This window comes from Phoenix dactylifera, chromosome 5 (assembly GCF_009389715.1).
Source record: "Phoenix dactylifera cultivar Barhee BC4 chromosome 5, palm_55x_up_171113_PBpolish2nd_filt_p, whole genome shotgun sequence".
NCBI classification, from domain to species: domain Eukaryota; kingdom Viridiplantae; phylum Streptophyta; class Magnoliopsida; order Arecales; family Arecaceae; genus Phoenix; species Phoenix dactylifera.
In genome coordinates, this window is record NC_052396.1 from 6,881,146 (window position 1) to 7,006,627 (window position 125,482).

The 125,482-nt window shown below is 42.9% G+C and overlaps 9 protein-coding genes and 2 non-coding genes across 15 annotated transcripts; 7 read left to right on the forward strand and 4 right to left on the reverse strand.

The window, feature by feature from the left end:
- The first annotated feature begins 23,998 nt into the window (after nucleotides 1-23,998).
- On the forward strand, nucleotides 23,999-26,821 carry LOC103716913 (transcription repressor OFP7-like). The gene is made up of 2 exons (XM_039126676.1): nucleotides 23,999-24,751; nucleotides 26,545-26,821. Exon 1 carries the CDS (start codon nucleotides 24,101-24,103, stop codon nucleotides 24,740-24,742), a length of 642 nt encoding a protein of 213 aa, XP_038982604.1. The 5' UTR covers nucleotides 23,999-24,100; the 3' UTR covers nucleotides 24,743-24,751; nucleotides 26,545-26,821.
- A 763-nt stretch (nucleotides 26,822-27,584) lies between these two features.
- Nucleotides 27,585-33,601, forward strand: LOC120110838 (C-terminal binding protein AN-like). Its single transcript, XM_039126678.1, has 2 exons — nucleotides 27,585-28,461; nucleotides 33,385-33,601. The coding sequence occupies exons 1-2, from the start codon at nucleotides 28,111-28,113 to the stop codon at nucleotides 33,400-33,402; spliced, it is 369 nt and encodes a 122-aa protein (XP_038982606.1). The 5' UTR covers nucleotides 27,585-28,110; the 3' UTR covers nucleotides 33,403-33,601.
- LOC120110837 lies at nucleotides 29,925-31,827 on the reverse strand. Its single transcript, XM_039126677.1, has 2 exons — nucleotides 31,291-31,827; nucleotides 29,925-30,320 (listed from the first exon to the last, which is right to left on the reverse strand). Exons 1-2 carry the CDS (start codon nucleotides 31,740-31,742, stop codon nucleotides 30,230-30,232), a joined length of 543 nt encoding a protein of 180 aa, XP_038982605.1. The 5' UTR covers nucleotides 31,743-31,827; the 3' UTR covers nucleotides 29,925-30,229.
- A 5,771-nt stretch (nucleotides 33,602-39,372) lies between the features above and the next one.
- LOC103721617 (DET1- and DDB1-associated protein 1-like) lies at nucleotides 39,373-47,884 on the forward strand. 2 transcript variants are annotated; one of them, XM_039126679.1, is made up of 4 exons: nucleotides 39,373-39,531; nucleotides 39,563-39,815; nucleotides 47,380-47,441; nucleotides 47,521-47,884. In XM_039126679.1, the coding sequence occupies exons 1-4, from the start codon at nucleotides 39,427-39,429 to the stop codon at nucleotides 47,608-47,610; spliced, it is 510 nt and encodes a 169-aa protein (XP_038982607.1). In that variant the 5' UTR covers nucleotides 39,373-39,426; the 3' UTR covers nucleotides 47,611-47,884. The 2 variants fall into 2 exon arrangements, with proteins under 2 accessions (XP_038982607.1, XP_038982608.1); XM_039126680.1 differs by adding an exon at nucleotides 45,233-45,293 and having other exon boundaries at nucleotides 39,461-39,815.
- Nucleotides 47,885-50,885: 3,001 nt separating this feature from the next.
- On the reverse strand, nucleotides 50,886-53,474 carry LOC103721619 (60S ribosomal protein L15-like). Its single transcript, XM_008811888.4, has 4 exons — nucleotides 53,351-53,474; nucleotides 52,959-53,125; nucleotides 51,578-51,775; nucleotides 50,886-51,453 (listed from the first exon to the last, which is right to left on the reverse strand). Exons 1-4 carry the CDS (start codon nucleotides 53,352-53,354, stop codon nucleotides 51,208-51,210), a joined length of 615 nt encoding a protein of 204 aa, XP_008810110.1. The 5' UTR covers nucleotides 53,355-53,474; the 3' UTR covers nucleotides 50,886-51,207.
- A 3,595-nt stretch (nucleotides 53,475-57,069) lies between these two features.
- LOC103721620 (CAAX prenyl protease 1 homolog) lies at nucleotides 57,070-74,798 on the forward strand. Its single transcript, XM_008811889.4, has 14 exons — nucleotides 57,070-57,316; nucleotides 60,436-60,583; nucleotides 60,780-60,864; nucleotides 60,953-61,048; nucleotides 63,776-63,841; nucleotides 64,012-64,110; nucleotides 64,317-64,430; nucleotides 64,652-64,762; nucleotides 65,315-65,377; nucleotides 67,884-67,976; nucleotides 68,769-68,882; nucleotides 71,884-71,955; nucleotides 72,113-72,178; nucleotides 74,343-74,798. Exons 1-14 carry the CDS (start codon nucleotides 57,286-57,288, stop codon nucleotides 74,460-74,462), a joined length of 1,278 nt encoding a protein of 425 aa, XP_008810111.1. The 5' UTR covers nucleotides 57,070-57,285; the 3' UTR covers nucleotides 74,463-74,798.
- Nucleotides 74,799-80,344: 5,546 nt separating this feature from the next.
- Nucleotides 80,345-83,669, reverse strand: LOC103721621 (probable serine/threonine-protein kinase At1g01540). 2 transcript variants are annotated; one of them, XM_039126681.1, is made up of 7 exons: nucleotides 82,898-83,669; nucleotides 82,294-82,398; nucleotides 82,031-82,153; nucleotides 81,345-81,515; nucleotides 81,128-81,257; nucleotides 80,791-80,946; nucleotides 80,345-80,647 (listed from the first exon to the last, which is right to left on the reverse strand). In XM_039126681.1, the coding sequence occupies exons 1-7, from the start codon at nucleotides 83,512-83,514 to the stop codon at nucleotides 80,540-80,542; spliced, it is 1,410 nt and encodes a 469-aa protein (XP_038982609.1). In that variant the 5' UTR covers nucleotides 83,515-83,669; the 3' UTR covers nucleotides 80,345-80,539. The 2 variants fall into 2 exon arrangements, with proteins under 2 accessions (XP_038982609.1, XP_008810112.1); XM_008811890.3 differs by having other exon boundaries at nucleotides 80,791-81,000.
- A 4,358-nt stretch (nucleotides 83,670-88,027) lies between these two features.
- LOC103721622 lies at nucleotides 88,028-93,670 on the forward strand. The gene is made up of 5 exons (XM_008811892.3): nucleotides 88,028-88,575; nucleotides 92,557-92,711; nucleotides 92,905-92,971; nucleotides 93,189-93,240; nucleotides 93,318-93,670. Exons 1-5 carry the CDS (start codon nucleotides 88,233-88,235, stop codon nucleotides 93,400-93,402), a joined length of 702 nt encoding a protein of 233 aa, XP_008810114.1. The 5' UTR covers nucleotides 88,028-88,232; the 3' UTR covers nucleotides 93,403-93,670.
- Nucleotides 93,671-95,551: 1,881 nt separating this feature from the next.
- LOC113463700 lies at nucleotides 95,552-95,630 on the forward strand. The gene has a single exon (XR_003388441.1). It is a non-coding gene; the product is annotated as a small nucleolar RNA SNORD18 (small nucleolar RNA).
- A 107-nt stretch (nucleotides 95,631-95,737) lies between these two features.
- LOC113463701 lies at nucleotides 95,738-95,835 on the forward strand. Its single transcript, XR_003388442.1, has one exon. It is a non-coding gene; the product is annotated as a small nucleolar RNA R64/Z200 family (small nucleolar RNA).
- Nucleotides 95,836-102,363: 6,528 nt separating this feature from the next.
- LOC103721623 (PIN2/TERF1-interacting telomerase inhibitor 1) lies at nucleotides 102,364-115,520 on the reverse strand. Of its 3 annotated transcripts, XM_008811894.4 has the most exons (11): nucleotides 115,291-115,518; nucleotides 113,593-113,677; nucleotides 113,380-113,459; nucleotides 113,220-113,244; nucleotides 113,054-113,144; nucleotides 112,900-112,966; nucleotides 109,569-109,665; nucleotides 107,876-108,075; nucleotides 105,203-105,430; nucleotides 105,016-105,132; nucleotides 102,364-102,663 (listed from the first exon to the last, which is right to left on the reverse strand). In XM_008811894.4, the coding sequence occupies exons 1-11, from the start codon at nucleotides 115,366-115,368 to the stop codon at nucleotides 102,607-102,609; spliced, it is 1,125 nt and encodes a 374-aa protein (XP_008810116.2). In that variant the 5' UTR covers nucleotides 115,369-115,518; the 3' UTR covers nucleotides 102,364-102,606. The 3 variants fall into 3 exon arrangements, with proteins under 3 accessions (XP_008810116.2, XP_038982610.1, XP_008810115.2); XM_039126682.1 differs by having other exon boundaries at nucleotides 112,900-113,144; nucleotides 115,291-115,520; XM_008811893.3 differs by having other exon boundaries at nucleotides 113,054-113,244; nucleotides 115,291-115,520.
- Between the last annotated feature and the right edge of the window lie 9,962 nt (nucleotides 115,521-125,482).

The following is a 125,482-nucleotide window of genomic DNA, read 5'->3' on the forward strand; positions in this document are numbered from 1 at the left end:
GGGCGTGGTTCGCCGGCTTGGAGGCTAACTCGATCCAGACCTTCGATCAGTTTACCCACCTCTTCATCACCCATTTCGCCGTCAGTAGCCGGCGGCGACTGGTCTCCGACTCCCTCTTTGATGTCCGGCAAAACGAGGGAGAAAGCTTGCGGGATTATCTTACCCGCTTCAACAAGGCTACGTTGGAAGTCCGGAACCTGAGCCAGGAGGTGGCTCTTTCAGCCCTGAAGCGTGGCTTCCGAAAGGGCAGACTCACCTTCTCCCTGGACAAACGCCTGCCGCGGAGCTTCCCGGAGCTGTTGTCCCGGGCGAACCAGTATGCGGACGCCGAGGAGGCGGCCGCCCACCGGAGCAAGGAGGCCGCCGAGATCCCTCCAAAGCTCGGGAAGAAAAGGCGAAAAGAGGCACGCCAGGGGAGGAGCCCGACGCCTCAGCGTCGGCGCAGAAGCCTGTCGCCGGTGAGGAACCACGGCGCCCTACGCCCTCGTTCTCCGCCCCGACGTTTCAACCGGTACACTCCTCTCCTGACTCCCCGGGCCCAGATCCTCATGGAAATCAAGGGGCGGGAGGACCTCCCGGTCCCGAGACAGATGAAGAAGATCCCTGGGAGGAGGCCCTCTCGGGCGTACTGTGAGTACCACCGGGACCACGGCCACGACACCAAAGACTGCTTCCAGCTTCGGAACGAGATCGAGGCTCTCATCCGCCGAGGGCGTCTTGGTCGATATGTAAACGACCGACGTCCCCCCGCAGACTCGCGTCCGGCCGACCCGGCCCCTCCGGAGCCTCGGGAGCAGAATCGACCCGCCGCGGGCGTGATCCATACTATCACTGGGGGCTGCCCCCGGCCCGAGAGGAACGCGGGGGGCTCGACTGAAGCATCAAGGGCAGCCGTCGCAAAGAGGCAGAGGGTCGGTAATGTAATCACTTTTTGTGATGAAGATGTAAAGGGGGTTCAGACCCCCCACGACGACGCCATGGTGATCTCCCTCACTATGGCAAACTATGATGTAAGGCGTGTTCTTGTGGATAGTGGAAGCTCAGCTGATATTTTGTTTTATGAGGCCTTCCAAAAGATGAGCTTGTCCAGACAATTGTTGCACAAAACATCTACCCCCCTCATGGGATTCACTGGAGACGCTGTCTCGGCCGAAGGTGTCGTTGAGCTGCCTGTGACTGCGGGCGTTGCACCCGCAGAAGCCACGGTGCGGCTCGGGTTCTTGGTCGTCCGTGTTCCCTCGGCCTACAACGCTATCCTCGGACGACCCGGACTGAACGCCCTTCGCGCGGTGGTCTCAACGTACCACTTGCTCATGCGGTTCCCCACGGCGGCCGGGATTGGAGAGGTCCGAGGTGACCAACCGACCGCAAGGCAATGTTTCCTAGCAACTCTCAAAGGGAAGAAGCCCGTAGAAGCCTTAAGCGTCGAGTCCCTCGACGCCAGAGACGAGGTGGCCTTGCGGCACGGGGAGCCGGCCGAAGGTGTGATCGAAGTTCCCCTCGAGGAAGGTCGCCCTGACCGGACGGTCCGGGTCGGCACCAATCTCGACCCGGGAGCTCGGGCTCGGTTGGTGGAATTCCTCCAAGCCAACGCCGATGTATTTGCCTGGTCGGCGGCCGATGTACCTGGGATCGACCCGGAGGTCATTTCTCACGCCCTCAACGTCGACCCAACCCACCGACCAGTAAAGCAGAAGAAGAGACACTGTGCCCCGGATCGGATCCGAGTGGTCGACCAGGAGGTAGACAAGCTCTTGGAGGCAGGATTCATAAGGGAGGTCAGCTACCCCGAATGGCTGGCAAATGTCGTACTTGTCCGGAAGGCGAGCGGAAAGTGGAGGATGTGCGTCGACTACACCGACCTGAACAAGGCATGCCCCAAGGATAGCTTTCCGCTTCCGCGGATAGACCAACTGGTCGACGCGACTTCCGGATATCAGCTGCTGTCTTTCATGGACGCCTTCTCCGGCTACAACCAGATAATGATGGCTCCACAGGACGAGGAGAAAACTGCCTTTATAACAGACCGGGGGCTGTACTGTTACAAGGTAATCCCCTTCGGTCTGAAGAATGCTGGCGCCACTTACCAGCGCCTCGTCAACAAAATCTTCAAAGAGCAAATCGGCCGGAACATGGAGGTGTACGTGGACGATATGCTGGTGAAGAGCCGCCATGCAGACCAGCACGTCGCGGATCTGGAGGAGACTTTTGCCACCCTGCGGAAGTTTCGCATGAAGCTGAACCCAGCGAAGTGCGCCTTTGGCGCTTCGGCCGGGAGGTTCCTCGGTTTCATTATCAACCAGCGGGGGATCGAAGCCAACCCTGACAAAATCAAGGCCATCCAAGATATGTCGCCTCCGACCAAAGTGAAGGAGGTTCAGGAGCTCGCTGGGAGGGTCGCCGCGCTCGGACGATTTGTGGCAAAGTCGGCCGAACGCTGCCAACCTTTCTTCAAGGTGTTGAAACGCCCGAAAGACTTCCTCTGGACGGCCGAATGTCAAGCAGCATTCGACCAGCTCAAGGAATACTTGGCGTCTCCTCCCCTGCTGTCCAAGCCGCAAGAAGGGGAGATGCTCTACCTCTATCTGGCGGTCTCCCCAACCGCAGTCAGTGCGGTACTGGTTCGGGAAGAGGCAAAGTTCCAGAAGCCTGTATACTACATCAGCCGAGTCTTACGGGATGCCGAGACGCGGTATACGAAGGCTGAAAAGATCGCCTTCGCGCTGCTGACCGCGACCAGGAGGCTTCGCCCCTATTTTCAGGCCCATTCTGTCACCCTCTTGACCGATCAACCGCTGCGGCAGATCCTCAGCAATCCTGAGAATGCAGGACGGCTGGTGAAGTGGGCAGTAGAACTTGGTGAGTTCGACATCCGCTACCAGCCCCGACCCGCTATCAAGGCCCAGGCGCTCGCAGATTTCCTCGCTGAGTGCACGGTGCAGGAGGCGGAACCTAGGTCGCCGGAAACACCTAGCCTCGACCTCCCGATTTGGACGCTTCACATCGATGGGTCGTCGAACCCCGAAGGTGGAGGGGCCGGGCTGGTCCTCACCAGCCCTGATGGAGTGATAGCCGAGTATGCCTTGAGGTTCGGATTTCCAGTGACCAACAACGAGGCGGAGTATGAGGCCCTAGTCACGGGACTCAAACTCACCAAGGAGCTCGGCATCCGGCGCCTGAAGGTCTTCACCGACTCCCAGTTGGTGGTCGGGCAGGTCCGTGGGGAGTTCGAAGCCCGGAACCCGACCATGCAGAATTACGTCCGGAAGGTGCAAGCACTCATTCCCGACCTCGGCAGTGTCGACATCCAGCAGGTCCCAAGAAGTGAAAATGCCAGGGCCGACAGGCTGTCCCGCTTAGTGAGCGCAGACGCGCACAACTTGTCGAGGGCGATCTACCTGGAGACCCTGGATGCCCCGAGCATCGGTGAGGCTGGAGCGGTGATGGCGATTGACCCGGAGCCGTCTTGGATGGACCCGCTTGTCGCCTACCTCGCCGAAGGGATCCTCCCTGAAGACGAAGATCAAGCTCGGCGACTTGTTATGAAGTCCGCCCACTACGTACTTAACGAAGGGAGGCTGTATCGGACCTCATTCACCGCCCCCCTCTTAAAGTGCCTCCGCCCCTCGGAAGCAGCCTACGTCCTCGGCGAAGTCCACGAAGGCATTTGCGGATCCCACTTGGGGGCTAGGTCCTTGGCGCACAAGATCATTAGGCAAGGCTATTATTGGCCTACCTTGTTGGAGGACTCAAAGGATCATGTACGGAAATGCGACGCCTGCCAGCGCCACGCCAACGTCCAGAGAGTCCCTTCTGTCCCCTTGGCACCAATCACTGCACCCTGGCCCTTCGCCCAGTGGGGAATGGATATCCTCGGACCATTCTCCGTCGCTTCAGCTCAGCGGAAATTTTTGATTGTTGCAATCGACTACTTCACCAAGTGGGTGGAGGCAGAGCCGCTGGCCACTATCACGGAGGTGCAAGTCCGGAAGTTCGTGAAGAAGAACATCATTGTCCGATTTGGGGTACCTCGGGTCCTCATCTCGGATAATGGCCGACAGTTCGACAACAAGCATTTCCGTGACTTCTGCGAGGAGTTCGGGATCGAGCATCGGTTCACATCTGTGTCGCATCCCCAAACCAACGGCGAGGCCGAGGTCACAAATCGGACAATCCTCCAAGGAATCAAAGCGCGAATCGGTCGGACGGGGCAAGCTTGGGTCGAAGAACTCGAGAATGTCCTTTGGGCGTATCGGACCACGCATCGGACCCCTACCGGGGAGATGCCTTTCAGCCTAACCTATGGCACGGAAGCCGTTGTCCCCGTGGAGCTCGGACTCCCCTCACCTCGGGTGGCCGTGCACCGACCCGAGGCCAATTCGGAACAACTCCGAGGGAACCTGGATCTCTTGGAAGAAGCGAGGAAAATGGCGCAGGTTCGGATGGCGATGTATCAGCGGAGGGTGGCCCGATATTACAACTCCAAGGTCCGACCGAAGCTTTTCAGAATCGGAGATCTGGTGCTAAGGCGAGCTAAAGCATCTCGACCTGCGGAAGGTGGGAAGCTAGCGCCAAATTGGGAAGGCCCGTATAAGGTTCGCTGGGTAAACCGACCTGGCTCCTACCAGTTGGAGGCCCTAGATGGTCGAGAAATTCTAAGGAGCTAGAATTTCGCTAACCTGCGGATGTATTGCCAGTAGAACGACGATGCCAGAAAGACAGTTCGAAAATGTATAACACTTTGCATTTCAATAATTCCTGGTTACAACGGCGTGCTCGTGTGATTACAAGAAATTCCCAGAGGGGAATTAGGGTGTAAAGAAAGTAAAGAAGAGGTGGGGACTCCGAGGAGCTGAAGATCTGGGATCCCGAAACCTCCATCTGAAGCGGTTGCAATCCCGTCGGAAGTGGGTGCTTCCAACCGGAGGCGCCATCGGCGTCTCACGAAAGAGACGAAGAGCCGGCGCGGATGAAGAAGAAGTGGACGAAGGAGAAGTCCACACTGCCTCCAACCGGAGGCGCCATCCACGCCCCACGAAGAGGACGAGGAGCCGCCGCAGACGAAGCTCCCGCTGCCTCCAGGGGAACGCCACCTCCAAGGGATATTCCGGTCCTCCCCAGCGTTAGGAGAGAGAAGGAATACAAGGGGGAAGAGCATATGGAGGCGCGGTCCCGGATCAAGCACCTGGTGCGGAGCTCAATCGGGAGGCCGAACTTCAAGGAGGGGAGACGTGATTCCGGATGAAACGCCTAGAGCGGAGTTCCGCCGGGGAGAACCTCCTTGTTGATCCCAGATGAAATGGCTAATTGGCGGAAGTCGCGAAGGGCGCGCCTCCCGTTCCTTCGGCAGGGGTCTCTCAACCATGCGCCGGAGAGGAGGCCCACGATCCATTGCAACCTGAACAGCTCCGGCTTGGCAGGCTCCATCGCACCTGCACCTATATTTATAGCCAAACTGCGGCCCCCCGGTCGTTCCGATACGGGACACTCCGGGTGGCCTGTACCCCTAGGCCCACGTATCTCCGCTCGCGCCCCAAGCCGCATCCGCCTCGAAGAACGCGCGTATCGCGGCCGCTTAACTGACACTCCTCGCAAGCAGCAACTGGCGATCCGATTTCCCAGGTAATCCCTTAATTAGCACTTAATGCCCATCTGGTGTTCCCCAGGCGACGCTTGGAGAGGAGGAGAAATACAATCGCAGCTGGCCATGGAGAAATTCCGTCGGGCGGCGAGCGACAGGCGTACGACCAGCGAGCGGAATTTCCCGAGGCTCGGTCCTTGGATGCCAGGCTAACCCGATGATCATCCCGGGAGCAGACTAGCCTGAAGCCCCGACCGGTCGCCTCGGCTTGCGCCAGCCTTGGCCGACCAACGAGCGGAATTTTCCGAGGCTCGGCCCTTGGATGCCAGGCTAACCCGATGATTATCCCGAGAGCAGACTAGCCTGAAGCCCCGACCGGTCGCCCCGGCTTGCGCCAGCCTTGGCCGACCAGCGAGCAGAATTTCCCGAGGCTCGACCCTTGGATGCCAGACTAACCCGATGATCATCCCGGGAGCAGACTAGCCTGATGCCCCGACCGGTCGCCTCGGCTTGCGCCAGCCTTGGCCTACCAACGAGCGGAATTTTCCGAGGCTCGGCCCTTGGATGCCAGGCTAACCCGATGATCATCCCGGGAGCAGACTAGCCTGAAGCCCCGACCGGTCGCCTCGGCTTGCGCCAGCCTTGGCCGACCAACGAGCGGAATTTCCCGAGGCTCGGCCCTTGGATGCCAGGCTAACCCGATGATCATCCCGGGAGCAGACTAGCCTGAAGCCCCGACCGGTCGCCTCGGCTTGCGCCAGCCTTAGCCGACCAACGAGCGGAATTTCCCGAGGCTCGGCCCTTGGATGCCAGGCTAACCCGATGATCATCCCGGGAGCAGACTAGCCTGAAGCCCCGACCGGTCGCCTCGGCTTGCGCCAGCCTTGGCCGACCAACGAGCGGAATCTCCCGAGGCTCGGCCCTCGGATGCCAGGCTAACCCGATGATCATCCCGGGAGCAGACTAGCCTGAAGCCCCGACCGGTCGCCTCGGCTTGCGCCAGCCTTAGCCGACCAACGAGCGGAATTTCCCGAGGCTCGGCCCTTGGATGCCAGGCTAACCCGATGATCATCCCGGGAGCAGACTAGCCTGAAGCCCCGACCGGTCACCTCGGCTTGCGCCAGCCTTGGTCGACCAACGAGCGGAATCTCCCGAGGCTCGGCCCTTGGATGCCAGGCTAACCCGATGATCATCCCGGGAGCAGACTAGCCTGAAGCCCCGACCGGTCGCCTCGGCTTGCGCCAGCCTTGGCCGACCAACGAGCGGAATTTCCCGAGGCTCGGCCCTTGGATGCCAGGCTAACCCGATGATCATCCCGGGAGCAGACTAGCCTGAAGCCCCGACCGGTCGCCTCGGCTTGCGCCAGCCTTGGCCGATCAACGAGCGAAATTTTCTGAGGCCTAACCCTCGGATGCCTGGCTTAGCGCCGGAAGAATTTCCTGAGGCCTAACCCTCGGATGCCTGGCTTAGCGCCGGAAGAATTTCCTGAGGCCTAACCCTCGGATGCCTGGCTTAGCGCCGGAAGAATTTCCTGAGGCCTAACCCTCGGATGCCTGGCTTAGCGTCGGAAGAATTTCCTGAGGCCTAACCCTCGGATGCCTGGCTTAGCGCCGGAAGAATTTCCTGAGGCCTAACCCTCGGATGCCTGGCTTAGCGCCGGAAGAATTTCCTGAGGCCTAACCCTCGGATGCCTGGCTTAGCGCCGGAAGAATTTCCTGAGGCCTAACCCTCGGATGCCTGGCTTAGCGCCGGAAGAATTTCCTGAGGCCTAACCCTCGGAGTCGGGAGTCAGCGAGACGCTACCAAGAGTTAAAAAGAAGAAGGATGAAAGTGAAATGAAGAAACTCTATTTGCATTAACTTTCATTGTTTCAGGGCTAAGACCCATACAACTTGGCAAAACGCCAACACACAAAGAAAAGAACAAAAATACAGAAGGTCAGCTTGGAGGAACCCCCGGGTCGGGAACGCCGGGCACGTCCGCAGGGGGTAGGGAGACGGTTGGAGAAGCAGCAGGCAATGGCGCCGGAGGGGAGTCGAGAAGGGAGATCCCACTCAGGTCAATTTCGGGGTACTTAGCCGACACCCTTGCCAGGCCTTCCTCGAAGCCTAAGACAAAGGAGTCGGACCCCGCGTCCGACATATCACGGACGAACTCGTCGGACTGACGATAGGCCTGTACCGCCTCCGACATATCACGGGTGAACTCGGCGGACTGACGATAAGCCTGTATCGCCTGACGCCCGATCTCCACACTCTTCTCGGCCAGCGTCGCCTCTGCTCGCTCCATAATCTGAGCTTTTGCCTCCAAGACCTTCGCCACAATCCGGTCATCCGCCTCGGAGGAGACCCTCAACAGATCAGCCTGGGCCTCCTTGTGCTTCGCCTCGGCAGCGATGCGAGCAGCCTCAGCCTCCTCCAGGCGCGAACGAAGCTCCTGGTCGCTCGCGCGGGACTTCTCCAAAGCCGACTCCAATTCGCCCAGCTTGGCTTCAAGAGACCGGGTCCGGTTGCGGGCGTTGTCGGCTGACCGCTGGGCCTTCTCCCACCTCTCCCGGTAGTCGGCAGCCTTCCGGGACTGCTTCTCGGCCCGCTCCTCCGCCTTCTTGATCTCGCCCTCGAGACCTGAGGCAACCTTGAGTTGCTCCCGAGCCTCCAACAGTTGCTTCTCGAGGGCGGCGAAGCCGAGTGCCCGCTCTTCGGCTACCTGGAGCCTCGTCTCGAGGTCCCTGGTCGTCCTCCCCGCCGCAGTCTGACCACCCTCTTCTGTTGCCTTCAGTTGGCTCTCGGCCCTCGCCAGAAGCCTCGCCTGTTCCTCGTAACACTCCTCCAGGCGGATCATGTACTGGGCGAGCTAAGAGATAGGAAAAACGAGGGCGTCAGGCGGGGATCAACGGAGCCTATAAATGATAAAAGCGACCGAAAGAACACTCACCGACATGAGACAGACGCAGCTGGCAGCCCCAACGTCAGGGACCCTCATCTCCCGGACCCGCCTGCGGTCCTTCTCCAGCAGCACCGTCTCGATGAGGTTTCGGGCGCCGGCAAAAGTGAAGGCCGACCCCGACTTCTCCCTGGAGTCGGACGGTGGTTCTGCAGCCTTACCCTTACCCATCGCTTGGGGAAGAGTCATGCTGACCATGTTCGGGGCGGGGACCGCCCCTGGAATTGACAGGGTCCCGCTCGGCCGGGGCCTCGGCGCGTCCCTCCTCGTATCATCCGGAGCCGACCGAGTCGAAAGCTGGGCTGGGGACCGATCACGTCCGACCCGTCCATCTCGGGCGCGCCCGGGTGATGCCTCCGGAGAAACGGTAGTCTCGGCATCGGAGGGCTGATACAGCGTCAACTCCCGGTCCGCGCCCGCGGCGTCCCCCTGATCGGTGGGTCCGGACCCGTCTGTCGGCGTCGGAGTCGCCTGCCGGCGGGACTTCTTCGCCGGTGGAGCCCCGCTCGGAGGAGCTCGTTTCTTCCTCCGGACTGCTTCCAGTAGGGACGTCCTACCAACAGCCGTTGCCTTGTCCGACCGCATGACGTCGTCGATCTCTGCAAAAAGGACGAGGTGGTCGGAGGTTGAGAAACTGAAGGAAAGAACGAAACGAAAGAGGAGAACAGAGCTAAAAAAGAAAGGGTGGCGGGCTCACGGTCAGTGGGGACCGAGCTCAGACCGACGTTCACCAAGGTATCCTCGGAAATAAGGCGACACACCGGGGGGAGCCGACCCTCGGCAACCAACTCCTTCAAGACGGCGACGCCGTCGGATTCCTCCCTCGACAACCTCGATAGGCCAATCGGGGACTTCATCGGCGTCTCCCAGGTTGCCCTGATTCCCCAAGAGGGATCTGCGTCAACGAAAAAGAAGCGCTCCTTCCAGCCGTGAATGGAGGTGGGAGCCTCCTTGACGAGGCCGCACCCTCGCCGCGCTGCAAAGCACCACCACCCTTTATCCTGGGGGTGGCCACTCAGGCCGTAGCATTCCCAAAAGACATTCAGGGTGGCGGGAACCTCGTGCATGCGGCAGAGAACCTGAAAGGCTATCAGGGCGCGCCATGAGTTCGGCACCAGCTGCGTCGGCGCCACTCTTAAACCCCGAAGCACCTGAACGACTAAGTCCGAGGGGGGAAAGCGGAACCCGGCCTGAAGAATGCCCTCATTGATGGCAACCTTCCCTGGAGGAGGATAGGACATCCTCTCCTCAGGCCCCGGGAGTGTAACATTGCAGGCCTCGGGAAGGTGGTATCGAGCCACGAACCTATCTAGGTCTTCGGCGGCCAACTCCGACTTAATGCGGTCTGCTCTCACTTCGCCCATCCCTAATGGCCAGTGAACCTACGGTCAGGACAGGGTCGAAAAGGGGGAAAAGACCGGAACGACTGGAGTACACTAATACAAAAGGAGAGTATGGAGAGCCCTAAATTAAAGAATGGAGCAACTCACCGGAAGAGAAGGAAGAACAGCTCCGAGAGCGTCAAAGGAGGAGCAAGCGAACAGTCCGACGGCGATGACGGCAGCGCAAAGGAGAAACTCGAAGATGTCTGTAAAGAGAAAGGCGGACGGAGGAGGACCCCCGGTTAAATAGGCAGAAAGGTGGGTGACGCCCCGGTGACGCCAGAGGACGCCTGGCTGCCGAAGGGTCGCTCGCGCCCCAAAGGCGAATCGACGCCATTAAGGAAGGACGTCCGCCGAAATCCTCAGGCTGCCAGGTCAGCAACAACCGCCATACGCCATAAAGAAGTCGGGGAGCTCGAAGCGCGCGCGCCTCTCCGAGGGATGGCGGCAATCTCGAAGCATCACTTCCTTCGCCCGTTCCCCTTCTGGTTCCAGGCTCGGAAGTGGGGGGCTACTGTTACGGGGGAACTCAGCCACCATGCCCCACGTGACCGACGCGCGCGCCCAAGAAGACTACAGCTGCCCCTTGATCCAGTAACCCGACCCCGAGTCGGATATCTTCGGCTTCGCAGCCCGACCCCGAGTCGGCTGCCCCTTGATCCAGCAATCCGATCCCGAGTCGGCAACCTCTCGACAACGACAGGCTGTTCCCCTGAAGCACGCCACGACCCTCTGTCCCTGCAACGGTCGTATCCGGCGCTGCTCCACGATCTCCTGTAACAGCCGTACAAGGCGGAGCTCCACTACGCCCTGTCACGGCCGTACCCGGCGCTGCCCCACGACGCCCTGTAACGGCCATGTCAGTGGCGACTCCATCGTGCCACACGATGACCAACCCCCCCCGAAGGACCCCCCAGCCTGGTATATATGCTGCGGGGGGGGGGGGGAAGGGGGGAGGTAAGCAAGAACTTCTAGAGCATTCTCCTACTACCTGCAATTATCTCTCCTTCTCCTCCAACCTCCTCTGACTTGATCGTCGGAGGGCCCCCACTACCCCAGTGGTGGTGCGAGGCTTGCTTGCAGGTTTCCCGGTGGAAGGTGGAGCACAACCAACACCAACTAAGGCAACTCAGATGGAATCCCGTTCACATCGCTGTGCCAATCGTTTTCGGTTTGGACCACCAGCAACATAACCCAAATTGCCCAGAAGTTTGGCGCCGAGGGACATTAACCCAACCCGATGTAAGTAGGTCTAGAATCTTGACCTATTTAAATTTTGGTCTAACTCATTTAATTAGTATGTCAGGCTGACATGATTAATTTGTATGAGATTTATTTAACAAACATAGGGATAAAAGTTAAGGGTATGAGTAGAGATAATCATAAGTTCGGGCATAGAAAATCTCAAATTTTAAATAGATCTTGTTCTAAATCCAACTAAATTTGAATAGAGTTTTCGGCCAAAGCCTGCCCATAATAAGCTCTAGGTAAGCGGTATTGGGAAGATTTGACAATCCACAGATTTGAGATAATCGGTCAGCCATATCAAACAAAATTCATAATTAATCATAGATCCTATATCTAACTTGTTTATTAAATAGATTATACATTTCAGTGTGTGTTATATGTTTGATAAATAGATTTCGACTTATCCAATAAATTAAGTCAGGCTCCAATTGATGCTTTTTCTAGGTACCCATGCCTACCCTGATCCAATCCCAACTTGATCTAATCTGATTCATTGTAACCCTCCAATCAAGAGTGCAGCTAGGCTGGATAATTCTAATGCTAGAAACATCACAAACAACTCTTCCACCGCCCTCAAAGTTCTACTATTGCTCATATTCTAGGATGGCAAAAGATCACAGATGATAGGTTGGAAGCCATCATACTCCATGAGGACAATATATAAATCGAACCCCATATTCCCAAATCTAATCAGGGAGGAAAGGATGAGGTTTTTGTCTTCCTTCTATTAAATTAGATTATTAGTTATACTAGTGTGATAAGGTGGAGGGTGACCAATGGGAACACCGGGACCCAATCATCTGTCGCTCATGCTATCGAGTATGCCGGCCTCACCTAAGATATTCCTGGCCCCATCAGTCGGCAAAACTACTGACCAAATCTAATAATTCGGCTATGGTTCATAGATAAATTCTTGTCTTCCTTCTCTAGTTTACTTTTAGACCATCACAATTAGAGCTTCCTTCTTCTTTCCGTTGGACTACAGAAGCTAAATGCAGTAATTAATCCTTATTTTTCTTTTGGAAATATTAGTTGTTGCTGGTGGTCCAAACCGAGAACGATTGGCACAGCGGTGTGAACGGGGTTCCGTCTGAGTCGCCTTGGTTGGTGTTGATTACGCTCCACTTTCCACCGGAAAACCTGCAAGCAAGCCTCGCACCACCACTGGGGTAGTGGGGGCCCTCCGACGATCAAGTCAGAGGAGATTGGAGGAGAAGGAGAGATAATTGTAGGTAGTAGGAGAATGCACTGGAAGTTCTTGCTTACCTCCCCCCTTCTCCCCCCCGCAGCATATATACCAGGCTGGGGGGTCCTTCTGGGGGGTTGGTCATCGTGTGGCACGATGGAGTTGCCACTGACATTGCCGTTACAGGGCGTCGTGGGGCAGCGCTGGGTACGGCCGTGACAGGGCGTAGTGGAGCTCCGCTTTGTACGGCTGTTACAGGAGATCGTGGAGCAGCGCCGGATACGACCGTTGCAGGGAGTAGTGGAGTAGAGGGTCGTGGCGTGCTTCAGGGGAACAACCTGTCATTGTCGAGAGATTGCCGACTCGGGGTCGGATTGCTGGATCAAGGGGCAGCCGACTCGGGGTCGGACTGCGAAGCCGAAGATATCCGACTCGGGGAGCTCGGTCCCCGCTGATCGTGAGCCCGCCACCATTTCTTTTTTAGCTCTTTTCTCCTCTTTCGTCTCGTTCTTTCCTTCAGTTTCTCAACCTCCGACCACCTCGTCCTTTTTGCAGAGATCGACGACGTCATGCGGTCGGACAAGGCAACGGCTGTTAGTAGGACGTCCCTACTGGAAGCAGTCCGGAGGAAGAAACGAGCTCCTCCGAGCGGGGCCCCACCGGCGAAGAAGTCCCGCCGGCAGGCGACTCCGACGCCGACAGACGGGTCCGGACCCACCGATCAGGGGGACGCCGCGGGCGCGGACCGGGAGTTGACGCTGTATCAGCCCTCCGATGCCGAGACTACCGTTTCTCCGGAGGCATCACCCGGGCGCGCCCGAGATGGACGGGTCGGACGTGATCGGTCCCCAGCCCAGCTTTCGACTCGGTCGGCTCCGGATGATACGAGGAGGGACGCGCCGAGGCCCCGGCCGAGCGGGACCCTGTCAATTCCAGGGGCGGTCCCCGCCCCGAACATGGTCAGCATGACTCTTCCCCAAGCGATGGGTAAGGGTAAGGCTGCAGAACCACCGTCCGACTCCAGGGAGAAGTCGGGGTCGGCCTTCACTTTTGCCGGCGCCCGAAACCTCATCGAGACGGTGCTGCTGGAGAAGGACCGCAGGCGGGTCCGGGAGATGAGGGTCCCTGACGTTGGGGCTGCCAGCTGCGTCTGTCTCATGTCGGTGAGTGTTCTTTCGGTCGCTTTTATCATTTATAGGCTCCGTTGATCCCCGCCTGACGCCCTCGTTTTTCCTATCTCTTAGCTCGCCCAGTACATGATCCGCCTGGAGGAGTGTTACGAGGAACAGGCGAGGCTTCTGGCGAGGGCCGAGAGCCAACTGAAGGCAACAGAAGAGGGTGGTCAGACTGCGGCGGGGAGGACGACCAGGGACCTCGAGACGAGGCTCCAGGTAGCCGAAGAGCGGGCACTCGGCTTCGCCGCCCTCGAGAAGCAACTGTTGGAGGCTCGAGAGCAACTCAAGGTTGCCTCAGGTCTCGAGGGCGAGATCAAGAAGGCGGAGGAGCGGGCCGAGAAGCAGTCCCGGAAGGCTGCCGACTACCGGGAGAGGTGGGAGAAGGCCCAGCGGTCAGCCGACAACGCCCGCAACCGGACCCGGTCTCTTGAAGCCAAGCTGGGCGAATTGGAGTCGGCTTTGGAGAAGTCCCGCGCGAGCGACCAGGAGCTTCGTTCGCGCCTGGAGGAGGCTGAGGCTGCTCGCATCGCTGCCGAGGCGAAGCACAAGGAGGCCCAGGCTGATCTATTGAGGGTCTCCTCCGAGGCGGATGACCGGATTATGGCGAAGGTCTTGGAGGCAAAAGCTCAGATTATGGAGCGAGCAGAGGCGACGCTGGCCGAGAAGAGTGCGGAGATCGGGCGTCAGGCGGTACAGACTTATCGTCAGTCCGCTGAGTTCACCCGTGATATGTCGGAGGCGGTACAGGCCTATCGTCAGTCCGACGAGTTCGTCCGTGATATGTCGGACGCGGGGTCCGACTCCTTTGTCTTAGGCTTCGAGGAAGGCCTGGCAAGGGTGTCGGCTAAGTACCCCGAAATTGACCTGAGTGGGATCTCCCTTCTCGACTCTCCTCCGGCGCCATTGCCTGCTGCTTCTCCAACCGTCTCCCTACCCCCTGCGGACGTGCCCGGCGTTCCCGACCCGGGGGTTCCTCCAAGCTGACCTTCTGTATTTTTGTTCTTTTCTTTGTGTGTTGGCGTTTTGCCAAGTTGTATGGGTCTCGGCCCTGAAACAATGAAAGTTAATGCAAATAGAGTTTCTTCATTTCACTTTCGTCCTTCTTCTTTTTAACTCTTGGTAGCGTCTCGCTAACTCCCGACTCCGAGGGTTAGGCCTCAGGAAATTCTTCCGGCGCTAAGCCAGGCATCCGAGGGTCAGGCCTCAGGAAATTCTTCCGGCGCTAAGCCAGGCATCCGAGGGTCAGGCCTCAGGAAATTCTTCCGGCGCTAAGCCAGGCATCCGAGGGTTAGGCCTCAGGAAATTCTTCCGGCGCTAAGCCAGGCATCCGAGGGTTAGGCCTCAGAAAATTCTTCCGGCGCTAAGCCAGGCATCCGAGGGTTAGGCCTCAGGAAATTCTTCCGGCGCTAAGCCAGGCATCCGAGGGTTAGGCCTCAGGAAATTCTTCCGGCGCTAAGCCAGGCATCCGAGGGTTAGGCCTCAGGAAATTCCGCTCGTTGGTCAGCCAAGGCTGGCGCAAGCCGAGGCGACCGGTCGGGGCTTCAGGCTAGTCTGCTCCCGGGATGATCATCGGGTTAGCCTGGCATCCGAGGGCCGAGCCTCGGGAGATTCCGCTCGTTGGTCGGCCAAGGCTGGCGCAAGCCGAGGCGACCGGTCGGGGCTTCAGGCTAGTCTGCTCCCGGGATGATCATCGGGTTAGCCTGGCATCCAAGGGCCGAGCCTCGGGAAATTTCGCTCGTTGGTCGGCCAAGGCTGGCGCAAGCCGAGGCGACCGGTCGGGGCTTCAGGCTAGTCTGCTCCCGGGATGATCATCGGGTTAGCCTGGCATCCAAGGGCCGAGCCTCGGGAGATTCCGCTCGTTGGTCGGCCAAGGCTGGCGCAAGCCGAGGCGACCGGTCGGGGCTTCAGGCTAGTCTGCTCCCGGGATGATCATCGGGTTAGCCTGGCATCCGAGGGCCGAGCCTCGGGAGATTCCGCTCGTTGGTCGGCCAAGGCTGGCGCAAGCCGAGGCGACCGGTCGGGGCTTCAGGCTAGTCTGCTCCCGGGATGATCATCGGGTTAGCCTGGCATTCAAGGGCCGAGCCTCGGAAAATTCCGCTCGCTGGTCGTGCGCCTGTCGCTTGCCGCCCGACGGGATTTCTCCATGGCCAGCTGCGATTGTATTTCTCCTCCTCTCCAAGCGTCGCCTGGGGAACACCAGATGGGCATTAAGTGCTAATTAAGGGGTTACCTGGGAAATCGGATCGTCAGTTGCTGCTTGCTAGGAGTGTCAGTTAAGCGGCCGCGATACGCGCGTTCTTCGAGGCGGATGCGGCCTGGGGCGCGAGCGGAGATACGTGGACCTAGGGGTACGGCCACCCGGAGTGTCCTGCACAAAAAATGCGATTAAGGAGAATGACGCTTAGGAAATCGCGGGAAGATACGCCTCGAGGGCCGGATCGGCTCCGGATTCAATGCGCCCGCATTTATTGGAGCCACCCGTATCGGAACGACCGGGGGGCCGTAGTTTGGCTATAAATATAGGTGCAGGTGCGATGGAGCCTGCCAGGCCGGAGCTGTTCAGGTTGCCATGGATCGTGGGCCTCCTCTCCGGCGCATGGTTGAGAGACCCCTGCCGAAGGAACGGGAGGCGCGCCCTTCGCGACTTCCGCCAACTAGCCGTTTCATCTGGGATCAACAAGGAGGTTCTCCCCGGCGGAACTCCGCTCTAGGCGTTTCATCCGGCATCACGTCTCCCCTCCTTGAAGTTCGGCCTCCCGATTGAGCTCCGCACCAGGTGCTTGATCCGGGACCGCGCCTCCATATGCTCTTCCCCCTTGTATTCCTTCTCTCCCCTAACACTGGGGAGGACCGGAATATCCCTTGGAGGTGGCGTTCCCCTGGAGGCAGCGGGAGCTTCGTCTGCGGCGGCTCCTCGTCTTTTTCGTGAGGCGTGGATGGCGCCTCTGGGTAGGAGCAATGTAGACTTCTCCTTCGTCTACTTCTTCTTCATCCGCGCCGGCTCTTCGTCTTCTTCGTGAGACGCCGATGGCGCCTCCGGTTGGAAGCACCCACTTCCGGCGGGATTGCAGCCGCTTCGGATGGAGGTTTCGGGATCCCAGATCTTCAGCTCCTCGGAGTCTCCGCCTCTTCTTTACTTTCTTTACACCCTAATTCCCCTCTGGGAATTCCTTGTAATCACATGAGCACGCCGTTGTAACCAGAAATTATTGAAATGCAAAGTGTTATACATTTTTGAACTGTCTTTCTGGCATCGTCGTTCTACTGGTAATACATCCGCAGGTTAGCGGAATTCCAGCTCCTTGGAATTTCTCGACCATCTAGGGCCTCCAACTGGTAGGAGCCAGGTCGGTTTACCCAGCGAACCTTATACGGGCCTTCCCAATTTGGCGCTAGCTTCCTACCTTCCGCAGGTTGAGATGCTTTAGCTCGCCTTAGCACCAGATCTCCGATTCTGAAAAGCTTCGGTCGGACCTTGGAGTTGTAATATCGGGCCACCCTCCGCTGATACATCGCCATCCGAACCTGCGCCATTTCCCTCGCTTCTTCCAAGAGATCCAGGTTCCCTCGGAGTTGCTCCGAATTGGCCTCGGGTCGGTGCGCGGCCACCCGAGGTGAGGGGAGTCCGAGCTCCACGGGGACAACGGCTTCCGTGCCATAGGTTAGGCTGAAAGGCGTCTCCCCGGTAGGGATCCGATGCGTGGTCCGATACGCCCAAAGGACATTCTCGAGTTCTTCGACCCAAGCTTGCCCCGTCCGACCGATTCGCGCTTTGATTCCTTGGAGGATTGTCCGATTTGTGACCTCGGCCTCGCCGTTGGTTTGGGGATGCGACACAGATGTGAACCGATGCTCGATCCCGAACTCCTCGCAGAAGTCACAGAAATGCTTGTTGTCGAACTGTCGGCCATTATCCGAGATGAGGACCCGAGGTACCCCAAATCGGACAATGATGTTCTTCTTCACGAACTTCCGGACTTGCACCTCCGTGATAGTGGCCAGCGGCTCTGCCTCCACCCACTTGGTGAAGTAGTCGATTGCAACAAACAAAAATTTCCGCTGAGCTGAAGCGACGGGGAATGGTCCGAGGATATCCATTCCCCACTGGGCGAAGGGCCAGGGTGCAGTGATTGGTGCCAAGGGGACAGAAGGGACTCTCTGGACGTTGGCGTGGCGCTGGCAGGCGTCGCATTTCCGTACATGATCCTTTGAGTCCTCCAACAAGATAGGCCAATAATAGCCTTGCCTCATGATCTTGTGCGCCAAGGACCTAGCCCCCAAGTGGGATCCGCAAACGCCTTCGTGGACTTCGCCGAGGACGTAGGCCGCTTCCGAGGGGCGGAGGCACTTTAAGAGGGGGGCGGTGAACGAGGTCCGATACAGCCTCCCTTCATTGAGTACGTAGTGGGCGGACTTCATAACAAGTCGCCGAGCTTGATCTTCGTCTTCAGGGAGGATCCCTTCGGCGAGGTAGGCGACAAGCGGGTCCATCCAAGACGACTCCGGATCAATCGCCATCACCGCTCCAGCCTCGCCGATGCTCGGGGCATCCAGAGTCTCCAGGTAGATCGCCCTCGACAAGTTGTGCGCGTCTGCGCTCACTAAGCGGGACAGCCTGTCGGCCCTGGCATTTTCACTTCTTGGGACCTGCTGAATGTCGACACTGCCGAGGTCGGGAATGAGTGCTTGCACCTTCCGGACGTAATTCTGCATGGTCGGGTTCCGAGCTTCGAACTCCCCACGGACCTGCCCGACCACCAACTGGGAGTCGGTGAAGACCTTCAGGCGCCGGATGCCGAGTTCCTTGGTGAGTTTGAGTCCCGTGACTAGGGCCTCATACTCCGCCTCGTTGTTGGTCACTGGAAATCCGAACCTCAAGGCATACTCGGCTATCACTCCATCAGGGCTGGTGAGGACCAGCCCGGCCCCTCCACCTTCGGGGTTCGACGACCCATCGATGTGAAGCGTCCAAATCGGGAGGTCGAGGCTGGGTGTTTCCGGCGACCTAGGTTCCGCCTCCTGCACCGTGCACTCAGCGAGGAAATCCGCGAGCGCCTGGGCCTTGATGGCGGGTCGGGGCTGGTAGCGGATGTCGAACTCACCAAGTTCTACTGCCCACTTCACCAGCCGTCCCGCATTCTCAGGATTGCTGAGGATCTGCCGCAGCGGTTGATCGGTCAAGAGGGTGACAGAATGGGCCTGGAAATAGGGGCGAAGCCTCCTGGTCGCGGTCAGCAGTGCGAAGGCGATCTTTTCAACCTTCGTATACCGCGTCTCGGCATCCCGTAGGACCCGGCTGATGTAGTACACAGGCTTCTGGAGCTTTGCCTCTTCCCGAACCAGTACCGCACTGACTGCGGTTGGGGAGACCGCCAGATAGAGGTAGAGCATCTCCCCTTCTTGCGGCTTGGACAGCAGGGGAGGAGACGCCAAGTATTCCTTGAGCTGGTCGAATGCTGCTTGACATTCGGCCGTCCAGAGGAAGTCTTTCGGGCGTTTCAACACCTTGAAGAAAGGTTGGCAGCGTTCGGCCGATTTTGCCACAAATCGTCCGAGCGCGGCGACCCTCCCAGCGAGCTCCTGAACCTCCTTCACTTTGGTCGGAGGGGACATATCTTGGATGGCCTTGATTTTGTCCGGGTTGGCTTCGATCCTCCGCTGGTTGACAATGAAACCGAGGAACCTCCCGGCCGAAGCGCCAAAGGCGCACTTCGCTGGGTTCAGCTTCATGCAAAACTTCCGCAAGGTGGCGAAAGTCTCCTCCAGATCCGCGATGTGCTGGTCTGCATGGCGGCTCTTCACCAGCATATCGTCCACGTACACCTCCATGTTCCGGCCGATTTGCTCTTTGAAGATTTTGTTGACGAGGCGCTGGTAAGTGGCGCCAGCATTCTTCAGACCGAAGGGCATTACCTTGTAACAGTACAGCCCTCGGTCTGTTATAAAGGCAGTTTTCTCCTCGTCCTGTGGAGCCATCATTATCTGGTTGTAGCCGGAGAAGGCGTCCATGAAAGACAGCAGCTGATATCCGGAAGTCGCGTCGACCAGTCGGTCTATCCGCGGAAGCGGAAAGCTATCCTTGGGGCATGCCTTGTTCAGGTCGGTGTAGTCGACGCACATCCTCCACTTTCCGCTCGCCTTCCGGACAAGTACGACATTTGCCAGCCATTCGGGGTAGCTGACCTCCCTTATGAATCCTGCCTCCAAGAGCTTGTCTACCTCCTGGTCGACCACTCGGATCCGATCCGGGGCACAGTGTCTATTCTTCTGCTTTACTGGTCAGTGGGTTGGGTCGACGTTGAGGGCGTGAGAAATGACCTCCGGGTCGATCCCAGGTACATCGGCCGCCGACCAGGCAAATACATCGGCGTTGGCTCGGAGGAATTCCACCAACCGAGCCCGAGCTCCCGGGTCGAGATTGGTGCCGACCCGGACCGTCCGGTCCGGGCGACCTTCCTCGAGGGGAACTTCGATCACACCTTCGGCCGGCTCCCCGTGCCGCAAGGCCACCTCGTCTCTGGCGTCGAGGGACTCGACGCTTAAGGCTTCTACGGGCTTCTTCCCTTTGAGAGTTGCTAGGAAACATTGCCTTGCGGTCGGTTGGTCACCTCGGACCTCTCCAATCCTGGCCGCCGTGGGGAACCGCATGAGCAAGTGGTACGTTGAGACCACCGCGCGAAGGGCGTTCAGTCCGGGTCGTCCGAGGATAGCGTTGTAGGCCGAGGGAACACGGACGACCAAGAACCCGAGCCGCACCGTGGCTTATGCGGGTGCAACGCCCGCAGTCACAGGCAGCTCAACGACACCTTCGGCCGAGACAGCGTCTCCAGTGAATCCTATGAGGGGGGTGGATGTTTTGTACAACAATTGTCTGGACAAGCTCATCTTTTGGAAGGCCTCGTAAAACAAAATATCAGCTGAGCTTCCACTATCCACAAGAACACGCCTTACATCATAGTTTGCCATAGTGAGGGAGATCACCATGGCGTCGTCGTGGGGGGTCTGAACCCCCTTTACATCTTCATCACAAAAAGTGATTACATTACCGACCCTCTGCCTCTTTGCGACGGCTGCCCCTGATGCTTCAGTCGAGCCCCCTGCGTTCCTCTCGGGCCGGGGGCAGCCCCCAGTGATAGTATGGATCACGCCCGCGACGGGTCGATTCTGCTCCCGAGGCTCCGGAGGGGCCGGGTCGGCCGGACGCGAGTCTGCGGGGGGACGTCGGTCGTTCACGTATCGACCGAGACGCCCTCGGCGGATGAGAGCCTCGATCTCGTCCCGAAGCTGGAAGCAGTCTTCGGTGTCGTGGCCATGGTCTCGGTGGTACTCACAGTACGCCCGAGAGGGCCTCCTCCCAGGGATCTTCTTCATCTGTCTCGGGACCGGGAGGTCCTCCCGCCCCTTGATTTCCATGAGGATCTGGGTCCGGGGAGTCAGGAGAGGAGTGTACCGGTTGAAACGTCGGGGCGGAGAACGAGGGCGTAGGGCGCCGTGGTTCCTCGCCGGCGACAGGCTTCTGCGCCGACGTTGAGGCGTCGGGCTCCTCCTCTGGCGTGCCTCTTTTCGCCTTTTCTTCCCGAGCTTTGAAGGGATCTCGGCGGCCTCCTTGCTCCGGTGGGCGGCCGCCTCCTCGGCGTCCGCATACTGGTTCGCCCGGGACAACAGCTCCGGGAAGCTCCGCGGCAGGCGTTTGTCCAGGGAGAAGGTGAGTCTGCCCTTTCGGAAGCCACGCTTCAGGGCTGAAAGAGCCACCTCCTGGCTCAGGTTTCCGGACTTCCAGCGTAGCCTTGTTGAAGCGGGTAAGATAATCCCGCAAGCTTTCTCCCTCGTTTTGCCGGATATCGAAGAGGGAGTCGGAGACCAGTCGCCGCCGGCTACTGACGGCGAAATGGGTGATGAAGAGGCGAGTAAACTGGTCGAAGGACTGGATTGAGTTAGCCTCCAAGCCGGCGAACCACGCCCTTGCCGGGCCACGGAGGGTCGCTGGGAAGGCCTTGCAGAGGAGAGGATCTGATGCTCCGTGGAGGAGCATAAGAGTCCTGAAACTCTCGACGTGATCTCGCGGGTCCGCCGCCCCGTCATAGGGCTCGATCGCCGGCATTTTAAACCCCGGCGGATTCGGGGTCCGCAGGATCCTCGAGGCAAGCGCCGGCTGGGAGGAGATCTCCAAGTCGGCGAAGGGATCTTTGGAGTGGCCCTTCAGGACCTGGAGTTGTCGGTGGAGATCGTCCACCCGCCGGTCCAGAGAGCGCGACCGATGGGTGGGAGACAAGGAGCACCGAGAGGGGGACCGACTGGAGCGCGGGTTCCTTGAGGACTGGGGGGTCTGGGAACGCGCTCGGGCCCGCCTCTCGTACCCCGCGCAGCTCCGATGGGAAGGTCCCGGCAGAATGGACCGTGCTCGAGAGTCTTCTTCGCGCCGGCGCTCCTCCCCATGGGAGAGGAAGGAGCGCGGGTTGAGGAGGACAGGTGAGCGCTCAGGGAGCAGCGGCTCCTGGGCCCGCTGCGGCTCCCGAGACATCACACCCTGTAGGTTCTGCACTGCCTCCGCGAGGGTGCGAACCTGCTGGGCTAACTGGTCGAACTGAGCGGCTTCGACCATCTGAATGGGGGGTGGAACGGTGGAGTGTTGCTGAGAATGTGTTGGAGACGCAGCGGCCTCCCGGCCGGAGGCGCGAGAGGCCCCGCGACCGAAGGCATTGGAAGCTCCACGACCACCTCGCCGTGCCATTACGATCGCTCTAAGATTCGGGCCCTTCCTCTAGCGCCAACTGTTGCTGGTGGTCCAAACCGAGAACGATTGGCACAGCGGTGTGAACGGGGTTCCGTCTGAGTCGCCTTGGTTGGTGTTGATTACGCTCCACTTTCCACCAGAAAACCTGCAAGCAAGCCTCGCACCACCACTGGGGTAGTGGGGGCCCTCCGACGATCAAGTCAGAGGAGATTGGAGGAGAAGGAGAGATAATTGTAGGTAGTAGGAGAATGCACTGGAAGTTCTTGCTTACCTCCCCCCTTCTCCCCCCCGCAGCATATATACCAGGCTGGGGGGTCCTTCTGGGGGGTTGGTCATCGTGTGGCACGATGGAGTTGCCACTGACATGGCCGTTAGAGGGCGTCGTGGGGCAGCGCTGGGTACGGCCGTGACAGGGCGTAGTGGAGCTCCGCTTTGTACGGCTGTTACAGGAGATCGTGGAGCAGCGCCGGATACGACCGTTGCAGGGAGTAGTGGAGTAGAGGGTCGTGGCGTGCTTCAGGGGAACAGCCTGTCGTTGTCGAGAGATTGCCGACTCGGGGTCGGATTGCTGGATCAAGGGGCAGCCGACTCGGGGTCGGGCTGTGAAGCCGAAGATATCCGACTCGGGGTCGGGTTACTGGATCAAGGGGCCGCTGTGGTCTTCTTGGGCGCGCGTGTCGGTCACGTGGGGCATGGTGGCTGAGTTCCCCCGTAACATTAGTATTACTGGAAGTTGATATCCTTCAATGTATTATTGGATTGACTTGCATATCTTTAGTGTGACACGATTGAGATAAGAGTTTGTCTTACATGCTCTTTCTTAGTTGGATATGAATTCTTATTTCACATAAATATATGTACTATAAAGAACATGATTGGTTATAACTTTTCTTGAACACAAATATTGTGATGAAGAGTCATGAAATTGGATTCGTTATGGTAGAATGAAATCTCTCGACTTGAAATCTGTATTTGAGAAACCATGAATTAGATCATGTAATGCATGAAAATTGAAAGTGCATGTATTCTAATAATAATGAGAATAATAATTGGTTACTCAAAAAAAAGTATTGAGAATAATCGGTGGATTTCAATTTATTTTCTATGAAAATTGCATATCAAATGAATGTGAAGTTAGGTATAAGATTTAAACTAGTTATGTTAATATCTTTGCCTCGTAATCAGTTAGAAACATGTTCCATCATAGACTGAAAATATAGTATTATGGCTGCTCTATCACGGACCATAAATGTAGCACTACTAACGCCTCATCGCGGGCTAGAAATATGACACCGTCGACATTATCCATTATGGATTGGAAATACGATACCATCAATATATCATTAGGAGCATAAACTTGAAATTTGTTCCTTTGCCTTCCATTGCATAATCCTTATATTAAATTATTACTTTGAAAGCCCAAAGAAGTTACGGAGTAATGTTGAATTATCCTATTTAAAATAAATACTAGATTGAGTTATGAGCTTTAGCTGGATAATGTACGATGATTTGTTATAATCATACTGAATTGTTGAAGTTACCGAGTAATGTTGAATTATCCTATTTAAAATAAATACTAGATTGAGTTATGAGCTTTAGCTGGATAATGTACGATGATTTGTTATAATCATACTGAATTGTTGATTTGAGTATTTGATCAATGATGGAATTAGCATGCTCAACTTCATGGCAATGATATTTTATTGTATTTTGATTTTATTTTAAAACAAATATCACATCTCGAGCGGAAGGGCCCTTGACCCTCACTTTCTCCTCCTCCCGGTAACTTTCTCCAAGCACTAAACAAATTGAGCACGCTCATCGTAACACGGCCGTCCGAGAAGGTCTCGTATGACGACGGCGAGGAGGAGGAGCAGCTCTCTCTTCGGGCTCGGCTGCGGCTGCAAGGACTCGGTCTCGGTGTCGGCGTCCGAGACCGCCTCCGACAAATCCACCGTGACCCCTCGCAGGGTCAGGGATCCATCCTCCGCGGACACCCTGACCCTGACCTCCCCCTCCTCCTCGTCCTCTTGCTGGGATGAGGAGGAGGAGGAGGAGAAGAAGCCCGATAGCTCGGCGAGCACGCCGAACTTCTCCGGGATTCTGCGCAAGCTCAACGAACTGGAGCAGAATGTCATGGCCTGGGGGAGGAGTCTTCCTCCTCCTCCTCCTCCACCCCCTCGCCATCGGAGGAGCGACAGCGAAGGAAGGCGAAGAATAGAGGAGAGCGTGGCGGTGGTGAAGGAATCAGCCGACCCATTAGGGGATTTTAGAGGCTCGATGCTGCAAATGATTGTCGAGAAGGAGATCGTCGACGGGGAGGAGCTGCGAGAGCTCCTCCTCCGTTTCCTCTCCCTCAATTCTCCCCGCCACCACGACCTCATCCTCCGGGCTTTCGCCGAGATCTGGGACGAGGTCTTCTCCGGCTACGAGGACACCCCCGATCTCCTCCGCCGTACCTACTCCTGCTTCTCCCTACCTCGGCACTTCTAATAATCATACGTAAATATCCCCCCGCTCCTTATCTCTTGCTCTTCTTCTTCTTTTTTCTTTTTTTTTTTGGTAAATGATGCTCTTCTTCTTCTGTATTGCTCTTTCCATGAATGAATTCATAGATGGAAGCTATCAATGCTATACTTTTGGCTTCTTTTTTTCTTTTGTGTGTATTAATTCTGAAGTCAAATTCTGATGAACATGGATGGGTGGTATCTGGGAAAGTTGGAGTCTTGATGGGGTGAAATATTGATGAGGGCAAAGATTTTCTGCTAATTTTGATGCTCAACGTAGGAATTTTGAAGTACTTTGGTGGCCATAGTTTGGGCAATTGCAGCCGCTGGGTCTGTGTGACGGAAAAAATGCTCCGTGTCTGTACTTATTATTGGTTTCCATTACATCGACTCCGTGTTCTGATTCCTGGATTGATTTGCAGCATTTCGTCTATCACCATCGAACCATGCGGCTTTAGATCCGTAGGATCTTACTCTTTCATTTGAATAATAAAAAATTTTGAACTTTAAGAATGATCATATCTGCAATTCTTTGGAGGAAAAAAAAGGGGTTAAATCTGCGTATTTGATTAATACAGATTTGCATGTATGTTTTTTGACATGTTTAATCCACATATCATCCATCTAAGGCGTATTAATCTTCTATGAATGTGTCACGGAGGGATACTTCATGAATGCTGGGCGAGTGCATAGAAGATTCCTGAGTATGGTTATGCGCCTATGACTTATGTAATTTGTAAAGGCAAGTAAGGATGGATCTTTTCGACGAAATAGATGAAAGATTAAAAGCCCGTTTGAATTATTAGGCTGAAAATTCTATGAAATTGGTAAATTAGGCCAGTACAACTAGTAAAATTATAAAATTATATACTGTAGTAGGCCTATATTTTTTGGGGTAGACTGGTTTGGATCTCATAGGGAGAAAAAACAATCTTAGGCCAAATTAGGTTTTTGAGTTGAATTAGATCAGAAAAATATATTTTTAATCAAATATAATAGAGTAAATTACAAAAAATTGCTTAAAAATTATATTTATTACCTTTACATCTAATAGTTTGTAAAATTTACACTTTCATCCGGTTAAATTAACTGCATTGGTGAAATCGTTTATCTCATATAAAAAATTGAAATTATCCTTAGGTGGAAAAGAATGCACATATTTTTTTATATTCTTAAATAACCATTATGTCACTTGAGATTATTTTAGTTATTTTTTAATTATTTTTGATATGGCATTTAGGTCCATTTAAAATTAACGGTTCGATAGACTTTCTGTTAAATTATGAATTGATGTGTTAGATACAAATAAATCTTAGAAGAATAAGTATAAGCTTTTCAAATTATTGGATGTAAGTATAGTTTCCCCTAATATAAGAAAGATTTTATAATTTATTTAATACAGTATGCATTATTATTTCTCTTTGCTTTGGATTTTATATAGAAGGCATCTTGATCAAAATAAAAAGGTGTAAATATGAAAGGGTAAATTCGTGATAGAAATCAAATTGGTAGTAGAGTTGAAGATAAAATAGTGGGTGGAGATGTATTAACTCTTATTGTATACATTATATATAAAGAGATACTGTTGTTTGTCTTACCAAAAAAAACTTAAAGAGATATTGTTGTTTTTTGTTGTTATCAATGCTTCACAAAAAATGTAACAATGAATGACTTATGACGATCATCTGTTGCTATAAATTTTGCCCTTTCATTATTTTCATGAAAATTTGTATCTGGACACCGGCACTACTTAATATATGACTGCAAGGAAATGATACCTGCAAACAGGTTAGCCAATTTTGCTACTACCATTGACAAGGCTCAAGCGTGGAAAGATGATTTGCATTCGAGGTGGTTCAACTTTCTTTATGCTCTTGTTTGTATGTGATTATTTATGATATATTTATTAATTAGCATAAATTTGCATGCGATCAATATTATTATTTGTTTCTTCACACGTGTCTTTGAGTTTTTTTTTAGATTATTTGTACTTCTTGAAGCGAGAACATTTCCACATGGAAGGTGTTACTACGAGCACTACAAGAGGGTATTTCTGTTTCATCAATTCTAAAACTTCCATAGAGGTGTTTTTATTTCATCAATTCTAGAATTTCCATAGCAAAGCATTGTCCATCAGCGCTGTGCTCATAATTTTGCATGCTAGGAGAGCGAATAAAGGATCCCCTTCAAAGCTATTTCAGTAGTCATACCCTTTGCTCATAACTCGGAGGTTCCATGTTTGCATTTGAGTACCATATCCTTAATAATTTGACCCAAGTAATGCTTGGATAGGTGGGTTTTTTCCCCCGACGAAAATTGTATGGTTTGGAGTCTTGGACCGGCGCAAATACCTAATCTCATAAAACAAAAAAGAAAAAGAAGCCCAAGAGAATAAGTTTAATGGTCCTATCCTACATATTAAAAAGAGGTATCCATGTTTCGAAGACCTGACGAAAAGTCATGGGTAGGGTTGGGCTATGCTTAGCGTGTGCTACGGGCTGAGATAGTTATACTTGAGGGTGATTCGGTCACGATTATCAGCTGGATCCATGAAAATTCTGGTGGTGTGTGCTGGTGTCACCCTCTACTCCGAAATATTCGGACTATGGTCAATGGTGGCGTGGTGTTCCAGGCCAAGCATGCATACAGAAAGGCCAGTGGGGCCACGAACGGGGTGAATCACTCTGAAGGTGCCTGTGGGTCGGAAAGAGGGAGTTGCCTAAAACGCTCTGAGATGTGTTGTTTTCGATTTTTTTGGATGTATAGAGTTGTATGAATTATCTGCTTTAGCACAAGAAAAAAAAACTCACGAAAAGTTATTGGGCCTGAATCATATCGGGCTGGAGGATCGGCCCACAACAATTCACTTGACCGCGACAAAACCCAAGCCCCTATCTCGTCCCATCGGGCCTCCCTTCTCTTTCCCAATCACGGGAACCAAGAAAGCGAACGCGCGCACGCGCGAGAGGTAAACTACCTGCTAATAAAGCCAGGAGGCGAAGCATTTTAAACGACAAAATCTCAAGGAGGGATTTTAGGAGAAGGCTCGGAGTGGAAAGCAGTCGAGAAAGAGAGAGATTTCGAGAGAGGGAGAAGAACAGAAATGCAGCGTTACGATGACAGCGCGGGCCGCTTCCCGTCCGATCCGAATCGGATGGCCGCAAGCCTCCCCCTGGTGATCTCTCTCAACTGCCTCGAGGACCCGTCCCTCGAGCAGGAGGGCCTCGAAGGCGTCGCCGCCGTCGAGCACGTTGGCCTCTCCCACCTCGCCGACGGCCGGATCGAGTCCGCCGCCGCCATCCTCGCCCACTCCCCCGCCTTCCTCCCCCGCGCCGCCCAGCGCCGCCTCCGCCCATGGCAGGTCGTCCTCTGCCTCGGCTCTGCCGACCGCGCCCTCACTCCGTCCTCGCCGCCGACCTCGGCCTCCGCCTCGTTCACGTCGACGCCGGCCGCGCCGAGGAGGTCGCCGACACTGTCACGGCCCTCTTCCTCGGCCTCCTCCGCCGGACCCACCTCCTCTCCCGCCACTCCACCTCCTCCTCCGCCTCCGGCTGGCTCGGATCCATCCAACCCCTCTGCCGCGGGATGCGCCGCTGCCGCGGTCTCGTGCTCGGGATCGTCGGGAAGTCCGCTTCCGCCCGCTGTCTCTTCACCAGGAGCCTAGCCTTCAAGATGAGCGTCCTCTACTTCGATCTCCACCACGAGGTATTGCACCAATTTTCCTTTCTAAATCTTCTTGATCTATAATTCAGAGCCCACGTAATGCGCTTATCTTGGATACCCGTGCTATATCCAAAAGTTCCTTGTACCAAAGGAACGGTGGAATTGTAGCACAAAAACTACGGAAGTTAGGATCGAGTTGTGATATTTCTTGGAAATGAGTAGCTGTAGCTCGGGATCATGGGGCAGCATTTGGAGTAGCTAATCCTACTATTTGCTTAGTAAATTCCGAGGTAATTGGGGACTGAGTATGAATATATTTTGTAAGTTTAGCAAGAGATGAGCATAAAATGGGAATCTTGCATAAGAGATCCTTATTAGCTAATAAAGGTTAGGTGAAGGTCTTCGTAAGAAAAAAAAAAACAATTGCAAGTAAAATACAAAAGAAATCTTGCAGAAAACATAATTGACTATAGAACACTAGAAGGGGATAGCAAAATCAGCTAGAACCAGCACCCTTCAAGTGAAACCTTTGAAAAATATGCCCATTGCATGTCTCCTCCCACTCTTGGTTTGCCAATGGAAATGCTTAAACTAATAATCTGTTAAAGCTCATTGAAATTACTGAAAGAGTGATTAAAATTAGAAAATAAAAGTATGTTTAAAAACTAAATTCCAAAGACATAATAATTTTGTAAAACTAATTTTCAGCCCCCCAATCTCATCTGCACCTCCACCCACCTTTGACATAACCCACCCTTCAACCCAATGGCAAACCCCAAAGCGCACTGCCTCCACCACCTCCTCATCTCTCTTACCTAGACTCCAGCCAGTAGTTAATCCCCCATTCTGTAGGGCCATACTCAATGAATGATGAATGATATCCCACTCCCATCATCTCTTGTTTTCCCAACAAGCTCATCACCGATCCCTGGGTTATCCTGTTTGGGTTAAGAGATAGCATAGGAGGATGGGAATGGCAATATAGACGGAGAGGGAAAGAGGTTAGAAGTGGCAGTTGGGTCTTATTCTGAAAGGGCAAAGGGGCCTTTGCTAAGAAGGTAGAGAGGGATGTGGGTCATCTAAGGGGGGGGACTAAGGATGGGTGTAGAAGCTATAAACATCCTTCTCTCTTCTTGATTTGATTGGGTCGTCACACCCAACTCGAACTCGACCTACTTAATGGTTAATCTTGGTTTGAGTTGACCCAATTTGTAATGGGGCATTATAAACTTCTCTAAAACAGTTATGAGGCCAGAATTGGCCCGATCGACAGATTTGAATGAGGTCTTTCCAGTTAATCATGGACCATGGTTTGTCTTGTAGCAAAGGATGCTTGCCTCAACATTAACTTTTGAGCACCTCTTGATTGCTAATCTTTCTCATGTTCTAAGGATTTAACTAAAAATTTGTCAACTAATATATCATGCTTCATAAGTGTTTTTTTGCAATGTTATAAGCTAGAAAAGGATAGATCAAATGGGAGGTTACTTATCATTTCAAATAAATAATAGAAAAAAAATTAAGATAGGGCATCCCAGCCATCTATGATAACTCTCATGTAAATCTCAAGTTCTGAACACTCGTATAAATAAAAATAGCAAAACTGAAATTAGAAAGCAATTCTTAGTTAGGCCATCCTAATTGAGTTAGAAATCATAATTTACAGATGGACAAACATAGATGGCCATGAAAGGTCAAGTCATAGCCTGGTTAAATTCCAGCCCAACCAAAGCCCCCATATGATCAAACACAGCTCAGGCAAACGGAGCTCGGAGGGCAAAAGCATGAAGGAACCCAATGGCATTTCCTCTCATCTTCTTTCCAACACCGGTCGCCTGGACTTCCCTCGCCCTCTCTCCCAAAAAGCTGGCCAACATCCGAACATGGCGGGTTCCCTGTCCCTGGAAGAGCCAACCAAAATAGCTTCATCTAGTTATTCACATGGTGATTAAGTAGTAACGAGGTTAGCTAGTTGATCATAAAATAGCCCAAGAAACTGGTATGTTTCACCAACCATCACAGTTTCAAATTGTTATCAGTTTTTGGTCAGTGCTACACATACATCACAACTCACAAGGCTTGCTTGGTGATATTAACAACTCCATACTAGTTTTTTTAACAAAACTTGGATAGATAGATGCTGCTTTATCAGCCACATGTATGTTTTAATATGCATATAAGAGTACTCAAATAGATGTCTTTCTCAATTGTTTGATATGGATACCGTAACTGGATGGTATGACCTATTCCCAGCGGTTTGTTCCAATTAGCATCTACTCTTGAGAGGTAAGATAAGTATAGAGTAGCAAGTAGGGATGAGGCTTTCCTAATCTCAAAAAGAATTGTTTGGAGATGGATGTCCTGCCACCATTAATATGAAATATATGATTAGCAACTGTAGCAGCATCAGTTAAGTCGGATGGTTGGTAGCTAATTTTTCATGGAAGAGGTTCCTACTTCCTGAGCAGTAACAAATAAGTACGTTATTTACTTAAAAAAATCATAATTTTTATATGATTAACTTTTAGCAACAGGTTTGGTGCCCAAACTCCAACCAACCTTTCCTAACAAGGGAGAATTTTATATCTTTAGACTGAGACCACATGAGGATGTTGAGGATGACCATCCACTCTTCCACCCACTCGATCTATGGTTGGAGATCTGATGCTCCTATTAATTCATGAAATAAATGACCATAACCACAGGGTTTCAATCTCATCCAACTGATTTCGAGCACCCAAAAATTTATATTATTAACAGAAAAATTAGTTTAAATCTCGCCCCAAATAATCCGACGATTGCGAATAATATGAGCATCAAAAATTAAGAAAAGGTGACGATGCCATCACTTAAAATATCATTGAACGTTACCTCTTGCCGCAGTCTGTGACGTCCCTGTGAGCCACCCCCCGGCTCGCCCGGCTTGACCGTGGCGCGGTGAGGCTCCGGGTCAGGGAACTCGGCACGTAAAAATTCAAGAGCACTCCATCGCTGCTGCTGCCGCAACTGCCCCTGCTGCTCCTCCGCTTCTTTCTCTCCTTAACAGCTGATGACGCTCGGTTGGTTTCTCCTTCTGGGGAAGTCTTCTTCTCCTCCGCAGCTGAGTTGCCGGCAGCCGATCCTTTCTCGACGAGGTCGGTGAGCGAGAGCTCGTACTCCGACTCCGGGAGGTCTCGCAGAAGCCTGAGGAGCTCTTCTCGACCCTTGGCTATCTCCCGCGCCCTCGCCGATAGAGGAGCCACCCCAAAGCCCTCCATCTTTCTCCCTGGGAACCAGAGAGCCGCTGCGCTTGCAGCTGTGCCCTCCGAATTGGCCTTAAGCATGTCCTAGAAGAGAAGAAAAGGCTCAGGAGAACAAGGGAGAGGTGGAACAATAAGAGACTCGCTGTTGGTTTTCTCCTAGGGACTTTGTTGGCTTCCTCTGTTATATAACGGAAGCAATGGTTCAGCATCGAGAGGCTAGCTTCTTGGTGTGAGTCAAACACATGGTAGGAAGTTGTGGTGCGATGGTCAAGTTGGTGGAGAACAACTGATGGCTCACGCACAGCACGGATTTAGGGAATTGACCGGTCCTGAATGGGACTTAATCTGGAAGCTTTAATCTCTTCAAGTGGGATCCATTGGTTTGCGAAGATATATTGGAGCATCATTACAAACAGCAAACAACTAATTGACACCATACTTTGTTCCATGAAACTTATTGAGGTGGTTGATGGAATTCAGTGCTCTAATGTTGACGAACTAGTCGTTCGGTGGTCATTATTCAGCACCAGAATCGGTCCAAAATTCCTTATATATATATACTCAGCCCATCCTGCCGTCTTCCTTCGGTTTGAGTTGACCTGTTTAATATGCTTTGTGAACAAAGAACTAGCATATACATCGAATTATTTTATAAAAATCTATAATTGAAACTTAGTAATGAGTTATATGCATAGAAGATCTGTACTTTTTATTATGGTATATATCATTAATAACGTTGAGAAGAACAAAATTATGTGATCTGCCGGTTTCCTATTTATGAATGGTATTAATTGTGCGAATATGCTCAGGGGATGTTAGTTTACTGGTAATCATAACTGATACATGCAAAAGCATGTATACATTGGAAGGCTAGGAATATTTGTTTTTATATCTAAATGAATCTCTATGTAGTTAGGATTAAATTAGGATTCTGGCTTTCTAATATAAGTTTACTTCTTAAGAGCAATTGGGATATAGTGGAGAGGGTAGCAACATCTAACTATTTTGTTTTTTTTCCTTTTTTAAAGTAAAGCCTACGAGTTATAACTCATATTTTATATTTTATTTTCCTAATTTTTCCATGAATATTCAATGCCTTGGGGGCTGCCTATCCTATTCAAACAATCAAATTAGTTGGATGGACCAAATCAAAGACTTTTGAAGGTTGAAGTAATGAAATGTCCATTGTCTTATTTTTTCCTTTCACCTTCTCCTTTTACTTAAAATCTTATTGATAGAGAGCCTGCTATCAATATTCCAGAGCATCTTTTCATGCTACTAAAATTGTTTATTTTTGAATCCAACCTTCTAGATGCACTAGCGAGAAACATCCGAAACAAATAAATTTTCGTTCCGAGGCATTTTTAGAATATAGTACTCATTTAGAATAATACATTATATGGACAATACCATTTTAGCAAAGAAATGAAATAACTTGAAGTCTTGGATTTCAAAAGTGTGCCTACTACAATGGCACATAATGTTCTCTAGCCCCAAAAATTTCATTAGGCACAAATGATTGGCCCTTGACCAATACTTTCCTCAAAAATAAATAAATAAATTAAGCTGCCCAATTTTACAACATTAATTTGGTGAAAACTACATATATTAAGAGAAATCCTATGCCAGTTGTCACATATGTCACCATTGGTCATACAAAACCTGCACAGAAATAAGCTTATACCATGCACACCAAGGCCTAATGATTTATGTATTCTTTCAGATCATCATGCAAGTCTGAACATGAAGCAAAAGGATTCTGCTATGGTCATTGGCTGGATTCTGCAGATTTTGGAAGGAGGAGGTCAACGATTACTATCCGTTGCTAAGAGATATTCGGACCATGGTTTGTGGTGGGATGGTGTTTTAGGCGAAGCATGTGTTCAGAGAGGCCACTGGAGCTGCAAATTGGATGGCTTCTTTTGTTGCCAACTATTCTAGGGACCATCTCTGAGTTGAAGAGGCGGAGTTGTCTAGTGCTCTCCGCGATGTGTTGCTTTTTGATTTTCTTGACTACATCTGTACACGTTATGTATGATGTTGTTATTTTAGCTAAAAAAAAAATCACATCTCCATCATTAGTACTTTAGTTAGTTGGCATTCTCTCTCTCCTTGATGCATACACCATCAGGTAGAGGTTCTGCATTTGAGCTAGAAGTTGGCAGTTCGACCGTACTTCTGAAAAAAAAGATAAGCATAGGATTCATGTTACCCTACAATTTTTTTCTGAATTTTATCCTTTTTTTCCAACTTCGAAGGGATGAAACCATCATGCATCACCTATCATTCAAATCATCCAGAAGCATGTTTGAAACTTAAGCATGATGACCAGTACGAGAGCCATGGATCATATCACGCTTGTCGAGCCAGGTGCTGCGTATGATCGAGAGGGGTTAACTTGGTCGAGGACTCAAGGCTTGCCCTGCCCCACCACAGTGCAGGTGACCAGAAAGAGCCAAAAGCAGGGAACACGCATTCATTTCAGCGTATCTTCCTCCCTTTAGTTCTAGTACTCGTAATCTTCTTCTAGATCCTCCCTTCCGGGCTTTCCCTGTCCATTCAAGGGGCCCCTCGGATCCCTAGCTGTCTTCTCTTCGGTCATTTGTCCTACGCTGGAGAGCCAAAGCCTCTTCCTGGGATTTTGATCGAATACTTTATATGTGTTATTTCCTTGTTTTATCGTTTTATCCTGGCTTTTGACTGCGACGGAGCGAGGAGGATGGAGGGAAAGAGAGGGAGCTGCCGGCGGGCCCGCTCCACCTTCGCGAAGGTTGGACCGTAAAGGGTCCCACCGCGCGGCGAAGCATGTGGTGCCGTACATTTGGTGGCTCGCACTCGCTGCTTTGAAGCTGGCCGGCTTGGCTTCCGAAATCTTGAGACCAATATGGAGAGACGTACTTGGCACGCGACGCCACCTTTTTGAACGCTTGGTGGTCAAAGATAAAACAAAACACAAAGACTTCGAGAACGGGGCCAGGATATTGACTGTTTCTAGTCCTCCATTAGGCGATCTAGATCTACGCAGAGGTGGTAATGGACTGGGTCAGCTTGGGTTTGGTTCGGGTTGTAGACAGGTTTTATAGAAAAAAGAAATTAAAATTTGAGTCTGAACTATTTAATAATAGGTTGTACGTAGATTATACTGGAATTGCAATTGCAGGACTTAGCTCGATCATTAACAGGTTGCAACTTTAAATCTAAACCCACTTATATCAAATCCAAATTGGTTTATTGCAGATTGATCGGGTTCGTATTGGATTGGCAGGCTGTGGATTGCCACCTCCAAAAATGCGTACATGCTATGTATGCTTCATGTGAATTTGATCCTAGCATAACCTAGAGTCTGTTTTTCAGTCTCATACAAATCATAGTGTATATATAATGTATGTATCAATGATGAAATAATAGTTGTCGGGATGGATGTTTCAGTAGCAGGTGCCAGGCACTCACCACCGGTCGTTTAAACGTAATCAATACAGACTTCTTTAATCCAAAATGCATTCTATCAAATCATTTAGAAATGCTTTAATCACAAACACTGTTAATACTTGTAGAAAGAATTTCTCGCTGCGACATCTACAAGATATATTAAGGTTTTAGAATCATTAAAGGGAAAGATATATAATTTGAGCTGCATGTAACATGAAGCACATCCGTCTTCTTTTTGAACCCAAAACCTCTTGCCTGAATGTAAGCTCACGTTAAAGAGCAATTTTGTGGCAACAACATAAGGAAAACTTTGAGACTCCACACGTCAAGCTTAAATGCCATGCTCCGGGACTTCTAAATGGAGTCACTTTTGCTTCAATTAGGTTGCATTAGTGACAGGTGTCAAATCCATCAGATGCAGTTGTAAAAAAACATCTTCATCAACCTGGAATATTTTACTTTCAAATAAAAATTTAATGCTTTTTTTTTTTGAGAACAAGTCATGTTTTTTAATGAAATGAAAAATCCTGCATATATATGCGTATGTAACTCATATATAAGCTGGTGCTTGTGATGGATGGCCAAGTTTCATTGGGAGCAAGCTGCATGAAGAACTAGTTGTCCACTTTGTATCTTGTAGACGCTCGACTTCATGGAGACTATACGTCTATACCTTGGCAACGATTTTTATTTCTTTTTTTCCAAGTTGAGAGTGATGATCTAAATCAGTTGGTACCAAACTGCACTCAACTTGCATCACATTACAACAAACTACTTCCAAATTACATTAAAGTAAGTAAAACACACTAACCGATGCCTCCATGACCGGCCAACGACTGTTAGTACAGTTGGTTGGCATATGGCGGTCAAGGATTCAAATCTTGTGTATTACTCAAAAACTAATGCCTTTGAGATCGAATTTTGGAATTCTTGCTCTCTGATGGACTGAATCACCACAAAAAATTTGCATTGTATTGTGAAGCCAGATCAAACCACATGCTCACACACTAAAACTACCACCATTTAGTATAAATGCCCTCCCCATTTAGAAAATACAAAGTGCTATGATAATTACTCATTAGAAAGACTTAGCACTTAATCAGCTTGAATATTAGAAGATGAAACTAGTGCATGTAGGGTTGTGCGAGATTGTGCGCACAATATTAGTAGTAAAACACTGCAAGTTTCCTAAAATTAATAACGCTGGAATGAGAGAAAACTAATGAGAACATTTCAGAGATGCTTGCGTAACAACAACTTAGTCCAAGGGGTTTCTAGAAAGCCTTTTGTTTTTCTCCCAGCAAATTGAGGATCTTAGGAGTTCCCCTTTAAGGTCCATTCAGCTGCAGCACTTTGATGGTGAACAGACTTTAATGGAGCACAAGGTCCTGCCCAAAGAAAAGTTCGGAACTCTGATTGGCCTAATTTCTTGTCACCCCAACTGTTTCAAAAAGCAACATCACATGCAAGGCTTAAAAAGATGGACTATGGTAACGCTGGCAAATCAACTGTTGCTCCTGAAAGAATGCCGTAAACATTGCTATCAGGGAATGGAAGCCACATGAGCTCACTTGGCGTGGTATAATTTTGATGAAGGATAGCAGAGATGTAATTATCAATAAACGTTTCTGATTTTATCGAAACATGAACACTGCCAGTGAAGTTGAAGAGTGTCAGGTGTTAACTTCCATACCAGATGTTAAAGTTTTTCACACAGATTTTAACCAATGTATCTTGTTAAATTTAGAATCCAAAATAAATATATGTATGCTTTTGATACAGATAATAGTAGCCGAGCCTTTGGAATTCAAGTAAAATGCATGTATCCATGCAGATAAAATGCACAATCTGAAATTAAGTTCAAGAAAATCTAACCACCCCAAGATTTCTAAATATCCATATCTTGTTGGATCGGGCTATTACTTTCTGATCGACATTTTTATGACAGATGTGTTAGTATTTCACAATTCTTAATGGCAGATAATGATCTAGAAGGATTCCAGACCCTTGTGGACCACTCTCGCCACTCTAGCCCTTCCAAAATGTATTAGATATAGTTATTAGTGATATCCAAATGTACTTAATTTCTTACACTTGATATGATTCCTTGTTGAAGGGAAGGATGGGCATAATACCATCTTGCTTCACTTCAGTGCCACGAGATATCATTCGTGTTTATATCCAACCCATATGTGTACTCTCTTTACCAATAATCAATATTGAAATTTATATTTCAGTTATATCCTTGTGGCATGACAACAAAATGCATGTTGATATGGCTGTATATATTGGATCCATATGTACAGTTGGGTGAGCTTCAACAGTTGAGCACCAAATAAGACGTGGTATACTTCAGAAAGTTGGAATAAGGTTTACAAGGCAATCAAACTGATGTTTATGATTTTGCAGTGTTGATGAATCTTGAATGACAATGATGATCATACTGATGATTGTGATATTCTCGAGCAACAATCTTTGCTTATGCTATGTTACCGCAAATTCCCAAGAGTATAAACAAAATTATTCGTTAAAAACTTGGAATTAAACAGAATCGATCATGACGCCCATGGAGATGGTGATTCTACAATTGTCATACTTGCAGATTCGAACGAAACATCCTGAAACAAGATTTAGAATCCACGCTTTCCTTATTCCCATTTTCGATGAAGTACAATTAAATTGTCATGAGAAACATAAAAAATGGGGAAGACGTTAAAAAATGGACTGATATTTCAACAGATAAAATATATACGGAGGCAGCAAATCAATAGTTATATTGCATAGTGTGATAAGATGAATATTTCATAGGGGTTACAAAACATTGTTTGGTCGCTTCAGGGCCTAAAAGAATGTGATCCGAGACCAGTTTTCTGATTGGGTCTTCAGGCTGCCAGGATCCTTTGACAGCGCTGCCTGTCTCCAGTTCTGGCTTCTTCTAAGAGTTAGGCAAGCTTTATGCATACGGCAAGAGTGAATATAATAGTTGGAACCAAGAAGACACTCTACTGTAAAATACTAATGCGAAGGCAGGGAAAGTAGGACACTGCCAGTAGTTTCTCACACTGTTCAAAGAACCAGCCTCCTCTGTGATCTACTCTTTCGCAGAAGAGACACGGGATCATCATATGACTGAAGCCACACGGGCTGCCCTTGCAGAAAGAATTCAAGAAAATACACATCATTAAGTCATGAATGGAGACAAAAACTAAAGGAAGCAAACTAGATAGTGGTGGGAGTATTAACTCAAAACTGTTCTTTTTTAAAAAAAAAGTGAATTTACAGTAACTTTCACGAGTAATTAGCTTGACATTTATTAGCAAACATGAACTAATCATATACTAGAAAGATTTCTCAGAGAAACTTTACAAAACGCTGGAGTAGAGCCTCTATTATCTACTCTTTGGCAGACGAGACACAGGATGATCACATGACTAAAGCCACGCAGGTTGCCCTTGCAGAAAGAATCCAAGGCAGTACACACCATTAAATCATGAATGGAGGAAACTAAAGAAAGCAACTAGATAGTGGTTCCTAAAACGTACAGAAACCGGTAACGTAACGGTAAAAAGGCATGCACGCCGTCGCCGGTAAGACTGTTAAAAATCGGCCGAAGGCCGTCGCGGCCAATGCAGAGTGCGAACCCGTGGGAAGTTAAACAGAGGGACCTGCATAGTTTCACACCCAATTTAGGACGCGCAAAATGACATCCATCGATTCGCTAACGTAACGTGAGTGAAGAGGCACGCGTAGCAAATGGGTGCAAAAGATCAACAGTCCCTTTGAATCCTAATTAAAATGTCATATTAGTAAATCAGTCTAGTAAAAGTATGAAACCCGCTCTTTTTTTTCTTTTTTTTTTCTTTTTTTTTTTGGGGGCTAAAGCAAATGGTTCATACAGATTTAGTAAGAACATATTTAATAAAATGAGAAAAAAATAAATTGTGTAGCATCCTAAATAGCTCTCTTTCTATAACCTACAGATACTGTAAAATGCTTAATCATATACAAAACTATTAAGTCCACAGCCCATTATCGCCATAGGTCATAACCCACCCACCCAACTATATACGAGGCTATCGAGTCTACAGCCCATTATCGCTGCGGATCATAATCCACTCTTCCAACTATATACAAGGCTACCGAGTCTGAAGCCCATTATCGGCACAGATCATAATCCGCCCTTCCAACTATATACGAGGCTATCGAGTCCGCAGCCTATTGTCGTCGCCGGTCATAACCTGCCCTCCGCCCTTGGTCTCGTATGGTTCGTTCTCTCACTGCTCTTCCTCTCCCTTTAACGGAGTTCACACGTCGTCTAATGTAAGATGACCCCGTTATGGCCGCGGGGTCATCTAGTCCACAGCCCGTCATCGCCCGCCCTCCCGCCCTTGGTCCCGTATACTTCGTTCTCTCACTGCTCTTCCTCTCCCTTTACGGAGTTAGCACATCGTCCAATATAAGAGTGTTTAGAGAGTGTGTACCTTTCTCCCGTGTGGGCAAGAGGCAAGGAGGAAAACGAGGGAGAGGGAGAGGGAGAGCACCTTGTTTCTCTTCTTATAGCCATCCACATCTATAAATACCCAACAAGCCTTGGATCGTCGGAGCGAAGTGAAAGGGTGCGGCCGGAAAAACCAGTAAATGGGGTCTTTGCTCGGGGACTGGCCCTCCTACGATCCTCACAACTTCAGCCAACTCCGACCCGCCGATCCTTCCGCCCAGCCTTCCGTAAGTCCTTTCTCTCTATTTGATCCGGATTGTTTCCCTCCGTCACCCTTCTGTGATGATTGCTGTGGCTGTTCAAATTCTTATTATTGTTATCAGTTTTTTTATCCAGAGCATTGATTGCTATCTTGATTTCTTCTCTCTTTTTTTTGGAACCTTTTTGGCAAATCTTGTGCGGTTCTGCTATAAACCCTTTTAGCCGGCCGTGAAGGTCAGTCTTAAACCGATTATGATTCCATTGAGGAAGCTTTCCTCTTGGGTTTAGATTGAATCGTAGATAGAAATTTTATGAGTTCTTGGAAGGTTTATCAAAAGCTGCGTCCTGGGCATCTAAAATGAATGTTAATTACTGAAATATATTTAAAGAAATGAAGAAATGATCCCAAATATACTAGAAAATCAAATAATGAATGGAATTAGCATTCATGGTAAATTTAGGTGTGCATCTATAAAAACTGGCCTAACCTAGATTAGAATTGGCTAATTGCGGCCGAAACCTGATGGTAGGGTTGTTTTTCAGCTCAATCTTGACTGGAAACCAATTTGTTTCAGCTAAAATGTATTGGTTTGGCTGAAACACGAAAGATTTCCCCTTTAAAAGGCCTAATGTTGTTCGTTTGCATCCTTAACCACATGGGTCCTGCATTCCAGTTTGCTAACTTGCAAGGTTTTCATCTCGGCAGGTATCTCACCAAGATACCAGTTTGTATCGGTATCAAACATTCAACAACTGATGTACCCTTTATCTTGGCTCCTATCATATTCACCAATATAAACCGAAAAATATTAATATATCAACCGATGTGATATCAAAATATCAGCTGATTTTCTAATCAGATTTTTAGAATCTTCAATTAATATTTTACTTATTAAATAATGAAATTATTTGCGTAAAAAAAGTGACTCTCAGTTTACTATTCCACCCAGGATATAAGAAATCTCCGTTCCTATAGTATTGGTCAAGGTTTGAAAAATCTTGTTCTTTTCCTTTTCCTTTTCTCCCTAATTCCTATTTCAGCTGAGATAAACTGATCTCAGTCCTTTGCGGTATCAGAAGTCCTCTGAGATGGCCGAGATCTTGGCAAACAAAAACCTTTGCTAACTTATCAGTTTCAAAATTCAAATTAACTTTGAAGCTTTTTCTGAACATTGTGTAGATTAGTCACACATCACAGAACTTGAAAAATGCTAAGTTTTCAAGTAGCTTTGACATCAATCTACCTGGCATATCTTGGTGGCTGCAAATTCATAACAGATTCGGTGGCACTGTCAGGAAATTATGCCAACATGTTCTGGATCTATCTTATAATGAAAGTTTTGTAAAATAAAATAATAATTAAAGGGTAGAGTGAGTAATTTGAAGTAGATTGTATAAGTAATATGAATATAATGGAAGTGCTCATATATTTAACAAGTTGAAAACAAGAAAAGTCAGCCTCCAAAGGAGGCAAAAGAGAAAATCTCCATCATTTGTGAGTTTCAGCATCAGGCATTCATGACTGACCCATTGACTGAATGAATAAGAAGGAGAAGACAACCATCCTTGGTATGAAGTCTGTCATAAACAAACTTGGTGAAGTTTCAATCGAATGATTGACCGACTGAGTGAACTCAAATGGTAAATGGAAATATATTGTAGGGCAATATTATCATGGCATTAGTATTTTGGGATAGAAATTAAGCATTTGAGGCAATGCTTTAAGTGCCTTCTTTTCACTTTGACTCTTGATCCACTGTCTATTTCTTTGCCAATAGTTATCTTGCCTCTGTTTATAAATTCTTCTAATCAGTCAGCAAAGCCAGTCAAGGGCAATTCTAACTCAGCTATGCTAGTTAGGTGGAAGATTACTTCATCTTCTTCTATGCCATTCAACCACATTTGTAATCATCCAGGAATTAAATAGCTGCATGATATCATTATCAACATAGATGTGGCAAATTTTGCTAAAGAAAGTGTACTTCAGATATTATATATTTGGGGAGAGATCTTCTTTTTCTAATCAGAATGGTTGGAAACTATCTAGCTATTTATGGGCATCCCATAGTCTAGGATGATAAATTGATAAATAGGTATATTAAATTAAATTTTACTTGGACGCTCGACATGGGTGTCAAGTGTTGCAGTATCCAGAAGAGTTTCACAGAGGAACCTTCAAAAATCCGGACACGAGGACATATCCATATATATATATATATATATGCATCTATAAATATGTATAGATGCATGCATATAATGAATAATTTCTTGGATGGATTTATCTGTAATTATATAGTACTGATAAGATCTTTGTTGAATTTTATGTTAGGCTTGAAAATTTATAGGTATAAGTGTCAAAAAAATGTAACCACTACAACATCATGGTCTATTGATTTGAAATGTCAAGGAGCGTCATGAAGAATCTAGGTGTTCAAGCAACCAGACACAAGAAAAAAAAAACAGATTTTGAAGTGTCTGGATGACAGTAATTTAAAGGTGGTGTGATGGTTGCATGATTAATGATAAAATGATGGAGACCCAAATGTGATGGTATGTGTATGGACAAAAGAAATCCAAGGAGTCTTCGTAATGAGAGTTGCTTGAATTCATAATAGAGGGTCTAGAATAAGGAGAGGACTGAAGACCTATGCTTGTCTGGTTTGAGTTGTGAGAACAAATTTGGAAAAAAAAAATTATAATAACACCAGAGGATTATTAATCGGGTTCTCCTGATATCTTGGATGCTTGAACCCTTCATCATATTCCTTGGTACCAAACCATCCAACTATGATGTCATCACCATACATGTCAATTTATCACTTCTATGCGAAAGTCATTAAGTCTAACTCAACATTTTGCAAAGGGTTTAATAATTTTATCAAATTAAAGAACAATAGGCCCAACTAACTGTTCACAATTGTACATCTTTGCATGTTTATGGACACAACTATAAGATATCAATGCAGTCCATGTAAGATATTTGAAGTTTCTTCATTGAAATTCCTTGAGAAACGTAGACACCTATGGCTAATATCACCTCTTATAGCAATGCAAAAGATAGTGTTTAATAGGAATGGTTGGTGTAGGAGATTAGTTTAATTCAATTATTAGATAAGAATGGTCTATAAATTAGAAGTGTTAAATTAGCTATTCATCATCTAGATTACCAGCCAAAATTTTAGCTGTCTTGGCTGTTTTAGGGGGTGAATTATGAGATGTTGTTGAATAAAAAATTCAAGATAATCTATATGCACCTAGAGAAGCAAAACATGAGCAACATAGAGAAAAGCAATGTTACATTTAAAGTAGAGGTGTAGATATTGGCCGAATTGCATGTAGTAGTACTGAGGCATGATGAGTCAGAGGTACATGAAAATAATCTGCTATTACCGATTCAGAAACTGAAAGGATCTAATTTACAAGACACATGGTGGACAGACTCCATAAAGTCCTACTGAAGCATCTTTTTTTCCACACAGGAGTTCCCAACCTAGATCTTTCAGCAAAAGTAGTGACAACAAGATAGTAGATGAAGTCTGCTCATGATAACCATCAATTCAGTTGCCAATGGAGACTCCGGAATTAGCAACAGTAGAAATAAGCAGATGGTCCATCTGTCATGTGAAGGAAGTATGTTATGGTTTAAGCTGATTATTCTTGCATTGACCGTCTACATGCACATTCGTTATGTAAAAAATTATATCGCCCTTTAGTTTCATTACATTATACTGTCCTTTGGTTGAATGAGTGACATAGCCGATGGAGGATTTCATATAAGTAAATGATATTGCTTAGTGTTGGGCGTGACTTGTTTCCTTTTGTAAGAACATCGGTAACTTGGTCTTTTGAAGGCAATTGTTTGAGGTAAAAGTTCATTTTCTCCCACTAAGTTATTATTAAGTTTAATGTGTCTGTTTTGAGCATCAAGTACTGTGTTATTAGAAATTTTTAAAGCACTTAGAATCATCATTTTAAATATGACAAAGTGGGGCAACACTGTCATCTTGATGGACACGATGATGGGAGTTCATCTAAATGCGTTTGATCCTAGAATAGCTCGAAGTGTACTTGGACACTATGTATAAGCAAATATGATGTAAGGGACAGCAATAGGAGTTTATTCAGAACATGTAATTCATTTGATGACTAAATTCCCGGTTTCATGGATCAGGCTGAGCATTAATTAGATACAAGCAAAATGCCCCCATTATGTGGAAAAAAATCCAACAGAAAATAATAATTGTGATGACAACAACGTTAACAAAAATTGAATCAAAAATAAGAGAACAAATAAAATAAAAAATCTTGTGATATTTGAAGTGTTAAGCATAAATAAAATAATAATAATAAAAGCATTGGCCGATAGAGTAAACAAAAATGAAGTTTAAAAGAGTAAAGACTTTGTCGGCATAAGTGAGAATATATATCTAGAACATATAAATTTTTTAAAAAAACATATATCTAATTTTTATAAAAAAAATTCCAAATGACTTTGAAAGAACTTTTAAAAAACTCAATAAAAGATTGAGATTTGATTATTACAGTTTAAATTAGATTAAATAGTATTTATATTTGATAATTTATTAAATGGTATTGAATTGCACCTCCAACATTTTTTATCATAATAGAAAAAAGAAATAAGATCAGAGGTCAAAACTCGAATGGCAGTGTTGATCATGGGAAGAGAGGGAGAGAGGGGTCCACATTATTTTTTTCTTTTATTTTATATATTAGAAAGAAGAAAAGAAGTTACTGAAGGAGTGAGTATGGATATATTAAGGAAGTGGGTAATGTTTAAAGAAAACTTCAATTTTTTTAAGAGAGAAGAGGGGAGGTCACCAGTTGGACAAAAGAGAGAGAGAATTAAGGAGGAGATAGGGGAGAGAAATGAGGGGTGCTTCATTAACTGAATCTACTAGAACGCTAGATTCAATAGGAAGAAAGGTGAGGAATGATCAAGAGAAGGAAGCTGGCATAACATGTGGGTTTTTTATGATTTTTAAGCATTTTTTATGTTGTTTGGATAGAGGAGAGCTTTCTCCCCCCTACACATTTAATATATGTAAAATAGAGATCAATTGTTTAGGACATCCTGGTTACACCATATTAACTATAATCTGAACTGAAGTAGAGAGAGAGAGAGAGAGAGAGCCATGGACCTTCTTAGGGCCTTACTGTTCTCTGATATCCAATGCTATGTTCACCAATGGAAGCAATGTTCTGGTCGCAATGTTTCCAAGTGTAGTTCCACACAGTGGACATTCTGATTTGTTTGATTGCATCCAGGGTGTACTAAATAGGATATTAGTCATTTTTGTACACATAATTCACATACTGGGTTGTCGATCTGTGACCTTTATTGCTAGACTTAAATACTTTGAGAACTGTTCAAAAAATTTACTTTTTGTGTTTTTTTCTGAAACAATTTCATGAATCTTTTCAGAAACTCACTCCTGTCACATATCATCCTACTCATAACAGGACTCTTCCACCACCCGATCAAGGTAATTTCACTCATCTTCTCAGGGAAATATTTATTGGTGGCTCTTGTTATGAGACATTGCTGCAAAGAATGATTGCAGATTTTTCTTTATAGAAAAATCATACAATTGCATATATTTCTCAACCACCATGACGTGTAAATTATTTAATTGCACTTAGTCTTTGATTCCAAAAGAAGGGACACATGTTTTGGTTGAAGTGCCTATGATTTGGAGGAGGGTTAGGTCTGGCATGGGTACATGCTAATCAGAGTTTCTTTGGATTGCAGCGTCCTTTCTCTTTTAAATTATGTGGATAATCTATTGAATGAGTCCACAGTAGTTTATGTTCAAAAGGATCCATGCTTCAAGCATTAGATGCAAATCTGTCTCAAATTTCCCACTTCCCAGATAGAACTGGCAAAGGGAAACATTATACATGCATATATATATATATATACATATATACACATATATACATATATATATACACACACACACATATATATATATACACACACACATATATATATATATGTGTATACATATATACATATGTGTATACATATATACATATGTATGTATGTATGTATGTATGTATGTATGTATGTGTGTGTGTGTGTGTGTATGTATGTATGTATATGTATATGCATATGTATAAGAAAGGCTCAATTGAGTTGTCTTCAACATCCTTCCAAAGCTCTTTAGCAGCTTCTCTACCCCAATTGTCAAGCCAGCCTGCTGGATTGTTTCCTTTTATGCAATTGTGTCATCTCATCCTTAAAAACTGAGAACAAAGTATCTGATTCAATCATTAACAACCTGCAGGATATTGGTCTTAGTAATTTGCATCTGAAAAAGAAACCATCTACAGGGAACCAGACTTTGCCCACATGTCCTCCTTTCTCTGCAAAGATAGATGAGGACTTCCTTAATAGCCTTTTGTCTTTGTCACCTGGATTCTCACCCTTTTAGCTGCATCTGGAACTTTATTTTAATATCTTTTCCTGAAAGCAATACCAAATGCTCTATGGTTTTCCTCATGAATCCATAACACATCAGTCTTCACTTTAGGCCATCCTTTCATTTAACACATAGCCTCTTTTCATTTCTCAATCTAGATGCCTTTAGCATGTTTGTGAAAGATTTAGCTACCTAAGCTGCATATTCCGCTTGTTAGCAATGAGAGAATAGCCGTTTATCCAAATTGTAGCATTTTATCAGTCTAGGAGTTAGTTACTACTCCCATTTCCAATACCTAACCATCTTCACAGCGTTGTTTCTGATTAGGACAGAAGGGACAAAGGGTAGGAGTATGCTTTATAGCTTCCAGGCATTGACAGATGCAATTTCTATGTAGATCAGGATCGGTTCTGGCTTTTTAGCGATATCGATCCTCATCCAAGCCTGGGCCACTCTGCTTATTGCAGATTCTAAACAAAGGCTTGGAGCCAGAAACATCGACCAGAGGAACCTCATGTTTTCTCATCACTATCCATATTTGGGATAATCATCCCCATTTTTTTGGATGCATTGACTTGCAAATTTTCTATGGACGATTGATGCATTTACTCTGAGATTTTATGTTACATAAGAACAACATAACTATAAGGACATTCTAATTGGACAGAGGACTAATAGTCAGAACTTTATTGCATTTTGAACTATTGTTGCAGCTGGAAACTTTTTTTATTTATTTATTTCTGTTTGCTAACCTACGAAAGTGGAGTCAAGCAGAATGAGTTGGGCAGACTTCTCAGTTATACTCAGCTAGTCTCATGATTGGCTGTATCTATCTCCTGTATCTTCCATAAAGTTTCGATATCATGTCTAGAGCAATACATATCCAGCTATCCTGCCTCAACAATCACATATGTTAGAACCATTTATGTTGTATGCTTGCATGTTTTGCAGAGTTCTCTAATATTTTAAGATTATTATGTCGCTTTTAGTGTCTTTTTATGAGGAACTAGTTTCCAATATTTCAGTATCTAAACAGAGCTTTGAATATCATCATGATCTCTGCAATTGGAGTCATAATATTGTTGTCATATTTTATTATTCAGCAGATAACTGTTATTTAACAGCCATTTTTTTCCCCTCTTTGTAGTAATATCAACTGAAGCCAGAAATATCCTTTTGAGACAATTGTATCAGAAGTCTGAAGAGAAGGTGAGGCTGCATGTTAGATACTCTTTAAGCATATTTCTGTCTCTGTGGTTTCCTTATTTCTCATTCTTTATCTGTGCAGTTGAGACCAAAAAGAGCTGCATCAGATCTTCTGACTCCTGATCATGGCTACAAGCAGCCTAGAGGCGCCTTTGCAGATTGTTCCTACTAAGTTTCATCACATAGTCTAGGTTCTTTCATATGTCTGGTGTGCCTACTCCTACCTTGCTGTCTTCATCATATCATCATATGGTCTAGGTTCTTTCATATGTCCGGTGTGCCTACTGCTACCTTGCTATCTTCATCATATAGCAGTCTTGCTCCTCATTATTGGGGTTGTGTTGCTTGCTCTCTAATGGATGCTGCATGTTTTGCAGGCATATGGTGTATGTGAATAGTTATAATTTCTGAATAAATAAACAGGGAAATAGATTTCCCATTTGTTATATCTTGTGCATCTTAAAGCATTTCAGTGTTTAATTTATTTCTATTTCTAAGATGCATTTTAATGGGCTTCTGGTTGTATACTGCTGTTGGCATTTAATTTCCATATGGAAAATCCCTATAGCCTGCTACAATGAGGGCTCTTGTCTACAGATAATCAGCAAAGTACTAAGAACAAGTGGTATGTAGGTGAAAGTTGAAATTGGTTCATTGACATATGGAATCATACAGGCTTGCAATCTTGAATTTCTGCAAAAGGCTGTACCGGTTTAATGATGTGACTGCATCTGAATTGGAGCTTGTCCGTCATACTCTCTGCTTAGCAGCCGGGGCGTTTGAATTTTTTGCTCTTGCTAAAGAAAACAAAACAGGCTTACTTATGATGAATGTTGGTTGCTGAACGGAGGCTAAAACAAACTCGTAAAGAATTGCTGGATTTTCCGGCAGTCAATAAGAGATTGTCATAAAGAATTGCTGATCCCCCCCCTACCCCTCTTCCACCCTCCTGCTTTTGTTTTGCTCGGTCTGCCAGAAAGGTAGCAATCTCTTCGATTGTTTTCCAAGTAAATAGTTTGGTCGATCATGCAAACACAAGCTGGGGTGTAAAAAAAGAAATAGAAGAGTAAAGAAAATTTTGATCAAATTTACTAGAATATGACGCTGGAGTGAGCCTGGCTGCGGGATTGTCAAAGTTCCATCATCAATAACAATCCAGGTTAGAACTTAAAAGGCATCATCAAAATGAATTGCAGGTTATGAGGCATGCATCGATAAGAAAAGAAAAAAAACTCTACCATATACAAGCATGGGAGCCAAAGGTTAAATTTTCTGTCCAATCAAGGTCGAGTGTTCGTTTTAAAACAAGAAAAGGAACAAAGACAATTAAGTAAAAAAAGCAAGGGAAAAAAATATATGCAATTAGAGAGAATAGCAGAACACCTAACTCGAATATCCTCTGCTTCAGTTGATGTCACTGCTTGTCTCACACATGTTTGGATGCCGGGAGATGTTACCAGCCTAATAAGATCTTTCTAACCGGTTTTTGTTTTGAAAATATGATGGAGGGAGAAGGTTACATATATATATATATATATATATATATATATATATATATATATATATATATATATATATATATATATATATATATATATATATATATAGAGAGAGAGAGAGAGAGAGAGAGAGAGAGAGAGAGAGAGAGAGAGAGAGTGGGGGATAGGAAGGGGGTTGTCCCCGTACCTTGTCATTTGAGTGCAATCAGAATTCAATATACCACCCCTCAATGACTTTACAACCCGCATGAGGAAAGTAGTTGAAAGAAACTGAGACCGCAACTATACCGACCCTGGCATATTTTAAATGGATTCTGTTAATTTCCTTTTTAGCAAAACAAGTATTTTTTTTTACCGTTTATATATATTGTATCAAATCAGAAAAAAAATGAATGTCTCACTTTAAGCACACTTTTTTTTTAATCCTACTACAAACATTCACTTATTATGTTTAACAATTTCTCTTTCCCGTTATTTCTGATTTTTTTTTGTTAGTGAGATAATGATAGTAACATTATCAATATATTTTAAATATATTTTATTTATTTATTATGTAATTTTTTTATTTTTTTATTATTTTTTATTATCATCCAATTATATTTTGATTTTCACTTCTTTCCGCACATTGCGTGGTGCCATTCTTGTATATAGAAAAAGGAAGGGGTTTGCCCCGTGCCTTGGCACATGAGTACAATTAGAATTCAATCTATGGCTTTACCAATTTGAAGTTGCCACCAGCATGAGGAGAGTGGTTGAAAGAGATTGAGACCACAACTCTACTCGGCTGATACTTAATTTTTGAAACTTTCACAAGGTGACTTGCAGAAAGTTAGAAATTAGTTGTCGCCAAGGAAGCCAAACTCTAGGACACTCCACTTCATCATAATTCTATAAGATCATATCAGTTAATAAAATCTTTTAGGATCCAAATAGGAACTCAAAAAAAAAAGAATTTTTTTATTTAAAAATAAAATCACAAAAATCAAGACAAAAAATATTTGGTACTATTTTTTCTTTTTAAAATATTTTTATTATTTTTTAAAAAATAAAAAAGAAATTTTTATTTTCATTATTTTTAGAAATAAGAAAATATACTTTTTACTACCATTATTGTTGACATAATCATATGCTACTGTCACCGCCACCATCTCCATCACATCATCGCCACCAATGTCGTTATCTCTACCACAACTAATATTGCCACTGCCATTATCGTCTCCACCATTGCTATCATCGTCTCTACAATCATTACCACCGCCACCATCCCAACAGCCATCGCCGCACCACCACCACCCCATTATCGCCGCTGCCACCATATTGTCAATGCCTTCAACATTGATTGTCGCCACCACCACATTGCTCTTGTTGCCGCTGCTACTAACACTACAAGCTCCACTCTACCACCTCTATCATCGCCTTGGTCACTATTTCCAAAATGAGAAACTTGAAAGTGAGTCCAGCATTTTATATCACATGGCCAAATTTACATACAGGGCCTGCTGATAGAATCAGATCCATCCATCATATATTCAAATCTTAAATGAACGGCTTGGATCATATACACTTATTATTATTTGTTCTCACAGAACATACTCCTGCAGTGTCCGTTGCAAACTGGTCCAGAAGTACACTGAATAAAATAAAACAGCCAATGGTCACATAACTCTATCAAGTCTCTTAATGATCCAGTACTTCCAATAAAGCATTGCTTTGAGAGTTCGCATCTTACACGAGTATAGAAATAAAAAAATCCATCAAATGGCGACCAGGGCTTTGCACTACCTTCAATGAGATGCAGGCTGCAGTTTGTGGCTTATGCAAACCCCACAAGCTAATGACACAATGATGAAAACTAAAAATATGTGTTTCAGATTACCCTAATAAGAACTCCACCAAGGGGTTCACATAGGAAGAGAAGCACTCAAATTTCTTAAGGAACCATCAGAACTCCAAAAATTATGTAAATATAATTCCTAAATACAGGTCTCTGATGGCAACAGAACCCACTCAAACACAAAATTACAATGAATCAAATGTACGATTTCAGCAATGCACAACCACAACAATGCATCAAGCGACACCAACTAACTACTATTAGAGTAAATTTCTGAAACTTCCAACAGTTGAGTGAAGTCCAAATCTTAAACAGCAGCTTGAAACAAACTTCACAAAATTGATGCTAAAAAAAACTACCAACTTTTGATCAAAATGTAGTCCAGAAAATAGCAGCCAAGTATACAATCCAGAAAATAGCAGCCAAGTATATAATCTTAACGATATCGACGGAGGGACAATGTCTGGTTCCTCTTCCAGGTTGCCCTACGTGATGGCCTGGCCTTGTGATGCAGGTGGCCTTTGCCGCGGAGGCCACGGTATTTCTTGCCAGCAGAAGTGAGTCCACGAAGTTCACGATGCTTGTGAACGCCCTTGCAGATCCAGTTGATCCTGGGGTCATTGCGAACTGCATTGTGAGCCGCATCAACAAGGATAACCTCAAAATATTTATAAGTTGAATCCTGCAGGGATCAAAGAGAACAAGAGCTATATGCATGAATATAGACCAAATATACAACCAGTACACAAAATAAAATGGTAATGAATATTAATCCAGTAAGTTTTTTGTTGGTTAAGTCATCTAACCTCATTAATCCAGTAAGAGTTAAGAACCCTCAGACCTCCCAACTTACGACCAGCTCTCTCCTCAGCTACCGACCTCTTGTTTCTTTGGAACTTCAGTTGTGTAATACCTTGGTTCTTAGGCTTCCCATAAACAATACCCTTTGGGACTGGTCTCTTTCTGCCTCCACGTCTGACACGAACGCGATAAATCACATATCCCTGCATGTTGTGGAACAGAACAATTAAAAAGAAAACTTGAAGGCCTAAAGTTGATCATTATGACAAATATATGTCATTCAGAAAAGAGAGATGATACAGGTTTATTTCAGCAATAAGAAAAGCAAAGGGCATGAAAACAACAACCATAATTATCAGAAACTATACTGAAATTGTTGACAACACAGTTTAATTAACTGTTCTTGGATTCTAATTGTTTTAGCATATAATGAAATATTAAAGGACATTGGAAAATATTGTAGAAATTCATTACTATCTTGCTGAGGCACATAGTATCACCAATAGCACTACATTATCACTAAACCAGGCCACTGTAGTATCTCCTATTAAGATTACATCAATATATTGCATCATCGAAATTGACCTTTGTATGTTGTTATGGAACAAATATGTTTGATAAACATTGTTTCTTCTTGAGCACCACCTTTAGATTAACTCCCATCTCTTTACGCTTGTCATGGTCAAACCACTAGCCTCGATATCAAATTTTTTATCACCAACTATATATATCATGGTTTTTGTTTGCCTTAAGAGATCTTTGCTATTGAAATGCATTGATCATAAAACAAGATGATTCTAGTCCAACCCATATGAGTTTAACTTTCTAACCATAAAACAAGCTATATGATTGCATAAAGATGTCTTATAGAAGCCTTTGACTTTAACTTCAAGCCATCAACACATACGACTAGCAAATATTGGCTATTTCTATTGTTTTTAACACGACTTCCCTCCCATCATACTTTACACAAGCAATGATATCTTCCACTTGAGGGGCGTAAATAACATCCAATTAAGCAACCCCAACCCTTACAACAATGGTTGGCAACCTCGAGTATGTTTTACCAAGTTATCCCTTGACCTTACCCAAAGTAAGCAGTATCTCATGTCCCTCAAGGCTTTTACAATTATTCCCAGGCAATAAAGATATTCATGCAAACGAATAAAATTAGTTCACAAGTTTTACGATTTCATTCCTATCAACCATCAATACGATTCCACGCCTAATCTTATTCCAGCGAAATTTTTTACAACCTAATATCGACTGAGGAATGCTAACTGAACAAACTAATCAAATAAATTACTTTGGGAGGTAACTCGAAAACGGATACCAATGTTATAACAAAGGGCACGGATTAGGACCTAAAACAGAAGGATCGGGTACCTGCTTGGCCTTGTAACCGAGGCGGCGAGCCTTGTCGGGGCGGGTGGGGCGGGTGACGCGGACGATGGAGGGGAGCTGGCGGTACTCCCAGCAGCGAACCCGCTGCAGGAACCGCATCACGTCCGACTGCTTCTTTCTCCATAGCTCCGACACGTACTTGTACGCTCCTGATACCAAAACAAAGAGATAGAAGACAAGAAGCTAGAGAATGGTAGATGAAAAGGGCAAAAAAAGAAAAAAAAACAAGACTCCGGTAGAAACCGAGATTTATGACGATCTAAAAGCGCTCAGACGAAATGGAATGGAATCGACAAAGAATCGATCGATCTATTGGAGGGATGAAGGGGAGATGATGGAATGCAGAGTGGAGGGAGGAAGAAGCGGAGGCTCACCCATGGCGCCGAAGAAGCTCTGCGCGCGTGCTAGGGTTAGGGTTTGCTCGGGCGGAGGCGGCTGTTATGGGTGGGAAATGTTCAGCTTATATTGCAATGAGATCAGGGCCGTCGGATTGCGAAGCCAGAAGCGTGGAACCGGACCGTTCTGAGGGAGGTAGATCGTTCCTTTTTTTCTCTCTTTTTCTTTTTTCTTTTTTGGCTTTGCATACAAAAAAAAATGTAGATTAATATCTTCCCCATCTCAGATTTTTTTTAATGAGGAATAACATGGCAAGTGATCCATTGTGGCCAAGGAAGCTGGCCCAGGGTCCTGGATAAATGAAATATAAGGGATATATTAAATTACAAATATGTAAGTAAGAGATCAATTAACATATAATAAAAGTAACTGTATGCAAAAAGCCCTTCATCTATTTTAAATGCACTTTAAAAAGTAATTATGACATACAAAATTATGATTCAAGCTCTTTACAAGTGGCTAGTGTTCAACTTAGTCCTAGGCAGTATCAGAGTTTAAACATATAAGTTTGACTTTCGCTTTAAAATCCGATTTGTGTATATTCTTGCATAATAGAGCTTATCTTCATAAATTATAAAAAATATAGTTTCCATGCTTCGTAATATAATTAAGATATAATTTTAGTATGATTAAATATATATAATGTTTATTATGTTCATCTAGCCATGCATGATTAAGCATCATCTTATTTTTTTTAATGTAAATCATTCCATGTGTGTATTTCTCTTTTGTATTCCTATCTCCATCTTAATCTTTATATATCCATTGTTTATTAGAGAAGTTTTATGGTCGGATTCTTATATTTTGTAAGTGGTTTGAGATTTTTTTTTCTTTCCTTGGTGGAGTTCCATGAGTGCAAGAGCATTCCATATATGGAGTGAAAAAGAAAATAAAAATATATCCATTTGACATCCCTCCCACCCTTCACCTCTCCTCCTTTTCTAGTAAGATAAAAATTCCTTATTTTTTTCTTAAGAAATCATACCCATTCATATAAATTATTAGTCATGCATTGCATATGTTAAACACCATAATCAATATGTTACAAATATCAATGGGTTGCACGGATATAGCTTTAAATAATTTAGTGATAGGGGATATTATGGCTTTATTTGTCTAAACAAAATATTAAATTTTAAGCTCAATATAATTTTGATTTGAGTTTAGTTCAGACTTGATATTAATCTAGCTTAATTTAAGAGAATCAAGTTAATGAAATAGGCTTATGATCTGCTTAGCTTGATCCAATCATTCAAAGATAAGAAAGTTAATTTGATTAGAGAAATTTCAAAATCAAAACCAACTACATGTTGAGCTTGTTTTGTCCATGCTTGATGAAGTTTGGAATGACTACACCTCTAACTATCATTAAACAAATTAGTGAAAAAAAAATCACAGAAATTACGTTAAAAAAACATAATTGCTGCATATATTAAGAATAACTTATCATAACCCTCTTCCATGAAATACTTTATCCTAATTTATATGAATTAAAGACCTTTAATTGAAATAGCTAGCCTTGAGTTATTTGAGTTGCTAGATAATATTTGGCTAGGATATTAGCTATTCACCCCCACCACTATTATTTTAACATGACTCAAGAATAACTATTTTAATTAAAATCAATAAACAATTTTTATAACATGTATACAAAATAGATATAAAAAGAGAGGAAGATATGTGGAGAAAAAGCTCTCTAAGACTTGTAAGACCAATGTATTAGGGATAAAACCTTTTTATATTGCTAAAAGTCTCTTGCCATTATCAAATGTTGCTGCATTTATTCTCATCACTATCAACACAAAGAGCACGGAGAAAAAGTTAAAAATATAAACTTTAAAATCATACAATTCTTTTATTTTTTTATTTACTATGTAACAAGATGGATGATTAAAAAAAGGTCCATCTTATTGAATCATGCATCTACATGCTAAAAATAGGGTGGCCTTGGCTGCAATCATTGATACAAGGTAACAGAAAAATTACAATTTATTACAAAATACAAGACAAGCATGTTAGTTGAAATGAAAAACAAAGCAGTTAAAAGATTAGTATAAATGTTTATCATACAGAGAAAGGATGACGCCATGGTATTGTTTAGATGTATTAGAAGATTTTTTTTTAAGGAATTTTAGATGTATTAGTTAAACTATAGATACTCCATCATAATACAACTATAAATAAAATAAAAGCATAATAATAAAATCAATGCAAAACATCAAATACGTGTGGTGCCATCTTTAGTATGCTAATTAGATCATATCCTCTATGAAATAAGTTAGATTGAAAGTAGGCATATTTTATATTTGTTGTGGTTCGAATCCGGCCCGAGGGTGACCACGCTGGAGGTGTCGAAGCAGCTGCCGGATAGTGGAAGGAAAGGACGGGCGCCACTCCTTGCACGGTGGTGTACCTGCACAAAGCCTCATCGGTATTTCCAATGAGGGCCCTCCGACGATCAAGTTAGAGTGGGGTCTAGTTGGTCCAGCCAAAAGTCCTTAAGCATTACCTGTTAGGGTTTTTTATAGTCTTGGTAGGAGCGCTTAGGTGGCGGAGGTATGGCCCGTTTCCATCATGAGTGGGAGTGGCGCGCAGCAAGAGTTCGCTTATGGCGTGCGGTAGAGTCTGTTCTTGGAAAACGGTAAGGCGTTGTCAGCCGTAGCAGGGTATGGCCGGTTCTCATCATGAGTGAGAGTGGCGCACAGTCAGAGCTTTCTTGTAACACGCGGTGGAGTCTGTTCTTGGGAACGATAAGACATTAACAGCCGCAGCAGGGTATGGCCGAAGTAGCATGGTGTTGTCCTTGGCTGTCGTGGGCCGGTAAGTGAAGCATGACGCGGTGGCATCGCAATGTACGGTCACGTAAGAGGGTGTAGGCACGCACATGGGTGCGGCCGTTGGCGACGCCGAGCTCGTCGAGAAGTCGCTTTAGGCATTTGGCGAGGTGGCCAGACGGGTGCTAAAGCCAGCCTAGCATCTCGGGTTCCAAAGTGTGCTTGGTAGAGCGCCCCGAGCTCAAGGATCGAGACGTATTACTGGAGAGGGCGCCCCAATATTGATAAAAAAAGTGTTTTTTTATAAGAATATTTGTAATGGAAAATAAATATTTGGTAAGAGAATTTTCTGTGTTAAGAAAAGAAAATAAAAAATATTTTAAAAAATATAGTTTTGACTTGTCCGCTCGCGTGCATGTGACGGCCGAATCGGCGTCGAGGGGATGACGTGCATTCAAGTGTGCTCTAATTTTTCCGATTCCACGTCGTTTCCCTTCAATAATAAGTGCGGACGAGAGCTGTTTCCGTGATTACTTGACTCTCCCTTCGCTTGTTTGCCGAATCTCGCCATTCCGGAGATTTAGGGCTCGTTTGTTTGCGGGAAGCATTTTCTCTCCTATGAATATGATTCCTGGGAAATAAATTTTTAGGAAGAGCATGCTTAGGAAAATACTTTTAGCATGTTTGGTTGAACATGGAAAAGTGACAAATTTCCAAAGTGTTTATATTTGGTTGGCCATCCACTTTTTTGGGAGAGTTATGTATAATTTCTATTATATCTTTAATAAAAATTAAGTTTTTAATGTTTCTTTAATACTTCTTTAATACTGAAGAATTTTTTTAGAAAAAAATAAAAATAAAGTAATTTCTGCTTCAGGGTAAAGCAACTTTTTAATGTTTTTTATAGAAAACACTGTGAATACAACTCCAACCAAACAAACGAGCCCTTCAAGGGCAAGAGCAAAGAATTCTCGTCGCTTTTCTTGTTCGCCCTCCACCCTTTTCTCCCTTTCTCCGATTCGCCACACCGGCTAGCTTCTCCCCTCCACTCTCAAATACCTCACCCTCCCCCCTTGCCCTCGGCTGTGGAGTAGTAGAACAGCTAGTAGTAACGCACTGATCGTTCTCCTCTTCCCATAATGGCTCTCCCCTACTTGGAAGCGGTCCTGGGTACGTTTTTCTTGCTCTTTATCCCCATCTTTTCTTCGCGCAATTTGATTTTCTCCCTGCTTTGATCCATCCGTTGGTTGGTGATGATGACGGCAAGATTCGTTTCTCGTTTTATTTGTCGATCTAGTTCCTGTCCAAAAGATTGGGACTATCATGATTTTGATCTCTTACAGTTGGCCTTGGTTGTGCTTTTGCTGTTTGATCACGTATTTAGGGAAGAGATGAGTAGGGAAACCCTTTTTCTGGGATCCAGGTTTTGTCGTTTTTGTCGTTCTTGGTGGTTAATATTTTGGGGTATTTGATGCTTTTATCTCTTTTTGGCGGCTCTTTTTCTGGAATGGGTAGCGCGCGCCTCTTTCAAGAATGTTTATTTGGGTTGATAAGGTGATAATCAAGAAGTAAACGAAGGATATTTCAATAATGTAAGCGAGTGATGACCTCTGTATTAACTCCGTCAAGCACCTGGCTCGACGAGTTACCTTTGTATTAGCTCTATCCAACACCTGGCTTAAAGTCTTGCCGCAGAAACTGTCCTTTTTTCTTTTTTTTTTTGTATTGCGTTTGCCCAGGCGTTCCATCTAAGCATCTTGGTGGGAGCTGGTATTTTGGAGCTCAATTTATCTGGTAATTCATCATAAACACCATTCAGATGGTTGAAGTGCTTAGGCAGGATTTCATCTAAGAAACTGTTGTAAGTAAAAGATGTCCTGAGTGTGAAAAAAATGCTATTAAGATAACCCAACCCCAAACATTTGATGCAATCTTAGCTATTCATTAAATACTCTATCTCAGATAAGTGATGTACTTCTCACCCCAAATCAGTCCGTTCTCCTATCTGTTGGAGATAGTAGTTCTACTCCCTGAATGTGGGAATGCAGATGGAGCAAAAATGGGGACTAGAGGAAGAGAGGGAGAAAGGTGGTCATGGTTGGAGCAGGGAGCACCCAGCCGTGATGCTGCTAGAGTTGGGGGAATATGAGGAAGGCAAAGAAGAGAGGTCGTGAAGCAGGTGGTGGTTGAATATAGTTAGGGGAAAAGGATGGTGATGCATGAAAAGAAAAATGAAGGGAGGAGAGAGCAAGAGTGGAGATAGCCTTGAGTGTTTGCAAGATTAGTCTTTTCTTAATATAATGATCAGGAATCTTTTAAAAAAGTAATCCAAGGGCCATTTCTTTTTGTCTTATTTAAATATGACTATAAAACTAGCAAAGCAAGACTAATGGTGACAAAGGCCTACTGTTAGAAATTTGATAAATCACTTTTCTCAATTACTTTTTTTTATTTGACTTCTCTTTAGGCCATGGTATGCTGTACCGTACCATACCAAACGGTACCGGACGTACCATACCGGTCCAGTACCCGTACCGGTGGCGTACCGATACTCTGTACGTCAGGCATACCGCGTATTGTACCGTACTGACACTATGATAGTGTAGCACTGATATGAGATTTGGTACCGGTATGACGAACCTTGCTTTAGGCATAGAATCTTGACTGTTGATACTAATATGTGGTGTATCTACGCTATTACACGGTGCAATCTCCAGTGTAATTATGAAGTTCCACTTTCACAAATTCTTAACACTGAGATTCTAAGGACTCCAAAAGCGTCACATGCTATGATGCTTCATCAATTGATATAATCACTAACACTTTCTAAATCTCTAAACATTATAGAACTATGTGCTAATTACTTTTAAAGCAAATGATAGAAGGCATCAGATGACATGCCAGTTTCATAGTCATAGTGACAAGTCATTCACCACAAGTGTATGATTATTGCTTGCTGTGGTGCTTTGACATCAATCTAACTGTATTATTGTTGAAACAAATCTCCATAATTTCTTCTTGGAACCAATTGTTAGAATGTTCTAGATGTCCAATCGCTATTGTTAATGACCAAACCAAAGTAAACCAAAGTATTCTTGCCTCTCCATCATTCTTATCAAACCCACCATAAAATTATAAATCAAGAAAAAGTAATTGGACCTGACCCATTGAATGATGACTATATCAGCTATTTTGAGATTTAAATTCGATATAGATTAAATTGTACAAGTGGATTATGTGATGGTGTTTGAATCTTTGAAGATGAATTATCCTCTTCGTCGATGCTTACATTTTAATTCTTCACTTTGCTCTTTGCTCTTTGATGCACGTAAGCCAAGGTGATGTAAAAGACCCATTAGTGTGCCTCTAATGCATCTCTAACTTTGGCATAGAGACTTAAAAGCCTTCTAAAGCACCAAGAGTATCATGAGTATGCTGCCAGGTGAGGCCATTTTTAGATCCCAATTTCTTTGCAGATTTGCTCTGGAGATTAGCCACTGGCTGATAGTATCCAATCCATCCAAACATGCACAGTCATTACTCATTTATTTTGGATGACTTTATTTGACAGTTAAGAGGTTTCTAACCCTTTTTTTCCCATCTGTGCTTAGAAATGATCTTATTTCTCCATATATACCTGCAAAGCAAAGATTAACAAAACCAAGATTAACAGTATATTTCTATTATAAAAAATACAATTATACTTTTTTCAACAAAAGCTAATAAAACTCTAATCAACAGTCTTTTAAGAAGGTTTGACCCATTATTGATAAAAAATGCAGAAAATGTTGTTAATTTACAAGAATATGGACATATCCTTTCTATATGGCAAAATGTGACTGCTATATGCTCTCTACTTACCGTAGAAACATAATCCAATTCTAATCTAACTGAACGTATTTTCAAAAATATGATACTATTTTCACAACATTCTGGACAAGTTCAATTTCGTATTTTGAGATATTCGACTTACGGGGAGTGGTCAGTAAGTGTTGACGCCAGTATAATATGGTTGTACAGTTTCATCTTTGCAATGTCTTGTGTTGTGTCCATGTGGTAATTATATATGCAACCACCTTGTTCTGGTTCCTTTAATTTTTAGAAGATAATTAATATTTGATAACAATAGGACAGTGGTTGGTAATTTATTGTGTTTCATATTAGATGTGATTTAGAAGTTGGGAATGATAGGTTCATAAAGCTTGGGACAGGATTTCATGGTTGTGGTTATGGTTATTCATTTCAAAGTTCTAAAGCAGGTATCTTAGTGAATACATTTCTTTTTGCAGGCTTTATGATCTTAATGTACATTTTGGAGACTTATTTAGACATTCGGCAGCATGCAGCTCTCAAGCTGCCCAGCCTACCAAAACCATTGGAAGGTGTGGTGAGTCAAGAAAAGTTTGAAAAATCTAGAGCTTATAGCCTTGATAAAAGGTCTGTTATCTTCTTTCATGGTTATTCCTTTCTCCAGTGGATATGTCTTCGTGTTTGTTTAATGGCATATCTTTTAGTAGTATTATACTCAATCAGTTTCAATTCTTGAACTAATTCAATGGCCACGGTCCCCTATTAAATTATTATTATTATTATTAGTAGTAGTTTTTCTCTTCTTATACCTTTTGACTTTCAGCCACTTCCACTTTGTTCACGAAGCTGTGACTATACTGATGGACACTGCGATTTTGTATTTTGGCGTGCTACCTTGGTTTTGGAAGGTAACTTAGAAGTCCCTGTGCATGTGTGTTTTAAATCTTCTATTTCCCCAGTATTCACTACTCATTTCCATTACTTCTTTGGTTGCAGAAATCTGGAGACTTTGTAGCATACATGGGCCTGAATGCAGAGAATGAAATAATACACACACTTTCATTTTTAGCAGGTGTTATGATTTGGTCACAGGTGTGCATGGATTTTTCTATCTAAAAATATAATCTGAAAATAATTTTATTCACAAAACACCATCATTTTCATTTTTGTTTCTATGCTTGGTTAGAAAGTAACTTTGCACTTTCCTGTGTATTTTACTTAAGGATCATGATATTGACATTCATTATAATGCTAAATTGATATGGTGTCAGTGAAAATGTTCATAGGGATATAGTTTTATTATAGACATATTTGATAAAAGTAAAGAGTCATGGCAATTACCAACATCATCAAGATTATGAGTAAAAATCTTTTTGGCCAAATTTGGTTTGAAAAACCTTCTCCTTACGCCAATCGGCCCGTTATCTCATTTTCTATCTGCTTGACATGTCACATGTGATAAAAATCTTTATGTGCTTCCTTGTTTGTTCCCATATGCAATTGGTTATTCATCAACCTGATCTGTTTTTCCTTTATCTCGTTTTCGATAGAAACTTAATTCATATGGTAAATGTGCAAATAGACTTGAAATAACTTTTTTTTATCATATTTATTTGTCTTTGACCATTTTGCATTCATTCAGCTTAGAATTCATGATCACTATGTTAGGGACCAAATTTTTTGTGAACTTGCAGCCATCGATTGCCTCACCCCTCGTATCCTTCACTGATCACCCATGTATTGATGTAAATATAATAAAATTATACTATTATATAAATACAAACTATTCTACAATATGGACATAATATAATAATATTATATTATCTATACTACCAATTGAGCATGTGCACAATTAAGAAAAATAATAAATAAAATATAGTCATGATTATAAAATAAAATTGATCTTTATTTAAATTTTGAATCAAATGCTTGAGCTTTTACTTGTTCTCTTGAGCGTTTTTTTTACTATATCATAACATAAGAGAGGAATACATTGAAAAAGATTCCATCTATCAAAATTGTTGATCAAATGCCATTAGACTTAGATGCTTTTTGGCATCACTTTCTTTTTTTTTTCTATTTTTAGAAATAAAAAAAATAGAAATTCTATTTTTATTTTTTATTTTTAAAATATATACATGTTTGGTATAGTTTGTTATTTTAAAAAACATAAACATGACAATAATGATGGGGGTGATGGTATTAGTGATGGAGGTGCAAGTGATATTGGTAGACGTGGCAACAATAATATAGTAGAGGTGGTGATGATGGCAGCGATGATGGTGGTGATGGTGGGGGCATGGGTAATACAATGGAGGTGGTGGTGGTGTGCTAGCTATGTGGTGGACGTGGTGATGATGGTTACGAATCGTAACTTACGATGATATGGCAGTAGATATAATAGTGGTTTTGGGTTGCCGGTGATTTGACGGAGGTGGTGTTGATGGCGGTGATGGAGTGGTGAAGGCGGTGATGGTGGTGGCGGAGGTAGTTTTGGTGGTAGTAAAAACATGAGTTTCTTGTTTTTGAAAATATTGAAGGTAAAGATTTCTTACTTTCATTTTTCAAGAAATTGACTTTTGAAAAATAGAAGATAAAAACAATATCATCAAACATATTTTTTGTCTTGATTTCTGTGATTTTATTCTGACAAATAGAAAATAAAAAGTAAAAGTGATACCCAACACGCTCTTAGTTAACAAAATTTACTAGAAGATGATATCTTAAAAGGATATAAAGGGAACACTTACAACTAGGATGCGCATGTAACTTAATCTTTTTTTAATATAAAAAATTTACCTTTCCTCTAATCCCAAACGTATTTTTCTCTTGATTTCTGTGATTTTCTTCTGAAAAATAGAAAATAAAAAGTAAAAGTGATACCCAACAGGCTCTTAGTTAACAAAATTTACTAGAAGATGATATCTTAAAAGGATATAATGGGAACACTTACAGCTACGATGCGCATGTAACTTCATCTTTTTTTTTTAATTAAAAAATTACCTTTCCTCTAATCCAATAGTTTTACAGAACTTCCTTCCTAACAGCCTCCCTGTCTATGAAACAAACTCGGGCATCCTTGATAGTTTTAATTTTAACAGTAAAATCCATTCTGACCATTAATATAAATTTATTAGTTAGTTGTGCATCTGTTTTTTATGGTAGAGATAGTTCTGGAATTCTATAGCAGCACCTAATTTGTGCAACCAAACACTGCCAAGCAACTCTACAAAAATTAGTTAGTTCTCGGTCCTTGGAACTACATCTGGTTAGTTGCGTGCACAGTTTGTTAAAAATGACCCTTTGTATGGAAGCTTTATCTAGTTGGGACTTGCATTGCTTACAGGAATTTAAGTGCCTGTTCACATTGGTACCATATCCACAACTGTAGCATGCCAGAAAGTCTGCAGTATGATAAAGGGGTGTGTACTTGTGTTAAGTTTGTGCCAATGCTTTTTGTTAATATACAAATAAATATTAAGTAAAGGACAGAGTCATCATTCTGAGGACGGAAGGATCATTCTGTGTAACTTACGTGGATTGATGATTAATTGCTGGACCTCAATTTTGTTTATTATGGGAAGTCATGAAAAATGCGTCCCTTATTGTCATTTTAAACAACAGGTTTGGTTCCATGGAGTTCTTTCATTGTACAGTTTTTCCCCATTTTTCTTCATTTCCTTTTTATGTATGTTAGAGTTGTTTTTGTTAATTATTATGGATAAACTTTACAAATTGTATGACAAAGTTTCAGACCTATTCTTTTATTGTTTAGAAGTAATGATTTTTGATGCTGACAAAGCTCTTACTGCTATACAGATAACGGACCTGCCATTTTCTCTTTATTCAACATTCGTGGTCGAGACTCGCCATGGGTTTAATAAAGTTTGTCCGCTGTCTTGTGTCTCCTCATATCTATGCTACACTTGTTTCTAACTCTGAGTTTCTCTAAATCTAGTTTCTGTAATAAGTTGCTTTGGTTCTTCAAATATATCTTTCTTAACTACTTTAATTCTTAGTTAGTCTTATTGAAAGTTCTCTGAAATGTTCTACAGCAAACAATATGGCTGTTCTTCAGGGACATGCTTAAAGGAATTTGTCTTTCCATCCTACTTGGACCACCAATTGTAGCTGCAATTATTGTCATAGTACAGGTATGGTTCTTTCTGAAATTGATTTCTTATATAATCATCGGATGTACTTTCTACATTCAAAAGATGTTTCGTTCACCTTATTTTTGTGATTACACGGTTTTCTGTTAAAAAGGTTTTATTTCAAACCTTACTTATTCTATAGTGATTTGGAAAGATGATCTGGGATATGCAGCATTTTACTAATTCTCTTTCTTGTGTTGCTACAGAAAGGAGGTCCTTACCTGGCAATATACCTCTGGGCTTTTATGTTTGTACTCTCCATTGTAATGATGACGCTGTATCCCATTTTAATCGCTCCTCTGTTCAATAAGTTCACTCCTGTGAGTACTTGGTTTCCATCATGGCAACTTATTTGCGTTGTTTTTGCATTTATATATTGATTTTATTCAATAAAAGAAAGGAACGATGTTACTTTGGTCCGTCTTCTCTTACATTTCCACAATCAATACTTTTATTTCTGTGTTTAAGGGGTGGATGTGATATCCTTCTACTCACCATGAAGTCCATATTCCTCATACTTTAATGTAATAATGTTAAACAGCTTCCTGAAGGAGAGCTTAGAGAGAAAATAGAGAAGCTAGCAGCATCCCTCAAGTTTCCATTGAAAAAGCTCTTTGTTGTTGATGGATCTACAAGATCAAGCCATAGTAATGTGAGCATTTTTTTCTTTTTCAATTTGTTTCGTAAAGTTGGAGTTTATGATCTTTTTTAATATAGAATTATTGATAACTGGTAGCCTTATTATCAAGAGTTGATGATTACTGTTATCACTGATGAATATTGGTATAACCTTATACTGCCTGGAAGAGGCATAGAAGATGGCTAAACATGATATTCATGTCAAATATGCACGTAATTATCAAAGAAAAATAAAAACCGCATTTAGTCAGTGAAATAAGTGGCAACGACAACAACAAATATCTTGATCATCATCATTTGTCTGAGGTGGCTTGTCTTAATAGAAGGTTATCCCCTTGTTGTATAGCCCACTGCCTACAGGCCTCTTTCTGCCCCAAAAAAAGGTTAATTGAGCCACAAACTGCTATTACGATCTTCATGATCACTATTTGGTGTCATTTTGTTTCCTATCTTTGGGCATTAATAAATTTGTAGTGTTTCACTGCTATCTATTATGGGTTTCTTTTGTATTATCTTTCTGAACTTATGTGTGGTATAATTTATATAATTATCTTCTATCTGACAGGCATATATGTATGGATTCTTCAACAACAAACGAATAGTTCTCTATGACACATTGATTCAGCAGGTTTGCTTTAATATTGCTAATGTTGTGTATTCTGCTTATTCAAGTTTATGTAAATTACAAAATAACATTGCTATACTAAGATAACCGTATACGTTTTTGTTTAATGTACTAATATGCACAAAAACCATTGATTTTTTGATTTTAAGAATGAATGCATAATATATAGATGTGCATGATATCTTCTTAGTTTGGGATTACAAGTCATAAAGTTCATACCAGCAAACATTTTGCCTTTAGTTGCTGCAACCTTCTATTTTAGATGCTGCAATGCCTGCTGTATTTCCCACTTCAGGATGCTATATAAACTTTTCTTTGCTTGTACTATGGCTATTGTTAATGACTCATCAAGTTTGAACTATTTTATCTTCCTTTTCAATAGATATTTGTTCAAACTAACCATCAGGTGAACTGTTTGATGATTTATCAAGTAGGAGTAGATATTTTGCCTTTCCTCTCTCTTATCCACATTCGTTCACGTTTTTTTATATCATCCTTCCTCTTGTGCAACTTTGTGTCCGGCTTTTTCTCTCCGGAATCATGGGAAAACTAATGTAGCATGTGGAACCTAATGCTGGTGAAAACACCATGTCATTCGCAATTGTTTGTTATTGTTATTGTTATGCTTGTTTTAGGGTTTCGGTGAAATATTCAAGGACTAAGTAGAGGGTCCAAGTTTATCTTTTTAAGGAGAATAGTTATTCTCAGTAAGTTTTTGTTAGTGGAATAGAGGTATTTTGACTAAGTTATTATCGGTGGATAGAGGGTTTAAATTTTTTTTGAGTCAAATACTCTTAGGAACATGGTGAGCTAGGTTTTAACCTTTTATATTTACAATACATTGCTCTAGGCTTGTTATGGTGCTTCTACCTCAGGCAATAACTTTGTGCTGAGTACTGGATAATGAATCATTTTTAATAAGTTTATTTTCAATGATGGTGAACTCCAAAAGCAACACCTACCTCATTTGGTTGTTCTAGAAGTATGCTTGTTCAATCCCTTCAAAATTATCTAAAAATTGTTTCTTTTAAGAGAGTTGCAGTTGTATTCAAGAATGCTGACCTAGAGCATGTGGGGTGTGATGTAAGTTAGGGAATAATATCAGTTTGGCTCCACGGTTGAATTTTGTCATGTTGAAGTTTGCTATAGAACATATTAAGGGTCTGTTTGAATCATGGTTGGCTGTATTGGTGCATGCCGTTCTGTACCAGGCATACCATACTGAATTGGTACCTAATTGAGACTCGGTACCTATATTGAGTCTTGGGACACCAAACTGACCCCTGTGCTGGTTGTATCGACATATACTAGCATAGTACCGGTTAGGGGTCCGGTACCAAGACAGAGAACCTTCGTTTGGATAGCTGCTACTAGGTGTAAGTTAACCCCTGTTGTAGTAAGTGGCTCAATCCCTTGTTTGAGTAGCTGCAAGCATTGTGGGCCCCATGTATTTGGAGATGCAACGAAAGTTCACTTGCTGCATTTTGTAATAACTGGGTTCTTTTCACTCCCATCTACCGCGGTGGTTTGGGCTTAAGGATTTCTTCCCCCTCACAGCCTGTGCAAAACCTTTCTTCGTCCACTCTGGCCACCATCCCCATCCTCGGGGTGAGAGAGAGAGGATTTGAATAAACATGTTCTGATATGAGAATTTAGAAAGCAAAATTTCAAAGATAAAAATTGGGAGTGCTATGGGAATGGAGGTGCAAGATCTAATCTTTCTTCACCATTTGATAAAATTCCAAATCACCTGACATCTCACACATGCAGACTTCTTTTGGAGGTCGGTGTCAGGGGACCTACAGATTAAATTTTTTGACACGAGCAGAAATAACAGATCATTTCCTTTTCTGCGTCAAAACTTAACTATGACACTAAAGTGCCTACTTTATGTTAACAATTCATAATACTAGTCAACCATATACTCCTTTGTCCTTTTTTAATTTTCTCCTTTTTGATCTTTTCTTGGCATTTTAAGTATGTGTTCATCTCATAAGATAATCTTTGTGCTTGCATCCATGAGCATACAGTAAGGAAACTATAAGGTCCTTCATACTCCCTGCTGTAGATATATAATAACAGCAGCTCAAGCTGGTCCATCTTGTTTTTTAGGTATGTTTGGTTGCAACAGTGGCGGTAAGCTGATTTTTTAGCAAGTTGAACAATTTTTCATTTCAGTTCATCCACACTTTCAAATGCAATTGCCAGTTAGTTTCATTATACATATATATGGTGATATGCAGGCATTCATGAACAGGTGCATTTTAAGAAACCTCCTTAACTACATGCACTTTGGGCTTCTAGGCTACATCAACATTTCAAGCATCCTCTTCTTTTCTATAATTTAATGTTTTAGCTCTACCTTACTAAATTTCTAATCAAACTTTTAACTACATTTACTCTTGTAATGGTGACAAGCTACACGTGATCGAAATGCCATTTCTGTTCATTTTCTGGCACTTGTATATCACCCAGAGTATTGAATCCGCATTCTATGACATTTTTGCAGTGCAAAAATGAGGTGGAAGTAGTTGCAGTTATTGCTCATGAACTTGGACATTGGAAACTCAATCATACAATGTACTCTTTCATTGCTGTTCAGGTAATCCTTTTAGCGATTCATTATAACTTCTCCACTGCATCATTTTTAATCATTCTTCCTAGAATATATGAATTTTGTGGTCATAAGATTTAATGTCCTTCCAATTTTGTGTACAAACTATAGGTCAAGGATTCACATCCCAATGGTACTAGGACATCTTGCTGGTAGTGAATCATTTTGATGAGAGAATGGAACCTAGGATAGGTGTGGGTCACTGGTTCTCTTTTGAATCAAGATGTCCCAACATTGCAGATGGCTTCGTGTCCCCGGATGTAATTGTTTTAATTTTTTTTCTTTTTATTCTTGTCGCTAATGACCATTTCAGTCTGTTATGATACTGTACCGACTTGGGACCAAATTGAGATGGGCCTCGTTACCAGGATATAGGCCATTGCTATAGGTGATGCTAATGTATGAATCATACTAGAATGAGGTCATGAACCAAGCTTGAATTATCGAGTACCAAACTCGTATCAAATTTCTTGATCCATCCATGTGCAAAACTTGTATGTGTCTTTAGTAGCTTTGGTATGCAAAGAAATGCATATATCTACCGCTGACCTTAGAAGTGCATCAAAGGGGGCTCTTGACATATTAAATTGTTAGGTCAGTTGGTGTTCAAGTGTTTTTCCAGTTGAAGTACTAATTATATGTGTATAGTTTACTTGAAAGGCATTGAGCTTTATAATCAAAGAAAATGCATATTCATTATATTTGTGCTAACTTAAAGTAGTTGAATATTGAAAAGTTACTTATTCTCATTGCAAAAGTTGATTTTTCATTTTTGAGCAGATTCTCACATTTTTGCAATTTGGAGGATATACTCTTGTAAGGAACTCAAAGGATCTTTTTCAAAGTTTTGGCTTTGATACTCAGCCAGTACTTATCGGCCTCATCATCTTTCAGGTACCTTCTTGTTACATGCTGTTCTATGTGTAAGGTACACTTATCATTGTCATCCTTCTCTTTGTTCTACTTCAAAGCTTGGGTTCTGCACTCAAAATATTCTTTTTGTCATGCTGTATTTTTTTTAGTAACTTGACATCAGAAGTTATTTTTGACCTTTCATATCTACTTGTGCATGTCTTTGTTGTTGACGGTATTTTCTTTGTGGACACATCATATAATGATCATAGATTCTTCATGTACTAGAGTAATGAAGTAAAAGTTTTTCCCCCTTGAACATGGATTATTGGAATGTTTCAATGTCACTCATGACTTTTTATGATAGGTGAGCTGAAACTTACCCAATGCTTTTCTGAGTTTTAAAATTTTACTTGCAATGCGGTGATATTGTTTGCAATGTCTTGTTCTTTTTAAAAAGAAGTTGGGTTTTCATCAAATCATGCTGGAAAGATGGTAAATTCTTGATTGGTGGTTCTTTCTCACACAGACAAACACGGAGAGAGCTTCTATCAAATTGATCAGATTTCATGTTCTACTTTTCATACCACTTATCCTTACAGCTGTTGTTAAGGAACAACTTCCAATTAAAGTTGTCAAATAGCCCAGATGACCCTGGTATTGCCCAAATGATTGGGCGACTGCCCATGTGACAAACTTTGAACGAAATTTACTGAATAATTATATATTTTTATGTTTCAATTATTAATTAAAACCTGTATTCTTATCACTAAACTATCCATATTATCCAAAGGTACATTGGTAACAATTAAAGCATGAGTTCAACGTAAAATGTAGTATCTCAGAGTCTATCACAATCTTATTGTTTGATCAAACCTTAATGAAATGCAAATTTACAACACCATTGTTGTCTTAGCTCAAATGGTAGAGTGTACAAATTAAAAGTTTAGGCTTTGAAATATCTCTATTTCACTCCTTTACAACAAAAATTATTATGCCTTCCCTTTTTATTAATTCCTGTTCACTAGTAATCTACTATTGAGAAAACACAAATGAAGTAAAAAATTCAGACCAAACATAGCCAAAAGAAAAAGTGTTTAGGTTTTGAAATAACTCCTTTCCCTCTTTTACAACAGAAATTGTTAATCTTTTCCCTTTCATCAATTACTATTGACTACTATTGAGCAAGCACAAGAAAAAGCAAAAATTTCTGCATAGAACAGGGCAAAAATTGCAGAATGAAAGAGAGATTAAAGTATCAAATATCAAACAGAGCATCCTCTACTTTGTTACAGCCATCGTAGGAGAAAAACCAATGAATCAAAATGAAGCCCCTTTGTTTTAGAGGCATGGACCTATGCCATTCCTTAGTGGTTTGCCACCATCAACAACAAGGGGAGTGAAGAAACAAAATAGAGAAACAAAGAGGGAGTGAAGTGGAGAAATAGAGAGACTTATAGATATATATAGATAGATAGAAAGATAGGTAGAGATATAGAGAGAGAGAGTCTCGTGCAGTCCTTGTTGTTGCAAGCCTCACGGTGCAAGCCTCGGATGAGCGCGAATAAAGATGGAGGAGAACTATGGGAGCACTGGGGATCACCCACTTATCTCCCACTTTTCCTTTTTTCCCTCTTTTGTGGTTTGATCCAACCTAATCCATGTCAGATGGACTCGGGTCTCATTTGATCAGGTGTCTGGCAGGATGGCTAGGCGACTGCCCATTAGAATTGGGCAGCCTAGGTCTCCAGGCACCCAAAACACTGTCAGAACACCTGTGTCCAAGCTGTTTAGGCAGGCCTCGTGTAGGCAATTTGGGCCCAGTTAGGTGCCCAGGCACCTGCCTATGTGCCTAGGCAGGTGTCTGTGACAACACTGCATCACCAGAACAGCTCTGATATGTTGAGCACCTTGCTATTCTATGAACACCCTGCCATTCTTTACCAGACCCAACCACCAGCTTGCCCACCCATGCCTTCATCTGTTCACTCAACCTACCACCATACTCCATTTCTATCCCACTTTTTCTATATTCTATACCAGAATCTTTCTCCAACCTCTACTACCATCCTTAATATCTAACATCAAAAAGAAAAAAAAAATGCCACCATCCATAATATCAGACCGTTACTACTAGTTCGTCCACCCTTCCCATTTAAGGTCACATGCTGGCAACCTTTCCTTACTTTTCCACTCTTGTATCCTAGAACCATCATCAGCCTTCTTTGGCTCCTTTGCCCCTCTAGTTCATCCCACCCCCTTCTGCAAATCCACTGCATTTGTTGGTGTTGGTCAGTCATTGCAGATGGTTCAGGATAGTTAGGCCTTAGGAAAGGGGATCAATATAAAGACGTGGGTAAAGGGGGAAGCTTGTGTGCTGTAATGGCAACAATTGCAACTGGGCAAATTGGGAGATGGGAAAGAGGGAGAAAAGTGAGACGAAATGAGATGAACGAAAGGGTTGGGGGGTGGAGGGTTGTAAAACAATGAACAAAAAGGTTAGGGGTGGAAGGTTGTAAAACAATGTTTTTTATTTGTATTTTATCTGTTGGATTGCGTGAGCTAAATTTTAATGGCCTTTGCACCAGGTAGATTATTATACAGTTCTCATGGTCCCACTATTACTTGTCAAATTCAGTTTTTTGGATCTTGTTGCCAGCTCACTGTGCTGTTCCTTCTGATAGCAGGACTAAATAATTATTAATATTATATGTGATTGCTCATTGTCCTGACTCATGACTTATTGTAGCATTATCATTTCCAAAGTTCCCAAGTGTCAATTCTGTGCTCTTCTAATCTATGTAATTTACTGTGCTTCATTTTGAATTGGTGGTTGGTGCTAAGGGGCTCTTTGAATACTCTAGAATGAATTTGGTATTCTGTCTATGCAAGCCTCATGCTTTTCTGTCTTTTGTTGACTTCTTGCTGGCCAAATGGAAATGTGGTCACGTTGATTTAAGCCGATTCACAGCTTGCTGGTTTGAAGGACATGTTATTTTGGCCTTGTTCAATGCTACTCTAATGCTGTAATTTTTATTTGCAGCATACTGTTATACCCCTCCAGCACCTTGTCAGCTTTGGTCTCAATCTTGTCAGCAGGGCTTTTGAATTTCAGGTATTTTTTTGGGTCTAACTTTCTTATGCATCGTTTGATCATTTCTCAATTCTATGAGGCTGCTGGACTTCGTTCTCAGTCTGGCCTATAGTCCCAAGTAACTTGCTCATTTGGTTAGCATTTTTGTACCAACTCATGTTACTAATATGTTTTCCAGGCTGATGCTTTTGCAAAGAAACTGGGTTATGCTGCAGCACTTCGATCGGGCCTTGTGAAATTGCAGGTTTTTTTCTTTAAATTATTTTTTTGTATTGGTCACTTTAGTTATAAATTAGTTACTTCTGAATGATCTAGTGCCTAGTCCTCTTGTGTATCATCATTTCTCAATCTTAGTCTTTTATCAATGTTATTCATTGTAGGTACTTGTCTTACATGGGCAAAAGACAAATCTTTTTTGGTTTAAGAATTTTTGATAATTTTCCCTATGCTTTGTCCATTTGAAATTATTCTCTTTTATTAATAATTAGGATCATTGCTATGAGGTTGTGTTCCAATAGAGTTCTGGTTTATAACTTGTCGCTCAAAGATGAACAAAAATCCTTATGCCAAACCTTGTAATTTTATCTTTTAATTTAGTCTTGCACTGTTGCAATGGAACACCTCCATTTACATAACATGAATGTACGTACACACATATGCATGTTAATGTGTGTTTGTCTTCCTGTGTTTTATGTGGTACACGTATGTGCTTGTGTGCATTTCTTTGTTGCTTTTCCAGTAAGTGATTCATTTACTGATGAGGGTGTAAGATATCTTGGACCCCAAAGATGTACCAGGTTCTACTTTAAAAAGAATAGGAAAAGCTCAAGTTTTCCACGAAAGTCTTTTTTCTCCAACAATTGGACAATCAAAAAAGCGTAGCAATCTCTACCACTTGAGACAAAGCAATAGGGATAAAGTTTTTATTTCTGTCATTTTATATTACAAGTTTTAGATTATAATTTATAAACCATTCTAAGTGTTTTTAGTTGTTATTAACTATTCATACGATAAATTTAATTTGCATGTCTTAAGCTAGAACATTTTTTCTACATAAAACTATATATGGTCCAAAAATTCATGATATAAATGTAGTTGATTAGAAGAATATTGAGTGGCTTATGATTGGTTTGTTGCTTGATGACAGTGGGTGTTAGGTCTATCGCATAGGGTTGCTTGAGCAACTTGACAACTGTGTTTTTACACCTAAAGGAATTTCACATGGATGCTCCTTGGTCACATGAGTTTTCATTGCAATTAATAAAACAGGTCTCTGAACCTCCCAACTTGTCCTGTGGATTGCATCTTTGGCTGTAGGTCCCTTTATTGCCTAAAATTACATGGTCCTGAAATTCGGTTCCAATTCTTAAGGGACTTGTCTTCCAACTGACAAGTAATTGAGGTTTTGCCCAATCCTTCAAAGGAGCCTTCTCCATTCAGAGTTACGCTCCAAGTAGTCATCTCAATTTTAGGACTTGTGCTTGATATGGTAAAGGATGATTCTGATGATTGGAATAGTATCTGTTGCCTTGTAAACTTCAATGCTAGCTTCTCGAGTCTTAATATTCATGAGCATTGGCACTATTATTAGTTGAAAGAAGATTTAAATGTGAATGTGTGCCAACTGGTTGAGCTAGTAAAGTCTTGTGTTAATATAAGGGACCTGGTTTTGATTCCTCCGTCACTGATTTTTGGTCAGCCTTCCACCTATCAAGTTCTTTAAGAAAAACCTTTTTTTTTGGGTGTTCTGGCCCTTTTGTGCAAGGCCTATTGAATTATTTGTTTAGACGGCATATTTAGCTGATGTTAGGAATCGAATATCGAATAGATCATCACCCAATTGGAGAAATACTGGATACCTCAGCCCATGACTGGAGGCTGAATAACTGCTTTATAATTTGCTTGTGACCTGAAGAGTATCATTTCTGAAAATAATCTTGGGGGAAGTTACTGTCAGAATCTTGGGGCTATACTGAATAATCAAACGTAGCCATGGTTCACTATACCGATCTGTACTTCCCTGTATCAGGTGTACAATACTGTACCAGTAAGGTATCAGGATAGTATGAGGTTCGATACGGCATGGGGGCCACACCAACCTGTATTGGGTGGAACTGACTTGTTCTGCCTGGTTTCTTGTCGTACTAATGCATACCATCCTGTTTCAGACGGTACCATAACTGAGCATGAGAAAATGGTCTCCGGACCATGTGTCGGTATAGAGGCTATGCCATACCGGTAAGGTACTGGTATAGCGAACATTGACTGGAACTGGGGTTAGCACTATAATCGCTTGATATCGGTTCTTCCAATGACTTGATATACACATCTATATACTTTGTTTTTTTTTTTTGCAGTAATTGATATCTGATAGTTGTGTTTATTTTCATTTTTATTGTTACTTTCAGGAAGAGAACCTGTCTGCTATGAACACAGATCCATGGTATTCAGCTTACCACTACTCCCATCCTCCACTAGTTGAAAGACTCACGGCTCTCGAAGAGCCTGGCAGTAAGAAGGAAGATTAATCTGATGTGGGTACATGTGATCTCATTGTTGAACAAGAATTGTTCATCTTTGTGTGTGTTCAATCCTGAGTGTTTTACGGAAGGAGTGGCATTTATGCGCTGGAGTTCAGGCATAAACCATCCTCAATAGATGTTGATTCAGAGGAAGTGGACGTATAAGAGCCTCTATCTGGAATGTGGATTGTATTTTATAAGTAACTTCTCCAGAATTTCATTAGATTGCTTATGACTTACCATACTTCCAAACTAGGATTCTGTATATGAAATTGCAAATTTTGTGCCAATATATGTACCTGCATTCTCTTTCAAAAAATATAAATAGCTGCCTGCATACAAGTGAACACTTCTATATACTTAAATCAAGCTAGCTAGCGGATTCAATTGTTTTGACATTCTTAAGTGTTTTACATATTTATTTTTCAACTAGAAGGGTGCAGGTACATTTATTTTACTGCTACTAGGTTGGTGACTTGCTGAATTATTTTTACGGAGAACAGTGCATTATACTTACGGTACATTGTCCGTCGTCTGCTAATATTCTATTCAAAATAAAAGTCAACAATGATTTACCAATTTTACGGGATTCGAAACCATTTTTCATCATTGAAGTGGCTTTACTTCATCCACCAGCTAATTATCGATTGGAGTATGCGTGAAATCAAGCCCTTTCTAAGCCTTGCATGCTATGTCAAGCAAACATCATTGCAGAAGCATTATTTCTGGTAATAAGTACATGGCTTTGAAGTGACTTGGATATTCATATCTAAACAGAGCTGGGACAAACTTTGTGAAGTGCTGCGATGAGAATTTGACAATTGACAGAGATGAAATTAAAGAATTTACCATGCAATACTCACAGAAGCATTTTATGATTGACCGCATTATGGGATCACTGATGGCTTTAGTTCCTTCCTTGAGCTCATGGTTTACCAAATGGAAAAAACTTGGCAAACTTTGCCTGTCATAAGAATGCCTCTAATTTTGATGGTGCGCTTGCTTCTTCACCATAAACTGTGTTATGCGTTTCGTATCTCTTTTAGGTCATTTATAGCTTGGTCAGCCCAAGTGTTCTGCCTAGAGATTGAAATTTCTCAGGTTCGAACACTGGTACTCGTTGAGTGTGGTAGGGTAGCCAGCTTTGGTGCTCTTGCAACATGCATGCATGGCATGTTTTCACTGATGTGAGTGCTCGCTGCCAATCTGTAAAGCCAAACCTTTTTCATCATTTCTCTTTTCCCTTTTCTAACGATAAACTCTCTTTATAAGAAAAGAGAGGAAAAAGGAAGTCTATGCTTGCAGAATAGAAAGAATGCAGACATTATTTCATCATATGATATAGAAATAACGGGCAAGAATGTTACAAGTCTATACTTGTTAAGGACCTCTTAATGCCTGAAGCTGTGAAACCACCAGTCTGCGGTCAATTGCGTTGTCTTTTCCTTTTCATATGAAAAATCTTCGGAGCTTGATATTTATCGTAAAACTGCTGCCGACCCGTTCAACGAGATTTGCGGGAAAAGCATGACGTTTCTCTCTTCCATCGTACCGCAAAATAGAATTATTTGGTATATCCATATTTATATCTATATTATTCAACAAAAATATGAATATGAATATTAAAATAAATATTAAAATTAATATCTATATTCATTCAAAATAGATGCGGATACGAATTGGATATTAAATATATTCATATTTTTTATTCGAATATGGATATAAATAGGATATTTTTTGAATATTAATAAAATTTAATTAAAATTCAATAATAAAAACTGGCAATAAGGATATAATCGTAAAAAAATATTTAATTAAAAAATATAATTTTTATAAGTATTTATCAATAATAAAAATTAATATTTTATAAATGATATACTGCTCAAGGTTGCTTGTCACTGAAGTAGATAGGATCTATGACGCCTCAAAGGCATCTCATGGTTGTCGCCAGATGGAAACTAGAAAATGGATGGAATTTTTGAAACTCTAGTTGCTTGAAGTCGCCGAAGAAGAATAAGGGAAGAGATGGATGAACAAGAGTTTTGAGCCTTTCAAGCATTTTAGGTGATTCGAAGGATTTTATTTGAATCGGGTATTCCATATTTTGGTTACTGTCTTAAGTGATAATCATCTGATATTTGATTTTTTTTTTTTTTACTTTAGATTTGGTTAATCACTTAATTGGTTTTTGATTTAACTGAACTTAAACTTCTTCTTTTCACTTATTCTTATTATACGAATATCTAGATCTGGATTCGGATCTAAATTTAGAATTTGAAAAAATCTAGTATATACATATCTATATTCGGAAAATTTTTGAATTGACTATCTGAATTCGGATCTAATCCGACCAAAAAAATAGTATCCAAATCTAACTCGAACCAGGTACGGAAACGGATGCGGTCAAATATAATCCAATCTGCTTTCAGCCCTAGCACTATCAAATTTGGGACCTTGGGAAATCCAAATAATAGGTTCTTACAAAGAAGCCATTTTCTACCATGATAATAAATATACCAACCGTTAGTTTCATGATTCAATTTCAGGATAATGTTTTAGAACAAAATAATAATAGCTATAATGGCTTTTACTAGCTAATCTGACTAGGAATAAGGGAGATAATAAGATTTTTTGGGTTAAAAGTCACTCATGGTTTGATTTTGTTAGCATAGATAGATTCAAAATTAACTATGAATTATTTGGTAATTCCCAGATGAAAGAATTAGTGATACGTAAGACAGTTTTGACAAATGTATGAGCACAACTGATATGGATATAGTGGTGTATCTTGAAATTGTGTGACGAGTGCACCAAGAATGGATGAGATCCATTTACTAACAAAAACTTGCAAAGAGTATTTACATCACCATCATTTGAGATACCAAGTTCTTCTAATACTCCTTCCTTACATGCTTGTTATCGTTCAAATAATAGAAATGCTATTTTATAAATGGATATCACTTAAATCTTTTAAAAAAGAAACTTTCCTGAAGTCATAAAAAAGCAATGCTAGTAAAATCCAGAGAGGAGACAGATTTAAAGAGCAATGTGGTTTAGATATTAACTTGTGAACTCAATTGATAAAAAAGATGCTAATACATCAACTGTCCCCTAACCGTATCAATTGTTTCCTAAATCTATCTTTCGTATAATTGTATCCGATTCACTAAAATTGCCTAGTCCAAAGTGTTGTTTTGGTCAGTATCCTACTTTATTCTTTCCCAAAAAGTATAATTATTGCGTGAGCTCATGCAAGGAGCAAAGGAGACAAATTTAGATTTGCTTACTCTTCCACTCTTTGAATAGATCTCTACTCAATTAAACAAACATATAATATTTGGTTTTATTCTTATCTGTTTAAGATCAAAAAAAAATTCATATATAAATATTAAAAGATATCTAGAAATCAATTCAGTATAGCTGTCCTTATTCTTCTCATAGGCGTTTTAGGTGCCCAATAACTTTTGCATTAAAAACCTACTTTATTCTTAAGTTTGCAAGAAAAGATAAGATCTTTTCAGCAAAATGACACATTCTTAAGCCGAAGTATTGGGCGCCTGCAAAGATACCCATCAAACCTCGGCCATCGGCTTGGGGATCTATCTCTATCTTGGTGCTTGTGGGCTTTATGAAAATGCTGAGATTGCACAAAGAGTTGCAGAGGAGCTGTCTATTTATGGAACCGCAAGGAAACATCTGAAAGGAGAGTTTTAGGTTCACAGCAAGGGGGATGCAAGAACACCCACAAACTGAAAGGAATTATGAAGCATGGCTGAAGGGTGGAAAAGAGCCGACCTTAGATCAAGCCTGAATCTAGCCAAGCTTCAAGCTCGAAATATTTAAGCCAAATTTCCAGCTTAATTTAAACCAAATTTCGAACCAAACCGAACCGGGCACAAGCCTAAACGAGCAGTGTGTAAAATCCTTAGTTGTACCAGAAATTAATTCAAGCTTGAACTATGCTCATTTCGATCTTGAATTAAAGCTTCGATTTCAAGCTTGGCTCAATCTTGAATTGATATTTAATAGATTCAAATGTTAAAACATATGTCAATTGAAGTATTAGTCATAAAGCATAAGTTCAGAAAAGAATACTAAAAAAAATGCTGCTCGCTATGCGTGTCTATAGAAGACTGAGCCTTGTCGAGCCCAGCACGAACGAGCTGGGTCTTTTTCAGCTTGCCTTGAACCAGATTGAAAATCTCTCGTGAAGACCATCTAATCATGAACATTTTGAAACTCTAAGCTCTGGGACCGCAGGAAGGACGGAGATCTCTCCATTTTTGCATGAATAATGGAATCAAAAGGTTCCAAAAAAGACTCCTCACATCACTCTTCTTTTGGCAGTGCCCTAATGGCTTAAGGAACAAACCTCATAAACACCAGTCCAGACTTAAATTTAGTGCTCTTCCTTTCGGCTTTTTAGCTTTATTGTACTCCAGTTGGTCATTGTTCTCGTTTTCAAGCAAGTCTATTATTGCCCCACCCCAATTGGATCTGGAACGCCCCGATCTTATTTTTCCCAGCCTGGCATCTCTCACCTTCTACAGTCAGAGGACCACACGAGACTGCCTGGAATTAAAACTCCACCCGTTTGATCTTAATTTATCCACAAACCTTTAAACTCCACAATTCAAACCCGGCCTCACTATAAAAGTTCGTGAGCAACTACTACCAGAGTGATTGCATTTACCTAGGTTTGCTTACATTAATGAACTGGTCTTGTGCTCTTGTCCCATATACACTGTCGAGTATTCTCACTGAAGGCTAACCTTCTTCCAATAAATTTGAAGTGCAACATCGTCCCACATTCTACTCATCCATGACACACCAGATTAAAGAACCTCTATCCAGCAGTGTCCCACTGTAGGTCTGGTGCCTGGAACTGTGGGATGAACCATGGGTCGCATTAGATTTGGATAGAATTGTTTCGAGGACATCAACTACCAGATGAACAAAAAAAGTTTGCTACAAATGCAGTTACTTTCACTTTTCCAACAATAGCAATAATAATTAGCAACGGTAATAAGGATTCCTATATTTTCACATTCCAATAAATTATTTTAACTGAAAAATTACGTACTTAGCGGGGCATTGTAGGTCCTTGGCATAACACTGAAATACAGTGATCTGAGAATTCATATACTGTGAAGCCGTCGGTGGCCAATCTTCAGGAAGATTAACCAAGAACAGTGAATGGCTTCAGAAGAGAACTATTTAAGAGAGGTAAGCTGCATGGTATACCATGTTTATGAAGGCCGACTCAATTATATTTGATGCGACAAAAGGGAAGGTGCTGATTTTTGAAACATAGATCTACCAATATTACTCAAGAGGATTGATGCAGAGGGTGTGGTGGAAATGTTAATCTTTTCATTATTAAAGGCCAGTGAAGCAGCCATGAGTGGATACAGTCCGAACCAACAAATATAAATGGATTTTGAATGTAGATGGTCCAGGGAGACACAACATGTGAGCACACATGCATCTATTGATCTATGAAGGTATCAGGCATGAAAGAACCAATTGACTTCAGGGAAATGAGGCATAAACAAAGAAGCCATCACAAAATCTGAAGGCAATAAAAGCACACGAAGCAGCTCATTATAGGTAAAAAAAAAATCAAACAGCATCTACTAGATAACACGAGATGCAAAAGCAAGGCAAGAAATTGTTTAGACTGTTTATCTCTATTCTATATTACTGATATAAATGATGTTTCTTGAGATAAGTGCATAAAAGGAACTGCACACAAGAGGTAAAAAATATAAGGGACATTTTAGATCCCACTGTGAAGAGGCCGCATGAGGAGGAGCTCATGAAAAAGGAAAATTCAATTCAGATAACATCTATTTGTAGACACAAGCTGAAAGAGCAAAGCAAGATGCTGCAATTTGGAATTCTTTACCAATATATGTCATTAAATATTATAATCATAAATGGATGTTTCCTCAAACAGAAATCATTTGGCCAGCATGATGCTGAATGCAAGATGAGAATGCAACATTAAATGGTTAAAAATGGAAGAATTCCATTATCCTTTCAAGGTTACAAATGCAAATGGCCAGTCACCTACTTTGATCCTATGATCGCCACCTTGTCTGATGGTCACGCCTGCTGAAGCTTCCCTCCTCTCTTTGGTTGTACCCATCCAATGGCTTTGCAGATGCTTCTTGCCCAAGTTCGTGATTCTGTGACAGGGTTGCAGAAAACAAACGGGTCAAGCAGTGAACGAATTTAACTGGTAGCAGAAGCAGAGTTTTTTGAGCATTCTATTGCAAGCACTCAAGTGGAATATGAGTTGAGTCAGATCCATAAGGATAGATTGGCGTACATCAGGAAATAGCAACTCATCCATTTCAAGCATGTAGACCACATGTCCTATTTTAGGCCGTTTCTGTGCATCAGGGTCAACACACCGCACGGCCACCAGAAGTGCCCGTTTGAGTGCTTTGGGAGATGGTTCCTCAAGCATCTTAGGATCGACAACCTGCTCATATTTCTCGTGTCTGAGCATTTTTTTCAACCATTTAACCAAATTCACCTAAGAAAAACAATATAAAAGGTTCAAATTTAGCTCAGTTGTTCTATCACTAAGAAAGAAAACTCTTTTCTTAGGGTGTTTAAACAGGCGATAACGTAGACAGATGAGTTTGGAGGAAGAAAGCAACCTCCCTAGGTGGTCTTCTGTAATCCACGGGGGTTCTCCCAGATATGATCTCCATGATAAGTACCCCAAAGCTGTAAACATCACTTCTCTCATTGAGCATCCCAGTGCAAGCATACTCAGGTGCCACATAGCTGCAATAACCAATGAGAATTCGGTCCCATAGATCTCTGATTACCGCAAGGAAAATGTAAACATATTGATTAGGAATTCAAACTAACCCAAAGGTCCCCATGACGCGAGTTGTTACATAACTCCTCTCAGAACCTAAGAGCTTAGCAAGCCCAAAGTCTGAAACCTTTGGATTCCACTGCTGGTCAAGTAGTATGTTGCTAGATTTGACATCACGGTGAACAACCTTTGGTTCAAGCCCCTCATGAAGATAGGCCAACCTGTAAGCCATGTTATCAATATAATAAGATTGATCGTTCAGTCTCACAATTAAATTCATTTTGGGGAGGAAAAAATACATTATTATGACAAAGAAAAGTTTGCTTGCAAAAGAAGCACTGTAAAGTGAATGATTGTCTTGGCTTAATTATTTACTTATTAAAAGACAAAATAAGCTAGCATTTAAAAAAAGGAGGCATGCTTTATTTGTACACGACTGAATATGAATGCCATGCCTTACAACTTCACCTTTCAACACTAATACATATTGACTACATTATGCTTTGTTTGACTGTCTATTGAACATTTAAATATTTACAGGATATTATAGTTCTACGAAGCATATGTGGTAAGCTAATAAATTAGACTGCTTTTTTGATATTTTTTGTAAAATGCTCATAGCTATAATCCTCTCCTCCATTTAGATTCCTCTGTTAGTTAAAGCAAAAATATTGCCGTAATTTAATTCCCTAGTCCAAGAGGAAATGAAACAAATGTCACGGAAGGAATATTGTACCCTTTGGCTGTTCCCAGTATTATCCTCATCCTGATATCCCATGTCAGCGGACTCACTTCCCCAACATCCCCATGAAGCCACTGATACAGATTACCATTGTCTGCATACTCATAGACAAGCATCCTGGCCAAAAGAAGGACGTAGATCACCATTTAAAACATTTAATCCACAGCCATTCCATCTTAAGCATTGTCTTCAATATTTTCAAATCATTTTAACAAAAGAAATCAGCACATAGATCCTTTTAGAGCAAGTAGAAATACCTGTAAGCCCCCTCAGCACAGTAACCAAGAACTCTGACCAGATTCTTGTGCCTAGCGCGTCCAATTGTCTCAACCTCTATTCTGAACTCCTCTTCTGCTGGACCCCTGATTAAAAAAAGAAAATCCATGGTCTTTCCTCTTGTAACTAATCAAGAAATCATAATGAAAAAACCAATGACTTGCTGAATACAAAAAAAAAAAAATGCTGAAAGGTCAAAATAAGAACACCAAAAACAACACAATAGACGATTAAAGAAATTAAAAAATATGCAGGAAATGGGGTAAATTTCCAATCTTTTATCTTAAAATCTACAACCAAGTCTACCAAACAAAAAGTTAATGATTTTTTTAAGATAAAAAAACAAACCAGCAAGGCACCAACCAAAATGTTATATAGACAACAAACTACTGATGTTTTATCAGCATAAACAACAAACAACTAAAAACATGAATTCATCAGTAAAAACTAAAAAGAGAGAGAATTTCAAATATTTATCCCAAAATCCACCACCAGTTGCAAAGTTTACTGCTTTCATCCGAATAAAAAGCAAAGATAGCGCGATTCATCGACGGATTTGGGATGGGAATAAGGGCAGGCGCGAACCTATTATTGAGCAAGTTCTTTATGGCGACTACGGTGCAATCCGCGAGTACCCCGCGGTACACGGTCCCGTACGCACCCTCTCCAATGACATTCTCCTCAGCGAGCCCCCCCGTGGCCTCCTCCATCTCCCGCAGCGTATACCACTGTCCCCAACCCAGATGCGACACCTCCGGCGTCCCGCCGCCCCCCATCGACGGCGTCGTCCCCTCCGCCGTCTCCTGGCTCTCCCCGCTCTTCGTCGTCGACGCCGACGGCGGAGCCGGCACCGGCGCCGGCGGGCGGTGTTGGTCGGCCAGCACCACCCGGTGGTCCGCCTTGCCGCCGATGTCGATCTGCACTTCGGCGGCGGAGGAGGGGGCGCGTTGGCGGCGGTGGTGGTGGTGGACAATCTCGGGAATGTCCTTGGGGGCGGACGGGGTGGGGTCATGGAGGTGGAGCTTGGGGGGTTTCCTGGAGGCGGGGCGGCGTCGGGAGGTGAGGCAGAGGGCGAGGAGGAAGAGGACGAGGACGATGGCGGCGCCAACGCAGATGCCGATCACCACCCACAGCTTCAGCCCGAAAATGGACGTCGGCTTCGACAGCACGCCGTTCAGAAAATTGCCGTCCCAGAACGACATTCTTCAATTCTTTCCGTCGTTCAATATATTAAAAGTAACAAGAATTAGAGAGAACTTCCTGTGAAAGAAAGAAATATAATGACAGTAAAAGAGAGAGACAGTTTTGGAGAGTTGAATGGAGTCTGGGGGGCGGAGCGAGGGCCGGGCTCCCTTAATTCTTTATTTCTGTTGTTGCTAAAAAGAAAACGGGGGCGGCGGTTGAGAAGCAGAGGAAGAGGACCGGAATGGGGGTCTGCGTAACGGAATCTCCCGTTCCGGTTATTTTTTTTTCATAAATATTCTTTTAAAAATTTAAAATTGCGGGAATATCTCCTTCAAATCTATATTTATTTCTATATTTTTATACAAATATTCCTAATAACGATTTTTCTAATACTATTAATAAAAATTATATTTATTTTTATTAAAAATAAAATTAATTTTTAAAATTATTTTTTGTACCTTTCATCGCTATTATTTTATAAATATTTCTTTTTGCAACATTTTAGTCATTTTAATTTAAAATCGTTAATTTTTTTAATAGGATTAAATAATGTAGATATAAATATAAAAATAAAAATAAAAAAATAAAAAGCAAACAAAATATTTTACAAGAATATATATATATAAGTATCAATTTTGAAATAATAATTATGTAAAATTAGATATTTAGGTGGATACTTAATAAAAATTTTTTTTTTTTTGGTCAAATGCAAAGGAGGGTGCTGGCGGCTGACGTGTGCGGAAGGTCTGGCAGCCAGCCGACAACTTTACAAATTTACCGAAGGGAATTAGCGAGGGTTCGTTAATGCAGCGGAATTGTTATTTTTTAATTACGGAGATTGATATGATAAAGATAAGAAGGGCATGATTTTAGATATCTCGAATGAATACCTATCACTTAATAATTTGATGTGCCATGGAAGTGGGACCTAACTTAGGTAAACCACCATTTATATGCTCTCGAAGCAATCCTATGTTGGTTGTTGGTTAGTTTTGCTCGCACTTGATCTTTATGTTAGTTGCATGCGGAGAAAGCAGGATAGATTTGACAAACGTAGCAACACAAGTTTGAGACATGTAGTCCATATATTAAATGTGAGACATGTATTTATTATCTTATACATGTAAAAGAATATTCATAGCTAGTTCATTTGATTTTGAATGGAGATAGAGCAGTTGTACTTCTTGATCTTAACTAACCAACCCTTAGCATTATATTTGTGTGAGAATGGCAATAGATAGGAATGACAAAATTTGCCCTATTCGCATCCAAACCTATTTAAAATCTTACTATCTGAAACCCATCCCATCAAAAAATGCTAAATTCATCGAGCATCCAAATCTGCCTGATTAATCTTTATTCAAATGATTTTTTTTGGATGGGTCGGATACCCAACTCGAAATTACAAAAAAAAAAAAAAAAAAAAAAAAACAACAGAGGTGGAAGAGGGGGGGGGGGGGGGGGGGGGAGATATTTGCATAATAATTTAAATATAATTAATATCAAATAAAAATTAATAATACATCAAACTTTCAATTCAAACTTAAATAAATAATCATAATCCATGATGCCAACATCAAAACCATAATCTCCTCATCTCTCTATTGTATATATATATATTTATAAAATTTTATCTCTCTCTCTCACACACACATATATACATATATGTACACGTATGTACACATAAGTACACATGTGTGTGTATATATATATATATATATATATATGTATATGTGTAGACATATAATCGAGTTTAGGTACTGTATACTCAAGGGTCAAATTTTAAAATAACGTGTTTTAATTTTACATTCTAAATTTTACAAGATTTTGCTAAATAGGTCCTATTAAAATTTAGGATGTGTTACATATCTGAAGAAAACTCGCTACTCTGCCATCTCTATATTTGTGCCTGAATCATATTTCCATCAAAAAATATCTTTTAAAGCTCTAGGATGTTGCAAGGTCCTTTGGCAAATCTTTTCAGACGAGTACTTCACCCGTTCTTTATTATTTGATTTTAGATTGTAGTTCCTCACATTTCCACGATATATAGGTGGTTCTCTATCTTCTTTACAAATAAGATACAAAGTATAATGCACTAGAAACAACCACCACTTGAAACAAATATGGCGTCATTCAAAACCCAAGAAATGGATCACTTTGCTTCTCTGCGTATTTAAACCCAAAAAGATACGAAGCAACATATTTGCAATCTAGGTAGCAGCCGAAGTGAAGGGATGGCGGCACCAAACATCAAGGCCACTCCGGACATTCTCCTCTCTCTGCATTCTTAAAAAGAATAAAAATAAAAGTTTTTTTGCATACATATTTTTCTAAATATTAAAATTTGCATGAATATTTTTTCAAAATTGATATTTGCATGTATATTCTTATAAAATACTTATTTTGTATGTTTACCCTTTATTTTTCTTTTTCTTATATATATATATATATATATATATGCCCATCCCATCTAACGTCATTAAGAAATTAGTGATTTAAAATTAAAAATAACTGAAATACCCATAGGTAGATGTACAAAAAAAAAATTGAGCAGAAAAATATAATTTTATTTTTTTCTATTTCATCATGTTTTAGTTCCCAATGCACACCTCACTCTAGCTATTGTACTCGAATTTGATAACTGATCTCCACAAAAACTAGTTTCAGGAGGCTCTAGGTTCTTGAAAAGGGGTCTTTCACTTGAGACTAATTCTCTAATTTTTTTCTCGGTAGAGTCCACAAATCAATAGTCACTTTAGTTTTTTTATCCTTTGTTTCAAGCAATCTCAACATCCAATTCGTGTAACAATTTGAGCAATATTTAGTTGTGGCATCTGCTCTCTACTCCAATTAGTATTGGCCTAATCCTAGCAAGTCATAGTCAAGTCAATGGATCTTAAAAAGAAGAAAAGTATGTTAAAACTTTCTTTTATTAGTTTCTTATTTTTTGTAACTTTAAATCTAGGTAATGGCCCTAATCTTTTTCAAAAAATTGAGAGATTTCTTTTCCCATAGAATTTTAAGTTGCAATCCAAATTGTTTGTCCTAGAAGTAATATCCTTTAGAATGAACTATTGTATTCATGTGGTCAATGCTAGGATCTACATAGATGTGAACTGTGGAGACACTACCATTTTTTATCATTGGTTATCAATCATATCTACTTGGTGTTATAGTATCTTGGTGGCTGTACAAAAAGCTTCACATTGAAACCCATTCTGAATCAATCCAACTTCTCCCACGGTTGAAAGGTTCAGATTTACGAAGAAAGGCCGTAAAATTGTCTATCGGACTCATCTCCACGCATACGGAGCAGCGGAGAGAACCTACAGATCCCGCTATGTATGAATCGCCCGCTTTAGCAAAAAAAAAAAAAAAAGAAAAAAAAAAGAAAAGAAAAGAACCTACAGATGTATCCTAGAATGGATCACTTGACAAAGAAAGGCCATTAGAGTTGTATAAAATAGCCTAAAAGATGGTTTTGTGGCCTAAGATGTCAGACTCATCGGATATGAGTCAAATTAGTTGTATAGGCATTTGAACATCATGATTACATTAGATGCATTTGTTCCACATTCACTACAGAAATACAAACAAGTATAGATTCTTTTTATATCCCACTAGTTATTAAGACAAAAACAATTAGTTTGAATGTTTGACAAATATAGCTATAAAAAAGCTTCCTATTATTATACAACATGTTGTAAGTGATTTTCCTTTCTGTTGTTAATGAATGTTTACTGTTGTTTTTTTTTTTTTAATTTTAAAGATCAGTGAAGCTGCATAAAGATATACTCTCCCTCAAATTTTTCTAGCCTTTTAAATTATGATGAAGTAAGATGCCAACTTTGATAAAAATAAAACAAAAATTTTCAACATGATAAAAAATGACCGAACTTATTAATTTGAATAAAATTACCCAGCAACATGCAATATATGTTTAAAGAGAAATTATATAAAATTTTAAATCATGCAATTAAATATACTTTAATAATTATTATTTATTCTTTATATTTTTATATTTATCTACTCTCATAAATATCATAATTAAATAGTTTTTTATCCTTCTACAGCTAATATTTCTAATTTGTTACTCACATCAATATTTTTATGATACTTTACCTGTTTGCTTGCAATACAATTTTAATTTTTAATTTTTAATTTATTTTCATAAAATGTTGATGAGAAAATAATGAAAAAAGAATATTATTTGGAATGATCTCATCAAAAAGGAAATGCTTTATTATATTTTTTTTCTATATAAACTTGCAATCAAAATTTATGACTTTCTTATTTATTTGCTATAACAATTTGTTAATAAGTTTCATTGAATATTGAGATATTTATTTATTTATTTATTTCTATGATTTTAATTAGGTATCTTATTTATTTAAAATTAAGATTTTAATTTTAATTTCTTTAATTTTATATAACCATTAATCAAGATTGTATAGGTTATTTAGAAAACAAATGAAAGGATATTTTTAGATAAAAACTTATGGATAAACTCTAAGAAGAGTATTTTCGTCAGTTTGGACGTTCCCTGAACCGTTTCGTTGGCTGTCAAACGCCGAGAGCTCGGTTCCACTCCTCCTCAACCGGAGCTTCTCGCACAGCCACAGTCCGAGGAGGCCATTCTTTGCGCTTTCCCTTCCTCCATCTCGATAACAAATCCCGGTGACTCGTCCGCTTAACCCTTACAGTCGGTCACCGGAGAGATATCCTTTCAGCGATGGCATCGTCTCTCTGCCTCTCTCCCATTCCCCACCTTAATTCTCGCCACCGGCACGCCTCCCGGTGGCCGCCTCTCCGTAAATCTTGCGATTTCCGGCGTTACGGCAGGAAGCCCAGCTCGCCTGCGAGCGACGGGGACACCCAGTCGGAGAATGCGGTGCTCAGGATGGCGTGGTACGGCTCGGAGCTCCTGGGGATCGCCGCCTCCTTCTTCCGGCCTGCTCCCCCGACGGCCCCGGTTGAAGATCTCGTCGGAGATGGGGATGGACTGGGGTCGATGACTCGTGCACAAGTGGTGGAGGCCATCAAAGAAGACTTCCAGCGCTCCTACTTCGTCACAGGTTTGGAATAATTCAGTGATTAATTAAAGATTTATTCTGATTTTTCAAACTTCACTTTATCAATGAAAAAAAAAGGAAAAAGGAGAAGAAAAGGAACAATTTCTTCTAATATTCTTAGATTGGAGGAAGTTTTAGATTTTCATATGGAAAATTTGGTTGCAGAGATCCAGTGAGGAAAGTGGAAAGAGTGACTAGTAATGCATTTACTGAATCTTATTTAATTGAATCGAAATAAGATAGAGGAAAAGTGTTAACAGGGCAAAGGCTTTCTCTTTGGAGCAAGAGGATATATAACCAGAGCCCATAAGACAGGGCTGGGTGGGGATGCAGTAGTAATTTTCTTATAGACTGATAAAAAATGAAGAATGAAAATAAACAGCTAGTAGCAAAGCCCTGGGGATCATGTCTGAGAAAAACTTGAAAAATCATTATTGAGCACCTTTTTACTAATCTGATTAAGGTCAATTCAATTTGATAAGTGCCAAGTGTTAATGACTGCCAAGTGTTAATGTGTGCTTTGTGTACCTTAGTATGCAACATTTTTGACATCTAGTCAAACCTAACATGGAGATATTATTTACCATTCGAAGAAAAGATTAGATAGACATTGTGTGTGTGTGTGTGTGTGTGTGTGTGTGTGTGTGTCTATATATATATATATATATATATATATATGTATGTATGTTGAGTGGTTACTAAGCTGACTAGACAATGATACTTTTTCTATTCTTGATTTTATGTTATAGTATATCTAATAAAGTAAGACATTCACTGGACAAACATATTAGCACAAACATTCATATGTTGAAAAATACTGTATGATTATTCAACAGTGCCTTATGTTGAATAAACTTGGTTTTATTTTAAATATGTGAAAGGGATGCAAGGAAAAAACAGCACACTTAACTAGAATTGTGTAGAGACCTAGAATTATTCTATTTTGTACTAGGAAGGGTTAAGAGTTGGAGTTCCAACAGTTTTGTCAGGATGTCCTTGAAAGTATACTTCAAAATATTTTGGCATCCATGCACTACTAGGCATGCTACAATGGAAACTAGCCAGAATATATGCAGCATCTCTCATTGGACATATGCCAAATACAAGGAGTCATATTATATGACAGATTCCACACTGGTTCCATGTATTTAACCAATATCAAATCCACTTACAGACTCTAAAATATACACTCCATGTCATAGAAAAAAAACTCGAAAGAATACAGATGGACGAAGACAGCAGACTATTCATGTGCCACTATGTATACTTTAGTATTTAAACCACCACACAATATTCTCTAATATGTCAATAGAAGTTACTGAGAATCCTAACTATATAACATTGTCAATGGAACTTGACATTGTTTGTATATAAGTATACTATTTTCATGCAAATACTTAATGTGTTGCCTTGGGATAGTATCACAGGTTTGTTTCTAAAGATCAGCAGACCATTTCAACACTGATGTTCTCTGATATTACAAATTGACCAGTATTGAAGCATGTGCTTTGCACATGTTAGATAAAAGCACACAATGACAATCGTTTCTGATTGATCTGCTACCATTTGTCTCTCACTTACATTATGTATGGCATCTTGGGTAAAAGGAGGTATATAGATCGCTGTCATGCAGCCGAATAAAAGCCCATCAATGACAAAGCCATTGTGGTTGTATATGTAACATTAACCAACAAACCTTCTCTCTAGGTTTGGCTGAAAGATCAAAGGCATGGTTCCGTCCAAGCTTGTAGAAGCTCTATGACTAGTTTCTGACCTGATTCCAACCCTCTGCATCCTTGGACAATAGAGGAGCTTCCATGAAACCTGAAGGGTTGATCCTTGGACAAGTAGCGAAATCTTTCTTGATTATGCAGCTTGTGATGAGTCAAAGGTGAATTTGAGTTTTCATTGTAATACATGTTCATGCTTCTTTTTCCCCACTCTTTTTGGATGGTGCCTTAAGAACTAAGAATATTGATGACACCGAATAAGTTCGTCATACACTAAAGATGCAGCACAATGGCATAACGTTCATGGCCACGAAGAATTATTGTTAATACCAGAAAAATCTAGGCAAGGTTCGCACTTCGCAGTTTCGGTAACGGTATCAGTGCCTGACTGGTAGAGTACCGTACCGTACCGACACTCAATATGCAAATAAGTAATGGTTTGGTACAGTATTTTTTTGCTCGTTTTTTTTATTTTTTTTGTTTTTGAGAATTATTTTAAGGTTTATGAATGTTTAAAATAGTTTACTTTGGAGTACACAATTAAAGGAAAAAGAAAAGGAGAAGAGAAAACGGAAAGAAAGAAGGGAAGGAAAGAAGAAGAAAAGGAAAGAAAGAAAGGACAGAAAAAAGAGAAAATGGAAAGAAAGAAAGGAAGGAAAGAATAAGCAAAAAGAAAAGAAGGAAAGAAGAAGAAAACGAAAGAAAGAATGAAAGGGAAGAAGAAGAAAAGGAAAGAAATAAATGAAGGAAGAAAAAAAAAAAGGAAAAATGGTGCAGCCCAAAATAGAAAAGGACCGGTTCAATAAGGCCCTTGCTGGTTCCTTGAGCAATGCAATCAAACATGGCTGTAAGTCCGTTACCATGTCTTTTATTTTTCAGTAAAAGGTAACTTATTTAGTTAGGTTTTCTTTTTATTAAAACTATCATTTAGGGTCCTTTTAGGATTCTCTAGGTGTCTTTGGTCTCTAGATTGATTGTAGAGTCAAAAAAGAGAGGACTCAATTAGGAAGGTAATTGCTGGCCGGATAATCCAGATTAGGATTGTTCTTAGCCAGCTGTGTTTGAGAATTTGTTTTAGAGTCCTAATTAGGAAATAAAGGAGACTGGTTATCCCTATTAACGGGCATCAGTGACCTGAGATACGTGCGATGGATTTTGTATCCAGGAATTGATATTAAAAGAAAGGCCTCAGGCAGCCTCCTTTCGTTCTTCTCCTCTCTTCTTATCTTCTTGCTTCCTCTCTTATTCTTTCATTTTCCCTTTTAATTCTATTTACTTATCCTCGAATCTGAATTGACTTTTCGGCTGTTCTTAGCAGATTTCTTATTGACTTTCAGAGCAAATCAATCTATTCCCCAACTGGCAGTCGATTCATATTTAGTGGCTCATTTTCCAACTAGTGCTACAAAAAAGAAAGGAAGCAAAGAAGAAATTAAAATAAGGAAAGGAATAAAATAAGTAAAGAAAAAAAAAGAAAAAAGGAAGGAAAGAAGGAGAAGAAGCTTAAAAAAAAAAAAAGAAGAGAGGGAGAAGAAAAGAAATGAAATGAAGGAAGAAAGGAAAGAAAGAAGAGGCAAAATGAATGCAAGAAAGAAAGGCAGAAGATAAAGAAAGGAAGGAAAGAAGGAAAAAGGAAAAAAGAAGAAATAAATAGAAAAAAAAAAGGTAAGGGGCCCGAACCACCTCGAACTGCTGCCAATTGAGTGAACCGGGCGGTTCCACTCGGACCGGGCTGGTTCAAGTCCTTTACCAACCTAAACAACCGAACCAATCTGATGACGCACTGGTTCAGGTTAGTACATCCTGAACCAGTCAATTCATGTTAATTTGGCGATCCTTGAATCTAGGGGAGAGGTCAAATCAAAGCTGTGTGCATCTTGCAACTTTTCAGCTTGCATGGCTGCATCTCAAGATCTGAAAAATTCATTATGGTGTAAATTTTCACACTTGCAAATATTAGGAAGCAATGTCTAGCCTATATAAGTGACTATAAGTCTTGGAACTAATGGCTGCATGAGTGGCATGTTACTTGTTAAGACATCATAATTTTGAAAATGTTTGAACGGTTTAACAAAAGAAAATTTTTGAAAGGAAACAATGTATATCAAACTACAGTTTAGTGCAGTGATTTTGCCTGATGAAATTGATGGCCATTTTTATGTTATCTTCTCTGATATATACAAGACACATAACCAAACAATACTTCATTTAATTACTGTTTTTCTTTGGGCTTATTAATGATTTTTCTTTTCAGGAAATTTGACCGTCAATGCTTATGAAGAAGACTGTGAATTTGCTGACCCAGCAGGTTCTTTCAGAGGTCTCCAGCGTTTTAAAAGAAATTGTTCAAATTTTGGATTACTGCTCGAAAGTTCTAATATGAAACTCAAAGAGTGGGAGGACTTTGAGGTGAATTTTTGGTCAAATAATTTTCATAGCTGGCTTTTTAGGGTAAATTGTCTGAGAAAATATTTCTTCTCCTATCAACGAACATGACAAGCACACAAGATTTTGCTCATTCGGTCTATTGCAATTTCTCCTGGCTCTCCAATCTCCTTAATGGAAGTTATTCTGAACTGATAGTAGTAATGGATTGTTGCAGGATAAGTCAATCGGTCATTGGCGTTTTAGCAGCATCATGTCATTTCCTTGGAGGCCTATCCTTTCTGGTATTCAGCACACTACCATATAAAATAGTGATACCTTTTACTATATACCTTTTCTTCTTACCAGCCATCTTATGATAACATCTTGCATTAATTATCTATTGGTTGCATGCCAAGTGCAGTATCTCAAAACTAATCAAATTAGATGTTCTTCTAATTCTTGTTTTCAAATATTAATTGAGTTGTAGCAACTATTGATGATTTCTTTTTTCCCCTCCAGCTACCGGGTACACAGAGTACTACTTTGATGCTCAATCAGGGAGAGTGTGCAGGCAATTATACTCTTTTGTTATATTAAAACTCCCATTGGTTTTTGGCATCACATTAACATCACTTACCTTTCATTCAGGCATGTGGAACATTGGAATGTTCCAAAGATGGCGCTTCTTAAGCAAATATTGAGGCCAAGCCGCTGGGTATGGGAAAAACAGTGAAGACCTTCAACTATCAGGTGCATGTCCAACCACTCAAATAATGATTTGCTGTAAATACAAAGGTGTGATCAAGAATGTGTTAACATGAAGCTGAAATAATGCATGTTTGTGCCTGGTAGAGCAAAAAGGGTTGGTGCATGAAATGGCATTTTGTTTAGACCACCAAAGAAGAGAGGATTGTGACATTCTACTAGGCCATTAATGTACAAGAATGAGAATCTACTGTGAAAGCCTTTGGATATTTTAAATATGACTGGACTTTGTGGTATGATATTTCTATCACGTATGACATTGTCCTGTATTTCTTCGGCAAACAGAAGATGATCGCTTTGCAAACAAGGAACAGAGAGAATAAACCTATAAAGATTTACCCTTTTAGCCATTGCCTACATCCTTGTCCACTTGATTTCAGTTGATTATTAAAAAATCTGTGTCTCTCAATCTTAACCCAACTCAACCTGATCTTGGCTCGGGATTTCTCTAATCTAAATGTCAAACTGAATCCAGGGTAGACCGAATTAGTTGAGTCGGTTTGGATTTTGCCATATTAATTGTGTTATATGGGTTGAATAGAAATTTATATGATAAGGTTTGGGACATTTTTTGTCCGATTAATATATGTTGGACTGAGAGCTTAGTCATTTATCAATTTTTTTGATGGCACATTTATATATATAATGTAATAAGATTAAAGATATAATTAAACAAATATATAAATAGTCTATAAAAAATATAATTATAAGATATATAAAGATCGAGTTCAGGTTGGGTTTACATTCAATACCAACTGAGGCTTATTGAAACCGAGTCTGGAAATTTTGAGTCCAAGCTCAATTTGAATTTAGATAAGTTTCATCCAACCTTGTGTAACGTGCTAGTTGGAGGGGCAAGTTCAGGATTGAGTCCAATTCAGCATATATCCTTAAGGTTTGTTTAGGTATCTGTTGTGAGTGTGGTACCAAATTTAGTCCCATACCGACTAGGCAGCGGAAAGGTCTGTGCCTTATAAAGAGGGGAAACATCTTTCCTCACGAGGCACCTTTTGTGGGGCAAAACCGTGCGGGTATCCCTCTGTGACGCGCGGGCCGGAAAAAATTTCTTCCGTAGCGCTGGACACGCGGGCCGGAGTCCCAGAGCGGACAATACCTCGTGGGGGACGCGGGCCTTTCATTGTTGTCAGTTGGTTGGGACTGTGCTGTTGTCGGATCGGAAGGCCTGCAACAAATGGCGCGCCAGGTAGGGGCCCGCCCGCATATAGAAACTCTCCCTGGGCCTGGAGGGCTGCGTCGGCTCAGGCCGGCCCAGGACCTTCTCGCTGGGGGGCTATGTTGTGGGTGTGGTGCCGAATTTAGTCCCATACCGACTAGGCAGCGGAAAGGTCTGTGCCTTATAAGGAGGGGAAACCTCTATCCTCACGAGGCGCCTTTTGCGGGGCAAAACCGTGCGGGTATCCCTCCGTCAGCGCTGGACGCGCGGGCCGGAGTCCCAGAGCGGACAATACCTCGTTGCTGGATTTATGGATTGGGCTGTTTATTTTAGCGTGGCTCCATATCAATCAAACATCTTTTAAGCCAAATTATGTGAGAAGAAAAAGAAAAAAATTAATGGGTTTTTTTCTTGCCGTAGCTCAATAGGCCCCCAAATTGAGATTTAGGCTGAAATTTGGGCAGGCTTTAGAAGATTTGAGATCTGGCCGGCGACTGTCGATCATATTCCTCGCTCGGCTGGCGTCTAGGGTTAGGGTTTTATCGAGACTGCCTATAAAATGCGCACAAGGGCCGCCGCTTGCAGCCTACCGGCCTCCAAATCCTACCCCTCCTCGTCGCAGCCTCTTGGCTTTCAACGCTTCCTATCTTTCGGTGGAGGCCGCTGCCCTGGTTTCCACTTTTCATTCTCCTCTCCCCCCACCCAGCTCTCGTCCCCTCCATTTTTACTTGTATTTGCTTTCTTGAAATCGAATAATTTATTCCCTACCCTCTACGATAGGGATCAATTGATGAGGACACTGCAACATTTTCAAACAATAATCTATTTCATGATTCGTAGTATTTCCCTCGATCTGATCTCATCCTCTGGTTATCTATATTTTATTTTTATCATCGTTTTTGTTAAATGTTTCGAGTCATCTGTTCATAAGAGTTTAATTCGTGGGAGATGATGATGAAAATATATTGGTCCGTGTTTCTGATTACACCGTGACTGATACTTTAGCACAAATCTCTGATCCCAGACGAGGAAAAAACAGAAGAGTTTCTTAAACTCCTGACATTATCTAATTGCTCTGTAGTTATTTTTCTGATTCCTTTGGTATAATATGCCTTCTTGCTTAATTTTTCTGACGCTATGATGAATTATGAAATACTATCTTCGCATATCAGACTTCAGAGATGCTTGTGCGTCTATGAGAAGATGTTTCATTTTTCTGAGCAACATCTCGTGATGTTACCGGTTTTTTGATCTTAAAGTATCTGTTTAGTTGGCTCTCGAGCCTAAGCTCATAGGATGGCACTTCGGTTCTTCTTCTTCTTAATGATTTTTTTTTTTTTTTTGCTAGAGCGGGTGGATAATATCTGACAAGTATGGATACACCTAATAAAATCAAAAAACAAAATATCTCGAATGCCGAGGACAACTCTCCATCTCCAGCCCACAGGGTTTACCGGAGTGACTGGCTACATAAGCAGCCATTCAGTCTGCAGCTCCGTTAGCTTCACAAAACACATGCTTGGTCTGAAAGGCTCCTCCATCTTCCACCATTGTCGCAAAGAGTGGATACAACCATTACCTCTTGAGCCTCCTCGGACCCAATTAATGACCATGGCTGAATCTCCCTTCAGGATAATGATATTTTGGTTCTTCGTGTGGGTCGCATCCGCTAGTTTGCTGTTAAAGGAACCTGGAGTGCCAGTTGTCTGCTACTTTTCTATTAGGTGATTTAAACTTTAAGCAGCTGTAGAGCAAATTGGCCTTTTATTTAATGTTTCTGTTTGGTTACTGAGAAAGTGAATGAAAGAAGAAAAATATATTTTTTTGGTTTTTGTTGTAATAAGAAATTTCAGAAAAAAGATTTTTTTCTTTGATTTATGTGCATTACTCTTTTCTAAAAAAGCTATCTATACAATTTTGTAGTTCAACTAAATGTTACTGATTTGTGTTTTCGATGAAAAATGCTTGATGCTTCATTTTATTGGTTAAGTTTTATAGGATAGGATAAAGACCATCCTGCATTTTGTATATAATTGCAAATATCTTCATGCGTTTCAAATTATTGCAATGACAATCTTTTATTTTTGCATGTTGCTACAATATGGTCCACCCTCCACCCAATTCTGTTCATGGTTTGCCAGAGCCAAGATTTTCTACAGTGTGTGTTTGGCACCCAATGATCTTTCTCATAACACAACTTTCTGTAGCGTGCATCTTGCACTGCAGAGGATCTGAGCTCATCCACCTAACATTGTTTTTCACTAGCATATTTTATAAGTTTTTTAGGAGTTCTCAAATGTTGAGTTGCTGCCTTGAAGCCACATTGGTCTTTGATTCTTTGCCAACTCCTCGCTTGTCATTAAATTAACAATTGCAATTTAAAATCACTATAATAGAAAAACATTTCAAAGCTGATGATAAACAATGCACCTATTATTTTTTTTAAAAAAGAAAATATCAGTTTAATTGATAATGTACATCATCATATGCATAGACATGCATCCTAATGTTTACATTTTATATCTAACTAGTAATATGCACATGCCATGCATGTGGAGTGCTCTTTGGTTTGTTTTCAGTGATAACATTAATCACTTGAAGGAAAGTGGTGTGTTGTTCAAGTGTTGCCAAAGTGGCTTCACTGGTAGTTGCAGACCTCTTCTGTTCAGCCTAGACCATAGGCTATTCCCTTTGCTTCACAGGAGGCTCTTTCTAAGTAATTAGGTCATCTGAGCACAAGATGGGCATTGTGCACATCCATTATATTACTAGAGCTTTTTGTTTCAGCATTATTACATGTCTGGAATTGTAACAACCTAGGATCTCACCCAAAATGGCTAGCCGGAAGGTATTATTTGGGTTCCTTAATCCTGTATAAGTACCCAAGATCTATCCAGCGAATAACCGATGTGGGACTGAACACATGCCTGCACGGGTCCTCACATACTCCCTCCGTTCAAGGCCTGACGTCCTCGTCAGGCTAAGGGTTCAAATCCATTCGAATCTAATCACAAACAACACGATCAGCTCGTGGTCATCTCAAATAGATCCGTGCTGCAGTGTCTCCTAGTCCACATAGGTGATCTCACCCAAAATGGCTAGCCGGAAGGTATTATTTGGGTTCCTTGATCCTGTATAAGTACCCAAGATCTACCCAGCGAATAACCGATGTGGGACTAAACACACGCCCGTATGGATCCTCACAGGAATCATGCCAACCCTGAAGGTGGAGGGTAGGATGTAAATTCAAACATAAGCACAAAGATTAGTGCTTGACCCTGCTTGCCTTCTTGCTAAATCATGTTCGAGGCTGCTGCTACCTTTTGACAGATCAGCCTAGATATATTCCAAAGATTCAATTGAACCTTTAATTAAACAACAATATGCATGGAAGATTTTCTGGTTCAGATGACTAGGTACAAGCTGATTGCGTGGGAATTAAGAGGCTGGAACTCCATGGTTAGCTAAAAGAAAACATGCTTTGAATTCTTTGGAATGAGACTTCAAGTAGCTGGGAAAATTCAATAAGCATCAGGGTAGGAAAACGAGAACTATAATGAAGGCAGAAGGCATGAATAGGGAATGGTAACAAAGGAAACTAAAACCTGAGACTCCCTTAATTTTTTTGATCAATAGTTGAACTAATCCCATCATGCAGCGTGCAGAGACTACTTCCAAGTATGACTTCGGAGGGAATGATAAAAGTTCTTGTCTTTATTGATTTTATTATATGTGTCTATTTATTTAGATTTGGCTGCATTTGAGTGGATCTATACTAAGATTCAATCAAGTCTAGATTGGATGATGAGGGATCTTACATTAATGATCTGAATTGTTGGATATAATTTACTATATCTGAACTATTTATATACCAAAATTCATGTAATTTAGAGACTTCTATCCTATGCATCAAGCTATTAAAAAATGAACAATCAAAATAATATATATATATATATATATATATATATATATATATATATATATATATATATATCATTTGATGCATATGATTTTTTATGTGTAAGCATTTGGAACATCGAAGTTGGATCTTTATTATCTAATATAGACATAATCAAATCTAAGTGGAGATACACTAGAGTGCAGCCAAGTTCATCTCAATATATGTATGTGAGGATCAGTGTTAGCGTGCGTTTAGTCCCACATCGATTATTCGCTGGATAAATTTTGGGTACTTATATAGGATTAAGGAGCCCAAATAATATCTTTCGGCTAGCCATTTTGGGTAAGGTCCTGAGTTGTGACAAATGGTATCAGAGCGGATTCAGCTCATAATCTATGTGGATTAGGAATCTTTGCAGCATAGATTCATTAGGACTAATCACAGGCCGATTGTGGTGTTTATGATTAGATTTGAATACCGCTCCAATTGTCTATCAAGTACTTTCAAAAATGTTGTAAAGCTGTGAAAGTGTGTGAAGGCATGTTGAACTCTGAACAAGTAGAAATGGAAGAGATTATTCTTGGCATATATGTGAGGAACATCTAATAAATTACCAACCTAACCCATGTTCCATAAGCCAGCAGCAAATCAGCAATACCCTTCATGGTCAAGATAAGGGTGTCTTCCAGCCCAAGGGCATATTTGCTTGTGGGATTCAACTTCACTAATTCAGCAGCTGCCTTGCTAAAATCCATGATCTCCTTTCACAAATGTGGCCCCACCTTTACATGGAAACTGGGGTCCCTGATCTGCTTCAGTGTATAAGCTTGACAAACATTCAGAGCGGTTATGTAAGAATCCCACGGAGACGTAATCTCTGCTTCAAGTCAGGATTGGACATATATATTAACAAGATCAAAATCATCCCGTATCATATATAGGAAGCCATATCCATCAACTTTGGAGTTCCAGGGATTCTACTTTTCTCCAGGTAACATAAACGAATGATTATAGTATGAATATTGCAGTACCTCAAATTTCATTGTCCACAGGATTAATAAGCCTCAGAATACAAAAGAATCACCAAATATAACCTTAGGCACTAGCCACTATGGCTTTTTACCTGGTTTCCTTGGTATGACAAAGAATTAGAAAGTTCTCATCAGTAAATAAGTTGCCAAATGAACGTGCCACTGCTTTGTCATGGATGTTTAAAACCTACTTCGATTAGCTGCTCTTCTTCTGCTCCTGTTCTTTGGATGTAATCTAGACATCGAATGTTTCAAAATGTCCCATATAAAATGAACTTCCAGGACTGGAAAACGAAATATAGTGCAAGTGTGATATATAAATCCAAGTAAAACTTCCAAGAAAATAAGACTTGCTCTATAGACCAAATTACGCATGCAAACTAGAGAACCCACACATGAAGAAGCATAGACAGAGATCTAATCTATAAATTGTTACAGATCTTCAGAGAATATAGCACCTTTAAGCCTTCCCAGATGAAAAAGTCTGGAATTTCGACATCAGGTTGGCACCAAGAAAACTCAGCTTATGAAAATAATCTGAATTTGGTTAGAATTGCTTCTCGCAGCAACGACAGTACATAACAGGGACCAAATTAACTTTATCTAGTGATCATATCTCGTGGAAAATGTAGCATGTTAATAGAAGGTATGGCTAATTTGTATGAGTTGAATGGCAATCATTTGTTATAACTAAGTGGTATCCATAGTGGGACGAATCACTTGTAATGAGAACCTGTGCATGGTTAAAGCAGGTCATATGCCCTTGTTCTTGGTAGCCATGACTCAGCAGTAACCCACAACCACAATGTTAGGAAAGCTAATTTACCTCCCAAAAGTTCGAACAGGTAATCATGACTGAGCACGTAGGAGTCCTTTCCCCAATCAAATGGATACGGAAGAAATCAAATGACGGCTAATCTCAGAGCAGTTACGAACTATGGCTACTTGGGTGGGTTAGGTTGGGTTAAGGAATACCCTAGGTTTAAGGAAACTGACAAAGTATTCAACCCAATAATTGGCCCAACCAGTAATGGACCAAGTCGGGTTACATCGCGTTCGTCCGTTTGGGTTGTTCTTGATTGGTCTATATTGGTCGAGTTGGGAAATATTACCTGGAAACAAGGAGGAACGTTGGGAGCCCCCGTTGTGTTAGTTGGGTTGTCTTTCCTTTTTACCTCTTTTGCTAAACTTATTAGTTAAATTGATAATTGTGTGCCAAACACAATTCCAAGCAAACTTAAGCTGGACTATCAGGACCAAAAAGAAAAAAAATCCGTTATGTTAGCGATTGTCTATTTTTAGTGTGTGCGCGCGCGTGTGAACTTGAGTTGATAAGTACATGCGAAACTCAATCCCAGACAAACTTAGGCTGGAAGAGAGAGAGAGAGAGAGAGAGAGAGAGAGAGAGAGAGAGGAGGAGGAAGAAGAAGAGGAGGAGGAGGAAGAAGAAGAAAGGGAAAAGACTTGTAGTCGTTGCAATCCTCATAAATGAATATGAGTATGGACATCGAGCTATGGATCTGTGCTGAGGTTGCCATCCAGTATCCCAATGGGTGACGTAGTCTGAAGATCAAGTCTCTTCAAGTTTTTTTTAGCAAAGCCACAAAAGTAGAGTGGCAATATATAACCCGACCCATCAACCCGGCCTACGAACAATCCTCGGTTTGAGTTTGACATAAATGTATTTATGTCGTAAATGGATCAATCTATCTAAACCTATTTATTAAATGGGTTAGGGTCAGATTTAAACCTTTGACCCGTTTAACCTATTTTGATCCGTTTAATAATTGAATTGGGTTATGACATGACCTATTTAACCTGTTTGAAACCTGCTTAACCTATTTGAAACCCACTTAACCTATTTTTGACCGTTTAACTCGTTTAAATCTATTGAATTCATTTAATAAATGAATTATGTGGGTCAGATCAAGATACATGTTTAATAAATATGCCGGATTTAAATTTGAAATTGTGACGTTTCGAAATTGAGTTGATGAATTTTTGACCCAATCTACATCTAACCCAATCCGTATGTGATCCGACCTGATCCAATTGCCACCCCTGCATCTAAGCTAGACTACCTTTTGGAGGATATCTAAAGAAAATGTAGAGAAGCCCTACGAGAAATTAACATACGCTATACAGGTTCTATAGAAAAGCTACGCGAGCCATGTTTTTGGAGAGGTTCTTGTTACACCCTCTCACTACTCGGGTTCCATGGAGTACGCGAGTCGTAGATGCAGAGGTTTGCATGACCTGACCACCAATCCGTGCCATATATCACAGCAGTCCACGAGAACTTGACCCTAACGATCCCTGGATATCATCTGCGAACTGAGAAAGTACAAAGATTTGAAACAATAATTTTGCAATAGAGTAATGATAGACCCGTAGGGGTTGCCAATGAAGCCATTTAGAGCAAATATTGATGCGCTTGCCAATCATGACTAATAAATTCACATTTCCGGAGCTAATAGAACACCGACTTGCCCATAACGAAGCGTTCGTCGCATCCTTCCCACAACCAGGAAGGAAGAAATCTAACACAACATCAGAAAGGCATCATGAAAGTTCCATTTGGACTTTGGGGATTGGTAGAATTTATCCCTCCATTCAACGGGAAAAATAACAATGTCATTGTATGAACTGGACCAGAAACAACCTTGTATTCTACTAATGCCAACCAAAGCAGCAATTTCTTAGCAGAGGGTCACAGTTAAACAATTTCAGAACTGGCAATTGGAACCTGTCTCAAACACAACACTCTGCACTTCATCTCAGATATAATTAGAGGTTAACAAATTGCTGCAAACGCATCGAATATTCACTGCTAAAATTTCAATCCTTCCATGAAGAACATCATTTTTCATTTTATCTTCATAGAATGTGTAAATGCTGAATAATTGCCAATTTTATGCATCATGCCACGGTCATTTCCTTGTCACTAACAAAATTTTTGGTCTCTCACAAAGAGACTACTCCATATCATGTCCTTGATAAAAATAAATGAATCAATCACATACATCGTTACGGAATCAATTAATTGCAATAGGCAAAATCTCTCTTTCATGAGGTGAGGCTCACTTTTTTACCCTCCACATGGAATGTCCCGCTGCCTTCTAACTGCAACCAAGGAAAAGAATGCCATGTAACAATAGGAACAAAATGCAATTTCTTAATAGCAATACATGGTTATCTCTCTGAAAATAAATCCTTGACAATCATGATTTGCTCCTTAAACAACATAAACAGATTTTATCATGTTCTACTAGACTTTTGTGTTGAAATGAGAGAATGCAATAATATGTGCATGGAACAATCAAAACAAGAAGTTTGAATGCTTTGGATAGACAGGTTAACATAGAGAAGAAAATGCATATGCACACATGCAAAATGAAATAAAGACGGAAGAACATACTCCAACAAATGTCATCTGAAGCCACACCTTTCACCGCCTCTAAGTTGAGGTACAGTAACGGCAGACCACAAATGAAAATGTTAGCCCAGTCATGAAGCATACACCCAAGCAACCATTGCCATCTAGGAAAAGGAATCACTTTTTAAGATATAAAAGCAAGCATGTTAATCAGTGCAAATGTTCTCTTCCTAGTTCAGGAACAGCATCTCTATGGAAATATATTTAGCAGCTCACAAAGTTTTCCACCTCCTAGGAACATTTGTAGCCCAATACCTAATGAGCGGCTGTCCTTGCATCATTCATCCAAGCCTGTTTGGATGCTTGCTTCTCTGGAAATCCTAGCACTGCAGTAAGATCTTCCTGCCAGGGTTTTGCCCTAAAATTATGTAATGAGAGCAGTTCGAAGAGATTGTGACAGCCAGAGACACAACTAATCCCTGTGAATCAAGAATAACTAACCTCTTTCACAGGGAGATTTGTCTTATCCTTAAAAATTAGGATTAGTTGTCCCAGGGAAGCCGATATCTTTGAACCACTCCCCCTTCCCCCATTATTTCAAAACAGAAACCCAACAGAAGCCCATCGGGAAGATCTTATTGGATTGATAAGATCTTCCTGCAGGGCACTGCAGAACACTATGTTCACACAACAAACACAAACTTGTCCCACAGAAGACAGAAAAATTTATATGTGCTCGTCAGCAAGAGCAATCTTGCTTAGTTGCTAGCTATTTAACTTTAAACTAGACAGCCTTAACATGTCCCTGTTCCAAAAAAAGGAGGAACTCACACATGTTTAGGTTCATGGATGATGGCCAGAGATTCCCTGGACTTCCATGATGTGGTCTGAGCTTCTTAGCATTTCCAGTTCTAGAGAGAGTTTGTCTATGAAATGTTATGCGTCCAACACTGCTATTTGGCACTACAAAACCAAGAAAGATATCTTATGTTTCCATAATTATTTGAGTATTAGTAAGGATGCCTGTAAAGATTAGCAGGCTATTCTCTAGTAGTTAGACCTAATCTGCTTCGTGGTTAACATAGAAAATATTCAACTGCATCAATAATGGATCAAGTCTATTTCTTGGACCCTCCAGTACAAGTACAGCTCCATCATCATCCTACAATACACTGGCAAACATGCTGTGGACTAGCACCACTACCAAATGGGACAACCCCTCAAGTGACAAGATGACTGTATTATGGCCAGCAATCAGAGGAAAAAATCAAGACGACATATGGCCCATGAAAGAACTCAAGAAGTGTTGCAGGCATTTGGTGCCTACACATCTCTAAGGAACCTTGCTTCCAATATGATAACTGTACCATCGTTTTTGTAACAAGGACAAGCTGGAAAGAACAGCCCTAAATTCCTTTTGAGGCACACCACTTAGGCCAAGACAAGAAAAACAACCAGATGGGAAACACATGATATCTAGTCATTTAGCATCAACAAGCAAAAGTTCTGGCAGCAAGCCAGCAAGAGAAGCTGTCAAGGCTTAAAAATGAGCATGCAAATGACCAGCCATGTATCATCACACAATATTTTGGAAATGCAAGGGCTTCTGTCCTACAGGCAAAAACACCAACAAATTCCAAGAAAAAAAAACTTCTCACCTAGAGTTTCTTATAGTTCTATAGACATCACACCTCATGAGGGTCCAGAAAATTTCGCTAGGATCATGACCCATAAATCCCACAACCCAGATCTTCCACACTTGAGGGCACCATTACTAGAAGGGTCAAAGTGAAGCCTAGTTCGCCAATCAGCACTCAAATCTAGAGTTTGGGCCTACTTTGCCTTTACCACCACGAGCAATCAGAAGCAAAAGCTTTATTAGTCTCAAACCTCCATTAGACAATCTCAAATCGGTCAATTATTCTCTTATGGTTTTACAACCTGGTTATTTAGTTCAAAGTTCTAACTTAAAGACCCTTAAAAAGTTACATCTCATCTGAAGTTAGAACACCAATGGAGTAAAAATTAAGAAGCAAAATTCCCTATAGCTTTAGACTATTTATCAGAAAACACTAACTTTAAATAATTCATGGACATACCTTTGTCTTCAAGTATGAAAGAGCATCACGTTTCGAAGAAAAGTTGGAGAAAATAGATCCAGAATGTGCCTCAACGAGTACTCTAAGCTGCTTCAATTTCAGTGATTGAGAAGGAGCCTGAAACAACTCGTGTCAGCTACATGTAGTATGCAAACATGCAACCACAAAACTTATCTAACATTTTGACCTGACGCAGAAGCTGTTTGCACAACTTTTTTAGCTTAATCTTTGGTTCAATAACAGCTCCCTCTTCCACTTCTTCACTCCGCTTACGCTTTGTCAAACCACTGGAATCAGCAGAATTTTCATCATCACTGTCACCAAATGATGTCTTTTTTCCCTTCCAGTGGCTACCAGCAATCTTCCTGGGCTGATCCTTGATGCCAAGCCCCTGCTTTCCTGATGTAGCTTTTTCCTGAAAACAGTGAATGACATGTCAAAATTTACTAGCAGCACTAATGTGGAAAATCACCAATCATGATTGGCATTCTGCAAATTGTTATTGGCCACCTATGAATAAAATCTCAAAAAATGCATGCCAAATGTTAACAGACTTTTCTTGGACACGTAGTGATCGTATTGTTAATTGTTCATTTGCCATGGCAATCAATACAAGTGGTATCACAGTACTAAAGAAGTGTGGAGTTCCTTTTCAAGGTAGGAAGCATTACATGATGATGTTAATTCGGTCTTGGTATGTGAGAAAAATATGTCGGCTCCTTTTAAGACAAAGACATCGAAGGATTGCTTCAACTTGAAAAGAGTAATCTGTCAATAGAGAAAATTAGACACTCGAATGAACTGACAAGGCAAAGTAATATGGAGGATAATGGCCAACATCGTTTGCTGCTGTATGAATGGTCCTCCTAATGTTCGTGGTGAGTTGGTTCTCTCTTTTTAGTCCTACTATTATTGATCAAGCCTACCAAACAGCTTCTAAGCTACCTAAGGCTCTGGCACAATGTTCTTTAAGATAAGACAGGTCTAAATCTGGGACAAACCACATGGTTTGTCCATTGAAAATGAATCTAGTAATATAAATCCAGAGATTATGCAAGAACTTACCGTCCAAGGAAAAAGCAATTGTTGTGGACAACTAATGAAGAGCAATGCTAGAGTGGTGAGATCTCATATTGCAACTTTTCCAAGTGTAGCGAAGAAGGTCAATATAAAATGATCTCATTTAAGAGTCTTTAAATTTCTGATGAGATGAAAGTTTCCAGAATTTGAAGAGGTCAGCAAACAAAAATTCATGAATAGGATTACAAGTGGTTGAAGATTTCAAAAGGTATGCAAAGGGGTTTTCTCTTGATATATAGACGTGGTTGACTGCACCTATAAAATAAACAAGGATTGAAAGAATAGTTGCATATAGATTAAAGTTCAAATAGGAGAACTATAATTGCAGAACAAATTGAAATGTACATTGGCAGTGGAGGTAGTGTGAACTGAGTCTATTGAAAAAAAATAAAATATAAAATCTCATCATTTTAGTGTAGGTACACAAAACATATGTTCCAATTACTGTGATTGTTTGGTTAACTTTTTCGGGAAGACATGGAGATGATTTTTATAAGATCTACCATCCACATCAAAGTTAGCCCTTTACTGGGTGTTAGTGTTTGATTAACCTTGGTATTTTCCCAAGAAAGAGATGGGCATGCAAGTATCTACAAGTACAAGCACAAAATACAACTTTAAACCATTGAAGATTCAAGACTCAAACAAAGTGATTAAATTCTAAAAAGTCCTAACATGAGGAGCGTGAATCACAAAGCACTTCTAGATGTTTATGGCCAACATAAAGTACCTATAAAAACACTAGGGATTGACAAGTATCTAGGAATGGATGCAAGAGCATATGAGCCATACAATCAAACCAAGCATTACATGATCCAGCTTTATTCAGGAAATGCCACGAGAACGTTAATCATGAGGCTCATGAGAAAGTAACACATGCAATGGAGAAACTATGACACAACTCAAGGAATTGGACAAGCTAAAATCAAAGATTGTGCAGCAGCAATGAAAAGATTGTATTGTCAATAAATTTATACTGCATTTTCTAATATGGGATCAAAATGTTATTGTGAAAAATCATTGTTAGTTGTTCCACCCAGCACCAAATTCCAGCCACATCAATTTTTGAATGATTCCATATTAGCCTTGAATATGGATAACAAAAGGTTAATTATACATGGATAACAAAAGGTTAATTATATCCAATCTGAGATGAAAAAAAATCTATCGCCATTCCTAGATACATCCTAAATAGGAGGATTGGTCATTCATAAAGACTCTCAATACATGATGCCCTCGATGTGCCTTATTGTGATTTCCTACAAGCTGGGAATGAATTTACCAACCAAGGACCTAATCAAGTTGCCATAAAATGATGGTCTCATGCAAAAGCATATGGGTCATATGCAGAAAAATTCTATCAAAATTAAGTAGATGAGGAGGAACAGATTGCTATACACACACTTTAACATCAAAGCAGAATATTGATTCATACATTAGTAAAATTGAAACACAGAAAAGAAAAGGCCATTGAACAAACTTTACACCAACATAATATACTGTCCAACTTTCAACATGAAAAAAAAATGACTTGTGAGATATAGGCAATGCATATCTTGATATACATAATAAAAAGCAATGTTCTAACTTCATATCGCAAAAACGCAAGAAATATGAATATATTAAGTGGAGATTTATTTGATACGAGGTAAAACTAATACAACAGTCTCAAAAACTCAAGCTGACTGATTCAAGAATTTCCTTGGTTCCAGTTTAGATATAGCTGTCATTCTACAAAGTTAATCTCACACACAACTATTGTTATGAAAGGAGAAACAACCTGGACAAGTTTATAAAGGTTTTCTTGGTCTTCCTCGGCAAACATTTTCCGCTTATGTAAAGCAAGACACTGAGAATCTTTTGACTGGCAGGATTTAGCGGTAATAATCTGTGTTCCAAGAAAACCTCCTGAAACAAACCCATGTTTGTGACCCCACCAGTGCCCATCTTCATCTTTGAGGCCTGTCCCAGCATGCACAACTCGAAAAAAAGAACAAAGGAAATCAACATAAAGCCAGGAGAACCAAGCAGAATCACACATCATCGCAGCAGGAAGGAAGTAAATGGCACAATGATGAAAATAACCAAATAAGCTACAAAATTCAACCATCAATTCAAGTCTCACACAAACTTCATTGCACCAACGATATTACCAATGCAGCACCAAAACCTACAACACAGGGCAATTTATACGCCTCGTAGTCAGTAGGATTGAACAATGCAGGCAAACACAAACAAAGATAGAACTACACACTCAGGGCCTGGGACATAAAACTTGTAGCTCTCCCGAAAATCTGAAGCAGCCTCAATTCTGACTTCCAGACCAACATGGCAACACCCCACCCACCGGTGCACGCCACCACCCAAAAAATAAAAACAAAAAAAAAGAGAGAAACTGCAACTAGCACTCTCCTACCAAACTGGCTCTGGGGGTGTCGGCCTCTTAAATTGACCGATATTTGGAGAGAGGGGGTTGGACAATTTGGATCAGAGATAACTGGGTTCAGGTCACAAACAGATTAACACAGCTAAGCATTATCAAATGGGTTTGGAGCTTCAGATTTTGTTTATAGAGGACTGACCCTCCCAACCTTAATTGACCCATTTAAAAATCAAGTCAGGTACACACATTTACAACCCAGACTTGAAAAGTGACCCATTCTAAACCCATTTAACTCTATTGATATGACTATATGTTAAAGGTATGTTGATTACTGAATGTGAGCTTACCGAGTTAATAGATTAACCAGGTTTGCATTAGACAATCGTATCAGCTTGGGTTTAAGTGTGTGAAGCCAGTTAAGTAGATTAATGATGTCAACTTCCACATGACCAACCCAACCTGTATATTGGATGAGTTCGAGTTATTAACTCATTTATTAAATGAGTTGGGTTCAAGTTGACTGCTTTTCAATAATACCTACATCTCATAGAAATACATGGTGAGCCATGTAAATAAATGGTGAAGCATGTAAATTGAGAGTCCATACAGTTAATGATAATTTGCTAAAGTGCCTGAAAATCATAATCAAATGGATGGTATTAATAAAACAAGATATAAAAAGGCACAGCAGACCATATGAATCAAAAATTCACAATCTACATATCTTTAAAGGCATATACTCCAAAGTTTAGAAAGTTTGAAAAACTCAAACATAACTGAAAGAGTATATTTTTTAAATAATATTCTCAGCAGTATGCAGCAAGAAATTCAAATCATTATATTTATTTAAACAGACTGTAAGCTACCACCATTAAAAAACATAGTGAAGTAAAGCCATGTAAAATAGAATCAAATATGAAACATCAGGTGATAAAATTTGTGATAATCATGATATGGACAAATCTTGAGCCAGCAAATAAATCATATTCTGTCTCAACAAGAGAGCTTATCTAGTTATATCAAAAATAAACAATAAAAAGAGGAAAGAAATCTTGAAAGCACGACTAAGAATGTATGTTATATTACATACCTTCCTCTTGAACAATACGAGAATCAGATGCTTCTAATGATGCGGGTGCACTATTTAGATCTTTATTTGACTGGCAATTTTCTTCAGCTTTATTTCCCTGCTTATGTCAAATTAAATAACAATAACATCATATAAATCCATTTTTTTAAGGAAAAAATCAAGTTAGACTCTAGACAACATCAAACTGCCTGGATCTGGCTGACAAGTCATATCACATTAGTAAAGAATTTTGAGGCGACAAAGGATGATCCAGCTATAATTAGAGAATATTTTTATTGTTATTGCTACCACGATTACTATATCAAGATAAAATAGTAAAGCCATAAGCCCATAACTAACAAGTCACATCCTGAATATATGAGGTTGATTTTATGAATCCTTCTTCACTATCTATTTTGAAGACATGACTTGTCATTTCCAAGTCTTCCAAATCATCTCTCACAAATTTCATCCAGGTTATCTTAGGTCTTCTTATCATCTTTCTTTAGTCATTTACTAAGATAACTTCACCTTTTACAGCTGCCTTTGTTTGTGCTGCACATGCTTATCTTATTTTTTAACATATTGTCTACCACTTGACTACAAGATAAAAGCGAAAAATAGTAAGCCCCCTGCCCCAAAAAAAAGGGTTCACGGGGACGAGGGGGTGTAGTTGAAGTGATGGACATCAACATATACCATTTTCCGTATATAATCTAGTAGGTCCAAAACCAGCCAACTTCTCCTAAGCTATCCTACCAAAAACTATGGCATGACTTTCAATTCTACAAAGGACATCATGATAAAATACAAAGACATCTAGTTTGCAGGATCCTGCCCAGTAAGGAGGAGGCGAGCACCTTAAAGTTATTCAAAGTCTAATATCATCAGAAAGAAGGTACTATCAAAATAGATTTATCAAACAGCCTTTATACATGAGGAGAGGTTTTCTTTTTCTTTTTTTTTCCCATTTACCAACTATTAAGTAGAGTGTAAAAATGAAGCCCGTTCAGACAACAGACTGTTGGATTGGCTGGTTCACAATTTCAAATTGCTCAGAGAAATTAGCTTATTGGAGTCAGTAATAAACCTGACATCCCACTGAAAAGTGAACTTAGAAGTTTGAGTCAATAAGCACAGGGGGTTCTTCATTGTATGCTAGAGAGCAATAGCTTGTAGGATATGTCTCAAATAGAATGTGAAATTTTGAAAAATATGTGTGACAGTTTTGTAAATTAAGAAAAAAATACTGTTAGGCATTCTTGTGATGCTTATGAAAATTTTAATTTCTCGAAACTGCCTTATCAAATAGTATGGTGAACATAGTTCTCGGTGGGTATATATAAATATATATGTGTGCAAGTGTACTTGTAGTCCACATGCGTATGCATGTATGAAATAAAAGGAAATTGTTTATAAATTAGAGATATTATCATGAAAGTACTGATCAAATTAGCAGCATCTCAATCTATTCAAGTCCACTTATGAGTTCAAGTTGCTTACTCCCCTAATTCATCGATAATATTTGCCATTGCAGGATCCTTAGATAACAACAATTGAAATCTGGATATGCATCTCCATGCCGTACTTCTAAATGCCATTCTAATGAAAAAAATGGAATTTTTCAGAGTATTTCTTGGTAACCTAACTAAATAAACGATAGAAGCTTATAAACAACAAAAACTAAATTCAAAATTTCATATGAAATAATGCCCCTAATGAAAAATGAATAGCAATGACCTCTAATAACCATAACCATAACCATCTAGCCTTTCCCAACTATCTAAGTCAGCTTTATTGATCCTCTTTCACCAAGTTCTCCTATTCAAAGCCACCTCAACCTCCATCTATGTTACCTTAGATCTTCCGCTCAATGTCTTATCACCTTCAACGCAAACCAAAGTACCTCTCTTTATTACAGTCTTCTCAGATCTTCATTGTACATGCCCATAACATCCCAATCAATTTTTATCCCTTTATCTTTAATTTGTACAACACCTACAACTCCTCTAGTACATTCATTTCTTATTTTATCTTTTCAAGTTTTGCCACAAAATCCATCTTAATAATCTCATTTCCACTACACTTAACTTATTTTCATGTACTTTGTCATTGCCTACCACCCAAAGCCGTGCAACATGGTAAGTCTTACTATTGTTCTATAAATTTTTTCTTTAATTTCAAATTTCATTTAACTTGATCCAACCTTAGCTGATATCTAATGGTAGATTGAGAGGTATCCCAATTCCCAACTCATCAGTAGGCTGAGACCCAGCCTCACCCAAAGTAATTAGGGAAGGCTTCCTCAGTTCAAATGATAAATCCAACATGGATTTGAATTGAAGGCCATTATAGACCTGACCAACGAATTTACTATTCAACACATAATATCAAACCTTTCCCTTCTGCTTCCCCAACGCCAACAGGGAGAAGTGTTTCTATCCATATCTTCTTGAAATACCATAGGCATTGACTGAAGAAGATGGCAGCCCAAGAGCAGAAAAGTTATCATACCAGAATCTAGCAATTTGAAACCAGCATCAGGCAGCGCTTTTGGAGTAAGCCCACAAGTCCAAAATCCCTTGGTCCCCTCTTTAACAAGAGATTTCGCCCACATCCTGTTGTTAGTGAGATCTGGTTGTGGGAATAGCAACATGAAGCTAGTTTTAGATTGGGTTGAACCGAAAAACACCAAAGTGGGAGACCAACAAAGACAGGATTTTGGTCGGATATTCACTAGTTTCTCAAAAGTATAAATACATGGGAATAGTAATCCGAAAGCCTGATTTGAAGTGATCAAAGAGCAAATAGTATATACATATGAGAAAGGTTGAGTCAGAAAGACACCAATGTCTTCTCCAAAGGGAGAAAGCCTTTTGTTGTTATGTTATATCAAGAGGTAGATTAATTAGACCAGGGGTATTTTGGAAGTTGGATGGGTTTAGGCTTATGATGTCTTGCAAAAAGATAAGGATCAAGGAGTTTGTAAAGCACCGGTGATCGGTTGAGATTAGGTTTCCATCAATTGAGAGTCATAATCACTGGAAAAACTTAGAAAAATATGGTTTTTTTAAAGTTGTATTCAAGTAGTTATTATAGGGATATTTTGGAAAAGGGTTATTTTGAGAATGTGAACACCCACACTGGCACACTTATATACTTTACAGGATATATACATACACACATATGCATAATGTATGTATGTATGTGCATATGTATGTTATCTATGTGTGTATGTGTGTATTATTATCGTAATAGTCACACAAACAAGACAAAAAATTATGTGATAACTAGTTTGACAGAACATAAAAAAAAAAAAGAATTTATAAACAAGAGAGGGCTGAGCATTTACAAGAATTCCTTGAAGATCCTTTTCTGAATATGCATTCACAATCTTCCCACTCTCTCTTTTCTTATACCTGGTTAAAACCTCAAAGTAATATATACAGCATAAAAGCAAACTACACATATAAAGAAGCAAATAAGCTAGGGGTAATTGAATCAACCTTCCCTGTGGTCGAGTAACCTTAGGAACTGGATTCACTACTGATCTATCATTTCCAGATTTCAAATAAACTTCTTTTGTTTCCAAAGATTCTGCAAATGAATGTAATCCCAATATGACTAAAGATAATAAAAATGCTGCAATCCAACCATTCAGTATTACAATACCTTTCTCCTCCGGTTCAGCTACTTGCTGCACTTGCAGAAAAGAACATTGGGCAAAGCAAATTTTGTCAAAGACATTAGAAGATGGCCTAGAATAAACTTAAAGAAATATGTTTCAAGAAATTCACAAATAACCCTTCACTTAAGAACTACAAGGCTTTACCACTTTCAATCTTTTAAGAATATTGTCAAATTGAGAGGTGTCAAACACCCAATTGTTAGAAGGGTTATCTACACCAATACCTGTCAATAAGACAATAATTATCAGTTAGGCATTACATGCTACTCCAAATACTTCTGATTTGGCATTCTTAAAATCATTAGAAATCACTTAACCATTAGCTTCCATTTCCATTGAAGAGATATTAATGATCACCTTTATTGTCCTGTTTGTTTTTTACTCTAACATATCCCTTAATCCCTTGCTTATCTTTGCCAAGGCCTTCACCCTCTTCCCATCCCTGCACGATAAGCAAAAAAATAATGCATAAATGCAGAAAACAATTAAACTAGTACCAGAACTAGCAGCAGCATAGTATGGGCATGTATTTGTAAGAATATAGACTTTGACCTTAGCAGATCCATATAGCCAAAAAGAAAACTATCATAGAAACCAATTATAACAGCAACTGATCATTTAGCTACAATAAAACCCGAAGATTTTGCCATCCTTTCTCACTGCGACACAACTATATATATTTTAGAGGGTATTTAAATTATTGTACCAGACTTGAGCATTTCAGAACAGCTTATACAGAAGTTATTATCACAGTGATAAAGGATGATATCAAGGAAATATTACAATCAAATTTTTGAGCATGACACCTTATAATGTTCTCCATGTATCGGTACTTAGAATCATGATATGCCGTATCGGCCTGAACCGAGCAGTACAAGGCATGTCGTACCGGTTCGGTACCAGTACTCGATACGGATGGCGTACCAACTCGGTACGCCAAAAAATTCGTACCGTACCGTACCAGCACTGTGCTAGTGTGGCACCGATACGGGGTCCAGTACCAAGATGGCGAACCTTGGTCAGAAGATACTTTTACGGAGGCATCACACCATGGTCATTAGTCATTATCCTTAGACGAAACTTAACTCTAAAACATATAATGTTGTGGTTTAGATTAATAAGAAAAATTTCTTATATCCACATGGGGAGGGGGGGAGGAATGGAACATGTCAGTTTACTTAGACATAGCTGATGATGAGAGTCAATCAATGCCTTGACTTCATTGTCAATATATTATCCTCTTAATGAAAGTCAGAGTCTCATGATCGTACAGACTTCAGACATCCAATGGCATCCAAATTTTGTAAAAGATTAACCCTTTGTTTAACCAATGACTTTTGGTTAGTTACATCAAGTAACACTTGGATATAGATATCTGGGTGCATGGAAAGAAAGAAAGAAAGAAATTAAATAAAGAGAAGAAAACCTGGAAACCCTAGATGAATTTTTAGATATACCCTGTAAATGTTGGTCAATAGGCGGTAAGTTAAAAAAGGGATAGGCTGACATATTATTCAAAACCAGCACTAGTAAAGGTGAGCGCTTCTGCAGCATCCCCGGCTTCAACATCATGTATCTACCCCAAAACATGAACCGGTTCTCCAAGAAAGGAAAACCACCCCTTTTCTTTTGTATTACATGTAAAATAATTATTAGTATTTCATGAAATATGCTGACTAAAATTACTGCCACTCTCATCATTTACAATCATAATTATATGAGATAGGTTAAATTTCAAGTGCTACTGACAGCCTTACTTAGCATTTTCCGATCATCTACCAGGTAATATGAAGTTCTTTCAGAAAGAATTTTTTAAGAAAAAATGGCCTACTGAAGATGTATGAAACATGAGTCTAGAAGCACAATATTCGACTATCCAAATTACCAGGAGACATCGATTTCATCTTCTCTTCTTGTTATTATATCTTTGTGATAGGCTTGTTATCCGAATTGGTCTTCCGAAAAATTCAGAAGATAACAGCCTAAATTCTTGAATGTATAATTGGATAGAACAAAGCGATCGAGAGAGATAGAGAGAGAGGGAGGGAAGAGTACCATTTGCTTCATGAGGCGGAAGGCGGCGGACTGCCGGCGGACTCCGGAGTACAGTACGGGAGCTTCCGGCGAGGCCATCTATTCTCTCCGTTGACAGCCGCCGTCGCCGGGCCGCCCCGTGAGAACTGCCGAAGGGCTCTCTTGGGTGGTTCAAAGATCCTTGTTAGTATCGCAAAGGTGAACCCTAGATCAAGAGGGGGCAGTAAAAGAAGGGGGAAAGCGAGCCGCCTACCCGTCCACCGACACGAGCCCAACTTTCCGGGTTAGAGTTTTCTGGTCGACCAGCTTACTGGGATGGATGGAGAAGATTTTGCCACGATCTTAATGGAGATTGGTGAGGGATGATGGTTCAGATCCGAACTCGGCCACCCGGTTGGGCTATGGACCGGTAAGTCAGTAACGAGTCAATGGTCCATCATTAGCGCTGTGTGTGCAATCCTAGCGTTATGGTGCGTGCATTGGGGCGGAGGTGTTCAGTTTGGTATGTGTTATTCATGATGTTATCATGTGTGTAGGGTTTATAAGCGTGGTTTAGCCTGGTTCATGGTGGGTCAATGATGTTAATCATAAATAATTATTCTAATAAATGATACTACATTCCTCGAACAAATTATGATGTTTTCTGTTGCTGGAAATTGGACCCGGGGGCAATCTTCGGTCGAGGAGAGGGAGCGGCGGTAGGTCACCACGGCGGGGCGGCGACCAGTCGGCGGGCGGCGTCCTCCGTTTGGGGTGGCCGGAGAGAGGGAGCAGCAGGTCCTCGCGGCGGGGCGGCGATCCATCAGCAGGTGGCGTCCTCCGTCTGGGTGCCTGCAGACAAACCGGTGGCCGGGTTTTCCGGCGCCGGCCCTCCGACGCTCAAGTCAGGGAGGGGGCAAATAGTGTAAAGAGGAGATAAACAGTGTTTGTAGGGCACGGAATTCCCAACCCCCCCACCTGAGAAGCCAAGGTTCCCTTTTATAGGCGGGGGTCGGTTTACCTGTGATGTAACGGGGCGAAGCCGTAGTACGGCTCGGCATGTCGTTCAGGTCGGCGCACGGTCAGGCGAATCATTGCACTGATGTCGGCGGTGAGGGCGTCGTACGACCCGAACTAGCACGCCACCAGGCGAATTATTGCATTAGTGTCGGAGGTATGGCCGAGATCAGAGACTTATCATGGTTGACCAGACTCTGCTGGGCTAACTTGCCGTGGAGAGTTGAGAGTCCGTAGATGACAGGAGCCATACGCATTAAATGTGGAGTAAGCCGGAGATCCGCATTAATTGTGGAGTAGGCCGGAGATCCGCATTAATTGTGGAGTAAGCCGGAGATTCGCATTGATTGTTGAGTGAACCGGAGGTTTACAGTGGCCATGCGCAATAAATGCTGGAGCAGTGGCAGGATATGGTCCTCGGTCGGAACTCGGAGGAGTACGGCCGTAGTAGGTGGCTGACAAGGGTAGACCTTGAGCATCAGGATTTTTCCTAGGTCGGAGGTCTCGAGGTCGGATGTCTTGAGGTCGGGCGTTCCGAGATCGGACGCCGACTTCGGCTGTTCAGGGTCGGCGATTGTGCGGCTTCTTGAGGGCATTCGTGTCACTTGGGGGGAAAAATCTTATTCCCCCAACACTACCCCCCGACTTCCGAGTTCGAGCGGCTTGCGGGCTCGGACGTGGGAAGTAAAGTCTATCATTAAAGTTGGGGGGCGAATCTCGTCCGCGCCCTCGTGTTTCTCGGAGTTTTTATGGCGAGACCTGCGCCCTTGGGCGTTTCGAGGTTGCTTTATTCAGCGAACTTATGGTGGAGCTCGTATCCTTACATTTCTCGGAGCGGATGTAACGGGGGTGGCGTCTCTTGGATCGCCAAGATCGCTTCGTGCGGCGGACCCATGATGAGGGTCCTCGGGCTCAACGAGGCGGCGCCTCGATCCCGTAATCGAGGCGGCGGATCCTTCCCTGATAGAGATGCTAAAGAAGCGTGGGCAAGACAAGTTAGGGAGAAAGAAAGGTGCTGACTTGAAACGGGAAGGGGGATGGCATGATCTGGGAAGTGCTAAGCCTGTTGGAGAAGACCCCGAGCCTGTGCCGGCTGAAGGTCCCGAGGTCATCACCGTGGACGACCCTGCGGATGTTGCTGCCGCCGCTTAAGACTTGGCGTATTTTTTTTTTTCATTGTATCCGAGGTCGGCTCTTGAATGGCCGACCTCCAATTTTGTAATTGGCCTTCCGGCCCTTTGTCAATGAAAAAATACTTTTGTCATTCTGTGCTCGTCTTTCCCTTTCTTGTCGTGAATGAGGCTAGAGCCTTAGCTAACCGCCTCGACGACCTCTAACTTTGTATTTTAGTTTTCGGGCTGCTTAACGAAGTTGCCCTTTTTCCTGAGTTATATCTTAGCCTTCTCGGATTTTAGTCATTCCGACCAAAGGGAGCTCCGAGCTTAGGTTTCTAGAAAATTTCTCTAAGTCCTATAACTCGGATCTTAGAATCGCAGAATCTGCCATGCCTGGCCTTTAGGCTACTAAGGCATCAGAGTCGGGCCTTAGCCCTTCAAGTAAGACCGGGCTAGGTCTGTGCGTGCCGTTATTCGGGGAGTCTAGTCGGGTTCCCGAACTCAACTCCGGACCCTTCGCGGGGAACGTGGGCTAATAATCAAGTTATTGCCGAAGGTTTTCATAGTTATTGTTCTCGGACTCTGCCGAGATTTCGGTGAGCAAGGCTGGGATTTTCAAAGATTGCCTTGGTATCCGTGTTTGGCTGGTACACTCGCGGCCGGGACCACTTTTTCAGCTAAACATCGGAGTTTACGCATGGGGGCCGTGTTGGGCCCTAATTTATGAAGACTTTGCACAAATTGTGGAGACTTGACGAGCGGAGCATGCATAATGTGGTTAGGAGATCGGTCTTAAGCCGATCCATTGGAGAAGCCCGGCTTTGGGGCGAGATAAGACTCCAACGTTGGATGAGATTCCGCTTAGCAGTATGTAGATAAAATTTGACAAGGAGGGCGTCGAGTTAGATGTACCTCTTGCATTCTCAGAGTTGTGCTTCTCATGGCGGAGTAGGTTGCCTCCCTTCCTCGTCGACCTCCGGAGTCATTTTTGACTTTGAGGGGGCTCGGGCTTCTCACGGACCCGACGGCACCCGCTGAGGTTGAGAGGATTTGGGGAGACTTTATTGATTTGTAGCTCTCTGCGAGGTCGAGGGAGCTTGAGACCCTATGGTCGGACCTCGGGGCGCCCCAACCTTGGTCGAGGGATCTCGCGTCAGGTCGGCGGGTCTGTGGACGCTTTGCTGACCTGTGGTGCCTCCCGAGGTCGAGGGAGTTTGGGACTCTACGGTCGACCCTCGGGGCATCCCGACCTTAGTCGAGGGATCGTTCGTCAGGTCGGCGGGTCTGGGCACGCTCTACCGACCTGCGACGCTTTCCGAGGTCGAGGGAGTCTGGTTCTCTACGGTCGACCCTCGGGGCATCCCGACCTTAGTCGAGGGATCGTTCGTCAGGTCGGCGGGTCTGAGCACGCTCTACCGACCTGCGACGCTTCCCGAGGTCGAGGGAGTCTGGTTCTCTACGGTCGACCCTCGGGGCATCCCGACCTTAGTCGAGGGATCGTTCGTCAGGTCGGCGGGTCTGGGCACGCTCTATCGACCTGCGACGCTTCCCGAGGTCGAGGGAGTCTGGTTCTCTACGGTCGACCCTCGGGGCATCCCGACCTTAGTCGAGGGATCGTTCGTCAGGTCGGCGGGTCTGGGCACGCTCTACCGACTTGCGACGCTTCCCGAGGTCGAGGGAGTCTGGTTCTCTACGGTCGACCCTCGGGGCATCCCGACCTTAGTCGAGGGATCGTTCGTCAGGTCGGCGGGTCTGGGCACGCTCTACCGACCTGCGACGCTTCCCGAGGTCGAGGGAGTCTGGTTCTCTACGGTCGACTCTCGGGGCATTCCGACCTTAGTCGAGGGATCGTTCGTCAGGTCGGCGGGTCTGGGCACGCTCTACCGACCTGCGACGCTTCCCGAGGTCGAGGGAGTCTGGTTCTCTACGGTCGACTCTCGGGGCATCCCGACCTTAGTCGAGGGATCGTTCGTCAGGTCGGCGGGTCTGGGCACGCTCTACCGACCTGCGACGCTTCTAGAGGTCGAGGGAGTCTGGTTCTCTACGGTCGATCCTCGGGGCATCCCGACCTTAATCGAGGGATCGTTCGTCAGGTCGGCGGATCTGGGCACGCTCTACCGACCTGCGACGCTTTCCGAGGTCGAGGGAGTCTGGTTCTCTACGGTCGATCCTCGGGGCATCCCGACCTTAGTCGAGGGATTCTTGCGTCAAGCCGATGTTTCATCGTCCTGCGATACTTCTCGAGGTCGAGGGAGTTTGGAACTCTACGGTCGAGCCTCGAGGCATCCCGATTTCAGTCGAGGAATCTGAGGATCACAAAACGATCCAACATTAGAGGAGAATTGTAATCATTGAAATAGGCGATTCATTTGCAGAAAAGAGATTGAATCCATGGTCCCGATCGTCTTGAACCCCTCGGGGTTTCACTGGTAGTACATTCGTAGATTCTCGGAGTTCCAGCTTCGCGGAATCAGGGTCCCGTCTAGGGACTTCAATTTGTACGCTCCGGGTCGTTGTACTCGGGCGATTTGATATGGCCCTTCCCAATTTGGGGCGAGCTTTCCTTGCTCGGTCGGTTGAGAAGCCTCGGCCCTCCTGAGGACGAGGTCCCCCACTTTGAAGAGCTTGGGCTTGACTCTGGAGTTGTAGTATTGGGCCGTTCTCTGTTGGTATCTTGCCATACGAACCCGGGCGACCTCTCGTGTCTCTTCAACGAGGTCCAAGTTGCCCCTGAGCTGGGAGGAATTGGTGTCAGGGTCGTAGTGCTCCACCCTTGGAGAAGGAAGGCCGATCTCCAGCGGGATGACGGCTTCAGTGCCGTATGCTAGGTTGAAGGGGGTCTCTCCCGTGGGCAGTTGGAATGTAGTCCGGTACGCTCAAAGGACATTGTACAAGTCCTCGACCCACTGTCCCTTGGACCGATCAAGCCTAGCCTTGAGTTCCTGCAAAATAGTGCGGTTAGTTACCTCAGTTTCCCCGTTTGTCTGGGGATGGGCAACCGAGGTAAAGCGGTGATCGATACCGAGCTCAGAGCAAAATTCCCTGAAATGGACATTATCGAATTGCCGACCATTGTCGGATATAAGGATACGGGGGAGTCCGAATCTGCAAATTATGGATTTCCACACGAAGTCCCGCATCTTTTGCTCGGTGATCCGGGCGACGGGTTCGGCCTCCACCCATTTGGTGAAGTAGTCGATGGAGACGACCAGGAACTTTCTTTGTCCGGAGGCTAGGGAAAAGGGCCCCAGGATGTCGATCCCCCATTGGGCAAACGGCCAGAGGGCGATGATGGAAGTCAGCAGGGCCGAAAGTCGGCGCTGGATATTGGCGTTTCGTTGGCACTTCCATCATACCGGCCCCAGGATGTCGATCCCCCATTGGGCAAACGGCCAGAGGGCGATGATGGAAGTCAGCAGGACCGATCGCACTTCCGGACGAAATCCGTCGCGTCCTTTTGGAGTGTGGGCCAGTAATATCCTTGCCGCAGGATCTTATGGGCCAGTGCCCGACCTCCCAGGTGATTTCCGCAGATCCCTTCATGGACCTCTCGGAGGGCATAGTCCGCCTCGGAGGGGCGGAGGCATCTGAGAAGGGGAGAAGTAAATGATCGACGATAAAGTCTATTCTCGTACAAAACATACCGGGGGGCTTGGCGCTTGATTCGGCGAGCCTCCGTCTCGTCATGAGGTAGGGTCCCGTCCTGGAGGTAGCAGACGAGCCCATCGATCCAGCTTGGCTCGGAGTCGATGCACATGGTGGGCTCGGGTTCCTCCGTACTGGGGATCTGAAGATACTTGAGCGTTGTTCCCTTGGGAAGCTCGCTTATGCGGGAGGTTGCCAATTTGGACAGCTGGTCTGCCCTGAAGTTTTCCGCTCTGGGAATGTACTGAATATTGAAAGAATTCAGGGCAGACGTGAGTTCCCGCACCTTTTGGAGATACTTTTGCATGGATGGCTCTTTAGCTTCAAAGTCTCCTTGGATCTGGTTCACTACCAGCTGGGAGTCGCTGAAGGCCGTCAGGTCTTCCACTTTCAGTTCTTTCGCCAGCTTGAGCCCGGCGATGAGAGCCTCATACTCGGCCTCGTTGTTCGAGGCCGGAAATTCGAGGCGCAAGGCTTGCTCGGCCACCACTCCGTCTGGACTGGTGAGGATGAGTCCGGCTCCGCTACCCCCCGAGGTTGAAGACCCGTCCGAGTGCAGGACCCATGGCTGCCTCGCGGCTTCCTCCGCGGATACGGGTGGCAACTCGGGGTCGTCCGGTAGGGTACACTCCACGATGAAGTCGGCGAGTATTTGGGCCTTGATAGCCGGCCTGGGCCGATATTCGAGGTCGAATTCCCCGAGCTCGACCGCCCATTTGGCGATCCTCCCCGCACGATCCGACCTTTGCAATATTTGCTTCATAGGCTGGTCGGTCAATATAGCTATTGTGTGGGCTTGGAAGTAAGGCCTGAGTCTCTGAGCCGAGATGATGAGAGCGAAGATGGTCTTCTCAAGTTTAGAATATCGGGTCTCAGCATCCCTGAGAACCCGGCTGGTGTAATAGACCGGCTTTTGGAGCTTGTCCTCTTCCCGGACGAGGACTGAGCTCACCGTGGCCGGGAAGACGGCCAGGTATAAATAAAGGACCTCGCCCTTCTGGGGCTTGGTGAGCAGCGGGGGAGAGGCCAGAAGGCTCCGGAGCTCTTCAAAGGCTCGCTGGCATTCTTCTGACCACCGGAAGTCTTTCGGCCGTTTGAGGCTTTTGAAGAAAGGGAGGCAGCGCTCGACTGACCGAGAGACGAACCTTCCCAAGGCGGCAACTCGCCCGACGAGCCGCTGCACCTCCTTAACCGTCTTCGGAGGCGACATCTCTTGCAGTGCCCGGATTTTCTCGGAGTTGGCTTCAATTCCACGTTGGGTCACTATGAAACCCAGGAACTTGCCCGAGGTGACTCCGAACGCGCACTTCGCCGGGTTGAGCTTCATTCGGTATCTCCTGAGCTTGGTGAATGTCTCGTTGAGATCGGCTATGTGGTGTTCCGCCGCTCGGCTTTTTACCAGCATGACGTCCACGTAGACTTCTATATTTCGGCCGATCTGATCTTTGAAAATTTGGCTGACCAGCCTCTGATAGGTGGCTCCAGCATTCTTCAGGCCGAAGGGCATCACCTTGTAGCAGTAGGTGCCCTTGTCGGTGATGAAGGCCGTCTTTTTCTCGCTTCCGGCGCCATTCGGATTTGATTGTACCCTGAAAAGGCGTCCATAAAAGTTAGCAGTTGGTGTCCTGAAGTGGAGTCGACGAGCTGGTCGATGCTTGGGAGGGGGAAGCTGTCTTTCGGGCAGGCCTTGTTCAGGTCGGTGTAGTCCACGCACATACGCCATTTCCCATTGGCCTTCTTTACGAGGACTACGTTGGCGAGCCAGTCCGGGTAGGAGACCTCCCGGATGAAGCCGGCTCCGAGGAGTTTGTCCACCTCCTCGGCCGCAGCTCGTTGCCGTTCCGGGGCGGAGCCCCTTTTCTTCTGCTTTACAGGCCTGCTGGTTGGCCTCACCTGGAGTCGGTGGACCATGACCTCAGGGTCAATTCCCGGCACGTCCGCAGGCGACCAGGCGAAGACGTCAGCATTGTCCCGCAGGAAGCTGACGAGGCGATCCCTCTCGCGGGCGCCGAGGCCGGAGCCGACCTGCACAGTTAGCTCGGGAAAATTTTGTTGTAGTGGAACTTGAATAAGAAGCTCACCGGGCTCTACTTGCTTCTTCCAGAGGGTGTCCCTCGCATCGAGGGTTTCTATGGGCAATAAGGGGCCCGTTGGCTGAATTGTCGCCTCGGTCGGTTGCTTTACTCCGTGGGCCGCCATGTAGCATTGTTTGGCGACCAGCTGGTCTTCGCGGACCTCGCCTACTCCTTGGCCGGTGGGGAACTGCATGAGCAGATGGCGGGTGGAAACCACGGCCCGAAGGGCGTTTAGCCCTGGCCGCCCAAGGATGGCGTTGTAGACCGAGGGCAGACGGACCACCAGAAAGTCCGTCCTCACAGTGCTCTCCCGGGGGGCGAGGCCAACCGTAACAAGGAAGCTGGCCTCACCTTCAACCGGGACCGAATCTCCGGTGAACCCGACCAGCGGGGCATTGATTCTCCGGAGATGTCCTTCTGGCAACCCCATTTTTTGGTAGGCATGATAATACAAAATGTTGGCTGAGCTTCCATTGTCAACTAGGACACGCTTTACATCAAACCTATTTACAATCATTGAGATGACCACAGCGTCATCGTGAGGGGTCTCAACCCCTTCTAAGTCCTCGTCCGAGAACGAGATGACTTCATCAGTGCGTGGGCGCTTCGGGGGTGCTCCCTGGGCGGCCGTTCCTGCCGAGGCCCTCCCAATCATGTTGATGGTGCCGGCAATGGGCCTGTTGTCGTCCGGATTTTCGGACGGTATGGTGTTCTCCGCCGGCCTCCTTTCCTCATGTCGGTTCCTCACGAACCGGTTGAGTACTCCCCGACGGATGAGCGCTTCTATCTCGTCCCAGAGCTGGAAGCAGTCCTCCGTATCGTGCCCACGGTCTCGGTGGAAGCGACAGTACTTCCTGGGATTACGGGAAATTCCCGTGTCTCGCAAAGGAGGCGGGGGTCGGAAGAAGTCCCGACCCTCGATTTTCATCAGGATCTCGGCCCGGGGGGCGTTGACGGGTGTATAGTTCTCGTACCTCCCCGGGTACGTCCGAGGCCGTGGTGGGGACCTCGGTCGAGGAGGGGTCCTCTGCTGAGGTCGCCCCTGCTGACGGGGCGGGCTCCTTAGTCTGGGGAGATTCTTCTCTCGACGGGGAGATCGGCTCCTTTGTCGGCCGCGCTCCTCGCGGCGCTTCTTCTGTTTCTTAGAGGCGGGCTCAATTGCTCCCCGCCTGGAGGCGACTGCCTCCTCGGCCTTGGCATACTTCCGGGCCCGGGCCAACATCTCAGTGAAGTCGGCCGGGAAGCTCTTCTCGATGGAGAAGAGGAATCGGTAGGAGCGAACCCCAGTCTTCAGAGCCGACATGGCTATCGACTGGTCTAGCTCGCGAACCTCCCATGTGGCGGCGGTGAAGCGGTCCAGGTACTCTTTGAGGGACTCTCCCTCTTTCTGTTTGATGTCCAGGAGGGAGTCTGACGTCCGTCGCTGGCGCCGGCTGGCAGCAAAATTGGTGGCGAACTGCCTGCCGAGTTGCTCAAAAGAGGATACCGTGTTCGGCTTCAGTCCAGAAAACCAAAGCCGAGCGGTCCCTCAGAGGGTTGCTGGGAAGGCCTTGCAAAGTATGGCCTCCGAGGACCCTTGTAGGGCCATAAGGGCTCGATAGCTCTCCAAGTGGTCAAGAGGGTCGGTGATTCCGCTGTAGGGCTCCACCTGAGGCATTTTGAACCTCACGGGAACCGGCTCATCCTCGATCTGGCAGGAGAAGGGGGACTTGGTAGTGAACTCAAAGTCTCCCTCTTGCCTCGCCTTCTTGCTGTGGAGCGCCGCAATCTGGCGCTCCAGATGCTCAACTTTTCGGTCGAGCTCCCCCGCCCGCGGAATTGTTGCCGTGGTTTGCACCGGCTCACGGCGGTCCGGGGCTGACTCAGCCTCAGAAAGCTGGAGTGTTCTGTTGAGATCTTCCCCCGGTAGCTCTCTCTGGGGGGAAGTCCGCTCTTCGTTATTGGCTCTGGAGGAGCCATATAAATTCTGGCCGGGGAGAACCGGGCCGTTGGGAGGAAATTCCGGCGGGACCTGGGCCCGCAGGGGAAGCGTTGGTAAAGCTTCCTCGCGTCGCAGGCCCTAAACGGCGGCGGCCAGGGCCTGGACTTGCTCTACTAAGGCATTGAACTGTTCCGGCTGGACCTGAGGAACTGGGTCAGCCGGAGTTGGAGAATTCTGGACGGAGCGTCCAGGACTTTGCGGGGGACGCCGGGAGACGTTGGAGGCTCCCTTACTTCTCAACTTCATGACTGCTACTCGGGCCCTTCCTCTAGCGCCAACTGTTGCTGGAAATTGGACCCGGGGGCAATCTTCGGTCGAGGAGAGGGAGCGGCGGTAGGTCACCACGGCGGGGCGGCGACCAGTCGGCGGGCGGCGTCCTCCGTTTGGGGTGGACGGAGAGA

Coding starts and splice junctions, on each gene's coding strand:
- LOC120110837 (XM_039126677.1), bottom strand. CDS start 31,742: ATGCTTAAGGCCAATTCGGAGGGCACAGCTGCAAGCGCAGCGGCTCTC. Junction 30,321..31,290: donor GTCACAGACTGCGGCAAGAG/GTAACGTTCAAT, acceptor TGGCTCTTCCAG/GGACAGGGAACCCGCCATGT.
- LOC103721620 (XM_008811889.4), top strand. CDS start 57,286: ATGGCTCTCCCCTACTTGGAAGCGGTCCTGG. Junction 64,111..64,316: donor CAATTATTGTCATAGTACAG/GTATGGTTCTTT, acceptor GTGTTGCTACAG/AAAGGAGGTCCTTACCTGGC. Junction 72,179..74,342: donor CGGGCCTTGTGAAATTGCAG/GTTTTTTTCTTT, acceptor TGTTACTTTCAG/GAAGAGAACCTGTCTGCTAT.
- LOC103721617 (XM_039126679.1), top strand. CDS start 39,427: ATGGCCGCGGGGTCATCTAGTCCACAGCCCGTCATCGCCCGCCCTCCC. Junction 39,816..47,379: donor ATCCTTCCGCCCAGCCTTCC/GTAAGTCCTTTC, acceptor CCCTCTTTGTAG/TAATATCAACTGAAGCCAGA. Junction 47,442..47,520: donor ATCAGAAGTCTGAAGAGAAG/GTGAGGCTGCAT, acceptor TTATCTGTGCAG/TTGAGACCAAAAAGAGCTGC.
- LOC103721623 (XM_039126682.1), bottom strand. CDS start 115,368: ATGGCCTCGCCGGAAGCTCCCGTACTGTACTCCGGAGTCCGCCGGCAG. Junction 113,460..113,592: donor AAACAAACAGGACAATAAAG/GTGATCATTAAT, acceptor TCTTATTGACAG/GTATTGGTGTAGATAACCCT. Junction 105,431..107,875: donor ACCTTTATAAACTTGTCCAG/GTTGTTTCTCCT, acceptor CACTGTTTTCAG/GAAAAAGCTACATCAGGAAA.
- LOC103721621 (XM_008811890.3), bottom strand. CDS start 83,514: ATGTCGTTCTGGGACGGCAATTTTCTGAACGGCGTGCTGTCGAAGCCG. Junction 81,516..82,030: donor ATACTGGGAACAGCCAAAGG/GTACAATATTCC, acceptor CATGGCTTACAG/GTTGGCCTATCTTCATGAGG. Junction 81,001..81,127: donor ACAGAAGACCACCTAGGGAG/GTTGCTTTCTTC, acceptor TGTTTTTCTTAG/GTGAATTTGGTTAAATGGTT.
- LOC103721619 (XM_008811888.4), bottom strand. Junction 51,776..52,958: donor TCGGTTACAAGGCCAAGCAG/GTACCCGATCCT, acceptor CACAACATGCAG/GGATATGTGATTTATCGCGT. Junction 51,454..51,577: donor ACTCTTACTGGATTAATGAG/GTTAGATGACTT, acceptor TGATCCCTGCAG/GATTCAACTTATAAATATTT.
- LOC103716913 (XM_039126676.1), top strand. CDS start 24,101: ATGACGACGGCGAGGAGGAGGAGCAGCTCTCTCTTCGGGCTCGGCTGC.
- LOC103721622 (XM_008811892.3), top strand. CDS start 88,233: ATGGCATCGTCTCTCTGCCTCTCTCCCATTCCCCACCTTAATTCTCGC. Junction 88,576..92,556: donor GCGCTCCTACTTCGTCACAG/GTTTGGAATAAT, acceptor TTTTCTTTTCAG/GAAATTTGACCGTCAATGCT. Junction 93,241..93,317: donor CAATCAGGGAGAGTGTGCAG/GCAATTATACTC, acceptor CCTTTCATTCAG/GCATGTGGAACATTGGAATG.
- LOC120110838 (XM_039126678.1), top strand. CDS start 28,111: ATGGCAGGTCGTCCTCTGCCTCGGCTCTGCCGACCGCGCCCTCACTCC.